Source organism: Camelus dromedarius, chromosome 4, assembly GCF_036321535.1.
Source record: "Camelus dromedarius isolate mCamDro1 chromosome 4, mCamDro1.pat, whole genome shotgun sequence".
NCBI lineage: Eukaryota > Metazoa > Chordata > Mammalia > Artiodactyla > Camelidae > Camelus > Camelus dromedarius.
The window spans coordinates 38,252,477-38,374,372 of NC_087439.1; the positions used below are offsets into that span (position 1 = coordinate 38,252,477).

General features: G+C 34.9%; 2 protein-coding genes across 5 annotated transcripts; both read left to right on the plus strand.

Moving 5' to 3' along the window:
* Positions 1-21,626: 21,626 nt before the first annotated feature.
* On the plus strand, positions 21,627-107,571 carry PSMD14 (proteasome 26S subunit, non-ATPase 14). 4 transcript variants are annotated; one of them, XM_031451538.2, is made up of 14 exons: positions 21,627-21,833; positions 28,398-28,522; positions 30,807-30,858; positions 40,752-40,846; positions 41,539-41,774; positions 67,616-67,687; positions 67,903-68,022; positions 70,134-70,204; positions 71,190-71,340; positions 85,261-85,368; positions 91,882-91,956; positions 95,230-95,355; positions 104,606-104,668; positions 107,156-107,571. In XM_031451538.2, exons 5-14 carry the CDS (start codon positions 41,703-41,705, stop codon positions 107,252-107,254), a joined length of 957 nt encoding a protein of 318 aa, XP_031307398.1. In that variant the 5' UTR covers positions 21,627-21,833; positions 28,398-28,522; positions 30,807-30,858; positions 40,752-40,846; positions 41,539-41,702; the 3' UTR covers positions 107,255-107,571. The 4 variants fall into 4 exon arrangements, with proteins under 4 accessions (XP_031307398.1, XP_010983881.1, XP_064340917.1 ...); XM_010985579.3 differs by lacking the exons at positions 40,752-40,846; positions 41,539-41,774 and having other exon boundaries at positions 21,628-21,833; XM_064484847.1 differs by lacking the exons at positions 21,627-21,833; positions 28,398-28,522; positions 30,807-30,858; positions 40,752-40,846 and having other exon boundaries at positions 41,526-41,774.
* A 4,746-nt stretch (positions 107,572-112,317) lies between these two features.
* Positions 112,318-120,369, plus strand: TBR1 (T-box brain transcription factor 1). The gene is made up of 6 exons (XM_031451539.2): positions 112,318-113,250; positions 113,832-113,986; positions 114,341-114,462; positions 115,065-115,223; positions 116,342-116,403; positions 119,436-120,369. The coding sequence occupies exons 1-6, from the start codon at positions 112,559-112,561 to the stop codon at positions 120,292-120,294; spliced, it is 2,049 nt and encodes a 682-aa protein (XP_031307399.2). The 5' UTR covers positions 112,318-112,558; the 3' UTR covers positions 120,295-120,369.
* Positions 120,370-121,896: the final 1,527 nt, after the last annotated feature.

Sequence of the window (121,896 nt, forward strand, 5' to 3'; positions counted from 1 at the left end):
AACTTACTTGTATGACTATTTATAACAATGAAAGGGAATAAAGTTAAAATAAGTGAAAAATAACACTGCCTTAAATACTAATGAATTTTAAGTAGTTGAATTTTTTAGAAGTAAACTCTAAGTCATACTGTAGGGCCTACTTTTCTAACTTTTAATAGCTTTCTAAAAAAGCCTCAAACCTTGAAGTGCATGCAATTAGAAACATGCAACAGTGAGGCTAGGCTTAGTCACAGTACTATTTCAATGCAAGCTGCTTCTGTTTTTGGTGTCCTACAGAGAAATGGAATTAGAATGTTCTAACCTCTGCTCATTCTGTAGGTGAGAGTATAAAGCTGACTGCTTTAAAAAATGGGGTAGGGGGAGTCCTTTCTAGCCAATTCTTTCTCATGTTTTATGTATTAGGTGATATTTTACTATGATGTGGATGATTAAGGACAAACAATTGTGTATACATAATCAGCTCCAAACACTCCTGGACAGATTGCCATGAATGTGACCTCTCTGTGAGCAGCAGAACATGGTTTATGCCTCATATTTGTATTATCCTGCTGGAGTTTTTTTCCCCTGCTGTATGGCTTTTAAGGCTAAAAGAGAGCAGTGTTATATAAATTTATAGAATCTCAGGGTTGGATGAATTTTAAACTCATCCAGTTCAAGCACCCATCTGATGTTTGAATCTCTTCAAGTACTTACACAGCCTTAGCTTTAATAACTTAAGTGATGGTAATGCTTACTTCTGCTGAAGCATTTATGAGAACAGGAAAACTAAGAAGTCAGGAATAAATTACTATTTCCTCATCTGCAAGAAAAAGTATACAATTGAGGATTGAATGAAATAACCTATATGATCAGGCCTAGCACAGTGCTAGAAATATCATACATACTTAAAATAGCTAACACTTTAATTCATTTATATGTTTCAAGTGTCTAGTGCTTGTAAATGTCACATAATTTTTTGAGTCCCTGGTCGTCTGTTATTGCATTAAGATTGGTGTCACTGAAGTGTCATTAGACTAATATGATTATATAGAACCAGGTCACAATTTTTTTAACATTGAAAAAATAAAGATAATTCTATTATATACTAGATTCTTATGGTGTTAGGGTAAGGGCTATGTCATGATATATTCACATAAATATTTACCTGTTCATTTAGTTTACTTCCCCACTCACTCACTAATGCTAAAATCTTATCATGGGCCATAAAAGCCAGCAGAAATCTTATGATGGCCTCAATAAATGCTCATCTTCACAAATACAAAGTTGCTTTTTGCTTCATTCAGATATCCTGATTGACTAGATATTGAGGAGGACAAAACCCTACTAACTTCTGCATCTAAAATATCCCACAGGTCTATTAATTTCATATTCAGATATTTAAAAAAAAAACCCACAAGACTACTCTCTGGTAAAATTGCCTTCAACTATTATAGTCTCTGAGCTATGTTTTTAAATGTTCCTAAAAATTTCTAGCTCTATGATGATGATTATTATTAAAGTAATCTGAATGTAAGCAGTTTGTTGAAGACAAATTAGTTCAAAATATGAATATGTAACCTAAAATTTCTTAAAGTAATTAGCAGCTCTGCTTTACCTGAAAGATGCAGTTATCAGGAGCATGTAGTTTAATATCAGCACATCTCTAATATCAATGTTATTTAAAGCCATACATTAAGAGTCATAAGCATCTGTAGTGACAGAAGAAGCATGCAGCAAAGTACTGAAAAAGTGGAATAGAATTAATTGGTTTTGGTCTACCCACTTCAAATGAGAAAATAGCAACAGGAAAAAAAATTAAACACTAAATGTATTCGTTAGGCAGGATCAGCAATCATGCTGCCCACACATGATCTGCAATTAATTTGTAAATAAGAAGATTCATCACCTGGAGGATAATAAACTCTAGTTTTATGGCCCCAAAGACTAGACAAGTAAAAAACACTAATGAACATACTGTATAAACACAGGGGCAAGAATGTACATTGGTGAGCAAGTGAGGATAACAAGGAGATTCTGTTTTGTTATTAAAGCAGACCAAAAGATACATGACACATATCTGGAGATCTTTCTGAAGTGTTAACACTGCTCAAAACAGGGTCACTTAAAAGGCATGGAAAAGTGTTACAACAAGGTAAGAAGGGCAAAAGTTGATTTTTAGAAAGAGCATTTTTTAAAAAAGGAAAGATCGGTGTTTAAAAAATACCCCTGAGATCCTTATCTTAATTTTAACTAATTTTTATAACTGTACATTAGAAAAGTCTTACTAATGAATAATAAATAATCTGATACGATTTTAGTTTACCATCTTCAGATGTGACTTGGACTATGAAGAGATGTCTTCAAATATTATTTATTGAGAAATTAAGTATTAAATGGAATTTCCAATTTTGCTTTACTTTGGAAGAGGCTCTGATGTGAAAACTAATTTCTTTACTGTAAGTTACAGTTGTATAACACACCTTAAGTTTGAATCCAAAACAAAACTCTCTATATCCATTCAAATATAAAATGTCTTCTTTAGTTCCAGCAAAGAATTCTGAGAAACACAGAGAGGTAAGAGAATCAATTGGGATGTTTATTTAAAAATACAGAGTACTAGGGGGAGGGTACAGCTCAGTAGTAGAGCTCATGCTTAGCATGGACTAGGTCCTGGGTTCAATCCCTGGTACCACCACTTTAAATAAATGAATGAATGAATAAATAAATTTGCCTCCTCCCACAAAATAAATAAATAAATTTTTAAAATTTAAAAAAGAATGTTAAAAAATATAATAAAGTCCTGATCTCCACCTCATACCAATTGAAATAAAATCCTGACAGTGGGGCCTTAGACTCTGCATGCAGTTTAGCAAAATCCCTACTTGATTCTGATGCATGCTAAAGTTTAAGAATGACTTTACTGGCTAGTCAATATTTATTATTATCACCAAATATTTCCTTTCCATAAACAAAAAATTTTTTAATGGACATATGGAAATAATTTTGCAAAGTACAAAAAATAGACCTGAAATTACTTTTATGAAATAAGTTCTCAGACCTGGAGTCACCTTAATGGGATCAACAATATTATTAATGCTAAAATTAAAAAAGGAGAAGGAAGTCAAGGGAAGTCATAATAAATAGCATTCAAATTTTTGAATGCTCTAGAAATCAATTATTAATTATAAATATAATTAATATATTAAAATATATCACTTACTGAGCAACTTCAACTATCAAAACATCTCAGTACTAAAAACAAATGTCATAGAGTATTCAAAACAGATTCAATAAAATATACTGAAGTCTATGTAATTCATTAATGTCATTTATATTTGACCTAATTCTGATAACTGTATCTATATGGTTTTTTTAAATCATATTAGAGGTAGCAATATTTCAGAACAAAGTTTGGGGAAAGGAGACATTTGCTGCTGGCAGTTACTTTTACATAGAATCTGGGAAGAAGAGAAAGAAAACTTATTTAAAAATAACCCCACAAATACTAGACTATACAAATATACTGTAAAAATGAGCTCAGAAAGTATAGATATCTGGAGACATTTAATGTAGGGTTAAACACTAGAATAATCTGTATATTCTGTGTAGTACTGTAACTGATGCTTACGATGATCACTGTCAATCATCAGGAAACAGATTCATATGCTCTAGTTTAAAAAGGGAGAGAAATGTATAGACCATTTTAGAAACATCTTAATCCAGGTTGTTTAAAATTAACAATTCTTACAAATATTAAAGAGATAAATTTCACCTATCATGAAAATTCACTAGTGTGATTTACCTCAAAGGGAGACAAGGATTTTTCCAAATAGTTTAACTTAAAGAATGGAGATTGTGTTACTTAGACATAGGCTCCATCTAGTGGCAAAAGGCGATAGTTTCGGGGTAACTGTGTTGTCGCTAGATTAGGACAATGTGGAATTGGCTACATCCAGAGGTTATTGTTAAAGGCTTAAAAAATGTCTATTTTAAGTTGCACAGGTTAAACTGAAAATTATTTATTTAATTTAAAAAGAATTGAGACTAATGAAGATCACAGAGTGAGGAAGAAGTTGAAGACGATAAAGGTAGTGTCAACATAAATAGTAAAGATATGGGAGGTATAAAATGGAAAATCAATACAAATAGAGTTAAATAAAAAACTTTATTGAATATTGATTATAGATTTATTATTTATTATATACACATATTTTTGGAGAATTGTTTTCTTACTTTCAGAGCTCTTTTAAAAATTATTAATATGGGGTGGAATTCTACTTTCTCTGATGAAGGTGGTCACAAGCAGTATCATTATGCATTCAAAAATTAGTCCATTGTAAGGAAAGCTGGATTTTCTGATTAATTATTGTTAACCAACAAACATTTATTAAATAAGTACTCTGTATAACTAAACAAGTTCCAGGGAATGAATCAGATTGAAAAAAATATATAGTCTCTGTTTATAATCTAACAAAATACAGCTGAAATGACAAGAGATTAATTACGACAGAAAATATTTAGTAAGGAAAGCAATTCAAAAGGCCTTCAAAACCTATAATCACTGTAAAATCAAAGCTCAGGAAAGGGCATACCTGCTTATTCTGGTGCTTTGTACCAGTCTAAAAGAAAACATCTCCATTAATAGTTTATTGTGTGTGCTTATTATTTGGTTTGACATACATTTCTATAACTTCTGACACTGCTATGTTCAAAAGTAAATACATATTCTCTTCTCTATATAATGAATAATGTCAATTATGTGAAACCATATGTGACATTCTCTGGCTATGGTAGATATTTAGTTCCTTTAATCCTTTCATTAATATAGATAAGCAAGGTCAGTTAATAGTAAAACCTGAACAAGTAGTAAAGGGAAATATTTCATATGGGATATGATTAGACAAGAAAGGATTTAAGATATTTTGAGTAAGATCAAGAACAGAGTGATAGGATTAAAATAACAAAGAGGGAGCAAAAAGGCAAATAAACTAGGAGCAAAAAATTATAATTAATATGCTGTATTTTTTGAGGGCAATTTGTATATTTTTATTAAAGTATGGTTGGTTTACAATGTGTTAATTTCTAGTGTACAGCATAGTGATCTGGTTATATATATGTATATATATATTCCTTTTCATATTTTTTCATTATAGGTGATTACAAGATATTGAATATAGTTCCCTGTTCTATACAGTAGGACCTTGTTGTTTATCTATTTTATATAGTTAGTATCTACAAATCCTGAACTCCCAACTCATATTGCCCTGGCCAACTCCTAGGGGGCTGAGAATTACGATCTTCTGTGAACTCAGGGAGGAAAATGGACATAGAATACTTACCATTGTGGTATAATAAGCAATACATTTGGCCTTTGTCCGTGATTCCTGGCACAGGGTTCCTAAAGCCCTTGTAATTATCTGAGTACTAGGAGTGACTTTTGTCATTCATAATAAGCCCCTTTTGATCACACTGGAGTTTATGCTAATGAGATAACTTAGAGTAGGGTCCCTAGATAGTCCCAGGATGGGACTGGTCACTAGAAAGACCAAGTGATTAGAGGGTAGGAATGTTCACCCCCACCCAGTGACTTCCTGGGAGGGAAGAGCTCTATAAAAACTCTTGAACAGTGAGATTCAGAGAACTTTCAGATTGGCGAACACATCAAGGTGCTGGGAGGGTGGCACACCTGGAGAGGGCATGGTGCCCTTCGCCCCTTATGTACTTCTTCACCTGCCTGTTCAGTTGTATATTTCATAATAAACTGGAATAGTAAGCATAGCATTTTCTTGAGTTCTGTGGGTCATTCTAGCAAATTATCAAGCCTTGGAGGGAGAAGAGGTTATAGGAACCCTGGATTTGTAGCCAAGTTAGACAGAAATGTAGGTAACCTGGGGACCTGGTACTTGGGACATGTTTCAGTGAAGGCAACCTTATGAGATTGAGCCCTTAAATGTCTGAAGTCTGACACTGACTCTGGGTAATTAGTGTCAGAATAGGATTGAATTGTAGGGCACCCAGATGGTGTTAGAGAATCAGAGAGTTGGAGAAGTGGTGTTGGAAAAGACACCATATGATGTCAGGGAAAGAATCCTAGAACCATAAAGAACTGTTTATCTAAATAATGTGACTGATGAAACTTTACCATTAAGGGCTCTAGGTAATCTCATGCCCCTCTCACTATTTCTTACCCTACCAAGAACAAATGATCTAACAAATCCCTAAACCCTCTGCTTTTTTAAGATTCTTTTAGCAAGAGAGCTGCACATGAAGAAATTCAAAAGTCAAGTCCCCCTGAAAATATTTTTCACAGTGATTGGAAATAGAATGAATCAGCTGAAAGAACTGGAATGAAATGGTCATGAGCAAATAAAATTTGACATTATTAATGTAAAGTCACACAACCTTTGCCACCAATAAGCAAGTAGCACTGAAACCTAGAAGCAGGTAAAGGAAGCAGTCACTGATGGACAAGTACTATGGCTTCCCTAGACTTAGGAAATGGACTATTCTGAGATTTAAAAGTCTGTTTTCATATTTTTTTATTTACTTTCCACAAGCTGAGTTATTTTAAACTCTTGTATTTAAATATGTAATTTTATTTATAGCTTTTAATTTATAATGCCCTTATTCTGACAACATGGTATCTTAGTTAACAAAGGCCCTCCCTCATCCCCCACACCACCTATTATATAAACCCAAAGAAAATATTAATTACTATAGGAAAAATATTTCTTGAATATATATGTGCTTGAAAGTAAAAAGGGAGAATCAGAGATATGAGAAGTAAAGAGGGAACTCCCAGCCACAGCAGTAAGCCTGTGAGGAAATGCTGAAGTAAGCTGAATAATGCCTCCCCCCAGCAAGATGTTTATGTCTTAATCCCTAGAATTTGTGAATATGTTACCTTATATGGGGAAAGGATTTGGCAGATGTGATTAAATGCAGGATTTTTGAGATGAGATTATTTTGGATTATCTGGGTGGGACCCAATGTAATCACATGGGTTCTTTGTAAGAGCAAGGGAGGAGGTCAGAGGGAGGAGAAGGTGATGGGTTGAGGAAGCCGATTAGAAAGATGCTAACACAACCAGTCAGTGCTGGCCCCTTGAGAAGTTAGAAGAGGGAAGGAACAGGTTTTCTACTGAAGCCTCCAGAAAGATTCAGCCCTTCCCACTCCTTAATTTTAGCCCATAAAGCTCATTTCAGATTTCTGATCTCCAGAACTGTAAGAGAATAAATGTGTGTTGTTTTAAGCCACTAAATTTGTGGTAATTTGACACAGCAGCAAGAGTAAACTAATATAGATGCAAGGCCACCGAGAGGAGTTTTCAGACTGGGACATGGATCAAATCTGATAGGAAACAGGGAGCTAACTCCCAGGCAGAAACGAGAGACTTGGTCCTGAGCCCCTGCCCAAAGAAGAGCAAGAACTGAAACCATGACTTGCAGCAGGGAGTCCGAATTGCTGCTGAACCATGCACAGATATGGAGCCTGAATTTACACAGCTGGAACGGTACCAGAAACCACACAGAAAGGAAGCTAAGAGAGCTGAAAGGTTAGAAGCTGAAGAGGGAATTAGTAAACTGAAGGACAGATGGGGAAAATTAGCTAGAACCCAGCATACTGGGATTAAACACATAGAAAATATAAAAAATAGATTAAGAGGTTTGAGAATAAATGAGAAATAAACCCTACATCCAATAGAATTTCCTGATAAAAGGACTGGAGAGAAGTGGGGAGTGGCAAAGAAAAGAAAATGACTGAGAATTTTTTGGAATTGATGAAAAACTTGAGTCTTCAAATTGAAGAAGGGCACTGAAATCTGAAGAGTTAAATAAAAATGAAGCCATTACAGGGTGAGGGGAGGGATAAATTAGGAGTTTGGGGTTAACATATACACACTACTATATATAAGATGGATAACAAGGAACTACTGTGTAGCACAGGGAACTATATTCAGTATCTGTTAATAACCAATAATAGAAAAGAATCTGAAAAAGAATATATACATGTACAACTGAATCACTTTTCTGTACACCTGAAACTAATACAAATTGTAAATTAACTATACTTCAATTAAAAAATAGTGAAAAAAAATCCATTACCAGATACATTAAAATGTAACTGCAAAGACTAAGTTTAAGGAGAGAATCTTAAAAGTAAAAACAAAACAAAACCAGCCAAAACCCAAACAATAACCCTCAAAAACAGAGTACCCACAAAAGACAACAAAAATAAATGACAAGATAACAGAACAATGTTTTTAATATTTAATATTAAATAATATTTAACAATGTATTTAATATTTAATTTTCAAACTTTGAAAAATAATTGATAACATAGAATGTAATAGCTAGTTAAATTATTATTCAAGAGAGAGCAAAATATGTTTTCAAAGTCTAGGTGTTTACCACTCACAGACTTTCACTGAAAGAAATAACAAAGGATGTGTTTCCACAAGAAGGCAATAAAACCAGCAAGCAAAAGCAATGGTGAGTAAATAAATTAACAGCTATGTAAGTAAGCCTAACATTGACTTGAAGAAAAATGAACATAATGATTAATTATGGGAATTTTGAAAGCAAGATGGAACTGGACAATAATAATACAGAAGATGGAAGAGAAGTTTACTGGAGTTCAGGCATCTTAGATCCTTGGTTTGGGAGGAATGAGAGAGATACTGACAAAATGTAGACATTGATCATCTAAATTGCCACACTAAAATTTAAGGGTAGTAACTAAAAAAGGATAAAGTATCATGTACAAACTAAATCAACTGATTTCTAGGTTATATGCAATAATTATAATAATAATAACACATAATGTTTACTAAGCGCTTTACAAATATTGTCATTTAATCCTCACAACAACCCTATTTACTAAGCAGCATAATTGTCCCCATTCTGGCTCTAGAATTCATACTCTTAACTATGCTAATGTTTTACATATGTCTTATTTGATTACAATTGTAATCGATGTTAACATTTTTTACACTGTTGGCAATAAAGAATGGTAAATGGGGCATGAAAAGACACACAAACTGCCAACAATTAGTATATGAAACAAAGCCTTCATAATTTATAAAAAAAAAAAAAAAAGCATTTATTTTTACCAATCGGTGGAGGATGGGGAGGGACGGAAGCATCCCTAAAACTAAAGTACCAGAAAATAGAAATAGATTTGAAGATAGGTGAGAATTTATCACAGGAGAACGGTGACATTTCAAATCAGTTGGAAAAAGACAAATTACTTAATAAACAGAGGAACAATTAGTATTAATCTTGAGAAGTGAGACTTGAGAGACCTATCTTACTCCTTACACAAAAATGAAATCCAGATAGATCCAGGGTTTAAATGTAAAAGCCTTTGAAGAAGGAAGATACAATTGTTTAAAATTTTTTATGTTGTGAAATCCTTTTCTGAGTATGTACAACCTAGAAGCAAAAGCAAAGTCAGCAAACTTTGAGTTTTCTACAGCAAGAAATAGCATAAGCAAATCTGCAGAGGGCTCCAGGTTTTCCCATTCACCACCTCAACAGAGCACTTCTGGCTTTACCTGTTTTATATATCGGTGCTCCATGTAAGGTTGCATTTGACAAAATGTTCTATTGCTAGAATAAGAAAAGGGAGGAAGAGGAAGAAGTTGAAAACGACTCTCAAATTGGACACACTGAGGCCCAGATCAGTTAGTCACAGTTAGCAGCATAATCTGGTCTGGACTTGTGCTGTTTTCTTTTTCGTTTAGTTTTTTTCTTCTTAGTATCCCTTTGTTAAGATTAAATGAAACATTACATAGCCATGTAAATAAATCCTCTTTTGCCATTAATTAAATAGCCTATTGACTTTTTCCATTTGTTTAGTTCTTAGTAGTTTTGAATCTTTTGCATGTGTCCCATTATTGATTATCTGATTACTTATTGGCACTGTACAGTCCAAACATATGCAGGTTAGAGAAAAACTGAATAGACCTTTCAAAGACATATACAATGTGCATGTTTCTTTTAGAGCTATTTTGAAATTCCTCCAACAATTAAAAATTCATTAGAAACATTTACAACCTAATGAAATTTGGCATAATGCTCAATTTCCAAAGTATTGCATTATAAAGTGATGTCATTCAAGGCAATTCCATAGCACAGATACCATGGTTAGTATTACAAATCCAATGAGCATTTTTGCATGCTGGTCTCATAAAGTTACTTCAAATAAATATGTACAAAATAGAATATACATGTGTATATATGTGTGTGTGTATATATATTATATATATATATATATATATATGATTTGATGTTGTGTTGCATGTGAGATTTTCAAATTTTTTTTGGTCAGAATGATTAATAGTTCAGTTGCTCTGGTAAGCATTAATGTAAGTCCAATCATGTTTTGAAACATAAAATAAAAAAATTATCTCTTGGTAAGGAAAAATAATCAGCCTTTATTTAATTCTTAATTAAATTATTTGTACTCTTAGAATTACCATTTTTGGAACCCTTCACTCAATGGCTGAGATTTATTTAAAATGTTACTATCTACCTGTAAAGAACTTGTCATTTTATGAATGAATATTAAATTCTCTCCATGAATGAGCTCATTTTCACTCAAATTGTTTGAAATTCATCTATTACACTAACATTTTAAAGCATTAAGGTTATTGCTTAATTTATTAAATACACAATAATTATAGAAAGTTATCACAAAATGCTAAGAAAACTAATATAAAGATTAACAGGTTTTAGAGTAAACTAATCTACAAATCAAATATGTTCATTGCAAAAATAGTTATACTCTAATAATAGGACTCTTTAGAGACCCAATTAATATCATCCAACAAAGATGCTCTTGTTTAATCTACCTCATTAGAGGCTAAGAAAGCTTTTGAAGTTTAAATGGAGCAACATTTTCTGATACTTAACACATTCTGATTTAATTCTCATATTTATAAGTGGATCAAGTTTATTTTATAAAAGGTTCAGAGCTTTCTGTAAGACCTATGTCTTACATAATGAATCACTAATATTTTTACTCTTAAAATAGGAGCTAAGTGTCAGTTTTGGGATTTTATAACATTAAGAAAAATATTTTATTCTACTTCTTGAGAATACAATTTTATGCAAACAGTATTCTGCATATTGAAACAAATAATAAATGACAGTACTATACTTCTTTGAATCCCAGAATTAAAAAAAAAAAAGTTCACTAAGAATCTTTAGTAGTGATCTGATACAGCCAATTGCCTTAAGCAAGAATACACATAAATAGTGTCACCAAATGGTCCCTTACACGAGTTTGAAAAAGGTTATAATCTAGAGATACTAAGCCATTAGGTCTTCACTCTTCTACTTTCTTTTGTACCCTAACAATTTTAGGATTTTAGTTTTAGTTTCTTTCATCTACAAACTCTTCAAGTAGTAAATGGAAGATAGGACATTATTATTCAAAAAGTTGGGTACCTCCCTGTGCATCTTATTTTAAAGCTCTTAAAAACTAAAATACTTGATACTATTTTTACAGTTGATAAGACCTTCTTTGTTTATAGCTAAAGTTTTTCAAAATTGTCATTCTATGTCTCATATGGAATAGAGAACATTCAATATTTTTCTTGATATAACTTAGCATTTAATTGAATTCGTCCTTTAGTTTTATTTTCTAGGTTAAAATCCCCAAATTACTCTCATCTTTATTCATGCTTTCTATTATTACAACAATTATTGTTGTTTGTTCTTTTTCTTAAAACGTGGTGATAAAAGCTAGATATAGGACTTAAAGGGGCCTACTCAATGCCAAAAATAGGAAGAAATTACTTCCTGTACATGCTCATTAGAATAAGAATGGAGGATTTTAAGAAGTATGCAAATGAAAAAGATGGAGATTTTGATGAGCTTCACAATCTTAGGTAGATGTAAGGGAAGAGAAATACACCCTAAGCACTGAATGTGCCCATGAAAATGGCCAGAAGTAGAACACTGTATGGAAAGGGGCAGCTTTTGGGGGATGATTAGAGAGACTATAATGGAGTTTAATCCACCAAAATGGAAACTAGACTTTTTTAGATTCCAATAATATTATTTGTCAGCCATAATGCATAATGAGCCTTTAATTGTGAATTATCAGTCATTTTTCTCCTGAGTATACTGGGAGAATCACATTGCATGCCAGTTACAATGTCACTGAAAAAAGTCAAAATTGGGAGTATTTATACAACATTAATAACACCAAAGAGGACATGCATATTTTGAAGTGAAAAACAATGAGAAAAATTTAAAAACTGACTCAGAACTATGTAAAACCACTAAAAAGGGATCAGGTGGTTTGGATAGCAGTTTTAAGGAACTGCTTGGGGCATTTGTGTTGGGATTTGAAGTATGACAAGCAGGATTCTTTTTTTTTTTTTAACTGTAAAGTAAAGGGGTAGATTCTGGAGATGTGAAATAGCGGTCATTAAATATTTACATTTGAAGTCTTATAAACTAAATTCTATGCAAAATGACTCAGTATCATGCTAAATTTAAAAATAATAGCATTTGTTTACACTTCAACTTATAGGCCACCATGGCTATTCTAAATATGCTATTCGGAAACTAGAGCCTTTTCTTGTAATTTAATATTACTATCTATGCCTCTAATTTGGGATTACTAGAAGTAAAGTTTAAATTGTTGGAAAATTCTACCTATCACACTATACTCTTTGGTTATTCATATTTTTCAAGCTGAATATTCTTAATTCTAATAACTATCCTAACCAAAATGTTACAAAGCTGCTTTTAAAATCCTACATAAATAAACATTAAGGTATTCTAAAGCCAAAGTATTTGAGAATAAGGGAGAAGGTGTGAATCACCAGATAAGAATGACCTGGGCTTGAAACCTGGGTTCTCTAAATTTCATATTCACCATTTGAAAAGTGATAGTGTTGACCTCGTAGACACTACCTTAAGTTCTTTAACTATACGGTTAACTGATTTCTTGTTAAGTCTTTGAGATAGTTGAACCTCACTTTCCTTCTAAGGCCCTAAGGATACAGTGATAATCAAGACAGGTACAGTCCCTGCCTTACAGAGCCTGGGGTTGAGTGGATCATAAAAGCCGTCGTTCTTTACACAGGTCCCATGCTGTGCTAAGTGCTTTATATACACTATTTCATTTAGTCACATAATCCTATGCAGTTTTTAATATTTTCATTTTACAGATAAGAAAACTGAAGCTTATGATGATTAGGTGACTTGCCCAGAGTAAGAAAGAGATGGAACTGGGATTAGATTCCAAAACTGTCAAATACCACAGTCTGGATTATTGTAACTGTATAATAAGTCTTGGAGTCAGGTAGTGTAAGTCCTTTAACTTTATTTTTCTCAGAGTTGTTTCACTTATTTTAAGTCCTCTGCATTTCCATATGAATATTAGAATCAGCTTGGAGAGCACTGATACCCTACTATTGAATCTGGTTCAGTTACTTAGAAATACCTTGATTCTTTGGGGTCCTGCTTTTACGGTTTTAAAGCAGGACCAGACCTGGATGTAGTCTAGGATTAATTATTCCCCACTACTGAAGCATACCATTCTTGGCGCTCTTACGATGCTGCTCCAATTATGAGGTTTTTTTCCTCCAAGTCTAGCTGTCGGGAACAGGTATTTTTCCTGGTCCTTACAAACCAGTCACTATTCCTTTTAATCCTTTCACATGGTTCTTTCCCCAGCTATACACACAAACTGATCATCACTCAGCTGAATATTCAAGGAGGTCTCTCAGCAGATGTCTGGTGTTCTCCCTGAGCATCTCTCTCCTCCTTGGTACCCTGCCCTATGAATTCTAGCAGCCTGGCTTCCCCAGACTTGCACCTCTGTTTCCTCAGTTTGGGTAGACTTTGGGTTCTGCCTAAGTTCTCCCTTCCTGTGCTCAGGTTTGGAAATTTTCTCCAGGCAGTAAATTGGGACAATTTGGGGAACTACGGGGCTCCCTTCATTTGTTTTCCACCCTCAGGGTTCACTGTCTTTTTTTGTTTAATGTCCATTGTCTTAAGTTCCATTATTTCCTTCCTTCCCACTAGAGATGACAGTCTCCTTTGCAGTTAGCCATTAGAATGTAAGCAAAAGTGATATGCATAAGTTCTAGTTCATGCTCTTAACAGAAAGCTGCTTGCCCCATAATTCCTCTTTTCCCCTTCCCACACACTGTAGTGTAAATGGATGATGGCACAGCTAGATAGAAGGACCTGAGGCTTCTGATAACCTCATGCAGCAGTGCCACTCTGACCCCCTCACCACCTTGATCTTCATGTGAGATAGAGAGGAGTGTAACAACTTGTTTAAGCCATTACTACGTTGGTTTTTGCTAAAGCCAATTAATATACTAATCAGTACAGCCAAGGAAAGTAAACAACTTCCCAAGTTCCCACACACGGGACATAATGGAGTCAATTTATAAACCTGGAATTATCCATAATCAAAATAATTGTCCAGTGTTTTCCAAATTTTGGCCATTTACATGCCATTTTCACAATTTTTCCCACCCATTTACTATTTGTGTTATTGTTTACTTAATATTTTTCTTTAAATATATGCCTTTAAAAGAACTGAATGTTGTCTTAAGCCACTAATAGCTGCTAAATCACAGGTCTGATATGCTCTTTATGGTTTTCTAGCATACGTCAAAATAAGTATATATCCATTAATGTAAAAAATGTCCACGGACTAGCTAAAATCATCTTGTGGTATCCATCATAAACAATGAGAAATACTTTGTGTTTTTATTTTGCCTCTCAATTACGTTAGACAATGAGTAGATAGATCACAATGAGTAGAAAGATTAGACTTATCTGGGGATCTTCATTACACTACGCACTTCCCTCACTCTATTCCTGAAATTTGAGTTCCAAGATAGTTAACCAATTTCCTCTGTTATTTGCAAATATAATAAACAAACCTATGACTTCTCAAGGTTCACTACTGGATGTAGTCCCTTTGGAGCAGCATTCCAATCTCAGTGGACTGCTAAACCCAAATATCTGCCTGGCTGAGAAAGAAGGTAGTTGCATGCAGTCTAAAGTGTCATAGAAATCTAACATTACACATGTTTCTTTCCACTTTAGAAAAATAAAATAATAACATAGAAGGAAATGACATTAGTTGCACATAAGTTGCTTTTCCACCAAAAAAATATCACTGGTTACTATGAATTTTCACTCTGCTACTAACTAGGTACATGACCTTTCCCATGCAAGGTATCCTCTTTGGGTTTCATTTTACTGAAGTGCAAAATGAAGAGTTTCAAAGCATGCATAACAACAACAACAACAACAACAACAACAACAACAACAACAACCACCACCACCACCATAGTAAAGAATGTGCCAAAGTCATGAATTGTCATTTCAGAAAAGAGTAAATATAAATGGCCAACAAACATTTGAAAGATGTTCAACCTTAATAGTAATCAGGAACATGCAAATTAAAGCAAAATTATCTACCATTTAATTCCCATTAGATTAGCAAAAACTAAGAAGTCCAACAAAATTAAGTGTTAGTGATGATGCAGAGCAATGAGAAAGTTTGAACATTATATAGGGTTACAGTTTGGTAGTATCAAGTAAAATTGACAACATGCATGCCTTAGAACCATTGTAGGCATATACTCTTGAGGTATATACTCTTGAGAATCTCTTGGTCAGGTAGACCAGGGAACACATAGAATGTCTATAGCACTGTTGTTCATAATAGCAAAAAACTGAAAACAATAAACTGGAAACCACTCAAATGTCCATCAACTGGAGTATGGTTAACAACATTGGAGTCTGACAACAATGGAGAAGAGATATGTACAGACAATAGAAATTTGCAAGTCTTTAGAATGTACATGGTAATTCAAACTTTCAGCCTGAGTAAAATCATACATAGAGCCCTGTAGAATGAAAAGAGAAATGAGAGGAGAATGTTAGAAGAAAACAGACCAACAAATTCCCGATTCAAAAGGCAGAGGAAACAAAGGCATATAAAACCTTTAATAATCATCTAATATCAATTTCCTTTTTTTCATTATAGATTGAATGCTATTTTCTGTGTCTTCCATATGGTTTCTTTCACTAGAAACCCTTTGGTATTGTACAAATTATTTTGTAATATAAATAATCACCCTTTTATTTTATCTTAAAAACACACTGGGTTTCTGAACTTAAGGCACATCAATTTGGAATTATTTGAGTTACTCTGTATATTTTATTTACTTTGCTAGAATATAATAAATTAAATTTAAGAGACTTCTTGAAAACAGATTATGCTTTTTCACCCAGTAGTAACTTGAATATAGACTCTGGATTCTGATTTATACTCTTTATGGCATCTTTTCTTTGTGGATGCTAAAAAAATTCTTTGTTGAATTATTTGTTCAAACAGTCAAAGAGCAATAAAGAAATTACTTGAGAAGATTAAATTTTATTGACACCAAGGATACTTAGGCCACATCACCAAAAAAATTTATGGCAGTATCAGTAGTGCCTTTTAAATTAAATGACAAATTGGAAGTGTTTAACAACATATGGTCGCTTTTTCTTGACATATATGATTAAGACTATATCTTTTTATCAAAATGTAAAATACCATCTGGCAGAAGTAACAATTATTCTATTGGCTTTATACATTAAATTCAATCACTATACTTTAAAAAGTAAATATTTTCTTATTTTTCCTTTTTCTTGTGCAAGACCTATATTTATTTATAACATTCAAAAACTGCATAATTCAAAAATTATAATTAGGTGTAACAATTTAAATTGGTTTTGAATTTTGAACAGAAAACAATGTGTTTCTTAAATTCTTTCCAAATATTTCTATAAAATTCAAATAGCAATAACTGTTTTCTAATATTCATAATTGTAAAGTTAGGCTATCTGAAAATTTACTGTTGCAATTCCTTGTTAGACACATATTCAGACTTCGTATATGAAAGAAGTTATGTGTATATGCACATAGTGCTCTTTACAAATATGAAGACATTTTTATAATAAGGTTGATGCATTTTGAATAGGTTTGTAGTAATGCTACTAGCCAGTTATTCATTCATTTGACAAACGTGTCAGGTTCAGAAGATACCAAGTAAGCAGGAAAGTTTCTCTCTGACATATGTACAGTATATATGTAATAATGTGAACTTTTGGCAATTTATAATTTTATGAAACATATTAAACAAGTCACAATTCTGTGCATATAATGTTCTCCAAGGCTGGATTGGAACTAACTCAAACAATTAATGCTTTAAGCATTAGATGTAATATTCTTATCACATATGTGACCTAAATTCCATAAATTTGGTTGTTTATTTATTTTTAAAGAATTGATTATTTCAAGAAGGGCTGTATCCAGATTTTTAATGTTTCTGATCCCTTTGAGTATTCTTAGCAAGCAAAGTATTTAGACAAATATCACTCCAATATTCAACAACAGTTTTTAGTACCTACATGGCTAGTCCATACCCACTGCTTTCAAGAATCTGAAAGTATAGATGTGAAGACAGATAAGTAAAACAAGGATAGAGTAGGACTGCAGAGTAAGCAACATGACCAGCTTTAACTGAGCATGCTCCAAAAAGTTGGGGTGAAGTGTGGTGATAGGAGATGGAAGAAAGGACATTGCAGACAGGCATCATGCTTTGGTATGACTAAGGAAAAGGGATAAACTAACAAATCTGAGAATTTTTTTCCTTCTTTTAAATCAACTTTATGTTGTAGTATAAATTATATATAATAAAATGTACCTATTTTAAGCGTACAGTTTGATGAGTTTTGATAAACTGCTACCACAATAAAGAGAACATTTCCAACAACCCAAATAGTTCTTTCACACCCCATGCAGTCAGTCCTCCCCACTAACTCCACTCTGAACCTCCAGGATAATTACTGATATGCTTTCTGTCACTATACATTTGATTCCATTTGTTTAGTTTTATTAAAATAGTATATACAGTATGTACTCTTTTGTGTCTCACTTCTTTTCATCAGCATGTTTTTGAAAGTCATCCATATTGTTGCATATATAAGTAGTTTCCTTTTTATTGCTGAGCATTATTGCACTGTAAGGACATACCACACTTTATTCATTTATCAGTTTGGAAACATCTGGATTATTTTTACTTTGGAGTTATTATAAATAAAACTGCTATGAATGTTATCATATTTAAGTCTTGGTGTGGAATTATGTTTTTATTTACTTTTGGTAAATATGTAAAGTGGAGTTGCTAGGTCAAATGGTAATTGTATTTTTAACTTTATTTTAAAAATGCCAGAACAATTTCCTGTTACTGTTTGCATGATATATACTTTTTTCATCCTTTTAGTTTCAACATACTTGTGTCTTCAAATCTAAAATGCATCTATTGTGGACTGCATAGAATTGGGTATTTTTAACCCTATTCTGCCTTTTAATTGGAATATTTAATCCATTTACATTTAACATAATTATTGATACAATATTTACACCTACCATTTTGCTATTTGTTTTCTAAATGTCATGTTTTTCTGTTCTCTCCTCCATTACTTCTGCCTTTTGTCTTAAATACGTATTATATTTTCTAGTGTACCATCATAATTCCTTTGTCATTTCTTTTATTATATATTTTTTGAGTATTTTCTTAGTGGTTGCCCTGGGGATTACTTACCAAGTAATAACAATATAGCTTGGATTAATAGTGATTTAATTTCAATAGTATCCAATAACTTTGCTACTATATAGCTTTATTCCCTCCCTCTTCCTCGTGCTATAATTGTGATACAAATTATATCTTTATACATAATATACCTATCAACACAGATGTATAATTATTGCTTTATGCAATTGTCTTTTAAATCAAATAGGAGAAAAGAGAATTATAAACAAAAAAATACATGTATACTGTCTTTTATAATTACTTATATAGTTATCTTTTATAAGTCCTTTATTCCTTCATGTAGATTTGAGATGTCTAGTCTCTTCATTTCAGTGGGAAGGACTCTCTTTAGTTTTTCTTCTATGGCCAGTTTCCTAGAGACAAATTCTCTTTATTTTTGTTAATACACATATTTTTGGGAACATATTAAATTCTCCTTCATTTTTGAAGGACACTTTTCCAAATACAGAATTCTTGGTTGACGGTTTCTTCCAGCATTTTGAGTATGTCATCCTGCTGTTTTCTGCTTCCATAGCTTTGGTTGTGAATCTTATTGAGGATTATGTAATGAGTGGCTTCTCTCTTGACACTTTCAAGATTCTCTCCTTGACTTTGGATTTCAAAAGGTTGATTATAATGTGTCCAGGTGTGAACTCCTTTGATTTTACTGCATTTGGAGTTTGTTAAGCTTCTTGGATGTGTAGATTAATGTTTCTCATCAAATTTGAGGATTTTATTACCATTATTTCTTCAAATATTATTTCTTCTCTTTTTTACTTCTTTTCTCTTTCTAGGATTCCCATTACATATAGTATGCTTGATTGTGCTGACAGTCCTCTGAGGCTCTGTTCATATATCTTTAGCCTCTTTTCTATTTGTTACCCAGACTGGATAAACTCAACTGACCTATATTCAAATTTGTTCTTTCTTTCTTCCACTAACTCAAATCTTTTGTTGAGTCCCTCTAACGAATTTTTCACCTCAGTTATTATACTTTTCAACTCCAGAATTTTTTTAAAACAATTTCTTATTAATATTATCTATTTGGTGAAACATTCTTCTCATACTTTCCTCTAGTTCTTTAGACATGAGTCCTTTCAGCTCTGTGAACATATTTAAAACATCTTAAAATCTTTACATAGGAAGCCTAACATATAGGCTTCCTCAGAAATAGTTTCTATTGATTGTTTTGTTTTGTTTTCTGTGTGTGAGCCATACGTTCTTATTTCTCGCATGTATCATCCTTTTTAAATTTTTTATTTTGAAAACTGGACATCTTGAATCAGTTAATGTGACCACTCCAGAAATCAAGATTCTACCATCCCCCCCCCCCCCCCCAGAGTTTTTGCTGTTTTTGTGTAGTAGTTGTTGGTTTAGTGACTTTTCTGAATTTATTCTTTAAAGTCTGTATTCTTTGTTGTGAATGACCACTGGTGTCTTTGCTCAGCTTAGCGGTCATCTGATGACTGGTATAGCTTTGACAATCAGTCAGGGAATTTACAACTTTATCTTTACACTTCTTTCTTGTGTAGTGCCTCAAGGTTAGCCAGGGGTGAGAGCTGAGCATCCACACAGCCCTAGGCATTCACACAATCCTAAACATGCAGCTACCTTTCAGATTCCTAGAAATATGTCAGAGTTTTTTAAGTCCCTATGGACATCTCATATCCCAGTTAAATACTTTAGTATGGCTAGAGCAAGTGTGCTACAAACAAACTTGAGGGATTTTTTACCTTTGTAATGGATATTAGGGAAAGCCATGTGTGAAATTTTAAGTAAAGAAGAGGCATGACTGTATTTGTACAGCAGAAAAAAGCCCTTTACCAATGAAGTGGAGAATGGATTAAGGGCGACAGACTGGAGGTAGGGAGATCAAGGAGGTAATTGCAGTATTCTAGGAAAAGAGCAAGGAAGGCTTGAATTAAGGTTGGTGTAGAGTGAGTGGAGAAAGGGGAGTGCAAAAGCTATTTTACAGATTAGACCTTTCATTATCTCCAGGGTGTTTAACTGGGAGGCCAGTGGGAACAGGTGAATCAGAGGGAAGGGTCTACTTTCAGGTCTGATTAGAGAAACTAGTTGGAGGAGGATGCGAATATCTACAAAAAAAGAGGCACAAGTCTGAGGGGAAACAAAGACATGGATCCAAATACAATTAATATTACCTATTATTAAAATAACATATATATATGTATGTATGTATGTATTTAGAGTGGTATCTTTCAATAGGAAATTCTATGTAATTGTGTCACTCAAATAGCTTTGGATTCAGATGCTGCAATCCGTCCTTTCCCTCCATCCAGTAAATTCCTCACCATTCTTGATTTAGGAATGCTTTAAAGATGCTAGTTATTTGAAACATACTGACAAAGTGGATGAACTCAGTAAACGTGCTGCCCTAAACAGAGCCTTATGAAGATGTGATATAAACTTGACAACAGTAAGTTATTTCTTGGGCGATTTTGCTCCCTTGGACATAAAATAGACGGTTTTACCGTTTGGCAAACGTTGTTTTCCTTGAAATCCAGACTTTGCAAAGCGGTAAAGACGAGAAGGTGGGTAGACTGCACTGTGGAAAAGAGCATCCGACAGATTTCCCCTCTTTTCACATCCCTCCCTTTTCTCTTCTGCTTCTCAGATGATGAAGTTAAGTTTAGTTTAAGTGAACTTTTTAGTTTTTAAGTAGGGCCGCGGTGAATACCAAAACGAAAAGGGGTTCCAGTCTTCTCACTCCTGGCATTCCACTGAACAGTCAGGCCCCTCCCGGGCTGCGCAGGCCGGCGCCCCAGACCTCCGCGCCCAGAAGTGTGGAGGAAAAGGCGGGGGCAGAAAGGGAGGACGTCGGAAGGGCGGGAGCGGTCCTGGCGCTAATTTCCGCCCCACCCTCCAAGCCGAGACTGGAGGAGTCGGCGGCCCGCGACGTCCGCCCGGGGCGCTCCTCCTGGGACGCCCGCCTGTCTCCCAGGTCGTCTCCAATTGGCCGTCAGGGGAACGGAAGCCGAAGCAGAGCAGTGAACCCGGAAGTGCTTCGCGGCGGAGGCCTGGGCGACTCTTTTGAATGGAATCGGGCTGATTCATCGCCGGTTCGCGGAGCCAGAGCCTGGCCGAGTCTGAGCTGCTGCTGCCGCTGTCACCGCCGCCGCTGCCGCTGCCGCTGCCTCTGCGTCACCGCTGCCGGCGGACAAGAGTCCAGACCGTAGCCTCCCGCCCCTCCTGCCTTCAGGTAAGACGGGGAAGGCAGGCCCCGGAGGTCCGCGGAGGCTGCCGCGCTAGGCCGCTGCCCGCCCCGTGCTTTCCTGAGTCACGTTGCCCAGCCGAGTTGCCACTCGGGGCCCGAGCGGCGAGGGTGGAGTCCAGGTTCCTTCGTCTTCCTCGCCGGCTACCCGGGTCTCTAAGTTAGGTCGGTATTTGGTCACTTGGCTTCCAGGCGTTTCTGCTCTGCTGAATTCAGAACATCTTGAGAACCTCTCCTCCCTATACTGGGAGAACCCTTGTTTTTGCCTCTGTTTGTCTGTGCTCTGTTGATAGTTGCCCCGTGTGTTGAAAAACTTCCCACCAGACAGTAAACAAGCACTAGAGAATACAATCAACTTTCCCGTTGAGTGCATGTTTGCTTTATCCCTTGTCCTAACCATAGGCCTTGACCCCTTTTCTCTTAGTGTTAGCTTTTCATCTCCCTTCGAAAACAAACAAAAACCTCAGAGATGCGGTGGTTTTTAACCTTGAAACTCTTCAAAACAAAGTGTAGTTCATTCCTGCTATGTCTTTTAACTTTCAGGTTGTTCCAATTGAGTAGTTGTTGCTGAATTGATTACATTTCCTGTTTTTAATAAAGTAGAAATCTGCTGCTGTGTGTTACTTCTCGGAACTTAATTTTCCTGGTGGCGTTACTTTGTGTCAGGTAAAAGAAGAAAGATGTAAACTTCTCGAAAAATTTTGTATATAAATCCAGTGACCAAAGAAAGATTCCTGAAATTAAAATGATAATCAAAAGTTGGTAAAAGATTTAATGGGAAAGGCAGGGAAAAGGCTTTAAAAATTAGCACAGAAATGTAGTTCTTGAGTGAAAAAATTTTTTTCACTGCTCACAAAAGTGTGTTTTTAGTGCTACTGACTTAATGTTTATGAGTAAGCAAGAAGACAGCTGCTGATAATGTTGAAATAACAAAAACTGAGTACAGTTTTAGTGGCGATGATTAGCATAATAGTGGCCTTGTCTTGTCGTATAAAGCTAGCAACTGGCTCATTTAAAGTTTAAATTATGTATGTTATAAACATATAAACTTAGTGGGTTATTGTGCATTTGAGGAGATTAAGATATGTAGCGGCTCAGAATTAACTACAAGATGCATTTAGTGAAGTTGTATTTAGTGAAAAGCCTGAACAGTGTCTTGAATTTGTCCCAGAACAAAATTACATCTGGCCAGCAGAAGAAAATTTGAAGTCGTGATCATTCAATGAAGCCGCACCTTTTGAGTTTGGGAGATTTTTTTCCCCTAGAGCCTGTTAAGCAATATTGCTGTACTAAGTGAAAAGCTGGATTTTAACCTGTCCGATATGGATTTATTCTATTTTTATACTTGTCTGTAAACCTTGTGTTTAGTATCTAGTTTCAGAACCCCTGTTTGAAAATCAGTAACAAGAAATAATTGTGCTTTTATTTAATTGCTTTCAATTTGATAGCAATGTTTGTTTCATCGGTCAGTGTCTATCTGTGAAAGCCTTACCTAAATACTCATGGTTTGTTACTCATGAACTTGTCATGTACCCTGTTTGTTGCACTCATTTGACATTCATGTTCTGTTTTATGGTATTTTAGTAGCCCCATCTGTAAAATGAGCACTGGGTTAAAAATCTCTTCTGGCTCTAAGATAATAATGGTAATAACAACAATGACAACATTGTTGAGTACCTGTGAATGTTTCAGGCACTGTATTAGGTGCTTTGTATTTTTTCTTACAACAGATTTACAAGGAAGATATTACCCTCATTTTATAGATAAGGTCTAAAGTCCAGAAGAGGGTAACTTGTTCCACATCATAGAGAGAGGGGAGGTGATGAAGCCAGGATTCAAATCTAGGTCTGATTGCCTCCAGAGCCTTTTTAGTTCCACACTGCTATCCCTTCACTTTATGTATTTTCCATGGGTTTATACCATGCCTCCCTAGGTAGATTGTAAGTTCTTTTCAGTGAAAGCCACAGAATTTCTTAGTGGCTCTATTTCTGTATCATCTTATATACAAGATAGTATTTAATAAATGTTTTACTTGAATACTGTAATTAGGAGATGGCACAAGAAGATATTTATGACAATTCTATCCTCACTGTTCTAAAGGGTTGGGGGGAGATGATGCTTCAAAATCCTACTTATATGATTAAGTTTAATGTTGACTCTATTTCTTCCATTGAAGAAAGCCCTTAAGAAAGTGAGAGAAAGAAATTTCTAATTACTTTCCATAAATCAGAGAGTACAGGAATTAAAAACACAGTGAGATCTCAAATATGGAGTAGTTAAAAAAGGAGTTAGCATCAATCTGAGAAGTAATAGAATTTAACTGCAGCATGGTTTGAGGAGTAAAAAATGAAAAATGAACTAGGTAACAGAATGATAAACCCAAACAGCTAAGGGCTTCATGATTTTGTTTGAATTTTGTGAATTATCGGACACCAGCATTCCTTGTGAAAAGGTTGAGAAGTTTAAGAAAAATTGTCACATTCCAAATCCAGATTAAGATAATTTTGAAGGATCTGTTTTTTAGGGTTATTCATGATTCCATATATTTTCTGTAAATATTTGAGAATTGATTTATTGTAATTCCAGCATGAACACCATGTCAGGTTCTGACTAGCTATTAACTCATTTGGGAGATGAAGAAGTTGAAAATCATTATCCTTTTGAAAGTACTGATACTTATTTTATACTGTTTTTACCAATTAGGATTCTAAACATGTATGACATAGTAGGCATAGTTATCTAATAATGTTTTAGTTAATCATACCATAAATGAGCTTTTGAGTCTTGTGCTTTTTGATAGGTGTAAAAATGGTTTAGATCCACAGACCTTTTGTATTGCTTTTATTTCTAAACATTGGAAGTATTCTCTTTTATGTTATATGAACCCCTTTGCTAAATTCTGCAAAGTGCAAGTCCCTCCTCTCCAGTGTGATTCATGTACTACTGTGAAATATGCCCAGTGATTTGAAATTCACTAAGTGGCAAACTATATGGGAAGAAGGATCTGTGTTGGATGATCCATAGCTATGTTCATAGGATGGTAGTGTTGATAAGAGCAGCTAGCAGTCATTGTTTACTCACTATATGCCAAGTAGTGTGTTAAATGTTGTTTGTGTTCATTGTCTTTAATTTTCTAAACAACTCTATGATGTGGACACTATCATTATCCCCATTTTGCAGATGAGGAAACTGAGGCTGAGAGAGGTAACTGACCCAGTGACACAGAGCTAATAATAAGTGTTAGACTCAGGATTTGAATCCTGGCACTTAGACTGCAGACTCATAGGTTTTAACCTCATGTATGAAGGAAAAAAGTCATCAGCATTTACCGTCTGGATCCAGTAGACCTTTTAAAATTTTTCACCTTTAAGTCATTTTATGAGTAATTTACAGAAATAAAATTAAAGGCATAGTAAAGAAAAAAAAAACTATATCAGAAATGTTAATAAAGTTTAAACATAGTGCATACCCATTTTTATTCCATATATTCCTGGTTTTAAAGGTATATATACCTGAAATGGACAACATTGTTTGAATGTAATTAAGTGCTTATCATTCATTATGCATGAACCTGGAACATACTCATCATGTAAAGATCAGTTTCACATTTTAAATACATCTCTAATAGACCCTAGCTTATTTTTTCCTATGGTTCTGCTTGCACTGGCAATATTTTGTATGTGTGTATGTGTGTTACAGTATGCATATCATAAATTTTACCATTTTAACTACTTTTAGGCATATGGTTCAGTGGCATTAAGTACCTTCACTTTGTTGTGCAGTCATCACCACCATCCATCGCCAGAACTTTTTCATCTTCTCTGATGCAGTCCTTTTGAAAACATAGCTTATAATTTTGTTGAAGAGGGGATGGCCATCATCTTTGTTCACAAAACAGTTTTATTTTTTGATTTATAAACACCAATTTATATAGTTATTCCAATGATTTTTAAAATTTCTACATTATTTCCTTTTATTCACCTTTGTGTACACTTCAGCATTTATCCACATATGAACGTATTATAAAAGAGAAAAGAATATGTTGCACACCTTTTTAGCAAAACGGGTTCTTATAAAATAGTGTGAGATAGAGTCCTTTTGAATACTAACTGGATGAGAATGTCATAGTTCCTTTTTGATCTTGGAACTATATTGTTCAGCTCATCAGTCTCTTAAAAAATAATTTATTGAGGTAAAGTTCACATAACATAAAATTAACCATTTTAAAGTGAACAGTTCAGTGTCATTTAGTATATTCACACTGTTATGCAGCTATCACCTTTGTCTAGTTCCAAAACATTTCCATTTTTCTAAAGTAAAAGCCCTGACCCATTAAGCAATTTTTACATTTTGTTCCACTCTCCCCAGCCTCTGGCAGTCACCAGTCTGCACTTTGTCTCTATAGATTTATATATTTTGGGTATTTCATATAAATGGAATCATACAATATGTGACCTTTTGTGCATGGCTTCTTTCACATAGCGTAATGTTTTGAGGTTCATCCACGTTGTAAATTGTATTAATATTTCATTTCTTTTTATGCCTGAATGATATTCCATATGTTCCATTGTATATATACATAGAATTTATTTACCTTTTCATCCTTTAATGGACATTTGGGCTGTTTCCACCTTTGGCTGTTCGCTGTTGTGAATAGTGATGCTATAAATATGCCTGTACATGTACTTGTTTTGAATACCTGTTTTTAGTTCTTTTGGATATATACCTAGGAATAGAATTTCTGGATAACATTGAACTTTTTGAAGAGTTCTCAAGCTGTTTCCAACACTCATTGGTTTTTAAGTTTGAGGAAATTGATCTACGATATTGTCAGTGGTCTGAGATTTTGTTTATACGAGTGGATTTAAACTGGGATGATTTTGCCCTCCCAGGGGACAATTGGCTATGTCTGCAGACTTTTTTTAATTGAAGTATTTGATTTAGTTGATTTATAATATTGTGTTAGTTTCAGGTGTACAGCATAGTGATTCAGATATATATGTATTCCAGATTAGTTTCCATTATAGTTTATTATAATATAATTGAATTGTGGGTTCCTGTGTTGTACAGCAAATCCTTATTGCTTATCTATTTTATGTACAGTCGTTTGTATCTGTTAACCCCATACTCCTAATTTATCCCCCCGCCCTGGTAACCATAAGTTTATTTTCAATGTTTGTGTCTGTTTTTGTTTTGTGTATAGATTCATTTGTATTTTTTAGATTCTACATATAAGTGATACCGTGTAATATTTGTCTTTGTCTGTCTGACTTACTTCACTTAGTATGACATACTCTAGGTCCATCTACGCTCCTGCAAATGGCAATACTTCATTCTTTTTATGGCTGAATATATTCCATTGTGTGTGTATAAACCATACCTTCTTTTCTGGAGGGAGGAGGTAATTAGGTTTATTTAATTAATTAATTTGTTTATTTTAACAGAGGTGTTGGGGATTGAACCCAGGACTTGTGCATGCTAAGCATGCATTCTACCACTGACCTAAACCTGCCCCCCTATATATACCACAACTTCTTAAACTAGTCATCTGTTGACGGGCATTTGGTTTATATCAATGTCTTGGCTATTGTAAGTAGTGCTGCTGTGACCATTGGGGTGCATGTATCTTTTTGAATTAGAGTTCTTATCTTTTTGGATATGTATATTTGGTTCTGAATGTCAGCTGGGGGGAAGAAACCTTGGCTTATATCATTTGTGTTGTTATCATTAGAAACTAGAGTTCTGTTAACTTATTTCTTTATATTCACTTTGTGATTCCCTAATAATTGTGAAACGTTTTTTCTCCTTTTTTCTCTGTCATTTCTCTCTTTTCCATTATGGAAGGAATATGAAAAATCTGAATTCTCAACTGTGTTCAATGAAAGCTAAAAAAAGACTGCAAAGATGATGTCTCTCGTCTTTTATATCTTTAAAAGATGAAGCAGTGCTTGGGGCAGCACAATAAAAACTGAAGGATGATGCAATAGCTATAATGTATTTCACTACTGCATCATTTGGGATTATCCTTGTTCTTCCATTTTCTTATTTTAGTCTTTTTTGGCATAGTTGGGAATAATTGATTAAGACATGACAAAGTGATTCCTAGGGTAATGAAATAACAAACTTTCAAGATACAGGAAGAGTAACCACTAAGATTCGATAATGTATTTTAGATTTGTAATAATGTGCAATTGAATGAATTTTGTTCTATTTGAAAAAATATTTTGTTCTATTTAAAAATAAATGAATTTTCTTTGTTCTTTGAAACACCTTTGAAAGACTAGAAGTCATGAAATGTCAGTCCTTACATAGAATTAGAACTGCTCAAAAAAGAAACTTCAGAAATAAAATTTGGATACAGGGTTAATCACTATGCTCCATAAAGTCCCAGGGATGGTATTTCACTCCATGCTTGGTATTTCATTCCACAGTGGTGATTAAAAATCAATTTTGATTTCTATTTTGTTTTTAAGAATTTTACTTCTTTTAAAGCTCTTGGCATATTACCCTGCTTAGTTCTCAGAGTAATTATATCTTATTAATTTTTTTTAGGAGAGAGAAAACAAACTTGGGAAAAGTTATACCTGCCAGTATTAGCAAGAGCTTGAGTTAAGAAGAAATTTGTCAAACTCAAGAAATTGAAGCTTAACACCACAAGAGTTGTAGTTCCTGACCAGGTGAGAATTAAGAATGTATTTTACTTTTACCTGTTCTTTCAGGATATGTTATAAAGATGCTATGAAAATGTTTTTTTTTTTTTAACACACATCAGATTATAAATATGTGGTAGATAACCAGATTTAAGGGCCCATTAAAGTCAGATAACTAGCATTTTTGTTCTTGTTTGCTTTCTATAATTTTTTTAAGTAGTGTGATTTAGAACATTTATCAGTGTTTCATTTTCAAATGTTAGCATTTTTATTAAACCTGATTATCTTACCTTAAATGTTTTAGTTTGTTAAATATTTTTTCCTGTTTGCTGAGACATCTAATTTTGCTAAAAACACAGATTTGACCTGCCAGATTTTCTTTCCCTCTGCTCCCCACATTGCTCATGTATATTCACAGCATCTGGAGTCTGTGTAAAGTCATCAGAAACAACACAGGGGGAACAGATAAACTGAACACAGCTGGGAATTGACTTTGGCCTGGAATATATAATGTCTAAAGTTTTTTTTTCCATGGTTCTTTATGTTTATAAGCTTGAACCTGGTCCAGAAGAATTTGGGGGGAGAGGTAATATATTGTAGAGAAATAAATGTCTTATATTTTAAAATACACAGGGTTTTATGTTTGTTTTCTTCAGTCTATAGCCTTTAAAAAAGTGCTATGTATTGAATGCCATGTTTGAATTGAGGGATTTTAATGAGCATTTGATGGAGATTGTATTTGCAAATGTTGCTATTGGGAGGATGAGTTGAGGTTGTAGAGTGGAAATTTTGTCTGGACTATCAAGTTTTCTTATGTGCCTTTTTATTTTTTAAAATGAGTTTATCCATTGTCAGTCTCACAAACTTGCGAAGTGAAACAAACCAAACAAAAAGTATATTATTTATGTAAAATCCAAAAACAGTAGAAGTAATCTATGCCGTTAGAAGTTGTAATTCTACTTTTGCAGGGTGGTGGGAAGCAGGTGTGAGAGGTTCTTAGGTGCTGGTAAGTTTTTCTCTCTTCATCTAGGTGGTTATGGTGGTGTGTTCACCTTGTGCAGATTCTATGACTGTATCATTTGTGTACTTTTCTAAATGTGGACTTGAATAAAGTTTACAACATTAACAGTGTTACATAGTCCCAAGATTAAATTGTTAGCAGGATTCACCGAACATGATTAGTCAGTAATGTAATGATGTAATGTATTGAGTTTATTGAGTTTTGGTTTGCATAGCAGTGCTAACTAGTAAAACATCATGGACAAATGACTAAACTAATCTGTTAGCACTTAAGTTAGAATATGATTTGTAGTAATACCATTTTCCAAAGTATTCACTTAGGAAGAAGAGGAATTTTAAGGCATAGTAGCAATTTTCAAGTAGAAAAAAATGCATCGTTTTCATGTTTAAAGTATTTAGTTGTACTGGAATTAATTTTTATAATCTGATTAATCTTTCTGTGTATTTGAGGCCATGTTAGTACCTTTGCTACTTCTTTCCTTTGATTTCTTCTGTAAATTTTTCAAGCTTATGAGAATGTCTTTTGTAGTTCCTGTCATAAAAAACAAATCAGATTGATATTTCAAAGTTAATCTGCTTTGTGTTGATTAATTCTAAAATTATGATTGAGAACAGTAGCTGAATTTCCTTAGTGAAAAAGGTGTATATCTTCACAGTATCTGAAATAATACAAAATATCTGTGTGGGTTCTAGAGCCCTATCTTAATGCATTTAATGTTTATAATATTTCTTTTAGTATAATGAGTTCATTTTTTAAGTCTTTGATGCTAATTCAGAGATCCATAATCTGCTCACAATGTCTTTCACATGTAGTTTTGATGATAACTGACAAGCTGTAAGTTAATTAGCACAGAACTTACTAATGAGGATGTTAAAATTTAATTTAAAAGTGAGGATTTTTATTTGTACACTCTGGACAAATTGAAGGAAATTCAATCATATGTATGATAAGCATTTCAGGCACTTTTTCTTCATTCAGGTACTTTATTAGATAACAATAAGAAAATATAATTAACTTAATGATAGCAAAGTTTTGAAAGTATGCTAAGATTGCTTGTCTTTAAAACTGGGGATAACCCAAAACCAAAGCAGTAAAATAAGGTCTGTTAATTAGCATGGAAGACAGCTTCTTGAATTAATATGTGGTGTTAATTAACAGGAAGTCTGATGTTGTGTTGTAATTACCACCAATATTTTTGACATACTGAGTGACTGAAGGTGAATTATATAGATAGCAATTGAGTAAACACTTTTGTGCTTAGGAACGTTTTCCTTTGTTTCTGTCTTCTAGAAATATGGACAGACTTCTTCGACTTGGAGGAGGTATGCCTGGACTGGGCCAGGTTAGTATATAGAATCTAAGTAGTTCTTTGTGTGTAAACTACAAGCCTTTTACTAGTTATCCAAAGAGAAGGAAATCGGTCCCAAGAAAATCACGTCACAGATAACCTTATGGTAAGAAGGTTCCCTTGCTGCTCGTTGCTGTGTTGCAACACTAAATAACATGTGGAGAATATTTTCTACTATCTTAATTTAATTTTCTCCTAGGAATAAGAATTTTCTCTGTTTGCTTTGATTTAAACGTTTGGGATTATCAAACTTGCCTTTTGGTTTAAAGAAGACTCAAAATATCTTATTTCTGGGTTTACAATGTAGACTTTAAAGGTAACACATGAAAAAGTAAAAATGGCAAGATCCAGAAAACCGACCTGTAGAATGTTTGTATGAACAGTCTTAATGCTGATAAATTCCTTCGAGTAACTATATACATAGATAAATTAAAAACTAGTACGTCTTTTTTCTTTGAATTTGGTGAATATGGTTTCTTTTACATTCTTATTAAAATAAAATGAATTTTCAGTTGTTTTAATGTTACCATTTATCTTATTCCATGCTGTTGGGCAAAGGGCCTCCAGATAGATTTCTGTCTCAGGAGATTCTGCCTGCTTTCAGGTAAAGAAGAAATTTCTGCCTCTTTTGAGTTCTACACTGATTATCTTTCTAGTCCTCCATTCACAGAACAGATGACTATGTGTTGTTCCTTTCCTGAGACTTTTATGTAATATATTGTTTTATGTGCAAATTTTGGTATAGTATTTTTATAACCACCTTTAGGACCCTTTTAGTTGCCAGGTTCCTTCTATTTCCATGATACTATCAATGACTTTGCTTTCCTTTATTCAAAGTAGTTCAATATTTTGTGTAAGAAATAGTTTTGTTTGATATTTCATGAAAATTTCAATGTTTTGTAGGCACTTTTACAAGAATTCTTTGATTAGGTCTATCTGGTTTGTGACTAATAAACCTTTTCCTATTAGAAAGTCGAACTGATTTTGTGATTCTGTATCACATCCTTGCATAGACTTCAGTTATTTTTCATTTACTCTTGCTAGTTTTGGATATTTCTCGCATTCCTTTACTGTAACCATGTTTCTTCATGATTTTTCATTTTGTAAGATCGGTATAATACATTCTCTTAAGAGGCTTAAGCCATTCTGGCCTTGACCTAGTAACGCTGCTTCCATACTTTTGTAAGTATTCTGAATAGCTTCTAGAATTTCTCTAATTCATTCTGAAATTAGCAATAACAATGTTAAGACATATAAGAATATGAGAAGTGAACTGAGGTGGTATATAGATGCTGCACATTGAATTGCAAATTATAGGTACAGGTGTTGTCTTAGTGGAATTCTAAGGGAAGTTGCATCAAAATTAAATTCCAAAGTAACTTTTAAGTATTAGATGCAATAAATTATATATCCATGCTGGGAAATTGCTAGACATGAAGTAATGGTTTTACTGACCACAGATTGAGTTACATCAAATCTAAATGACCACTGCAAACCTTTGCATTAAGTGGAAAACTAAGTGTTGGTTCAGTAAGCTGTCCTTGTTTTCTGATAATTTAATCAACCGTGTGTGCTCAGTTTGTGTTCTTACTTGAACTTAAAAAATGTTGCTTGAGAATCTGTTATTTCATGTATGTGTTTCATCTTCCCAATTAAATGACAAATGCTCAACAGAATATTTTATGGGATTCTTATTTCTGTGATACCTCCTTTATCAAATACTAGGAGTTCAATGAGTAAATTTTTTTCTTAAAATTTTATTTTACTCTTGTTCTAAACCAATTTGATGAACAGATAAAGATGTTACTTCTACAACATGAAATGTAAAGTTTTTCTAATAAACAGGCAGGAAATATTAAGTGTACTGTTTATTTTTAATAAGTCTAAGATGTTTGGATTGATAATAGCTTCTCTTTCCATTTCATAATGCATAGGAGCCAATAAAAATAGGAGAGGAGATATAGTTGTTTTACCCCTCCAAAAATCAGTGGAAAATACTATGTTACCATATAATGGAAAAGACAGAATTTCCTCATAAATAGGGGCAGGTTACTTGCTGTTAAGTTTGCATATGGCCCTTTTAAAACATGGGAATGGTAGTAAAACAGGGTTTTCCATCCATTCTAATGACTCTTAACTTTCTTTGAATAGCAATGACCTTTCTCTTTTCTGTGGTTAATCCTTCCACTTATTCTCTTGAAACCGTGCTCATCTCTACTGACCCCTCTCTCTGCCTACAAAGATGTTTAAGTGTCCTGTATCCAAAAACCAATAAAACTTCACTGTATGCTGCTATTAAATCTTTTCTTCCATTTATGTCCAGAACTTCTGAAATAATAGCATATACTCACATGTTCTACCTCCTTAATATCCATTGACCCTCATGAGATTGTATTCTGGACTCCTCCTCCATTACTGTACTGGAATTGCTCAAAATTGCCAAGTTTATTGGCCTACTTTTTGTTCTCTTTTCACTAGACTTTAATATATACATTGTTTATAATGTCTTTCTTAAAACTTTCTCTTCTGTTAGCTTTATCATGGTACTTTTTCCTAGTTCTTCATTATGATGTGCATGCCTATACAACAACTTGAAGTATTATTTTTTTTAATACTGCATTTTAAAATGTTAATACTTGAACAGTGGCAGGCCAAAATCATTGAGTCTGTCCACAAGCCCCTACTTTAATATAACTTATCAGTAGTTTGAAGCAGAAGCAGATGTTATAATAGAACAATTAAGATTGTATGCTTAGCATGCACGAGGTCCTGGGTTCAATCCCCAGTGCCTCCATTAAAATAAATAAATAAACAAACAGACAAACAAACAAACAAACCTAATGACCTGGGGGGTAGGGTATAGCTCGGTGGTAGAGCACATGCTTAGCACACACAAGGTCCTGGGTTCAATCCCAGTGCCTCCATTAAAATAAATAAATAAATGAAGGAAGAGAGAAAGATAGATAGATTTGTGAACTAATAGCTTTATATTTCATTGTGTTTTTTAATTTACTTTGCTAAAGTGCTTACAAACTTGAAATTACTGAAAGATGTGAGATGATTGTATTAAAAGCATTTACTGCTGTAGGTTGACTGCTTGATTGTCTTTGTAACTATCTCACCTTAGGTCTTGGCAACTAAACTATTTCCAAAAACAGTCAAGACTAAACCCAAGAGATGGGCATAGCCAAAGCATAGTCTCTAGTCTCTTTTAAAAATTTAAGTCTCTGGGTCTATTTTAGCTTGAGAAAGAGTCAAGGTAAGCTTAAAAGTAAATGAACCTTAAATAAAATGTCAGTGTCATTTATTATCTTGTCTTGTATTTGAATTCTGTAGGCGAATATTTTGAGTTTTGTGTGTTGGGTGTTAGGCTGTAGGGAATACCAGGGTAAACAAGAACATTGCTACTTAATCTTATATTCTAGTAGACACACTGCAGTTATGTTTTAAGTGCCTGGCACGTATTGACTACTTTGAGGGAATACTAGTGCTCATTATAAATAATGTGAATTATAAGTATAGTGGATGTGGAGTTTAATTTTTTCCACAAAAAGGGAAAGTGAGACTGAATTGAGGAAATGAAGCTTGAGCTAAATTTTGGAGTATGGCCAAGATGTATTCAGAAAGGAGAGAGAATAGGCAGGAATAGGCGATGTGAGGGGGAATAATGGGAAAAGAAGCTGGTAAAGGAGTTTGGAGTAGACTATAAACGGTGTTGAATGTCATTGTTAGTGATTTTTACTTTTTTTTTCCCATAGATGTTATACTTTCATGATGTTTTTTAAGCAGTGTTGTGAGATAAATCTGTCTGTGTTTTTGAAAAATAATTCTAGTGGTAGTTTGGAGATAGGTAGAATGAAAGAGTTTGAAGGCAGGGTCTTCAATTATTTCAAATATTTCTGACTTCTAACCTTCTAGGAACATAATAGGATTATACTCTTTTCATCATTCTTGAAATTAGCCTGCTCATGATTTTGTTTTGGCCAATGGAATGTGAGTTGGAAATTAACCAGTCACTTTTGTGTAGAAACTTTAAGAATCAGTGCGTGCTTTGCCGACCCTGATAATTAAGGAAACATGGAAATGGACTCTCTCTTAACTGTGTCCCTGCAAGAGAGTGACATACAATCTGCAAGTCAGAAATCCTGTGATTTTTGTGTGAAGTTCCCTATTTTTCTAGTGTCTGGTTTTTAAGAAACATGTATAGGCCAAACTAAGCACAAACTGAAAACACATGTGTTCTCCGTAAGTTATCAGTTTGTATCTTTCTAACACAGACCCAGTAATTTCCAGATGGAAAAATAAGGGAAAATACTGTAGGTTAGTGTTCAGAGAAGACTTTCTGAAAGTGGTGAGATGTAAGCTACATTTTGAAGGATTATTTCAGGTGGCTAGCCTTAAGAAAATAACTTTATTAATTGGATATGCTCTATTTTATTTGTTGTAACTCTCAAGTCCACACAGTATATGGATTTTGTATATATAATATAACCAGCAACTATTTTTCTGAATTCTGTTATGAGTCTTGGAGTAGAAATGTTTTTTTCCAATTATTTGTCCTTTAAGTTTTGGTCTAATGTTTTATAGAAAGGGTTAATTTTATATAGTAATGTGGGAAAATGATTGGGATAAATGAAGAAACAGTACCATTTTCATGGATGATGAGTCTCAATACCACGTGCCAATTCTCTCCAATTAATCATAAATTTAATGCAGTTCTAATAGAAATACCAATCAGAATTTTCAGGAATTAGAAAGCTGATTCTTAAATTCATATAGGAGAAAACAATCTAAGAATAGCAAAGAAAGTCTTAGGAAGGAAAAAGAAACTGCCAAATGTCAAAATATATTTTCATGTTTTGTTGACTCAAGTAATGCTATACTGGTATACAGGTAGTCAGGTAGATCAGTATAGTCAAATAGAAAGCCCAGAAATAAACTCATGCATATATGAGAACTTGATTATGGTATTAAAAGTTAGTGGGAAAGGGGAGGCCTGTTCATTAAATGATACTGAAGCAATTGGCTTTCTTTATGGGGGGGGAATGAGTATTAGATTCCTACCTTATTCTGTGTTCAAAAAATGTATACCATACAGACTGAAGACCTGACTGTGAAAATTAATCTTTGTAGTATTGGAAGACACACACATTAGGATGGCTGTTATCCAAAAAAAAAGTAGGAAATAACAACTGTTGGTGAGGATGTAGAGAAACCCTTGTGCATTGCTAGTAGGAATGTAAAATTGTGTGGCCTCTGTGGAAAATGGTATGGTGGTTCTTCAAAAAATTAAACAAAATTACCATATGAGCCACCAATTCCATGTCTGGGTACATACCCCAAAGAACTGAAAGTAGGGAACTGAGACAGGTATTTGTACATCAATGTTCATAGCAACATTATTTGCAAAAGCCAAAAAGTAAAAGCAATCTGTATTTATTGATGACTGAATGGATAAGCAAAATGTGGTGTATTAATACTATGGGTTATTTATTATTCAGTCTTAAAAAGTAAGGAAATTCTGGCATATGCTACAGCATCAGTGAACCTTGAAGACATGCTAGTGAAAGAAGCGAATCTCAAAGGGACAAATATTTTATGATTCCACTTAAGTGAGGTACTAGATTAGTCAGATTCTTAGAGACAAAAAGTAGAATGGTGGTTGTCAAGAATTGGGGGATGTAGTAGAATGAGAAGTTAGTGTTCAGTGGTACAGAGTTTCAGTTTGGGAAAATGAAACCACTAGACATAGATGGTGGTGATGGTTGCATGACATTGTGAATGTCCTTAATGCCACAGAACTGTCCAGTTAAATATGGATAAAATGGTCAATTTTATGTTATATATATTTTACCACAATAAAACTTCAATTACCATATCTTTAAAATGAGAGTAATAATACTTTATTCGGATGATTCTTAAAAGGATTAAATAAACTAACATGTGGCCATATCAGACACACAGTAGATAGCCCCCAAAAATATTTTTTGGAAGAAAATTTAATCTTTATGACCTCAAAATAGGATAGCATAACTCAAAAGAAAAGATTGGTAATTGGATTACCTCAATACATTACTAATTCTTGTCCCAAGAAAGACAATAGAAACAAACTTAAAAGACAAGTGATGGAGAGGAGATATTTGCAGTAGGTTCATCCATGACACATTTAAATCAAGACACACACAGCACATATAAATCAGAAAGACAAAAAAAGGTCTCAGAAAAAAAAGATCATGAAATGATAATCAGTAGAACAGGAATTGCCAACAAGCATATGAAAAGATACTCAATCTCACTGTTATATCAGAGAAATGAAAATTAAAACAGGTATTAGATTTTTTTAAACAAATTCTCTCATTTTAAGTGTTAATGAAGATTTGAGGAAGCCAAAATTCTCATGTAAGCTTTTTTCCCTTAGGGTGGGTGTGAGTGTGGCACTTTGGATTTTTGAAAAATTGCAAAGTATTTAAATGTCTATCTGTGCCAAAATGCCTTATAATGGAATATTATGCAGCAGTTAAAATGATCTCGATTCTGTATCTCAATATGCATAATAGACTTTACAAACATATTAAGATAAAAATTTAGGTTGTAGATATATGCATATAATATGAAATCATGCTAATTTTAAAAACATAAAATATCATTTTTAAGGGCATGTAACCCTTGAGTAAAAGTATTAACACGTTCTGTAGCAGCACTTTTTAGTAGAACTTTCTGTAAGGAAAGAAATGTTCCATATCTGTTCTGTCTAATACAGTAGCTACTATCCACATGTGGCTGTTAAGCCCTTGAAATGTGACTGGAGCAACTGAAGAACTGAATTTTAAATTTTATTTAATTTTAATTTTAATTGATTTAAGTGTTACAGCCACATATAACTGTTCCACGAGATGTGCCTAGTGTGATGGAAGAACTGAATTTTTAATTATATTTAAATTTAAGTAGTCACATGTAATTAATGGCTCCCATATTGTAAATCACAAGCCTGGATAACCCACACCAAATTCATTAGAAGGGAGGGAGGCAAAAATAACTTCCACTTCATGTATGATGTTCTCTCTTTTTAAAAAACAAAAAGACTGAAGCAAACAAAACAAAGCAAAACAGGTCAATGCATAACATTAAATAACATTTTCCTTTAGTAAAACTTTTTTTAAAAGCTGCCAAGTAAAACAAAGCCAGAAATTCATTTAAATTTATTTTTCGGAACTTTTTTTCTTGCCTTACTTAGGCATTCCATATTCTCCCCTAGTCTTAGAGTTGAAGAGAATGATAGTATATAGGTTGCCAGAGACTATCCTGCAGGGCCTTGTAGAAAATTCTCTTCTGAGTGAGTTGAGAAGTTGTTAGAAATTTTTGAGCAAAGGAGTGATGCTCATCAGACTTCCATTTTTAAAGAACCTCGATATTCTGGAAATGAGACTTAAGGCAAGAATGGAAGTGGAGATAAGAAACTATTACCATACTGTTTTAAAATAAATTACAGATTATGATGTTTTATTTTTATTGTGTATTTATCTGCTAGAGAGATTCTGATGTGGCTTCAGCCAACATAGATTAATGTGTACAATTAATCTTTACACCTGTCACATTTGAAATAAAACTTTTATTTACTGCTGGTGCAGTAGCATGAAAATGGGCAAAGCGTTTAGTTTTACAAAAGGATTTTTATGAGTTCTCTTTGTATTCCTTGAGCTCTTTAACTTGTCTGTGTCACAGTTTTTACATACTGATGGATGCTTCTGTTTACCTTTTTCCCTATTTGATTCTTTAAGTATTTATCCTGAGGTGATCCTCTGAGCATTTACAAAGAGCCATTCTTAACATTGGTAGAATGATTTGGCCATTTTTCTTCCTCTTAAGAAGTAGGGAAGGGTCAAGAAATTTGAATTGTTTTATTTCTTTGCTTAACTACAAATGAACAGTGATTTTGCTTTAGAAACAAAGCAGAAATACAAAATGCTCTTTTTTTTTATTTGCTGTTGTCATGTAATTTATTATTTTAAAAAGTATACTTCCTAATTATTGATGTACTTGAGCTGATGTTTCTACTATAGAAAATTTAAGAAAGAGGTCAGGTCAAAAGCAGGCTAATTAGAGCTTATTCTTTCTAGGTGTCATTGTAGTATAATTCTTCTGAAGAGATATTAAACCCTATGAAATATGTGGTGCTCCTGAGAAGTCTCAGATCTATTCTTGAGAGTTCTCAAGTGAAAGGGAAACAGATTTCTGGTGGGTGCATTGCAGTTAATCGGTGTTACTTTGAACATTCTAGTTGTGACTGGTCTTTCAAGGGGAAGGGTCTTTGACACTTTGGAATGTAAAATTTCTGTTTTGATATGAAATTACTATACATGACTTTGCTTGCATTCTTTAGAACATAAGGGGAGCAGTGATGTGTTTTCAGTTACAGCGAAATTGTCTTCCAAAATTAATCGCATTCTGATGAAATAGAAAATCGAAATTATGAGAAAAAATGAAATGTTAAGATTTTAAATTGAAGTCAAGGATGGATCTATGACATCTGGTACTGCTTTTGGTAGAAAGGGTATATGGGATGAGAAATAAGTTAGAAGATAACCTTTGTCTAATATAGGAAGCTAAGGTATTGCAGTATAACCTCAATATTCCAAATGTATGGGATATTATAATCATGAAAATCCAAACTATGTCTTTTCCTTCCCTACCCTCAACATTGTTTTACATGTTTGTTTTACTGGTAACATTGCTCATTTGGCACACTGATGTTTGGGTTTCCTATCTTAAACTTGTGTAACATAATTTCTAATTTTTTCAGTTCATATTATCATTTGGACACTTCTTTAAATATGATACTCATTCAAAGTCTGGGCAAACATGGCTGATGTTCTCTCCCACAACACACATTCAGGGTGGTTCTTTGTGGGTTGTTATTTGAGTTGAGTGCCCTGGAAGCATGCCGCCAGAGCAGGGCAGTGGTCTCTACCGGGCAGCCTCCCTATGCTGCTTTTCAGACTCTTGCCAGCGATTTCACAGGCTCTCCCCTCTAGGAGACTGTATGCCTGTGTTGGGCACAATGGGAGGACTTGGGGACAATTAAGAGTAATGACTATGATAGTTATACTTTTCTTTATTTCTTTTATTTTTAAATGTATGTGCATTTCCTCTCTTTACTTGATTACATTCTTTTCTGCCTGTATCTATCTGTTCATTATTAGTTCTTTATTCCTTTGTGTTGTAAACACCAGAGCCTGAGTAATTGGAAGAAAATGCTTATCAGAAGTGGTTAGTAGAATAATAAAATCTAGTTTTGGAAAAGCACCCCTTTCTGTTTTATAGAAAAGATACTCTTACTTCATGGGAAACTATTTTATTACCTAGTAAAATACACTTTTGTTACTGTCATATGGCTATATATCATTGTAGGGCGATAATTTTGATTTCACTTTACACCTAGCTCCACAGTTTCTTGCTACTGTTTCCTTCCCACTTGCAGGCTCTTGTTACTATGTACATTTCCTTATTTCTATCTTATAGACTACTTGAGGTCTTCAGATATTTTATAGCTCAGTCTTTCTACAAGGCTCTTCCCTGGGGACTTTTCTGGGGGCTTTGAAAATTGTGGCAATATAGGAAGATAGCCAGGTACTCTGAATAGGGAATGTAAGTTTTAGTGGGATCTGGAGCAAATGTATGCATCTGTAAAGAGAACCTATGTATTTTGACAGTTGTATCAGATTCCTCTCTAGAATTTATAGAAGTGGGATGAGGAAAGGGATGAGAGGCAAATGGACGAATGCTGAGGGCTCCCATGTTTTAATGTGAGATGTTCTGTGTATTTAATCTCCTCATTTAATCCTCACAACAATCCTATATGGGTAGGGATAATTATTTCCATGTTATAGGGTCAAGTCACGGAACTAACAAGAAGTGGAGCTAGAGTTGGAACACAAGTCTTTCTGATGCCAAAGCCTATTCTACATCAACAACATGTTCTCAGGTAGATAATATCTATAATGTTGTCACTGGCTACTTGCTTCATAAACTGAAAAATCTTAAACAGTCTGGAAATTTTTATTGCAAAATATAGGTGAAGAGTAAGACATTTGCTTTAAAAATTTTTAGGAAACCGAAGTATTTGAGGGTTTTTTCCCCCTTTATTCTGACATGTAGTACTTGATCTATGTTTTGAAAATATTTAAGGAATGAATAAAAATTTCATTCATTTCATTCCCTATGATAATGCATATCTTGATGTATTTATGAAACAGAGGAAACAAAAGTACAACTTTTTAAAGAAGGTTTATATATCTTACTCTTTTTAGTTTATAAAACATTTTCCTTACTATTCAGAAACTGATTAGTGCTCTAAATTAATTGTCAAAATATGTAATTTCATTAAAAAAATTATTTCGGGAGAGAAGCTTCTATTATTAAACTAATTTGAATGACCAGTCTTGTACCTTGACTTGTAGTAATGAAAGAAGAGGTACAGAGAGCTGTTTTATTTGAATAATAGACTTGCCAATTAGCCATCAAGTGCTTCCATCTGTGAAATTGTTGATCAGATGGGTTAGCTGGGATGTTTCCAGACTAGGGCATCATAAATGGCACTTGAAAACTGTCACTTTGATGATGAGGTTTCAAGTATTACACTGCTTGATGCTGTGGAACCTTTTTTTCCTTTTGCAGTACCATGTTTTTTTAGAACATACTGATCCCACTTACGAATTCTGTGGCATCAAGAGAACTTGGGAGACCTGCCACTGATGCAAAGTTCTGCTTAATCTGCTGCTCTGGCCTGTGCTGAGATTAAACCAGGGTTTTAACAGCTTCTTTCATGGCCTTCAACAGTAATGTTGGTTGGTGATCTGACTGGCAGACAGGTGATGCTCATTGCCCATGGGTCATGGAGCTGGCACACATTGGCAAGTTTCTTTGTACTTTCCCATTAATATAAACTTATCTTCAAATGTCTCACTCCCTTAAATAAACGTATAGTAGTCTAAGGCTGCTTGAGTATTGAGATTTTATACATGTATCTGTTGTATGAAATGAATTTAACATCCGTCTTATAAATTTTTAAGGATTTAAATTACATATTGATAATTATTACACTTAAAATTTTGTTTAATAATAACTTGGAAATACAGATTTCTAGAAATAATTGTCATACGTCCTTTCTCACTATGCCATATCTTCCTTGCTTGGTCTTATATTTTGTAGGATGTTTTCTTCAGTAAGTTGACTTCCTTGAATGTTTGTGGATATGATTAGCCGTTAGAGTCCCTGAATGACATTCCTATCTGATAGGACTGTTATACTTTTCTTTTCCCATAAACCCAGATTCCTGAAATTTGGGCAGGCTTCCTGGCTGCCAGTCTGTGTGGGGACAAATTCATGTCCTTGACACTTTGTGGACACCAGCTTGGCCTTCTGTCTGCCCTGGCACAGATCTTTGTCCTGCCTAAACTTGCTGTGAAAGATAGTATGTTTTGAGCAACAATGAAAGGCCATGCTCCGGAGCTAGACTAGATCTAAACAATGACAGAGCTCCATGGAAGAGGAAGAGAATGAGAATCCCAAGTCGGTGTGCGGAAAAGTGGGTGGTTTGGGAACTTGTTCCTATGCATTTTTCTTACAGGGCAGATTTTCATCTATTAGAATCATCCCTAGGCCCTTCAAGCCTCCTCAGCCTGACCATCTCCCAATGAGAGAAAAGAATCAGTTCAGATTCTTTTGTTGTTGTTGTTACATTGGAGTATCTGACTACTGTGCCTCTTTTCTCAAAGGTTTGGCTGTTTCCTGTCTTAGGCAGAAATGTCCAGTAGTTAGTGAAACATTGGTTAAACAACAGGTTGTTGTTTTACAGGTGAGGAAATTGAGGCATATAGCAATTAACTTGTTCAGTGTATTTTGTCATTTAAAGAACTAATGACATTTTTGGGGAAAAAATGCCACTTCAAAGCAGAACTGAAAGACTGTCACTTTCAAGTGCTCCTCTGTAGAGAATTAAATGGAAGTATAAGAAAAGGAGAATAGATGTGACAGTGTGACCTGTGCCTTCCTTCCCAAAAGAATATAACTTACCCCTCTGCCTTTTGACCAGTTATGCTTTCATACTTTGTAAGCATTTTTCTTGTAATGTTTTTTTCTGTCTCTCCTTAATTCCATAGAAATGGCAATTGTGTAATCTTTTGCTTGTTATCCCAGATAGTATTGTGAATAGGTGAATGTTTACTGAAGTTAGGGTAGTAGTCAGCCGTATTTCTAGGGAGCCTTGAGAGGTGATTTTTGTCCCTTCACCTCTATCTGTTATGCTTCAGAACTTCTGAGCCCTTTATGCTTCTAAGTAGCGTAAATCAAGAAGTTGGTTTGTTTTTTTTTTTTGAGAACTACACAAGATACTTTAAAATAGGTAAACAGTTACTTAAAAATAGGTAGTATGTGACATGTTACAGAGTTCAGAAGTTAACTGTGCATATACTGAATAAGTACCCTAGCTATTTCTGCCCCCTTCCCTAGAAACAACCACTGTTACCAGTTTCTGTTCTTCCAAAGATACTCTGTATCAGTGCTGTCCAATAGAACATTCTGTGAGGGTAGAAACTGTATTATACCTAGCTGCTTAATATGGTAGCCACTAGCCATGTGGCTGTCAAACCCTTGAAATGTGGGTAATATGACTGAAAAACTAGAAGTTTAAATTTCATTTTAAATAATTTAAGTTTAAATAGCTGCATGTGGCCAGTGGCTACTATATTAGACAGTGCAGTATGTAGGTACTTAATACTATGTTCTAGAGATTGTCCCATTGCATATCTATACATATAAAGCTGCCTCACTTTCTTTAGATGATTATTTTCTGCTCCATTTTATGGATGAACCATGATTTATATGACCAGTCCTCTGTCAATATGCACTCAGGTTGTTTCCTTAATGTTTTCAAAAGGATATCTACTACAACATTGGCAGCTTTGAATTTAGGTTTCACCACTTACCTTTGTCACCTTGGACACATTGGTTAACTTTGAGCCTCAGTTTCCTCATTTATACAGTAGGTGCAGTAGTTTCCATTTTGCAGGCTTATGTGATTTTTAGAAGTAATTTATATAATGGACTCAAGAATGGTGTTCGGAGCTCAAATTACAAGTGGTATTTAATAGTCTTATTATTACTTATTATTTTAATAATGAGACCATAACTACCCCAGAGGCCAATGTTTAATGTTGAATTGTGACACAACATTCAGAAGGCTTTGCTTATTAGCCCATTTTAGGTTAGTAAGTATAGGCATTCTCTACCTCTTATTCAGTTGACTTCTCTGAATTGTACATAGCCTCTGTGGATTACTTTTCATATGCTAATTTAGAATTTTTGTATATCAGCTGGCAAAATTGCACATTTCAGGTTGTTAACATGGTACCTTGCCTTTCAGCCAATGGTTAAATTTAAGCAAGATCACTGTACTGATACAGCATTGCTTGTGTTTGAATATTCTATGGTATATTGGAATATTGGTGGAAAACAGGGAAATAAAAATAGCAATAACTGTTTAGAAGCAGCCATAGGTCCTTAAATTATATGGATTATAGAAACATATTAGAGTTAGGATACAATTTTTTCTTTAGTGTTTTCCGTGGTATTGCTTGTTTAAAATAAAGCCCTTAGAATTATTTTGAAAAAGTACACTTTTTTGCAACTTGATTCCTTGACCACAGGCAATTTTTACATTCTTAATACACTGGCAACTATTAATAAGCTCATTTTTAGGTTTCCTTGACTTTACTTTTTATAAACATTAAGATCTGTTATCAACACTTTGTACTGTCAGATGAGTAGTTTTCTTATTCAAAGTTATTTAAATAAAAATTTATTTTTTAAAACCAGTAGCCAAAATTTTCATAAGTATACAGATTAAGAACCAATTTCAGGTATGTTCTATGTCTGTATTATACTATGAAGGAAATGTGCTGGGGGGGCGGTTTGTTGTTTTTAATCTTAGTACTGAAAAGGGATGTTTGTGAGTGAAACTCAGTCAAGGAAAAACAAAATATTAATCTTTTTATATCTAAATTTAGCATTTATTTCTAAAGTGTATATTATATTAAAATTAGAATTGCTGGTTTTTTGATAGACATCAGTAATTTAAGTATCAAAAGTTTATCATTTGAAGTAGTAGGTGGTGTAGTAGCAGCTATGTGCCAGGCACTATAAAATGGAGTGCATATGTTCATACCATTTAATCCTCATAGTAACCAGTACCATGGGTATGATTAGCTCCATTTCATAAGGGAAAGTGAGCCTTAGATTTATGCAGTGAAATGATTCAGCCTTATATTTAGTTCTTCTGATTCTAAAATACCTATGCCCCTTACCAATATTTTAGTTTGGGAGGGAGTTTTATCAGATTGTTCATAGGCATTGTCATCTTCCTCGTATACTGACTTTACAGGAATTACCCAGTGCAGATGATTAGTCTTTGTTTATGGTGGTGGTCTCAGGGCTGCCTCTGCAGATGACTTTGAGCAATAATATTTTTCAGTGTTAAAACAGTAAGGTACATATGTGATAATTGAAATGATGCACTGTAGCAGAAAAGGGATTGGACTGTGGGTCAGGAGATTTGATTCTGAATGTACCTCTTGACCTGTAGATTGCACAATTATTTAAATTACCTATGTTTATTTTCCTGTCTATTTCTATCTGTATGCTCAATAAAAGTGTGATTAAACCTCTCTGACTACTTTATTGCTGTAAGGATCAATAAAAAATGATGAGAGGATCTAAAAATGTTTTGTAGTATCATACAGCACTCAACAAGTACTTTAATCTAAAATATTGGTTGTCTCCAAGCAGATAATATTGTGATGAGTTGTCGAGCCTTGATGAAGCACCCCTAAACTAGATTTGTTTCCCTAGGCCACAATTTCTCTTAAAGAACTTTTGGAACTATCTTTGGAACTACAAATTATGAGATACGAAGTTTGGAAACTGTAGATTGTGTGTGTGTGTTTGTGTTTAAACACAGGTGCTGTAATCCAATCACATTGTAGATAGAGTCAGGAGATTTTATTTTTGAAAGATGGGAAAACTGCTCTTAAAATTTTTAATTGGTCATGTCTGAATGAATGCTGTTTTATTTATTTATTTTTTTACCATGATTTCTGAATTTGCTGAGCTGGTTTAACAAATCATATTATTTACCCTATTTGTAAACCTTTTTTCAAGTTTAGCTTACAAAAGAGTTTTATTTTGTAGTCATTATATTTGAAAATTATCAGAAGAGGAGGCACTAAAAAAGGCATTAAATAACTTTACAGTATTCTTTCAATTAGAATAAGTCATTTTGGAATATTTGTAAACCTTTTATTTTTGTTTTGTTTTTTAATAGCTTTATTGAGATAAAAATTATATACTTAAAGTATATAATCTGATGAGTTTTGACCAGTGTACATAAACTTGCGAAGCCATCACTATAATCATGATGGTGAACATCCATCACTCCCCACATTTACTTATGCCACTTCGTAATCCCTTTCCTTTCAAACTTCCCCATTCCCCAGGCAACCACTGACCTGCTATTATACATTAGTTTTCATTTTCTAGAATGTTAAATAAGTGGAATCATACAATAGATAATCTTTTTTTGTCTGACTTTCATCATCATAAGTGTTTTGAGATTCTTTTAAGTGTTTGTCAACAGCACATTCTCTTTTATTACTGAGTAGTATTTCATTGCATGAATATACCATACTTTGTTTATCCATTCACCTATTCATGAATATTTTAGTGTTTTCTGGTTTGGGGCTATTACAAATAAAGCTGCTGTGAACATTGTTTCATTTCTCTTGGATAAATAGCTGAGTGGAATGGCTGGGTCATATGGCAGATGTGTGTTTAACTTATTGAAAAACTGCTAAACTTCTCCAAAGTGGTTTGCCATTTTACATTCCCACCAGCAGTGTGAGAGTTCTAGTTCCTTCACATCGTTACTAACACTTGGTACTTGATATAGTTAATCTTTTTAATTTTAGCCATTCTAATAGGTAGTAGTGTCTGATGGTGGTTTTAGTTTGCGTTTTCTTAATGACTGGTGATGTTGAGCATCTTTTCATGTGCTAATTTGTTACTTAATATATCTTTTCTAGTGAGGTCTTTATTCAGGTCTGTTGTCCAGTTTTTACTGGGCTGTTTTATTAATGAGTTTTGTGAATTCTTTATATAGACTAGGTATAAATCCTTTAAAAAAATATGTGATTTGCAGATATCTTCTACTAGTCTTTGGTTTATATATTTTTTACTCTGTTAGTGTTTTTTAAAGAGCAGAGTTCTTAATTTTGAAGTCTAATTTACAAAAATTTTCTCTTATGAAATAAACTTTGGTGTAATATCTAGGAAACTTGTGCTAACCAAAGGTCACAAAGATGCTCTCTTATGTTTTCTTCTAGAAGTTTTATAGCTTACAGTTTTACATTTAGCTCTGTGATCCATTTTGAATTATATATATATGGTCAAGATATGGCTCATGTTCATTTTTAAAAGTTTTTACATGTGAATATCCAATTGGATTATTCTTCTCTACCTTTGCATTTATACCTTTGTTGGAAATTAGTTGTTCCTATATGTAAGGCTCTTTTTCTGGAATCTCTTTTCTGTTCCATTATCTGTTTTTCTTTTTAAGCCAGTACTGCACTGCCTTGAATACTATAGCTGTATAACGTGTTGAAATCAGGTTGTGTCAGTCCTCCAGTTTTTTTTTTTTTTTAAAACAGCATTTTGGCTGTACTAGGTCCTTTGCATCTTCATATATAGCTAAAATTAAATATGTCAATTTCTATAAATAAAAATTACTGAGGTTTTGATTTGCCGTTCCGTCACTAGCTTATTTCACTTAGCATAATGTCTTCAGGGTTCATCCATGTTGTAGCATGTGTCAGAACTTACTTCCTTTTTAAAGGCTGAATAATACTCCATTGTATTGATATACTACATTTGTTTATTCATCTGATGATGGACATTAGGGTTGTTTCTACCTTTTGGCTATTAGGAATAATGCTTCTGTGACCACTGATGTGCAAATATCCATTCTGATCACTGTGTTCAATTTTGGGGGGTATAATTCCAGAAGTGGAATTGTTGGATCATGTATTAATCCTATTTTTAAGTTTTGGGGAACTGCTATGCTATTTTTTATAGCAATGTATTATCTTCTAAAGAGATTTAAATAATAAGAAAAATCATAAGTCTACCTATGCAGTTTTCATTTCCTGTGTTCTTTCTTTTGTAGATCTATATTTTTATCTGGTATTATTTGCTTTCTGCCTGATGGGCATAACATTTTTGTAATGCAGGTCAGCTACCCATTAAAAAAATGGGGCTATTTTTCATTTTAATATTGAGTTGTAAAAGTTCCTTATACATTGTGGGCACAAGCTCCTTTTTATGATTTGCAAATATTTTCTTCCAGTCTGTGGACTCTCTCTTCACTTTCTTGATGGAGACCTTGGAAGCACAAATGTTTTTACTTTTAAGTCCAGTGTGTCATTCTCCTCTTTTATGACTTGTGCTTTTGATATTATACTATGAAATTATTGTTTAACAAAAGTTCATGAAGATTTACTGTTTTCTTCTAAGAGTTTAGTGATTTTTATCTCTTACATTTAGTTCTGTGGTCCACTTCATGCATAGTGTGAGATGGGGATCATATCATGGTTTTGCATGTAGATATCCAGTTGTTCCAGCACCACTTGTTGAAAAGACTCTTCTTTCCCCATTGAATTGTCTTGGCCCCTTTGTCAAAGATCTATTGATCATAAGTGTTAAGACTGAATTTTCAATTCTGTTCCGTTGATCTCTGTATTTATCCTTATTGTAACACTTTAAAGATTTTTTTCTCTTTATCACTGGTTTTTAGTTATAATGTGCATCAATGTAGTTTTCTTCATATTTCTTGTGTTTATGGTTTGTTGAGCTTCCCTATCTGTAGGTTTATTATTTTCATCAAGTTTCAACAAATTTTGACATTTTTTCTGTTCTCCTACCACCTTTCCCACCATTTCAAGGATCCCATTAAACGTGTATTTTTCTTATTGTAGTTGTCCCATAATTAACTGATGGCTCTGTTATTTGTTTTTTCTTTCTTTCTTTCTTTCTTTCTTTCTTTCTTTCTTTCTTTCTTTCTTTCTTTTCTTTCTTTTCTTTCTTTTCTTTCTTTTCTTTCTTTTCTTTCTTTCTTTCTCCAGTGTTTTTGGTCTCTGTGTTTCATTTCCTATTATTTTGTCTTCAAGTTCACTTTTTTTTTTTTCTTATGCAGTTTCAGTCTTCTATTAATCCTATCCAATGTATTTTTCATCTTACAGCATTTTTTTCACCTTTTGGCCACCCATGGACACCCTAAAGATGAACTCTACCAAGCCTCTAAGTCCATCCCCGACTTCATCCTGTTGCCACTGATATATTGTGGTTTTCATCACAAAAAGTTTGATTTGGGTTGTTTTTATGTTTTTCATGTCTCTACTTAACTTTTTGACAGTACAAGAGTTTGATATTCTTGTCTACTAATTTTAACATCTGTGTTGTTTCTGGTTTCAGTTAATTGATTTATGTCCTGATTGTGGGGGCCCATATTTTCTTTTCTTTTCTTTTCTTTTTTTCATATTTTTTTATTTGCATTTTCTCAATGCCTGACATTGTGAATTTTACCTTGTATACTGGCTGTGTTTTATTCTTATAAAGTATTCCTGATATTTGTTATGGGATGTAGTTAAATTACTTGGAACCTGTTTGATTCTTTCTAGCTTTGCTTTTAAAATTTGTTAGGTGAGACTGGAGCAGTGTCTAGGACTTAGTCTAGGGCTCTTTATTTTTCACTATTTAGGCAATACTCTCCTGTCTAATCAATGCCTTGTGCATTTTGAAGTTTTTCAGCTTGGCTGATGGGAATAAGCAGTATTTCCAGTGCTATGTAGGTATTCTTTCCTCTGATCCTTTTGGGTGGTTCTTTCCCCAGCCTCCGTTTCCTCATACACATTCACTGATTAGTACTCAGCTGAATATTCAAGGAGGACCCTCAGAAGATCTCAAGGGTTTTCTCTCTTTGTAGCTATTTTCTCTCTGGTACTCTGTGCTGGTAACTGTAGCTGCTTTGGTCTCCCAGTAATTTCAGCTCCATCACCTTAACTCAGGGAGTCCGGGAGGCTCAGCCTGGTTTCCTTCTCATTGCACTCAGCCTGGAATCTGTCTCAAGGCAATAAGCTAGTGTAGTAGTAGGGCTCACTTCCTTTGTTTCCCAGTTCTCAGAAATCACTGTCTTTTGTTGCCTTATCAACAGTGCCTTACAATCTATTGTTTTATATAGCTTTATCTGTTTTTTATTTATTTCAGGTGGAAATGTAAATTTAGTCTCTTTTACTCTGTCTTGAACCTAAGAAGATGTCTCTTTTATTTAATTTTTAATAGGAAAAAATTTGTGTTAGTCTGGATATTCTAGATGGGGTTTCCTTTTCTATCAGCACTTTATAGAGAGATCAGGATTGAAATTATACTTAGATTTTAAGAAAATATGCTGAAATTGAATAGTTAATTGAAACCAAAATAACAGAAAGTACTGTTCTTTCTTAGCATTCAGAGGTAGTAAATAAACAAGATAGGCTGAGACCTATATTGTTTTATGGACACATAAATTGAGTATGTAGGACAGGATTTCTTAAACAAGATAGATAGCACAGGTACTAAAGGGACAGATTGATAAATTTACATTGAAATTTAAAATTTGTTTTCCTTTAAAAACACCATTATAAAATAAATAGTTAACATTTGTGAAACACACGTATCAGGCACTGTTCTAAGTACTTTAAATATATTAACGCGTGTAACCTTTTCAACAACTATATGAAGTTCAGTTATTCAGACAAAACTGAGGCATGAAGAAATGTAAAAAGCAAAACGGTAAGCCGCAGATTGGGAGAGATATCTAACATAATGGACAAAGTTTTAGTCATCAATATATATATATTTAGCTTCTACAAATCAGTAAGAAAAAGACATGCATTATTAAATGGGCAAAAGATAATGAACATTAGAAGAAGAAACACAGTTTGTAAACATGTATGAACTAATGGTAGTGTACAGCCACCTGGTATATTTTGGTAAAAATCTGATAACAGTAAAGATTTGCTACCCTGCATTGTAGGCGACCTCTTCCTAATTATGTTCCCTAGGGAAAGTCTCCTACATGGATACAAGGACATTCATAACAGCATTGTTTATATCGGGTCTGTACTCCTTTCTTAAAGGGCCAGATAGTAAATATTTTAGACTTGGACCAAATGGTCTCTGTTGCAACCACTCATTTTCATTCTGCCATTGAAGTGTTAGAGCAGCCATACATAATATAAAATGAATGGGCCTGGCTGTGTTCCAATAAAACTTCATTTTTAAAAACAATCAGCTGGTTCTTCCAGAGACCCTAGTTTGCTGATTTCCAGTTTATAATATCAAAAAATTGAAAACAACCTAATTGTCCATCGGTAGGAGAATGAATACATTACTTGGCTGTTAACAGTGGACTTTTGTAAAGTAGGTGATCTTCACATATTAGCACGATTAATCTGTATTAACATACTGGAGGGAAAAAAGCAAGTGGAGGAATAATAATACATTCCATGTGAAGTTTTTATATACAATTAAAAATATGCAAATGCTATAATGCTATGTGTTACCTATATATTACTTATGTGGTGAAAGTATAAGGAAGTGCATGATAGTCACCAAAATTAGAAGAGTGGCTACAACTGGGTTATGGAGAGGATGCAGTCAATCAGGCAGGATGGTACAGGAGCTTCAGCCCAACTGTGTAGTGAGTGATGCTTTATTTCATAAGCTGTTTAGTGATTGTAGTGTATTATTTATTAGGTCTTTTAAAAAAATCTCTTAAGTATTTTATAATAAATTTTAAAATAAACAAAATTTAAAAGAAAGAAACTAACAGTGGTTAGTTAGAAAAAAACATCAGTTGTTCACTCTGGATAGTTATCACTTTGCTCTTGTTTCCTCTCAGCTGCTCACGTACCTGCATCATTGGATTCTCTCACACCCAGGAAGGCAGCTTTGTACTCTTAGGCCTAAGACAAATCAGATTCCTAAGTAATAACTGTTGTGTCCAGTCTGCTGCCTAATTGATTGATTATCTTAGTCTCTTGATCTCTTTATAAGTATGCTTCAAGCATATTAGTTTCCTTTTCTCTAGCCTCTTATTCTGCCTTTTGGATACACTTAACCCTCTGGGAGAGAAGATGTAAGTTCTTAACGGAGACCACACAAGCATAGGATTGCCGTTGGCATTTTCATGTATTCTTGGCTCAAAGAGGCCTCAGAATGCCTTCCTTGGCATGTTTGTGGGTGAGACAGTGATCAAAAAATAAAAGTTGAAACTGTATTTATTTATAAAGTGTTTGAAGAGTTATTTATTGAGCATCTTTTTTGTGTGTGTTGGATAATCTTTCTCTAGTGTGGAATTCTTTCAGATATGTTAGTAGCCTTTTCTATTAAGATATTCTACCAGGAAGCAGTAGTAGTATGCAGAACACTGACCCAGGCGCCATGTGAAGTTACAAACAAGTGATTGCCAAGTCCTTACATAGTGTTTTGCTTAATGAGGACTTAACGTCATGAAGAGAACGGTGAGAAGCAGAGAAAATCTAGTGCATCTGAAGAGCGCTGCTCAGGGTATGCGAGGAGAGTAAGTCCATTGTCAGCTAGACTAGCAGCAGAGACAACAGGGCCATATGCACAGTGTGCTCTGAACTGTGAATGTCTTCTTGTCTACAGTAAAAGATACATTTGGCAGTTAATGAATGATTATTTTAGCATTTGAAGAGAGAAAATATTTCAAAGTAGATGCTGATTTCCAACAAGAATAAAAATGGGATTTATATATCATTGTGATATAAATTTCATTTGTGCTCTTTTTATTAGAGGGAACTGAGTGACCATTTGGCAAGGACACTTTAGTCTTAAAAGTATTACTTTATTAAAGACAAAGAAGTAGCAGTAGGTTTTGAAAAGCTGTTGGTATGTGTAGTAATATAAAGTTGCCTCTGGCCAATGCTAGGCAGAACAAATGAAATGGGAAAGAGACTTAGAATATAGACTTAGAATGGAAAATACTTGTTACTTGGGAATAGAGTTGCCATATTTAGCAAATAAAAATACTGGATGCCCAGTTAAAGTGATTTCAGATAAACAATGAACATCTTTAAAATATATAAATATGTCCCAAGTATTGCCTGGGATGTACATATTAAAAATATTCATTTATCAGAAATTCAGATTTAACTGAGTATCATTTATTTTTATCTGGCAACCCTCCTTGGGGATGAAGAACTTCTGTGGTTCAGACCAAGAAGAAAGAAAACTAATCCCACTAAGACTAGATGTTAGTGTGTTTAATTTTGAGTGACTAACTGATTGCTGTAATTGTTTTTGGTAGTCTTAAATTGTTCTTTTTGAGCAGGGTGTAACTTGCTATTTAGATAGGCTAGGTGTAATGTTATAGCTGCGTTGGCTTACATTTGAACTTTGTAATGTCAGGTCGTGGTTAAACATGGTAATAGGAAGGAAAGGAGATCATTTCTATTAAGCATAAAAATAAAATAAGTTAAAATGAGATATAAATGGATTTCATGTCCATGTAATGTTTACAGTTATCACCAGAATGCTATAATGTATAATGCGGGTGGTAAGAAGCAGTCAGATTCTGGAGATTTGGGATATGGCCTGAAGATATTTCCTATCTTGATTGATGGTATTGGAATTTATCCAGCTGCCCCAGGCAAAACATGCAACCACTGTGTACTCCATTTCCTCCACATAATTAGCCCCCAAGTATTGTACTATGGAGTCTGTTTCTAAAAATCTCTTCAATGTGTTTCTTCTCTTCTGTTATTGCCTCTGCTTGATTCCAGCCTTTACATAATCTTTATCCATACCTTCCTAGTCACTAGTTTGCCTTGGTAAATCTTCCTATGGCTAGAAATGCCAGAGTCCTTTTTAAAATGTAGAACTGATTATTTTATTCATTTGTGTAAAAATCCTTCATAAGGCTCAGTCATCTTCACTGTAGGATAAAAATTACAGTCCTCAGGCCAAAGGGTAGTGGATTCTTGAGGAGATAGTGAAGAGAATGCCATCTCTTCTAAAACTACACGATCAGAATCAACTGAGAGCTTTCTAAAATGATATGTGTAGTAGTATACCATTGTTACTGGTGAGAGTGGGTCTTATTACTTAGGTACAGTAGGACAGAAAGAAGATTGAGGACTAGTATGTGAACCACTTTGTGGAATGGCCCCTTTGACCCTTTGATGAGTTGATCTCCTGTCTAGATTTGGTCCTTCATGATACGTCTCTTTCCAGCTTCATCTCGTGATCCAACTTTCTCATATCCTAAACTAGCCATATTATACTATTTTGTAATTCCTCAGGTATCCCATGTCATTCTGCTCATTCATTCATGACTCTAAAGGAATGCCTTTTGCCTCCATTGTTTGCTTAATTAATTACTACTTACTTTCCTTCCAGACTGCTTAAGTAATCCCCTTCTTCCCGAAGTCTTCTGTGTATGTCATTGCTCTGACTTCTGTGTCCCTTATACATGCTTTTGCGTTACATGTATGGGTTTTCTTGCCTGTCTTCTAGTTTCTAAACCTTTTAAGGGTGAGAAGGGCCTGTTCACGTTTATAAGCCAGTACATGGCAAGTAGGCTCTCCAGTCTGTGGTTGTTGAAAGAATAAATGAAAACATGCATTCTATGTGTATGTGTGTAATATTCCATGTATGGCTTTGCATACTATAATTTAGAAGATGAGCTAATTAATGAATTATGAATGCTTCCCCAAATAACCAGTTCATTTGTGGGTGACTATATTTTACATGTTTTATAATTTAAATACATAAGTAAAATAGCACTGCTGTTGAACAGTATAAAAGGAGAAAGGGCCACTGGGCCCCTTTAAAGTCAATTTTAGTTGTAAGGTCTATCGTGGAATAGTTCTGATACTTTAATGTACTGTTGTAGGACATATGAGGTTCTTCATGATTCTGGGACCCTATTTCCAATTATGAAGGACAGCATGTTTTAGCCACTCCTAAACATTTGTAGTTAAGGTTTTGGAAGTTTGACTAATCAGTCCTCTGTGAATGATGCTTCTCCATAACAGAAGTAGTCAGATGCTGTGCTTGCTCCCTCCTCATTGCTATGGGCCGTAGTGAAAGTCACCCAGAATGGAAGATGGTCCCTATTCTGGTAAGGCAGATTTCATAAATGTCTAAAGTGGTTGCTGCTTATGGCATATTTCACACACACATATGCACACATTTTTAAGTAGGTGAATATTGTTTTAAGGGTGGTCTTAAAGAAATGTCACGGTTGCTCATTGTTCACTAGATCACCAGCCCCCGTGTTACTTTGATCAGATGTCTTTATAACCAAGTAATGGTGTCATCTCCCCTTCTCCCCCACTATTACCTTGCCTCACCCCACTGCCTGTTGCCCACTGAAATTTTTATATTTTCAAAGTATTGGCTCTAGGCTGGCCATTTGGTTTGCTGTATTGGAGGACCTCAGGAGGCTTAGGGGAAAAAGTCAGTTTTCGGAGAGACGGGAACTGAGTTTGTCAGATAATTGAAAGACTTGAAAGAAGGAGATGAGTGAAAGGAGGGGGGAGGAATATTGAATAGGGGATAAGAATAAAGTATGTATAGCTCCCATTTTTTTTGACATCCTCAAACCATTATTTTTTTCATTTATTATCTAAGCCCTTGCTGATCAAGTTCTGATGAGTGTATTGTTGGTTGTAATTACTTGAGAGCCCAGCTATATTATAACAGTGGATGAAATTATGTCTCCATTGTCATGCTGGGAATTTTTTATTGATTTATCACATGGCATAGTTTTAGGCATTATAGGTTTTCTAATGTTTACTTCTTACTCTGATAATATTTTTATTAAAGAAAATACTTCCAAGGTTACTCAAAGATAAAAGATGCAGCATATGTGTATTAATTTTCTTTATTGTAATATTTAGAATATTTATATAATTGAGTTCTATTTTAAATGCCTATAATGCTTAAATATATGGGAATATTAGTATTTGTAAGTATGGCACTTCAAAAGCAATGCACCATTATTTTGACATTTCTATTCTTATTTTTCTTTCCTTCTTTTTGTCTTTTTTTTTTTTTTTTTTTTTTAAAGAATTAATGTGCCATCTGGAAACCTCTGAGATCATGCCATAAAAGGAATTTTGGCTTTTTGGCAACCAGTCATCAGGATTTGCTGTGACTGTGCACCTTATCAGAATAATGAAACTTAATTAGAAAGGTGTTTAACTCATATGTGTTTCAAAACATTTTTATATTGGGGATTCTTTTATGGACGTTATGGAAGTAAAAAAATTAATACTACTCTCTCCCAAGGTTAAGGTGATTAAGTTACTATCAAGAGATAGTCCTTGGATGCTTAAACAGAAATATAAATCAGAACCCTATGTGACTAAATGGTTCTGAGCTATTTTTAAACACTATGTTCTATATCTTTTTTCCGTGTTAAAATAAGCAAATACAATTAGTTTATATATTTTACAGAGGGGAGAGTTGCAATATTACAATGCAATTAACTTAACTCTGCTCTTCTCTTCTGAATAATGTAGTCATTGGAACTGTCACCCAAAGGACCTTTTTTTTTTCTTTTGGAACTTTTTTTTAACTCTAAAAAGTAACAAGTTTTTAAAATTAATTGAGAGAAAACAGCTGATAGCACGCATTGAAAGAGTTAAGTCGACATGAAAGAATTCATTTCCACTTTAATGACCTAGCCTTGCTGGGTTTGGACGATGGGGAACATGCTTCTGACTTGTACTCCTATTGCCAATTAACACCTCCTATAACAGGTTGCCTCAGCTAGTCATTGAAGCTCAGGCAGTAGAAATAGTTTACATGCAGCTTGTTTTTCACACTAGTTGTTTAATACTCACAAAATTAAAGTATTAAAAGATTGTTTCTTACCTTGCTGGGTAAGAGATAAACAATACAGTGGTAGTTATTTGTATATGTTTGAATTTGCTTATTTTCTGTTCCTTTTTTGAGGGGGAGGTTATTAATTGAGGAAACTGAAGGTCATGGTTTCATCAAATTTTTAAATTTTTTGATAGAATTTGTCAAGGATTATATTGCATACCATAAATTAAGAACTATCTTCTGTCAGTTATTCAGTGTATTTTATGTTCAGGTTTATTTTGTTTTTGAAAATATAATCACTTTCATTTGTTAATTAAGTTCTTCTCTTTGTTGAAAAATATTTTAGCAGACTTACGAAAGTCATTCTATAATGCAGGACCAAATATACACCTGAAAACAGCCATTATAAAAATAAAGAAGCCCATGTAATATTTTAATCCTAGAACAACTTTTAAATAAATTTTGACATGTTTTATGTCATTTCCCAAGGTAACTTTACATTTTTAGATTTTTTTGGAGTGTGCAGCTCAGTGATACTACGTATTTTACGTCTCTTTTAAGTGACACTTTGTTTCATGTTTAATCAGCAGGTATTTTAATAACATAATAAAATTGGCTAAATAATTGATACCAGTTCACACTAAGAGAAAGGTGGAGTAATATAACTAATAGTGTTAACAAATTTGTTAAAAGGCCTGAATAGGTAACACTTTGAGGCGTTAGTTTTTATCCTGTTATAATGGCAAATGCCTTTTTTTTTTTTAACACTTAGTCAACAAGGGCTGCCCAAGTAAAAGTCACAGCTTTTTATGTTGGATCAGATTTTAACCTTCCAAATGGGGAGAAAAAAAGCAAAAACAAAAACAAAAAACCCTATGTCTCATTTAATTTACCCATAGTTAACATTTGTGCACCTGGATGATAATTTCTCTTTTGCTAAATGTGGCAGATCACAACTCTTTGTGCAGAGGTAAGTTTGATGCCCTTGTGGAGTCCGTGATAGGCATTATGTCGTTGCCAGATTGTCTTGTCTTATAAAGGTTAATCACACTGCTTGTGCCTATGGCTTACCTCTTTTCCCCTGCAGTTCTGTTACATAGCTGACTTACATATACTCTTAGTTTAAAGGTATAGATTCCTCCCTACTCCATTTTAAACAAAGTTATTTCAAAGTTGCATGTAGAATTTGAGTATTGAGGATTTATATAGCAAAAGTATTTCAATTTCTTGTTTGTATGAGGGGTATGTGCATTTTAGTTACATTTTTTTTAACAGCAATATATAACTAAATCATATTCCAGTTTTCAAATTGTAACCTTCACCTAAGTTTTACAGTGGACTATAAAGTTGTCGAACACTCAGATATTTGTTTTACTTATCTGTTGTCAGTGATGTGTGTACACGGAACACTTCTTTAGTTTTTTGGGTTTTTTTTTTGCTTTTGCTTAATTACCACGTTAGTTATATCACTGCCTTCAGTTATTCTAATAGTTATTTTTAAAGGACATGGGAGTTGAGGTTGCATCATGTTCAATTTTTTTAAAAAATGACTTTCTGTACTTGTTCATTGTGATGGTAAGATAGTTGTTATGAGGTCAACAGATTTAACCTGAATAGTTCACACACCATATAAGTTGATAATTTTAGAGCTTTGCTGTTGGTTAAGCACAAGAAAGAAACTTTGGTTTATTTTTTATAATAGTAATAACCTAGGCCAATTTTTTAAATTCAAAAAAAATTTGTGCCCAGGTTTTCGATTTATATCATTGTGTAGTTTTAGTTTTGTCTACCCAGCATTTAACTTAGTTTCTTAAACATTAATAAATTCTCAATACATGAAAGATAATTGAAGTAGTCCAAATTCTGTACATTTATTCAAATTTTTTCATCCTATGAATGGAAAATATATAATTTGTCATTATATGTGATCACCATATGTCCATTTTAGTTGAGTGTAAACATAGTTTAGCAATAGTTGACTTGAATCTGACATAAAATTTTGTATCAGTTTCTACTTGTGAAATCTTCTGTTTCTTGCTAAAGTCATGGGATTGTAAATATGAGACATGAGGGCAGGAGCAGTTAAAAGGGCCTTGGGAACTTCCTGTGGGTGAGGAGTAAAAACCATCCTGTGTCTCTTTTGCTGGGTGACACCTCCCAATTCTGAGAGTTTGTCTCTGTGCCCATTACCACATTATTACCCTGACTGCTCCTGATTACTCTGTCCATTTCTCCTCCTTGAATCCCTGGTTCATATGTTTTTTTTTTCCTTAAGTTATTTAACATTGAAATAGAGTTATGCCTTGGTATCTTCATTTGCCTAAGGTATAGCCATCTGGCACCTGAACTATCTTGAAAATTTTTTCTTGATACTTCTGCTTCTGTAGTGAATGTGTCCTATTTTTGTTGTTCTGTATATTATTTACTCAGTTCTTTAAAATACAGTAAACTAATGCTCAGGTAATTTTGTATGCTTACATACATACAAACATGATTTAATTGTTTGAATAAGGTGGTATGTTTGAGAACTGTACTTGCCTTTTTATTTTTCTATCATTTGTATGCTGAGATTTTTTGGGGAAAAAAAGCACCAAATGTTTTATGTGACTTAAATTTCCTATAATATATTTTAATTAAAAGGCATATTTTTGTTTTCATAGTAGTGTACATATTGTGTTAGTAAATCCAGCAGTGCAGTTTGCTCTGCAAAGCCCCCTATGCCCATCTGGATTTCAGAAAATAAAGGGAGGCCCGGAAGTGTTCCGTTTCTCAGTGGGCATACTGACTGCTTTTGGGTAGGAAGAAGATCTCAGGTCTTATTTCTATTTTCTTTAATAGGAAATGGCTCCAGGTGGCAGAGGATTCTAAAATTGTAAACAATGTAAAGGAACTAAGCTTTTAGGGTAAAAGTACATTTGGACATCTGAAAATGGTATGGTGTTCTATAGTGGAAAGAGCACATTGCTAGAAGTCAGAAATTGCGTTTTAGTCCTGATAATCTATGCCAGTGTGCATTTTGTCTGCCTTTCTAACTACATTATAAGCTTCTTGAAGCCTTCATTTAATCAGACAGCTGAAGTGCTAAGCACATGGTAAATACTTCGGCATTATTTGGAGCCTGGGATTGATCTCTGCCTCACATTTGAAAGAACGATACCTTTTTTTTGGAGCCTGGATTTGGAACTCCAGATTTTCTCTGAGAGGACCATGTAGACCATGGAATGATTCAGGTCAAGCAAAGATAAACAAATTTTTTCCACTCCAGGATTTTTCTTAGAGCCTTTAATATTCTAGCATACAGCATAAATTTGGAGAGTAGGGTAGGTATGCAGCATATTCCAAACTTATATAACCAGGAGTAAACTCTATGAATGGTATTTTTCTTGAAATGAATATTTGAAAAATCTCTGTCATACTGCAGAATAACAAAGAATTGATAAAACTTGGTGATGCATTGAATATAAGGCCTGAAGGAGAGTCAAAAAAATTTTTGCCTAGGTTTCTAGTTTGAGACTCACAGTAATTAATTGGAATTATAAATTGGGAAGGTTTGTAGAGAAACATACTAAGTTGGATTTTTGAGGATGTTTAGTTTGAGATGTCTTTCTTGGGAAACAGTATGATGATTGGTAGCATAAATTAGGAGGGAACGGCAAAAAAAAAAAAATAAACACCATGTGATTTAATCAGCCACCACATACTGGAAACCCATTCTATAACACTCGCACCAATTTGAACGACTTACATTTGAATAACTCTTAATTACAGGGAACTCATTAACTTCAGCTCTTCTTTAGATAGCTTGGACCAGTACAAGATTTTTCTTACACTGAACCCAAATTCAGTCTCCCCATAGCTTCATTCCATTAGCCCATAGGTCTACAAACTATATAGTCTAAATCAGTAGTTCTCAAATTTAACGAGCATCAGAATCACCCAGAGGGCTTTTTAAAAATGCAGATTTCTGTGCTCTGCCCCCATAACTTCTGATTCAGTATGAATGTGCATTTATAACAAATTGCCAGGTGATGCTGATGTGTCTGGTTTGGAGACTGTACTTTGAAAGCTATTATTAGTCTGAACTTTGTCTGACAACTTCTCATATATTTGAAAATAGCTATTTTGTACTGTAAGTCTTTTCCAAGCTTCATCAAGTTCTTTTGAACATTTCCTATATATATTTTAAGTCACTTTCCCATACTGGTAACTCAGATTCTGAAAGTGAAGAAACTTTCTGAAGTGGAATCCCTAACATGTGTCAAGAGCCAGCCAAAAAAGACCTCATCTTTCAGTGCTCTAAAATATTTTGCCCTGGTAAACAGTGAGGCTTATGTGGTTGTCTTACAGCTCGGTTCCTAATTTACCTCTGTTTGTTATCATGGACTCCAGGAAGGGAACAAAATCTGTGAACGTACTTAATAGCCATTCTCCTTTCCCGTAGCTTTCTTTTTAAATTAGAGGAGGGTTCCTTCAATATTGTAAATTAAAAATATTCAATATAGCAGCAGGCTGGGGTACTTTTAATTTAAGGTAATATTGCTGATGAAGATGGCTAGAGCTATCAAGATCTCAGAGAAAGGGGCTTTCAACATTATTTTTAAATTATTAGTTATTTTGTTCCTAGGTTTATCTGCATAATTAAAACTATCACGAACATTCTGGTTCATGCAAATATCTCTGTTTATTTACTTAATTTCTAGAGTGTAAAAGCAGGATAAGAAGTTTGTGCAGTTGTAAGGCTTCTGATATACACTGCTCAGTTGCTTTTTTGATAGATTATACACTCCCACCAACAGTGCTGAGAGTGTCTGTTTTATTACACTCTTTCCAAAATTGGGCATTGTAAACCTTGTTTGATAGGAAAACAACAACAATAACAATGTCTTAATATGTTAATTGGCATTTCTTAATTAAAGGAGGTCAACTAGTAAGGTTGAACATTTTTCATATTTACTTCATTATTTCTTATGAATTTAGTTGCTTTGTATTATTTACCCATGTTTCCATTAAGATTTCAGTGTTTTGTTAACTTATGTATTGGCTTTTTGTCATAATTGAGGCAACTATTTTTTCAGGGTTTTTTTGTCTTTTCAATTTTTTTTAGTACAGGCATACCTCGTTTTATTGTGCTTCACTTTGCTGTGCTTTGCAGATAATTGTGTTTTTTTACAAATTGGGAGTGTGGCCAGCCAATGTTGAGCAAGTCTATTAGTGCCATTTTTCCAATAGCATTTGCTCAACTTGTGTCTCTATGTCGTATTTTGCTAATTCTAACAATATTTCAAACCCTCCACCAGCAAAAAGATAACAAGTCACTGGAGACTTAGATGATGGTTAGCATTTTTTTTTAGCAATAAAGAATTTTTCAATTAAGGTATGTACATAATCTTTTTTAGACATAATGCCATTGCACATTTAGCAGACTACAGCATAATATAAACATAACTTTTATATGCGTTGGGAAACAAAAAAATTCATGTGACTTGCTTTAGTGCAGTATTCACTTTACTGTAGTGGTCTGGAATTGAACTCATAATATCTCCAAGGTATGCCTGTAGTCAGAAATTTTAGATTATATTGCCAGTTTTATATTGTTTTATTTGTTCAGTTGGGTTCGTACCTAGAATATGTTTCCTCACCTGGATCATTTGTTGTTTTCTGGGTTTTTTGTTTTTTTGGTTTTTTATAGTAGCCATCCTGATGGGTCTAAGATGGTATCTTATTATAGTTTCTTATGTGGTATCTTATTTGTGTTTCTCTAATGATTAGTGGCAATGAGCATCTTTTCATGTGCTTATTGGCCAATTATATATCTTCTTTGGAGAAATATCTATTCACATCCTTTGCCCATTTTTGGATCAAGTTTTTTGTTGTTGAGTTTTAGAAGTTCTCTATATATTATGAATATAAATCCCTTGTCAGATAAGTAATTTGCAAATATTTTCTACCATTCTGTGGGTTGCCTTTTTATTCTGTTGGTAGTGTCTTTTAATCAACAAAAATTTTAAGTTTGTGAAGTTAAGTGTCTATTTTTTCTTATGTGACCTCTGCCTTTGGTGTAATATTCAAGAAATCATTGCCAAATCATTATGTAGCTTTTGTCCTTTGTTTCTTCTCTTGTTTTAGGCCTTACATTGAGGTCATTGATCCATTTTGAGTTAATTTTTGTGTAGTGTTAGGTAGGTTCCAGCTTCATTCTTTTTGCACGTGGATATCGTTTTCCCAGCACCATTTGTTGAAAAAACTGTCCTTTCCCCATTGAATTGTTTTGGCGCCCTTGTTAAAAATCATTTGGCCATATATGCAGTGGTTTATTTCTGAGCTCTGTTTAGTTCCATTGGTCTATGTGTCTGTCTTTGTGCCAGTACCACACTGTTTTGATTACTGTAGATTTGTAGTAATTTTGAAATCAGGACATATGAGATCTCCAATTTTGTTCATCTTTTCAAGGATTGTTTTGGCTATTCAGGGTCCCTGAGATTCCATATGAATTTTAGGATGGGTTTCTATTTCTGCAAAAATCATCATTGGAAAAAGAATGTGACAATGAATTTATGTATGATCGTATATAACTGAAAAATTGTGCTCTACGCTGGAAATTGACACAACATTGTAAACTGACTATAACTCAAAAAAAAAATCATCATTGAGATTTGACAGAGATTTCATTGAATCTGTAGATCACTTTGGATAGTCTTGACATTTTAATGATATTAAGTCTTCCAGACCATGAACATGAGATGTGCTTCTAGTTATTTATGTCTTCTTTAATTTCTTGCAACAGTATTTTGTAGTTTTTATTGTACAATTCTTTCATATCCTTGGTTAAGTTAATTCCCAAGCATTTTATCTTTTTTGATGCTATTGTAAATAAAATTATTTTTGTAATTTCTTTTTCAGATTGCTCATTATTTGTATATAGAAATGCAGTTTTGTTTTGAATGTTGACTTTGTATCTGCTACTTTACTGAATTCACTTACTAGATCTAACATCTTTTTTTGTGGAATCTTTACGGTTTTTTATGTATAAGACCATCTCATCTACAAACAGATAATTTCACTTTTTCCTTTGTAATTCGGGTGCCTTTTATTTCTTTTTCTTGCCTAATTGCTCTGGCTAGAACTTCTAGTACTATGTTGAATAGAAATGGTGAAAGCAGGCATCCTTGCCTTGTTCCTCATCTTAGAGAACATGCTTTCAGTCTTTCACCAACATGGGACATTATGTTCACTGTGGGGTTTTCATATATAGCTTTTATTATATTGAGGTAGTTTCCTTCTGTTCATAGTTTGTTGAGTGTTTTTATCATAAAAGGGTGTTGAATTTTGTCAAATGCCTTTTCTGCAACAATTGAGATGATCGTGTGTTGTTGTTTTCCTTTATTCTATTAATGTGGTGTATTACATGGGTCAGTTTTTGTATATTGAACCATCTTTGCACTGCAGATTTTAATCTCACTTGACCATGTGTGTAGGCAGTCTTTTGAATATGCTAATGAGTTCTGTTTGCTAGTATTTTGTTGAGGTTTTTTGCATCGATGTTTGTAAGAGATACTGGTCTGTGGCTTTCTTTTCTTGTAGTGTTTTTGTCTGATTTTGGTATTAGGGTAATGCTGGCCTCATATAATGAATTAGGAAGTATTCCCTTAACCAATATTTTTATCATGGTTTTCGTTATGATTTGATTTTTTGAAAATGTAAATCATTAATCTTTCTAGGTAGTGATATGTGATCTGGAGAAACAAATTTAGTGTTAAATGAATCTCTATCAAAATGAAAACTCTAAAGTAAGCTAAAGTGCTATCATGCCAGAACATTTGTTGAGGTCATCATATAAAACATGACAATTTTGTTGATATAATTTTATTTATCTAGGAAAGTTAAGAAAGTTTAAGAAAACAGGAGACTAGTAGTAAGTTAGTTGTGATGAGAGGTTTTGAGAGAAGTAATACTTTAAGGTTAGGATTATACAAAGTCAACCTAAGTTGCATTTTTTTTTCCTTCAAGTTATTTAATTTTCCTGTTTGTATGGTTTTGGAAATTTTGCTTTATCCATGTAGTTAAGATTTGCCTAATATTTTACAAGGTGTAATAACTCTTCTCTTCGTGTATGTAAATTGTCCATAGATCCACATTTTTCTTAACCTGGGTCATCTTTGATCTACAGCTGTATAGGCTTTTACATCTCTTTTAGCTCAGTTTCCAGGGTCTTTACTGGGGTTTTCTTTATCTTCATTGCCTGGTTGTGTGCTTTCTGAACAGTGAGCATGTAGAAAAATGATAGCTTCAGATACTCACTGATACCAGAGGTCCTTAACATTTGTCCCATAGACAGTGTTTTTACATGGGCTACTCTTTTTTTTTCTTCTTTTCAGAATGCAGTTCACTGCTCCAGATCCTTCTCTACTTCTTGCCATGCTGTTTTATTGGAAATTTAATCTGACTAGATCAAGAAATAGATTAGTAATGGAGTGAGGGGGGCAATAGGAAATATCACTGGCTACTGTCTCAAAAAACAACACTTACACAATAGAGAAACCTTTGCATGGTTTTCTGTTAGTATGTTTCTAAACCAGAAGACCATATAGCTACTTGCTTATGGCTTGTTTGCTCTCACAGGGTAGCTGGTGGGTCTTTTTTCCTTTCTATTCCATTGGCTTTTGAAGTACCTCAACTTATTCATTCTTTTTTTTCAATCAGTACTTATTCCGTTCTTACTATGTGCCAGGCACTTTGCTAGATACTGGTTGTATATGATGAGCAAAACAGTGTTTCTTCTTTCACTGATGGCAGAAATAGTTTCTGGACTTCGTCAGTAATATATTCTGGTGGGGGTGTGATGTTTTATTTCCCTATTTTTTTCCATAGTAAATATTTTCTGGCAAGTTGAGAAAGGTTGTGTTAATAACTATAGCCTAGATACCAGTTTTAAATTCTTTTGTCATATGCATTTTTTAAGTTGCTCTAAGTTAGGAAATAATTTTTATGAATACAATGTTCATTATCCTGACCTTGAAGTATTACTTCTCCCAAAACCTCTCATCACAATTAACTTACTAGTGTCTTCTCCTTTTTCCTTAAATTTTCTTAACTTTCTTAGTTAGATGAATAAAATTATCATATCAACAAAATTACCATTTTTATATGATGACTTCAAATATTTTGGAATGATAGCACTTTAGCTTACCTTAGAGTTTTCATTTTGAAAGAGATTCGTATCTATTTGAAAGGCAAGCAGTAAAGCTGCATTAATAGATGAAAATAGATGAAAATTTTGGTTTGTTTGTTTGTTTAATTTGGGGGGAAGTAATTAGATTTATTTATTTTTAGAGGAGGTACTGGGGATTGAACCCAGGACCTCATGCATGCTAAGCATGTGCTCTACCACTTGAGCTATACCCTCCCTGCCTAGTTCTTTTTAAAACTTATTATCTGGCATCTATTATTAAAAATAAAAGTTATGGGATTTTGTTTTTCTCACCACTTTGTATATAAGGAAATAGAGGTAATTTTTGTATGTGATTCTTGTATTTGGAGAAAGCTTATTCTAGAACCTCTTATGCTTAATGCTTCCAGTAAATATTATGAGCATTTAAACAAAACCAAAAAAAAAAAGTCACGGAATTTAGCATATAAATAGATAAGAAACTCAAAGTGCACACAGACCTATAAGTGTGAAATGTAATAAATAAAGCAATTGTTTAATTTTAGTATTAAGCAAACCCATCAAAGCGAGATAGAATATTGATTTACAGTTAGACAGCTAATATGTTCATTATGTAATTTGTAATAGTTACTGTTAAGGAAAGAGAACTTTAATCAAAACAGGGCTTGGCAATTATAAGTCATATCTTATTTTAATTTCCGGGCTGCCCAGTATTAAAAACAAGAAGCTTTCTGTGTGCAGTGGTTGGGGCAGAATTATATTTATAAGATTGTAGTCACCTTGAGGGTAAGGACTATATGTAAATTACGTTGGCAGCAAAATGTTATAGTCAAAAGAGATTTGATGCTTTTGATGAAGATAGAATCTTTATGGGGAAACAGTATTTTCTTATGGTGTAATAAGATTTATAGTAATACTTGTTTTAAAGGTAGTTGTTAGGATTTGGAAGTATTTTCATGTTAACTACACCAGTCTCAACCAGTTTGTTCACACCTGGAGCAGTTGTGTGAAATTTGGTGTTGTATGGGGAAGGGAAACAACTGCATCAGGTAAAGTGCAGAGTATGTTGTTCACAGCTCTTTCACCTAGGGATTAGTCTTCTCTTCATTCCACCGACCTCCCCTCCCCACCGCCAGCACCCCCCCGCAAATATACTTCCATATCTACAGAGATCCCATAGCCCTAATCTACATGCTGTCTTTAGCTGAGAGTCAGACTCAGAGAATTTACTGTTTGTGTTGATCCTTCAGTTAATCATACTAGTCCAACAGCAGTTTACATTCACATTGAGGTAAGAAACATGGCTAACTGGTGCATTATAGTTGTTTTGTAGCAGAGGTAGATTAGCATCACTGAAAGATTCCATATTATGTCTGTTGGACACCTGCCTGAGTACTGAGTTAGATCTCCTACAGGTTTGATATTTGCAAGGTTGTTTTGGTTATTTGTGTTATACTTGAATAAAAGAATACTTGACATGTTTTTCTAAAACTTTTGAAAACAATCATGTTTATATAACATACAACTTTAATTTTAAACTTGTAAACTCTGTGTGTTTATAATAATTTACATGCTTGTTTCCAGGGGCCACCTACAGATGCTCCTGCAGTGGACACAGCAGAACAAGTCTATATCTCTTCCCTGGCACTGTTAAAAGTAAGTGTTGAACTTGCTTTAGAGAGCTCTTGCTTTCACTGTATCTTTGACTTTGGAATATTTTTCACCTTAACCTCACACATAAGATACTGTTTTAGGTGCATCTGTAGAATAGTGTTTTACTTCCACTGAAGCACAATTAGGTTATTAATTTTAAAAAATAAAAGTGTCCAAAGATCTCAAAGCTTTGTGTCTATATATCTTCCTCTTTATAGATGTTAAAACATGGTCGTGCTGGAGTTCCAATGGAAGTTATGGGTCTGATGCTTGGAGAATTTGTTGATGATTACACCGTCAGAGTGATTGATGTGTTTGCTATGCCCCAGTCAGGAACAGTGAGTACTTTTATGGTTGCCTACTGCAAGTAGATGTGTTTCTTTTCTCTTTTCTTTTCCTATGCAAAATAACTCTCACCATATTACAACTTTATCTTCCTGATAGGAAAAATTCATCGTAAGATTAATGACAGAAATTTCTAGACTGTTTTGACTTAACTTGTTGATCTTCAAAATGCATCATGAGCTCCCTATAGGTCCACTAACTGAGTGATGCATTTAATCCCTTTACCTGTACCTTCAGCTTTAATTAACGTAGCATACTGGATGTATAAGTTAGTTACCTTAAAACAGTAGGATATTAGTTTGATTAGTTTGAATATTTGGTTCAAAAGACTTCAGAGACTCTTAATTGGATTTTTAATTCGTGCACATTATCTGCTCCTCATGTTTTATTCTCATTGTGTATATACAACATTGTTCTTATTGAGCCTTGTAAAATATCTGGGTTAAAGAAATTGTCATCATAAAGCTGTTTGCTATGTTTGCGGCTCTTTACTATAAGTATACTTTGATAAAGTGGTTACTAGAGAAAAACATTATCTTTTAAATAACACAATGTGTGTATATTCCTACACCTATGTATATATACATGTATATAATAAGCATTTTAACTAGGATCATTGCTACAGAATGCAGTGTATTTGTAAACAATGCAAAATATAGAAAAATACACAAATTTTTCTTCAAGTAGACCAGTTTGTTGAGATAAACTAATTTAGATCTGCTGATTTTGTCCACCTGAGTATTCATTATAATTATTTTGTAGACATGGAGAAATACACTACATATTAACTAAAGATTTAAGTTTAAATCTTAGACTGTTATTACTTGTATCTGTCTTTTCATGTCAGAATATATAAAACATATAATAAAAGTAACTTTTTTCTGTTACATTTGGTCATTATGTGGATATCCATTATAATAAAGGGTTTTTAAGCTTTAATATCATTTATTTCCTTGTAAGTGCTTGTTTGACAATATAAAATAGAAGATTTGATCCCCATGTTCACTCTGTGTAGTAGAATTGGAAAGTTTTCTTCTAACTCAAGAGTTAGCAAACTTTTCTGTAAAGACATATGTCTCTGTCTCATATTCCTGGGTTTTTTTTCCAAACCACCCTTTAAAAATGTAAAAAAAAATTCTTAGCCTGTAGGCAGCAGATTGCATACCCCTGTTCTTGAGGATGCACTCTCAATTAGAATTCAAAATACTGTTTGTTTTGGTGGGAAGAAGTGCTTATGTTAACTGGTTTGTTTAAGTAGATTAGACTTAAATTCCTGATGTCAGGGGAAAGCCTTGTGGGAGCTATAATGGCAGTGATCTATCACTGGAAAGATGATAAAAGTTTTTCTAATTCTTCCATGTTCTAAAATTTTCTTTTAGTTGAACTAACAAAATAATGCAGCATTTAAAGACTTGGGTACAGGTTGTCTCTAACAGAGAATTTTTTGTGAATGCTTTTATATTTGAAGTAATGTTTAATAGTATGTATTTCCCTCCAATTGCCTAATTTACCGAGTTGTCCTAACTAAAGCACTGAACTTCCTCCTCTTCCAACTCACCCACCCAAAAACCAAACAGAAACAACTCTGGGAAACGGATAAATTATTTTCTTTCTTCAAAGTGTTAACTGGGGGAAGGGGAAAAAAGACTTTAGGCTGTTTATTATAATAGCTGAATTGTTGGAGAACTTTGGATGAGACGGAAAAGACCTAGTACTTTTTAGTTATCAGATGATGACAGTAGGAAGCATGCTTGCCCAGGTAGGTCTACCCAAAAAATACTTGGTTCACTTATTTGGTATTTCTGGTATATGTATATATACAGTCATGACCATAAACTCTTAAAGGATCCTAAAAATTGTTTTAATTTATTAGGTGACAGCTGTTTGGTGCTTGACAATTTTAAAAGTTTTATTGATGTATTGTTTATAATTGAATGACATGAGTGTGTATCAAATATGGGCATCAAAAATTATAAAATTATTTTGGTATCTCAAAATGATACCCGTCATTTTGGGGGTAGCTTTTTGTTCATTTACAGTGTAATATAATTTTCCCCCATAGTTATTAATATAAGCTAATCATTTGTCTTACTTTCCAAACCAGGGTGTCAGTGTGGAGGCAGTTGATCCAGTGTTCCAAGCCAAAATGTTGGATATGTTGAAGCAAACAGGAAGGTAAGTATTTCAGGTGATCATATAATGGTATAATGGGAAATATTTTTCAAAAATGTATGTCAAAATTTTAGATGTTTATGAACGCTGCTCCCAGAAAAAAAGCCACATAGTTAATGTTGAAGTATCACTATCAGTGTCTTATCTAGTATCTCTTCCATGTATTATCAAAGAAATTTGCCAGTAAGAAAACTGCCTCATGTTAAAATTCTCAACTGTTCCATAGTAACTTTGGACTGTAGCTTCCCTCTGTTTAGCATATGGAGTTACTTTCTAGTCACTTATAATTGAAAGAGCTTGTATGTTCCATGTATTTGAGAATTGCAGCTGAATAAGATTCTGAATATTCAATTACATTTGTAGGCATATTGAGTTTTAAAGACGGAGAGAGTGGAATCCAAATATTCTTCAAGTTTTTTCCCCCAGATTAGATCTCTTGATAGTTGTCATTCTCTTGCTCAAATTCTTCTACTGTGGAAAAAACTTCAAAATTAATGTTAGCAAAAGGCTCAGCAGCTGAACAGAACAGTGCAAATTGGTTTTTGACTGAGTTCCTAGTTCTACTGCTGGTTTAATTGATATTTAATCCTTTCACAACAGTGGATCCTGGTGTCCATTGTTAAAAATGTACTCTGCCTGGAAAATCCAACTCCCAGAGCTAAGGAGTTAAAGAGTAGATATTTACTTGAATGCTGAAAGGGTAAAAACTGGCTCTGAGAAAGTGTGGTAACAAGGTGAAAAACTGAAAGCCTTATCTACCACTGCTAATGTGCATCTCTTAATGATAACACTCCTTTGTCACACTTACTCATTTCCATGTTTTCTGGATAATACGGTGTATGATTTCAGTGTTTCTAATGGTGCTTTTTCACACCTGTGTGTTTTTCATCTCTTCTTAATTTATACCCTGTTAGTGTGTTGTTTCTTTTCCTATCATAAATGTATTACTTGCTCTGTTCTGAACAGCTGAATGCCCTCTTTGTTTCAGGCCTGAGATGGTTGTTGGTTGGTATCACAGTCACCCTGGCTTTGGTTGTTGGCTATCTGGTGTGGATATCAACACTCAGCAGAGCTTTGAAGCCTTGTCGGAGAGAGCTGTGGCAGTGGTTGTGGATCCTATTCAGAGTGTAAAAGGAAAGGTAGAGTAGATTCTATCTTTATTAGCATCTCCTACCACATTCTCTTTATAGATACGTTAAATAAAAATCTATTTTGTTTAAAGCAAGATTTCTTCATTACTAAAAAAAAAACCCTGTCTGTTTACTTAAAAAAACAACCAAACAAAAAACTCTACAAGTCAATAAATGTGTCTCGATATTATTAGCAATTTAAATATTTAGAGATTTGTTTCTACTTTAATCAGCAATTGTCTGATCATAAATGTTTATCTTAAAATTTTTTTTCTTTCATAGAATTAGGAATGTTAAAGCATACTAAAAACTTGCTGTGTACATTTCATTAATATTTTAGTAAACATTACTCCACCTTCCTTTATTCTAAAATGATGAATTTGAAATTGGCACATTATTTAAAAAACCTAGTTAAAGAGCTTTGTTTTATGGATGTTGTGCAGGATATATTCTAGAGTTATATGTTCCAAATATTTTAGACAATGAAAACTTGCCCCATACACTTGGTAACAACCGTTTGCATTTTTGGAGTGAGAACACAGATGAATGATTAGATATGCTAAATGATTCCAAAAAGGGATTAACTTGCAAAGCGTATTGGGTTATAGTTGTTCTTTGTTGAAATCTTTTGTTCTGGTTTAGTTCTTTTTTCTTTCTTTCTTTTCTTTCTTTCTTTCTTTCTTTCCTTTCTTTTTTTTTTTTTTTGTTTGTTTGTCCATTCGTTCATTCGTTCGTTCTTTTTTTTCTTTCTTTCTTTCTAGCCCCATATGCCATTTTCCTATTTCCTGCCTCATGACAGCAGGGAGCAGCTCTATTATCACCTTCACAGAGCTGTCTGCAAATGTGAGAGGCAATTCGATTTTGCTCAACCACAGGGAGAGTGGATTAGAAAAACTACAGAACATACAGAAATTGGCTAGGTGGTTACTGCTTTAAAATACTGCTGAGGTGTCTTGTTTGAGCATGTACTTCCATTGTAGTGTAGAATAATTGTTAAAATAAAATCACAATACATTTATGGAATCCTTTTTATGCAGCTTTTATAAATAATTTTTAGAGCACTTAAAAATAAATATTAGCTTGCTATGTATCAGACCTGGAATTTGATAGTATTGCAGATTACTTTTACATCTGTTCACCAGCTCAAACAAACTAAATATGGCTGTTAAAACATGGAGTTTTTATCTGTCATGAATTTGAAGTTGGACACTTTTTGACATCATATTATGATGATGAATAAAAATTGAGGTCTTCTCCAAATCATGATCCGATTAGATGTGATTTAGCTTTTCAGAGGCAGAACTAGCTGCAAAAACAATAATAATAGAAAGTGGTATACTAGGCAATTCAGAATGGATAACTTCTGAGGCTTGCTTTATACTGATGTTTCAATTTATTTACTTTCTTTTTTATTAAGTGTATGGTTATTTAACTGCTATAAAGGAGTTGAGAATCCTTGACTTTTGTTAGCTTTATGAATTAAAGTACAGTATAATATTTCTTAAGTTTAATTCTTTGATAATTGGTACTTTTTAAAAAGTAATCCATAAGTAACTCATTTAAGTAATAATTATTATTTTAGAAATATAACAGAATTATCTGATTTAGTTCCTCCACCACAGTATTTACAAATAATAATTGGAGCTTAATTTTAAGTATAATTAGAATTCTATCTTGTTTGACTTTTAATGATACTTCACTCATGTGATGGTGGCCACTTTGAAAAGGAAAATATAAATGTAAATACAATGAAAGAAAGCATTTTCAAAACAGAATGTAAATGAATGACTGTGTATTTTGGTTTTGGTTATCTTGTTTATATAGTCTTTGAAATGGCAGTTTTAGTTTCTAGACCTAGTTCAGGTATTATATAACATTGGTGTTTGCATTTGTTTATTTCTAATTAACTATAATTCATATTAAAAGAATGCATTTCATTAAAAAATACACTTATATCACATGACTCTTGTCATATGGTAAAATATATCAAAATATATCAAAAATTACTTTATGAAATCACATGTATCACCATCTAGTTTTATATGTCATGAAAAAATTTAGTATAAATATCCATCATTGATGATTGACATCACTTATTGTGCCTAATATTTAGGTTCATACAATTATATTACCTGAAATAAGGATTCAGTTCTTTATCAATAAAGCAGCTTCATCTATAAGGTATCTGAGTTTGGTTATAATTTACAGTCCTCTCAGTGTCTCAAAACCTTGAATTAAATTAAATGCTAGTAAATCCGTGGCCAGAGTGTTCTAGTTAAATTGTTAAACTTAAGAATATAAACTTACAAAACATGAAAAATAGCATGAGACTCTCCCTCCCCCTTCCCTGCACATGATTATCAAAACTATCAAAATATTTAATAAGGCAGTGATTAACTCAAGAGTTTAAAAAATGTTGATCTATATGTAAATGATTTAAGTTGGGTTTCTCTTCTCTTTCCTGTATGTTTTTATATCTTTATTTTAATGAGTCCCAATATTATCTGTTTTTGAGTTATTAGATAAGCATGGATTCTTTCTTCATAATCTCAATTAATTAATAGTGTTTGATTTCCTTTTATAGTGACTTGACTGTATCTTGTATGGAATTATTGCTATATGCCAGGTATTGTGGTGATAGCCGTTTCAACTTGTCTCATTTTTCTCAGTAATTCTGGAAATAGGTTCTATTATCATTCCATTTTATGAATGAAAGGGTGAAAAAACTAGGGTCAAAGAGATTACTTTGCACAAAATCACGCCGTTTATGTATTAAGCAGCAGAACAAGGATACGAATCTCAGTCTATAAAATTTGAGAGCTCAAGCTATTTACTGGCTCTTTTAATATTAGACAGTTGTAAACAATATGATTAGAATAACTCAAGAATGGAAAATGAGTATCAAAGGTCATTGCAGGGCCTTTTCTTAACTTGTATGGATAGGCATCATTCCCCTCAGTGTAAGATTTCTGAGTTCTCTATCTCTCTATTTTTAGTAGGCATTATATATTAATTGATTTTTCTCATATGGTATTTGTTCTATTAATTTTAAAAAACAGTTTAGACAAATTCTTCCCTGTCAGCTTTTGTAACAGCCCTAAGACCGAACATTGAAACCAACATAAATAATAAAATATACTATATAATAAAGAATCCATATCACTCTATTATGTAATTATGTAAATGTTAGAAATGATAGGTGAAAAATCAATAATACTGTTTGTAATTTAAATAGAGTGTAAGCTCATAGATATCACCAGTGAGCTCTAATCTAAACTTACCATTGAAAATAGTTTTTAAGACTCTGTTTTAGTTTATTTGTAAAAAAACATGTTTTAAAATATTTTAAACTTTGTTCTCAAGTGGCAGCCTCTTGCTTAATGTTTTGCTATCTTGTATATTCAGCCTATGACTGGAATTGATCCAGCAACAAATTTAGAAGTTAATTCAACTTGTAATATGGCTATACTTCTTCCTTAGGGCAAAAAGAACAATTACTTTGTATAGAGTCATAAAACTAGCTAGCATACAATTATTACTGCTTTTGAGAACTAATTTTCTTGTTGAGATTCCTGTCAGTAAAATGCTCAGATGTTACCTACTAACTCCAAACAATCTTTGTGTCTGTTCTCTATTTTGAAAACATTTAAAAAATAACTAAAAACCCTTTAGTCCAAATAAATCTTCACACTGGCTAGATTTTCTTGAAGATTTTTTATTTACTCTGATCAGAAATACTCAATGGACTTCTACAAATGTGATGTTTATCTAGTTTCAGATCACCTCATCAGCAGGTGTTTAAATACATCTCATGTACCTGTATGCTAATGATTTGGGAATACAAAATAAATTTAAAATGGTCTTAGTCTCTTTGAGAAAATAAGTCATATACATTTAGTGTCACTAGTGAGCCAGATACCATTCTGCCAATTGTATGCTGATAATCTTACATTGCATAATGATATAATACAGCTTATACTGATACTGCTTTGTTTCTGTAACTAAGTATTAATTAGATTGCTAGCCACAAAGAATTCAACAAATATGTATTTAGAACCTTTTATGTGTCAATATGCAATAAAGTAGTACTTGTATAGCAAACATAGTTAAGTGCAAATTAAATTAGAAGGAGGTAGAAATCGGTGTAGGCTGCACAAAGTAGATGAAGCTTGCGCTAAACTTTAAGCGGTGGGCAGGACATCACTCAGAAAAGAGGAATTTGTACCCTTGGAGAAAAATGTAGAGACAGTACAATTTCAGGTGGTATTTACCTCTTTGTTCATTCTTCTTTCACACCTATTTTAGAATGTAAAGTGAGTAGTTTTGTTCGTTGTTGTTGTTTGTTTTTTAATCAGTGTTTTACAAAAAAGATGGGGCTCTGAAGAGTAAATACAAATACAGGAGGAAAGAATTAAGGGATAAATGTTATAAGAGCTTACCTTTTATTTTCGAATATCTAGAGGGTTATGTCTTTTTCAAGATAAGAGAGAAAATATTTTACTTATCCAAGAAATTTTATATTAGAAAGTTTTAAGATGGTGGAAATTTTGAACTACTCCAATAATAGTTTTATTTTAGCATTTACTTATTATTATTAAAAATGTTATAAAGGCAGGGCATAGAGTAATGAAGAGCACAGGCTTTGGGATCAGGCCTGCTTTAGAATCCAATTTTTATCTTTTCTTTACAGCATGACCTTAAGCAAGTTACCTAATCTTCTTGAGCTTCAGTTTTCTCATCTATAAAACAGATTTTAGTAACCATCTCATAGTATTTATAAATACTATGAAGTGATATATATAATCATTACAGTGCACATGCCATATAGGAGTTGTGTAATAAATGTCACTTCATTATTCTGAAGATTAAAATAATCAATACCAGTAAAACAACTAGCATTTTAGAAAGCAATGAATATTTCTGAAAATTTTGTTAAGAACAAGTCTATGAATTAATTACTAATGTGCTCACTTTGGGGAGGTGAAAGTAATAACTACAGAAGAAATGAAAAGTTTAAAAAAATATTTTGGACATCCTGACTAATCTAAGATACTCTTCTAATTCAGCTGATTTTTTTTTTTTATTGAGCACTTACTGTTTTTCCAACTATTTCTCTAGTGCATGCTGATAAAAAGGAAAATAAATATATTATGTTAAAATTCTGGCCTTTGACCTGGTTAATGTGTTTCACTTAAAACCATTTTGTGTTTTATTCATCTATGTGTTGTCTCCCCCACAAGACTGGAACTTCTTTTATAGGAAATATGTTTTCATATCTTGAAACTGATGTAGTATTTGCAAAAAGTAGTTTTTTTCATAATTGTTTATAAAATAAAATCAAGGAATTCATGTGTCAGTGGTTAACTATTACCAGTTTTGACTTTTAGCATATAAGAAAACTGCAGTTAATTTTGTGTAGTTAAGTAATTTGTATATGTTAGCAGTCATAGAATAATTTATTGAATGAGTAAAATGTGAAATTGACATGGTCAGTGAGCCAGTTTGTTCATAGACATTAGCTTTGATTAATCTGAACCTTGTGTAATCAGAAGTAAAGTTTAACATGTCATTTGTCTTCTAATGGTAGTGGAAGATATTTAGAATATCTGTTATTCATAAGATTTTCTTTTGATCAGTATCCCATGAGGGTCAGTTAGGGCTGAATAGTCCTAATCTCAAATTGTATACACACACAATCTTTTCTTTGCCTAGTTTTCCAGACTGAAAGAGAAAAATAGAAAATAGGACACATAAAAGTTCTATTTCCATTCCTAGTATAGCTCTATGAGCATACTTATCCACCTCTTAGAACAAGTTTAGTTACTATATTATCTTTTGTTTGCTTCCTGGTTTTCATTCTTATTATCAGTTTGAAGTTTTATAACACACTTAGATTTAATCTGTGAGGATGTCAAAGAAAATATTATAGGTGCTAATGTACCTATACTATTCCTGATAGACAGACTTAATAGTTTATAATATTAATTTAGCTGATATAATCAGAGATTGTCAGCTTGGAGTGTTAAAACAAGTTATGTTTAAAAGCCTAAGAAACATAAATCATATACAGAACTAACAATTGTTAATGTAGTTCTTTTTATTTAGAACTTCTATATTATAATTTCTGAGCTAATTTATTATTGTTTGGTACTTGCTATGCATTTGAATGGCATAAATCTACTTCAAATTAGTTTGAATCCAGCTGTTTCTATAAAGATACAGGGAAACCTTTGAAACAATGTCCCATTATCTATAAAAATGTTATTTATGGGCTCTTTTGCTTCTTGAATGCTTTTTCTTTCCCCAATTTAATGATCCCTGGTCATTCATTCAACAGATATTTATTGATCACTACTGTGTGCCAAGCATACACTAGATACACAAGGGAAAGAAGATACTCTGTTCTTAATGCCAGTTTTATACTGGAAAATGGAAACTATGACTTTCTATAAGAGGCTTATCATAGCCCATATATATTAATTGTTTAAGATCATATTGAAATAATTTGACATTAGCCCTTCTTAATTGTGAGGATGTTTCTGTCCTTGGGACTTAGTTTTGGCAGGCTGATGTGTCGTTACCACTGTAATCTTCTGAAGAGGGTAGAATTGATTATGGTGGTAAATTTTCTTCTAAGTTATAGTTGATTATTATTCTAATAATCAGTGATTATTCTTAGAATACTAGTAAGCTTTTTAGTAGATGCCCACTGCCACTTTTTACATTCAGAATAGCTTTACTATATGCAGTTTTTATTCCTGATTAAACATAAGTCAGTGCTTTGTGACGTTTGAGTTTTTCAGTTCAACATTCCTAGAAGAGTGTTTCATGAATTCAGAACTGAGCAGTGATAGGGAAATGGGAAGTATATACTTTGTAAAGCTAGTGATTAGATTTTTATAGATAATGATTGTTTTTGTTTTAAGGAAAAATAAACACAAATAGTAAAACTTTATGTTGAACAGTAACCAAAAATGCTTTCTTGGACCTTTTATTTCAGTAGATGTTTATTCTTCATTGTATTAGGCATCCTAGTTACTCTGCTAGGGAATGGATATTCATTGGTGAGTAAGGCACAAGCCTTGCTGTGAAGTAACTGAATCTAATAGTAGTCTTTTCTTGCTTTTGTGTTAGGATAACTGTTATATCAAGTAGCTTGGTGATGAAGAGTGCTGGCTTTGGCATGCTGTGCATGTACAAATGTAGTGGTATCACTTACTGGTTGTCATCTCATTTAATTTATTCAAGTCCTCTGAGCCATAGTTTCTTTATCCATAAATTGAGAATATTAATACCTGCTTCTTGATTGTTGACAACATAATTTTCTATATAATAATTAATAAGCCCAATAAAAAGATGTAAAAGTGATATATAGCAAAGTAATTGACCTTTACATATTTTTCCTACAATAATGACCTTGCCTTTTGAGGGATAGCAGTTTGAAGGGTATATTTTGTGTTTTACTTTGAGGGTGATGTTAAAGCATGAGAAATATATGTAAGTCCCTTATTCCCCTTATCCACCTGCACTACTGCCCTTCTAACATAGGTAAGCCCTGCCCTTTGGTCTCTAGAACCTGTTATCCCTTTACTTTATGTGGACCTGTTATTAAGCATACCAATTGTGTTGCTTTCACTTGTCTGCTAGAAAGGAATCTGAAGTCATTTGTTCATTGTATGTAGGCTGGCAGAGTAGCCACCAGATAGAGCTGGTATCAGATCAGTGACCCAGAGATGGTAGTCTCTTCTAGGTCATCAGTAGTCCCTGAGGAGTTCACTTTTTAAGTTTGCTGTTTATTCGTCACCTGTAAGTCTAGACATACCTATCATGCAGGAGTATCAAGATTCTAGGCATATTGTCATTTTTAAAAAGAGATAATAATATTCAGTATAACTGTTAAATTTTTTTCTTTATTTTAATTAGGAATTTTCCTAAGGAAGTATGTCTTTAAAGATCTCTCCCTAATTTCCTATTGATGTTTTCATATACCAAATGTCTGTGATACCAGATTTATAATTCTGATTTGGTTTTTGGGGTAGCTTTTTCTAACTTTAACGCGGTATTGCCGTAGCAGCACTCTGGTTAGTTTACTGTGTCAGTTTGGGAGGTCCAAGAAGCAGATGCCAAAATGGGATTAGACATGCGAGAGATTTATTTGGAGAAACACCTGTGAAAGATAAAGGGGAGACTCTTCACACAGCAGTACAGATTTGACCTTGTGGAAGGAGAAAGAGAAGGTAGGATTGGGTAGATAGAGTGTCAGACTGCAGCATATTTCTGAGAAAGTTTCAGCCAGGCTGTTGGGGAGTCCTTGAGACGGTTGTCCTTTAGAAGAAGCCCTTATTTGTCAGGAATGGCTATGTTATAGTATCTCTGCTGTACTCAGTTAATGGCTGGGAGTAAGTAGCCCAAGGGAAGTGTGACATGGGGTGAACCCCTAGAGGATCCAAAGGTGTAGCATCTGGAGTTTGTGAGTCAGCTATGCTCTCTACAGTAGGTTCTGTTGAAAGATCTGAGCTGGGCAGCTCCATGACCACCACAGTTAATAATACTAACATCTATAGTGGCAGGTACATTGATATTATTTTATTTAATCTTATCACCAGCTCTGTGAGGTGTCATTCATGAGCAAATGGAGACATCATCAAGAGGTTAAATAACACTTAACCTTACTTAGGTCACTGAACTAGCAAGTGATAGGACCAGAATTTCAACTTAGGTGAATTCTGACTCCAGAGTGTCTTACGCATTTAAACCACCTATACCATACTGACTACATGCATCACTGTAAAAATTCTGCTAAACTTTATCACTTGACCGTATTCCTTTTTTGAAGTTTCATGGATCTAAAAATGTTTACCTTTTGCCATACTAGTTTCTAGAGATGGATTTTGTTTTTGTTAAAGCATATATGTTCAGAACTTCTGGCTTTACTGTTTGAATTTTGATGCATGTCTTCACTTGTCAAAAAAAGTACATTATGCTAGTTACACTCCTTCCCCCTTTTCTCCCAATATATTGAAGTTGTACTACAGCTCTCTAGCTACAATAAGCAATTCTCCAAGGATGAAGAAATAAAATGTACATACACATAGGAATTTCTTTTCCAGAGCTAAAATTGACATTTTATAAATAATTTCCATGTTGCAAACTTGAGACTAGGAAATCACAGCAATTCAGTGATATGCATTTGGCATGAGTCAGTTTTAGTTCTTAGTGCTTTTCATTGGAAATGGCATAAAAAGTAAGATTTCTTTGAATTTTTTATGTTGTGGGCTTACTAGAGACATAAGATGTTTTTCTCTTATAGATGTCTGGCAGTGCATGGCAGCAGAAGTAACGAAATGGTCACAAACCCCAGCAGTACTTCCCAGGTCACATGCACCCTTAATTTTTAAAGCATCTAGAAACAACCTAAGCAGTTGATAACAGGTCATTTCTAGGTGATAAAGGGTTTTTGATATGGGGTGTTGCTTTTCGTTCCACACCTACCATTTTTATACTCATTTAGAGACTGACTTTATATGATAGTGTGTTTCTGTGTTTTTAAATATGTAACCTGACTGGTAACTGAATTGTAACGCTTTTCTCTTTTCTTGGTATTTGACATAGATTTTGAGGTCTTAATTTTTTTTTCCAAGCTTTTTTTCCCCTAGCTCATTTAATATATAAACACTTATACCATAGTCATTGATTTCAATACAAGGGCAGTTGGGAATGCCAAAGGCAGCTACTATAAAATAAAATTTAAAAAAAGAGACAGAGAGAAATTATGAATTATAGTATCTACTGCCAGAAGTGTTTGTGCATTTTTCTTTCAAATGCTTTTGTATTAAATTACTTTTACGAGCTTCACTTAAAAAATAACCTCCTTTGAATGTAAAAATTGGGAACTATAGGTTGGTGCTTTAGAAATTTAGTCTTTCAGTAACCAAGCAGTTGATATGAAAACATGAATTTTAAAATAAATAGCATTTGGATAAACTGTACTATACTCATGAAAGAAGCCAAAAAATTATGGATTAAACTGAATTTGAAAATAATTGCAATTTTGGGTCCTAAACCAGATTCATTATTAAAGTGAAATGGTAGGTCTTTGACCCTTGGGTATACTTGAAATAAATATGGAATACAGTATTGTTTTTAAAACTATTTTGCTTTTATAAGCTAAGACAGATGTACAAAAAAGATGCAGTTTTTATTTTGTATTGGCAGCTTCCAAATATTTAGTATCTATTTCCAAGAGTTGCAATTAGTAAAGCAACCATGGTACTGAAATCTGCACATCCCACAAGCTAATTATATTTGCAAGGTCAGAGTGAATACATATTTTCAGAAAAATAAAGGGTTATATAAATATGTGTCTTCTACTTGGCTGTTATATCACAGTTTGTTGATCTGGAGTATAATGTGTACAATTCACAAATTTGTCTGATAACAGAAAGTGGTGTGTGATTGTGTTTATTTTACTAACCAGTATATTCACAGCAATCACTTCCAAATATCTCTCCAGTAAAGATGTGTTAATTACAAAACAGACAAGGTCTTCTATTATATTAAAGCTACTAACAAGAAGACAGCAGGAATCACACATGTAAATAGCATCATCAACCCCTATTTTAGTCCTCTGTTTTGATCTGTGAGTTGCGCATAGACCAAAGGTGCTATTAAAGACTGAGTGTATGAAATAGGCAGCATTATATGAACAAAATTTATTCAACAAGAAAACAGACCTTTAACATGAATTTAACAAGCCTGAGAAATTATAAACTATCATATGCTGCAGATTCATGCAGTGATAATAAACAAAAAAGGAAAGTAAGAGGTTTCCCTCAGCTAGCCAAACTGCTAATGGTTTTGTTATAAGCTGTCTACTGTTGCAGTGACCTCTGAAAAGTCTCAAGGCACTTGTACCAGAAAAAATTAAGTGGTCAGGCCGGTGAATAGAGATTCAATGTGGTGTGTAGGACTGCAGCATGGAAACGAATTATAAAAGTCTAGCTTCATATTCCTGAAAACATTCTTCATACTTTAGCTTGGAAGTTTCTGTTATTGCACATTAGGGAGGTAGTTTTTGTGCAGTTTTTTGGCTAAATTACTTTTTGGATTTATAAGACTTAAGCTGAACTGCTTTAATGTATATATACTTTAAAACAAGCTGTAGAAAATTTGTATAGCTCAAAAAAAAAAAAAAAAGGATTTTCCCCCACCCCCTCCCATACCTTAATTAATCCTTGGGGGTTCTTTGTTCAGTATATTGTATCTGAGATTTCCTTTCTTATCCACTGAGTGACCATTTTGCTGTCATTCTATTGCATCATGCTGTAAATACATAAACATGGAGAAACGCCTTCAGCTTATACACACCTCCAAGTGCTCACTGGGGCTTTTCCTTGAATCTTACTGTGGCATAATTAACACCTTCTTCACCCATTGCTCATTAGTGCACTGGACATTAATGAGTCTATTTTGATAGGTTCTCCAAAGGAGAAACCCACTTATTCTCACAGAGCAAAAAGCAATTATAAAATTGTACAGAAATTAAAATGTAGCCTATATTGCCATATTTATGTTTTTATTGCGTACTAAGTCTAATTTTGGTCTATAGGTTGTGGAACATGTTAGTTTCCTTAAGACAGTTGCTATAGTGATGGCAGCAAATTCCTTTAATCTTAATGTAAAGTATTCATTTTCTATTGGCTATCATATTTTTACTCAGAAATTGTCAATCTAAGCATGTCATTTCACATGGGCCATCATTTATTAGTTGAACAGTATATTAAATTCTTGAATCTTTGTCTTAATTTTTAATAGAATTCAAAGGTTTTTTATTTCATACTGTTTTTAACTGATTGTGAGATCTGTTTAGCTGGTATTTTCATTTTTTTATGAAGTTTCATAAAAAATAGTCCAGAGAAGTACTACAGAGATTTTTGTGTAAAATAGTTTTGTTTTTCTAGTTTGAAAGCATTCAGTATAAAAAGGCATCTTGTTGTGATATATAATGGAATTTTCATAGATTTGTAGAAGTGGTTTTTTTCTACAAATGATACTGAAATCTTTAAATGGAATCAAAGTATTCTAAAAACAGACCAAAATGATACTTTGCTCTTAAGTATTTACTGCTATTGGTTAGGGAGGCACTTCTTAATTTCGTATTTATTTAAGCTGTACATGTATCAAAATGGTCTCTTTTCCCGTCTTTATCCTACATTTTAATTTTATTTTATGTGCTTTTTAGTAGAAAATGTTAGAAAATTTTACTTCATGTTTTTAAAAGTTATTGAAAATATGATAATATCTAATTAAAGCATGTTTGATATTAGTATTTTATTGTTTTGCAGAAAAAATGTGATTAGAAAATTAAGTATAAGCAAGAAGTGTAAACCTAGGCCATATTTATCTACACATAAATGTGAGAGTGAAGTCTGGATTACAGTTATTGTATAAAAAGAAAAAAGTTTTCATGAACTATTAAATCATGCATGTTCTGGGGATACTTGGTTTTATTTTAAGGCAAGAGGAGTCTTTGGGGAAATTCAGACTGTTAGAAATAAAAGCAAAATTCAAAGTTGATTTTTTTTTTTGGCCTAGTGGAGTAGGCAGAGACCTTAGATTGATTCACTTGTCATAATGCTTTGGCCCAAGTTTGTATTCTTTGGTACTGTTGACCCTTCGTGGTAGCTTTTTAGAAAGGGTAAAGTTTTTTTTTCTTTCTTTAAATCTTGCTCTTTAGCATATAGCATGTAGTAATACTTACTACAGATTTTTCAGACTTGATGACGTTCCAGTTGGCTTAATTTGAAAGTAAATTTTTTTTTAAACTCTTAGTATCTTCAAACAATAATTATACATATGAGAAACAGTCTAGTTGACAATAGTGTTTAAAACAGTGATAAATCTCAGTTGTTTAACACTTTCAAAGGCAAATCTAGAAATAACTATATTATCCTGCTTTAAGATATTTTAATGTGAAGAATGTATTGGGTTTATTCTCTAGGAAATTGATTTAAATTCCCTAAAAGAGGCATCTGTCTTAAGGTCCCCAGTTCTTTACATAAAACATAGCAACATTTAAAAGCTTTAATGAGTCCTTTCAAATCCATAATAATGAACAGAAGAAAGCATTAACATAGTATGTGATTCTTGTTAAAACTCTTAATATGTAAGAGATAGTAGATGATTTATATCATGTAAGAATTTGAAGTTTTTCTGTACTGAAATATTGAATACACATAGCAAAAAGAGGATACTTATTTCTTTACTATCAACTTAGGGCTGTGTCATTCTGTCCCATGTTCCTGGCTTAAAAGCATAGATGACCTTGGTTTTCTTGCATTGTGTCTCCTATTCTTGACAGTGGCTTGGATATTTAAGGCCATCAGACAAGGTATAAAGTCTTTTATAGTCACAAGAAGTAAAAGGTATCTGACTAGAAGAGAATACGTGGAGCAAGTGCCTTGCTGGTTGTAATTTTGTTGTCATTTCAAGTACTGAGGTAGTATAATTGATGTGACAGGGCTGGGCTTCAGATGTGGTCCCTTAGCTTGTGCTCACTTTCAGTTTTAGTTTCTCTTTGTCATTCATTTTGATTAGGTAAAATTTAGGTGACAGACATATGCACACCAATGGAGACTGTTTGGTGTAAGTTTAGTAATGACGTATTTCAATAATAAAGATGCAAAGTTAGTATTTCCCTTTACTGCTTCATGAAAATTGCAATAATTGGTGTCACCTTACATTACAAGATAGAGGGTGGTGTGCTGATGGCACAGTCAGCAGGAGGTTCTTTTTTTATTAATATTATAATTAAATGATTTTCTGGAAATAGGCCAGAAACAGATGCAAGTTGATCATGCCTTGTCCACTGTTGCTTGGCATCATCACTTGCTTTTAAAAAAGAATTGACCTGACACCTTGTTTTTACAGGTTGTTATTGATGCCTTCAGATTGATCAATGCTAATATGATGGTCTTAGGACATGAACCAAGACAAACAACCTCAAATCTGGGTCACCTAAACAAGCCATCTATCCAGGTAATGCCTATATTTGATACTGTGTTAAAACTGTTTTACATTTTAAAAGCCTGTTATCAATGGACATTTTAAGATCCAATACTTAGCATTTTAATTTGTTTTGCAATTAATTTTTTTTGTGCTTTAAAAGGAGATTATGGGAAAAGTGTTGCAGAAGTTAGATTTGCTTATATATGAGTCAGCTTTTAGTGAAATTTTTAAACTGTCCTAACATAATTTGAGGACACCTCTTTTGGAATTATAGTGGAGCCTTAATCTTGACAGTACCTTACAGCTTTGTATAGTTAACACTGTGGTAAAGGACTGACAGGAGTTTCAGGAGGAGTGTGTTAGGTATCATCATTGATTGGTTAGTAGACCTTTCTCATAGCAGTAAATAGTGGTAAATTGTTGTATACTTTAAGAGGTCCCCAGAAGGAGTCCTTAAATGGTGTTTAAATTTTTCTACCATTTTTTTTGCTTACTCCCTACTTTTAAAACAAATGATATAAAACATGGTTATATATTGCTTTTTATTAGAATCTATATCTTGTTCTTTCTAATGATGGCAACCACTGTTATTGCAGTTATTCAGACACTTAATATCCTCCTGAGTGATTGTTTCCTTTGTGTCATTCACATGCCTCATTGTTTTTACACAAATCTTTATTATCTGCAAAAATTATTTTAAATGTGTTTTTAAATGCACCACAACCTGTGTTTGTATAGTTAATTGCTTCTCTGAAGATTAATTAAAAGGACAGAGATACCATGTTTGGTTAAATAGAACACATAGGACAGAGACATTATAGTAGCTGTTGCTGCTCTCCTTCTGAAACCTTGCTCTGTCATATGATTGTCTTTGGGGAGTTGTGGCTTTGACAGTTAACCATGGTTAAGCTAGGTTACACTTTGATGACTTTATACTTTTAGATGCTTACATTTTCAGCAGACACTCATCTGAAATCATCAAAGTGAAATTTTGTTTTTTAAAGGATTGAGGTGTGTTGCTTTTGAAAAATTTTTTTACAAGTCAGAGAAGACTGCAAAGTATAATGAGTAAGAAATAAGCTATCAGTGTTTTTGATTGGGTACAGACAAGTCCATGCTTGCTGTTCCAAGAGAATATATTATTGGACCTGTTTAGCCTGTGATAATGACCTTTCTTTAAAACCCCCATAGCATCATACTGCTTCATTATTTGTTTTGCAAAAGGTTAAGTAGCATCTCATAGTCTAAGATCATTTTGATTACTGCATGGTATGTTTTTGCCAGAAGTTTTTACTAATTGCATGTCAGCAGCCACCTGTTGCAGATTTCGTCTTTTAAATTTAAACACTGCTTTTTAACCTTAAAAATTGAGTATAATAAAATAATTAAAATGTTTCTTTCTGTATCAGTCCAGTTTGTATTTTTTACCTTATAATCTTGTAATTTAAAATAGACCTTAAGAAGGAGGTTCCAAACCCAAGTTAAAAGGACCTGTGTATATAACAGCTATAGCATCGTTGTTTATTTCATTTTAGTTTGTTTTGCCTTCTAGTTAAAAATCTGTAAATATATTTATTTCACAGTTTGTCTAGCGCCCATCAGTAAGACATCTATCTGGGTGCTTTACAGTTTTAAGACAATTCCAATACTAAAACACTCAAATGGGATCAAGCCAAAAAGTGACAGAACAAAGCTACACCTTAAAACAGTTTTTTAGTTTTTTAAGATAAGCTAGAAGGAATGCAACCCAGAAGAACCTGAAGTGTTAAGATGTGTTAAGAAATTGAATTTTAAGATGTGTTAGCAGGATCTTTACCTCAGGGATTAGAAAGACCATGCCTTTTATTTTAAAGGAAAATCAGTTCATGTTAAGAGAGGTCTTCTTTCTAAACCAAATTATAAGTAGTAGGGATAGAAACCTGACAGGTACCATGAGCACTCATGCTTGGGGTAACTAATGCTTTTCAACACTGATTTTTTTTTTTCACTCTTATACTTAAAATACGTTGTGGGAAAATACTAGGATTATATTATAGACTACTATTTAATATATTGAGAAAAGTTCAAAATATGTTAAGAAAAAGATCATAACATAGGATACACAAGTTCTCCTCTTTGAAAACATATCTTCTATAAACTGTGCCTATTATTTACACCAACATGTTAGTATTGATTACCTTTAGGTAGTAGGATTATGGGGTTTTTTTTCTTGTTTTTCGTTCTTCCTATTTCTTAAACTTTCTACAGTGAAATATATTCTACTTTTAGAAAATGTTATTTTTAAAGCACTGATAACAGTGTTGAAGTATTTGCTACAAGACAAAGCTAGTAGACAAGGTTTATATGAACTTTCATCTTTTAAATAAGAGAAGCCATTAATAATCCTCGTAGAGAGGGAAAAGTATAATGCTTATACTACAGACTTTTATTTTAATATATGAGGCTTTTATTACTTTGTACCTGAAACATTTAACCATTATTGTCAAGTGTATAGGATTGAGAGTTAGCAAGCATTTATCTTAGTAGCTACAGATGTTAAACTATTCCACTAAAAATTGTTCAATGACATTTCAGATCCTTAAGGGCCACAGTATATATGAAGACTGGTTGTCAATTGCATGGACATTTAGTGAATGTTAATGCATATATACTAGGGTTGTGAGCCCCTAAGTGTAGCCCTGTGTACAGTTGCATTGTCTAACAGAGTTAAACTATTTGAAAAGCATTGTTTTCAGTAGTTATTAAATAGTTATGAAACAGTTGCACTGGAGGGAACCATTGTGGTCATTTTGTAGGTAAGAAGACATACCCAGAAAGTTTATTATTTGCCTAGGTTATCCAGTGAGTTGATACAGGACCTAATACATAACCAGAGCTATTCTTTTATTCTATACTTGGAATTTTAATTAATTAATTTCAGCATAGATATATGTATACAATTCAAAATTCAGAAGATATGAAAAGGTATTTAGCAAAAACTCTTTTCTTTTGTTATCTGCAACCCAGTTCTCCACTCTAGAGGGAACAAAGCACATGTTTTGTTTCTTTTCAGGGTTATTATATTTATAAATAAAAAGAAAGCTTCATGTTAAAGTATAATTTAATGGATGATACCTAGCACCACATTTGTTTTATCAATTGTAAAACAATTCCAGACAGACAGGTTTATCTTTACATCTAAATAAATACGGCTTTTTAAGAGCATGAAACTTTTTTAACCTATCAAGAATCTATAAATAGGTTATTACATACTTCATAAGCTCTGTGTTTTAAAATATGCCTGCTTTTCCACAGCAGTGAGTGAACAGAAGTATAACTTCTGACCTTTTCTCAGTAGTCTGGGCAGTGCCAATGAAGTATGATTAGGATTGGTTTTAGTTACTTCTAAGCATGTTTTAAGTATTTATTTAGTCGTTTAAGTGGTTAAGAAGCTACTTAAGTTAAAGTATCTTATTTTAGGAACTATTGTCAGCAATCCCTCTACAGAAAATGTGGCTCTACACAGTTTCATCCAACCTGGTAACTGACTGCCTCTCATGAACTGCCTATATTTTTATTCCATAGTTTCTACTATCTTTGCTTATACATCGCTGCAGTTCTAAGTTTATTACTTTTCTTTCTCACTCTTACTTATACTTTAGTGGTTTAGCCAATCTTGAACATTCATTAGGATTAGGTACCTATTTTCCCAAAGATATTTCTAATACTTAAGTTTAATAATTCACATGAGTGAATGAATACAGAATATATCAATAATTCAAATGGTGGTTGATTTTGAAGTTTATTTCACAGTAATGATTATTTGCATACTTTTTAAGAAATTTGTCATACCAACAAAATTATAGAGCTCTACTCTAAGGATTAATTTAAAGAAACATAGAGATAACATCAGTGGATTGTCATAACTCTGCTTTGTCTAGTTCCTCCTTCAAACCATTCTTTATCTAGAATAAATAGCATTTTAGACCGATACAGAGTACCAACCTAGGTAGAACTCCTTGTTTTAAAGGGCGGCAGCCTGCGAACAAAGAAAACAGGGTCAGGATATCCAAGAAGCAAATAAGCTAAGTCCTGTTAGTAAATTCAGAATGTGTTTTCGTAGAAATAGTGCTGGAAAGGGGCTAGCTTCCCAGGTCAGCCACTGAAAGCTTATTTATCCCACAATATATAATGCTGTAGAACAGGGAACCATGCTTTGCAGATTTCAAACAGTCCGTGAATGAGCTTCAGGACAATATCCTGTTTAATGAAGAATTGCCTAAATTTTCCTAAGTTCGTCATATGTTTTTTAAGTATAAATTTACAACTTAAGTATTGATATTTTAAGAAATTTCCTGGTTATATAACTTCTTTATCTGCCTGATATACTATGGCATTTGCTAGTATGTTATGTTTAATTTGCAGTTTGACCCTTTCAGAAAGCTAGTCTCCCCCTTGTAAAGCTAATCTTATATTTGGTCTATGCTGCCACAACTTGTAATTCAATGTCAGCTAGACTGGTTAGTTCAAAAGAATTTATTTTTCACTGAGCTAAATAAAAGATGCTGTGCTTTTTGGGCTCATGGGAAGAGGTCTCTACATGGCCAGTTTATGTGTGATTTGGGATGAATGCGCTGGGGGTACACAGCAGATAAGTAAGTGAATTTGGAAGATGGTTTAAGGATATCATTTGATTTAAATTTTATTTATTTTGTTATTGTCCCTGCTAATCTTTCATGCTGCTCGTGTTAGTTTTACTACTTTTAACTGAATAATGTAATTGAAAATCAAATAGGTAGTGCCTTCAAATTGCAAACGGTGTATTTCAGCAGTACAGTCAGTCTCTGAAATGTGGACTTGTCTGTGGGCTCATCTGGCTGGCCATACCTGTTATTAGCTTTATGTCCACTATGTAGAATTATATAGTTGGAGCACTGCACAAAGGCACTTGGATTAGAGGACAGTTAGCACCTGAAATCTAACCTGAGTTCCACTCTCCAACCGGGCTGTGTCTGCTTAGAGGATTGGGTACCTTTTTCTAATTCTTCTACCCAGAGGATGTAAGATTAAGGGAGGCACTGATTAGTTCTACTTTTTTATCTGCACAGTAGTATAGCATTTCTGTGCACTGAAATTTAATTAATTGCTCTTGATTATTATTGTAATGAATGAGGACTTAATAGATATTGTTAGTACTTTAATGTTGTGTATCAGCTGTTTTATTATAGCACATGTTAAGAATATAAGAAGGGATTGTTTCAGTACATATCTAAAATGGTTTATTATTTGGTGGAGTGATTTTTCTAGCAAAGTTTAAAAATAAAGACTATGCTTTATTTTTGTCCTGGTCCTTAAAGTACAAAGATTTAATCCAAGAATTCCCTAAAATACATTATAGCATAGTATGGTCAAAACAAAACAAAAAAACATGGGCTTTGGAGCCAGAAAGACTTGGGTTCAAATCCCAGCTTTGCCTTTTACTAGGTATAAACTAGTAAAAAATTGAGACTTGTGTCTTATTTCCTCATCTGTCAAAATACAGATGGAACCACCCTACCTTACTGGATTGTTGTGAAGATTAGAAGACTTACTATGTAAAGCACATGCCAGGTGCTCTTTAAATGTTTCCTTCCACTCCTTTTTCTATTTCAACACCTTAAGACTACACTATAAAAATCTCAATTATTAGACAGTGTGGTGGTTGTTTCGTTTATCATTTTAAGATTCCTGAGCTTTTTTGTTTTTATACTTGAAAATATGTCCGATGTGTATTTCTGTACTGGAATGTCTTAGGCTGATACAGCAGTCCGCAGAAACTGTTCTGAACCTCATTTGAATCTCTTGCTAGAGTTAGATATTTGAGCAGTTGTGAATGGATTACAGCACATGAAGAGAAATTGTTTCTTAACAGAGGTATGCCATTAGCTTAAATTTTTATTATGATTTTCCTGTTTATCTTGGCGATCAATTGCAGTGGAAAAAGTTCTGCTTGCTGAGATTGCCTGTCACTGGGTAAGAGCATGAGCCAAATAGACCCAGTAAGAATAAACTCCATTTTGTTAATTTGGAGACATGTGCAGACACAATCATTTTAATATATTAGAGCTGAATTAAGAAAAGGGAAATTTCAGATTAATGTTATGTGTGAAGGAACTAAGTATATTATTATGACTTTTTAGGCTTTTCTTTTGAAATAACGAAGGCAAATCATAAAATCAGACTTAATAAATTATGTGTTATTTATAAATTATGGATAATTAATTTATGAGTTTGATCATGATAAGGTCTAACTGTCTCTGACTCTGCGCAAGGCTACTAAAACTGCTAAATTTGTGCTGCTCTGTATCATGCTTTAAAGAATGTGTGCCCCATATCTCTAAACCTCACTTCTAAACTTGTAGCTGAGAAAAAAATAATTTAATCTTTATTTAGGATTAAAAAGCCACTTTTAGACAATGGTAAAGGTATTGTCTGCAGGATATGTGAACAGTTTTAAACAGTAGTATTTATTTTACTAGATGAAAAATATTAATCAGTCCTTTTTCTAATCATTTATCTATATAGGCATTAATTCATGGACTAAACAGACATTATTATTCCATTACTATTAACTATCGGAAAAATGAACTGGAACAGAAGGTAAGCTTAAATCTTTATCTTAGAGGAAAAGAATTTTTTTTCCAAATAATTTAAACTATTCCTTGGTATATTTGAATTTGAGTTATTGACCTCTTTCATTAATGTGTTCAAGTATTTTTTCATTCATGATGAATTGCAACATAAAATAAAGGAATATTGAATATTTTATTGTACATATTGAAAGACATTTTACCTTATTAATAAGTGCTAAAGCAGAAGAGGAAGTAGGAAACAAATATTCCAGTTTGGTTTTATGATAAATTATAAAAATCTTTCTTCTAATTCTGTGATTTTTCTGATTATTTTATCTTATCCAATAAAATGGCTGTTTGTTACTAAGTTACTAAGTAGCTTCCCAAGTTTTAAAGGAATAAATTAGACTGTAATTGTATAGTGCTTTAAAAAGCCATGGTTACCTTAGATAAACTAAAGGTGAATCAAGAGGGAAATGCATTTTGAGAGATTTCAGATATTTAGATCTAAATTCTTCTACCTTTTTATACCAGGCAATTTTCTAATTTGATTACTTTAAAACTACCTGGCATCTTGGTGGATTAGTATTCTTTTGTTTCTACTATTTTAGGATTATCTCAAGTACAGTTTTTCTCTCAACTAATTCAAAATATTTAAGTCTGCATATTGCTTTTTGAAATTACAATCTGAACTGCTTTTTTTCCTTTACTATTACAAGTAGTCATTCTCCAAATGAGCTTCTTGTATTTCTCTCTGAGAAAGACTTAAAAAAAATTTTGTACTATTTGACAGCCAGTAAGTTTTGATTTCTACATCTACTCTGAAGCTCAAACATGATAAGCAATCGGTAGTAAACAAGACCTTTCTTACTAGTTGAAACTGTTCCACACAAAGTTAACCTTAGAAGGAGATTCTAGTGCATAGGGTGTGTGGGAGGTGGAATAAGTTGGGCTCTCCATACTACTCCCACTTTCAACCTGATCACCTCCATTTTCAATCTTATTTACATATTGTGGGGGAGGATGTGCTGTATAAGATTTTCTAAAGTTTGATAAACCATTGTTTCAAAAGTTCAAAGCCACCAGTAAGGTTCTAGGTACTTGAGCACAGTTTTGAGTGAGGAGCTACAGGGGACCAGTTCTTCCTTGGACTGAGGGGATACAGAGCCACACAGCTCTCTTCCAGCTGCTTGCTTTTGTCCCAAAGTTTATGTCTGCTGTGGTGGATTTAGCTGACAGCTTGATACATTTTCAATACTTATTTTAATTTTATGCAGAATAGGTACAGGCCATGAAAAAGGGCACCAGTCATACACAAACTGAAAAATTCATTCAGATATATAAATATTTTTATCAGTCTGATAACTGACCCAGCTATTTGGAAATATCCATCTAATTACATCAACTTTTTCTCTTTTTCCTTTTTTCTCTTATGGTACCCCATGAACTTAGCTACCATTCTTGGTGTAAAAAAACCATACACATAAATACTTACATAATTTAATGTTATATTTATGTTCTCAGTATAGCTTAGTTCAGGTGCTTTCTTGATACCAAAAGCCCTGCCTTTACTCTTATCTCACCAACCTGTGTACTTAACCCAAGTCTTACCTGAGGGTCCCAGTGGAATCCTTGTTCGGGCGTGGTAGGATTATCCTGCTGCTCTGTGGGAACTTCCTTTGTTTGCTTTTGAAGTGCAGAAAAATTCAGTTGTCAACATTTAATTATAGGTAGCTTTATAGCATAGATAGTTGTAGCTGCACCAAAATTTCCTGACGATGTATTTTCTAAAACACTATCAGTGTCAAGAAGATGGGAAACAATCAAAGAAATTGGAGTTACTTGTGTATTGGAATGTCTTGTGTAGCATTTTCCCAGTTTTTTTTCCCCCTCAAACTACTCTTGCCTCTCTGGGCCCTAGGAGGGGAATGGGGAATTTGGAACTTTGTGTCTTGAAAACTCTCATAGGTGATTTTGCCATGCAGCTTATTCCCCAGCATAAGAAAAACTTTGTACTGCTTTTATGTGCAAATCTCTAAACAAGTGATTTTTCTTCTCTTTCTCTTTTTTAATTGAAACATAGTTAGTTTACAATGTTAATTTCTGATGTACAGCATAGTAGTTCAGTCATACATGTACATACATATATTCATAAGTAATTTTTCTAAACTAAATTCATACATGTCCTTTTGTGTCTTCAGATCCTCAAGGCTTATGGGTCTCATTTAAAGTATACTGGTTCTGATAGCAAAAGAACAACTGTACTTCTGTAGCCTCCATTTTTTATCAATCATTTAGAAAACTCTTCTTTTTCAACGATAGTCCTCAACTGAAGAACATTATGAGTAGGACTTTAAGAAAAACTGTCTTAAGACTCCAAACATGAAAAGTTACAAACTTCTAAGAATATGTACTCAAAACTAGGAGTCCAGATGGAGAAACAGTGAGCTAAGGTGTTTAGTTCCATGGTCACAAACAGGATCTGACCCCAATTTGCTGATGTGATTGCAAACTGGATGAATCTGTGATTTCCTTTCCAGTTTTGTGACTTTTCATTCTGATATAAAGAAGTTTTAATTTTTAAAATTATAGGTATAATATTAGAATTTGAAGGAGACTTAGAGATTATCTGATACAAGCCTTCAATTCACAGATATGTAAACAGGGACTCAGAAAGATTGATACACAGTCATTCAGTAAATGGGCCATTTACTTCCTTGGCATTTGAAAGCTGGGCTATATAAACTATTAGAAATACTGTGTGTAACGTAGTAGTTTTACTCAATAGATATTTATTATCAAATATGATTAGATTGTGATCTAGATTCTAGAATCTAGACCTTGGTGATCTTAAAATAAACAGACCAAAGTCCTTGCCTGTTGATTTCTCTTTAGTGAGAGAGAAATGCACTAAACAGGAGACAGAAATTTCAGGTGTTGATAGTGTTATAAAAATAATAAAGCAGGTTAAGGAAGGAACGATGGTTAGATACTGTGAGGTGGCTTTTTTATATAGCATGGTGAGGAGTGGCATTTATCTCTTAAGTGAGAAAAGTAAGCTATATAAAGATAAGGAAAATAGCCTTTTAGGCAGAGGGACAGCAAATGCAAAGGCCACGGGCTTGGAGTATTCCTTAGACTTTATTAATGTAAATTTAGGAGATTTCTTATTAGAGTTTATTTAAATTAATAAGATTAAATTTAAATTCATTAATTCCAAAAGTTTTTTGTTGTGTCTCGAGACAAGTGAAGGAAATTTTCTCAGCATGGAGAAATAATTACATTGCTTTATATTTTTTAGATGTTGCTAAATTTGCATAAGAAGAGTTGGATGGAAGGTTTGACACTTCAGGACTACAGTGAACACTGTAAACACAATGAATCAGTTGTAAAAGAGATGTTGGAATTAGCCAAGAATTACAATAAGGTAAAAACTTACTTTCAACATTTATTTCTTATAATCTTTGGAATATATGTGATTAGATGTCAGACATTGTATAAATACAGTATAGTTTGAAATAGAGTGGCCTATTTTATAGATCAGATAATAAATATTTTAAGCTTTACAGGCTATCTGGTCTGTCGCAACAACTCAACTCTGCCATTATAGTGTAAGAAATAGCCACAGACAGTACGTAAAGGGATGAGTGAGGCTGTGTAGTAAAACATGATTTCCTAAAACAGGCAGCTGGCTAGATTTGGCCCATGACCTATAGTTTGCCAACCCCTGTTGTAGACCACGTGAAATAGTTCCACATTTGAAATTGCTTCGTTAATCAGAGAACTTTTTCTTACAAGGGAAGGGGAACATGGAGATGTGAACAACAGCATTTAATACTTGATACATATAACTTATTTTATGGACTTGTCTGTTTTTCATTTAATACATGTTTATTGAAAACTTGCTGTGTGCCAGGCACTGGGAATATGGTAAGAAACAAGACCTGTCCTCACAGAATTTATTTTTCTGGTAGGGGAAACAAAGTAAGCAGATAAACATAACATAATACGTAAAATACATAACATAGTAATAGTGTTGTGAAGAAAATAAACAGGATGATGTAAAGATGAGTACTAAGGGAGAGTACTTTATATGAGGTTGTTAAAAAAGTTGTGTTTTTCAGAATCTCCTGAAAATCTTTATTGTATGCTTAAGTATATGTGGCCATTATAATGTTTTGTTCATAGATTTATGTTCTTTTACAATTCTGAAATTAAGAGAATATTGAGCTGTGACTAAAATGTATCTTCTATATTGTATCAGTTTCGTAGGGCTGCCACCACAAACTACCATAAAATGGGTGTCTTAAAACAATAAATTTACTCCAAAGAAGTCCAAAATCAAGGTATTGGCAGGGCAGTGCTCCCTATGAAGCCTTTAGAGGAGGAGCCTTGTTTTTCTTTTCCAGCTTCTGTTAGTCCCAGGCATTCCTTGGTTTGTGGCAGCATAACTCTAATCTCTAACGAGGGTTAGGATTTCAGTGTCTTTTGAGGGGGGACGTGGTTTCAACTTTTTGGACCAAAACCCACATAAAGAATAGATTTTATGTTTTGACCTAGGACATGCAAATGTTTATGAATGTGAGTATATATAATTGCAACAAAAGTTTCACAAAACAATATTTACCCTTATAACAAGTGATTTTTTTTTCTCATTTGAACTCAGTTTCACTCTGTTTCAGTTATATACACATATAGTATATACATAGACATATAGCTTACAGCCTATTAATGGGTTGAAAAACCTGCAATTTGTGAAGCATATATACATATTATACAATGTCATGATTACAAATATTGAATATCTCCTGTATAACTTGCAGTGGAAAACAGGGATCTTGCCTTTATTTATAGGAAAATAGGGGCAGTAAGAGTAGTTCATAACCAGAGTACTAGGCCAAAATTGATGTGTTCCATAACACCTTAGTATTCAACTTGTCCACAGACCAGCTGCATTAGTATCACCTGGGATCTTGTTAGAAACGTGGGCTCTCAGACCTACTAGATAAAAATCTACATTTTAACAAGACATATGTTAGAAGTTGGAGAACACTGCCATAGAGAAGTCCATGTGAGGTCCTGTAGAAGTTCAGAGACTTTTGCTTTCAACTGGGAGAGACCCAGGATGCAGTCTTAGGGAGTAATAACATTTGAATTAGACCTTAAAGCAAGAATAAGATTTGGACATACAGAGGAATGTTACCCTAGGCCAGCTAAACATCATGAGCAAAGACTAGGAGACAGAAAATGTAAGGGCATCTTTAGGAAACTGTTTGACTAGAGTACATAAGAAGGGTGTACATAAAAGGGTGAGTAGTGGGGAGTAAAGTTTTTTAAGTCAAGTAACAGGGTTCGGAAAATCAAGATAGAATTATTTTTTATCAAGGGCATGATATACCTAGGACTTGACTTTAGAAACATAATTTGACAGTGGTATGGAAGAAAGTGTTGTAAGGGAGATTTGAAATGGAGATTCTGTTTAGGAGGAGCTTGCTCCCAAATAAAAGATACTAGGTGTCTGTCTGGATTACTGCAGTGGCAGTGGGAAGGGAGACTTCAGTAGGCAAATAAAATAAAGCATGGTGCCAGGTGGATAGATGAAGTGAAGAAAGAAGGAGGAATTAAAAGATGAATTAAATGTTTCCTGCCTCGGTGACTGGAAGTATCTTGGTACCATTAACATTTCCAATTTAAGTAGAAGTGCAAAGATGGAGAAAGGAGATAAAGAGTTCTGTATTCAACAAGCAGTTTTCTATGTGGGACTAAACATTAATGGCAGGGGCTAGAGCTTTTGGAGGCAGTTAAAAATAATATTGCTTGTCACACCAAAGAAGTATCATTTCTCTTTTTAAATTATACACATTTTACAAAATAAATATTAGCCAAGAGACAGTGTATAAAATTTTCCAAGTGTAACAACAAGTCGTTCGAGAGAATTGGGCTTTGAAAAAATGTTGATGGGCCCATATAAACTAAATTACAGCAGAATTAGGTTTGACTTTGAAGACCATGCTGATTTACAAGTAGTGTTCCAACTGGAAATCCCCACTGGTTCTAGATTGTAGGTATATATATAGAGAGAGAAAGAGAGATTTATCTTTCTAGTATATGTTTTCTAGTATATGTTTTCATGCTGTGGAGACTAAAGAGAAAGCATTAATTTATTGTATTTAAAACAGTTAACCTTTTATAAATTAAAAAGTTATGACTTAAGTTATTCAGCAGACTGTAGGAATGGTTTTCATTTTTCTGTAGCATTACAAGTTTAAGTAAATTCTTATTGGTACCACTGCCAGGAAATAACCTATTTATGGTTACTGCTGCCCATCCACAGAAGTTTTTCCTATTTTACAGTTTTAAAAAATTCTCTGTAGTACTCAAAAACTTGTAAGGTTTGGTTATAAAATGAAAACAATGTGTAAGCTGTGATATGAAGGAGTCCAAATTTGGGACTGTAATTCCCTCTGTGATTGAAAGAGAATGCGGTGGAGTTTTTAGTAACACTTAAAATATAAAAAGAAAGGCCCATACTACTAGTTTTTCATAGTATTCTTTTTAATTGGTTGGTGTTTTAAACTAAGGTAATTACTGTTAGGTGCCAGTTAGCTCCTAAAGTGAAAGAAGGTTAGAAAAAAAGTTAAATTCTTTTATCCCAATTTTCTAATTTCAGATCTGAAGTCCATGCAGAGATTCTGCATGATTATTAGTCATTGATTTCTCTAATTACTGAACTTCAGCACCCACAACTCTTTTGTTCCAAATCTCCTAATTTTTTCATGCCAAGATGCATCAGTTTTTTAATATTGATAATATTTGGATATTGGTGAATGAATATGCCAGTGAAAAAATGAATTGTAAGACTATTTTAAGAATAGCATAGAAACATAAAATTTTGCCTTGTTTTCAAATAGGTAGCCCTATAAATTCAGAGATCTGACAGTTTACTTTTTAAGTAGAAATACTGTCTACTTAGTAACCTGAAAAATGTTTGGATACATCTTTCACGTAATTTCATATAAAATATGTAATATATAACTACAGTTGGTTTACCACAGTAATTAAATGTCTTGTTTTGTGCTAGTGCAGTAAGATAAGAAAAACAAAATGCGATATAAATATTGGGAAAACCAGGCCAGATTATCATTATTTAAGTATGATAGAATATATTTGCAATCAAACATAGAAATGCATGAGACTAAACTAGAAAACTAAGAACTGCAATTATTGAGAATTGTGTAGGTTACAGTAACCATGCAGTTATATAGGCTGAAACCAATTGAAAAATATAAAAGGCAAATCAGTTCACAGTAGCATCCAAAATTACAAAATACTTAGGAATAGCTACTATTAAAAATATAAATATATGAATATGTATATGACTTGAATAATAATAAAAACCTTTGTGAATAAATTCCCTTGTTTCCAAAAAGAAAGACTCAATATTTGTAAAGCTGCAGTTGAGCTTCCCAAAGGTTTAGTGCTGGTAAGAATATCAGTGAGTTTTGAAATTTTTGAAAACTTAACAGTAAAGTTTATCTGCAATAAAAATAACATTTATTGAGTGCTTATTAAGAGTCAGATTGGGAGGAAATATTTGTACCTATAACACAGAAATGGCTAGTATCCAAAATGCATAATAGACAAAGAATTCCTATAAAATAATTTAAAAAAACAATAATAAATTGGACAACAGAGTTGAAAAATTCACTGAAGACAAATGGCATATAAACATGAAAGAAGTTTAGTCTTATTAAGTAATCAAAGAAAATAATTAAAAGTATAAGTAGATTTTTTTCCTTTTCAAATTAAAAAATGGTTTGGAAAAATGCACCACTAGTGTGGAAATAAAGTGATGTATGACATTTCTGAAGGCCATCTCCCAGTTTTATTTTTCAGTTTTAAAAGTGCATATAACTCTTTAGGCCAACATGTTCTCTTTTAAGGATTTATTATGAAGAATGAAATTCTACAAGTGCCAACTTAGAGAAATATTTACAACTTGCTGTTAGGTGTGAAAAACTAAATTGTGTAACAATATGAAAAGTGCCTACTATGTTATCTTCCCTCCATTTTCAATGATACCTCTCTGTCTCACATATATCTCAACCTATTCTGTTGTTAACAGTGTCACCTCCAAGGTGGAAGGTAGGGGAATATTATACTTTATGTAAATCCTGGATTATTTGCAGTTTTTTCACTAAGCAATTGTTATTTATATCTAAGATTGTGTTAGCTTAAGTAACAATGGCTTAAGCAAGGTAGAAATGTACATCTCTTGCAATTTGAGGCCAGTATGAAGCTTTGAAATTATTGCAGATCCAGATATCTCCCATCTTTTGATCACTTTCCTTGTATTGGCTTCCATCCTTTAGAGCTCATGATTCAAGGTGATTGCTAAAGCTTTAGCCATCCCCATCTGAGTTCCAAGCAACAGGGAAAAATGATGGGCAGAGGAGGGATACCTACCAGCTACACCAGTTTCTTTTCAGGATCCTTTCCATAAGTCCCATAGCACTTCTGATTATATCTCATTGGCAGAACTTGGTCAAATGGACATACTTTGCTTTGGGAAAGGCTATATAATGTAGTCTTTTACCTGGGAGCATTGCTGCTTTTAATAAAATCAGGATTATATTACAGAAGAAGAAGAAGGAGATGTATATTGGGTAGGCAACTAGTAGTAGACTCTGCCATAGAAAATTTTTTTAACTAGCTGAACTACAATTTCTGTTATACATACACATGCTTGTATGGGAACACACACACACACACACACACACACGATCTTTATCTTTTATCTCTATTTTATATAATTACATTTAAAATTTGATTCTTTATAATGTTTTTAAAAAGAATTTTTGCTGTTCAAAGGACACTTAATAAATTACAGATTTGGCTTTATTCAGGATGTGTCATTAAAAAGTAATGATTTCTCAAATTGCCGTGAATGTTGCTTCGAGGTCTTTGGAGACAGGTAGGACTATGTTTAAGTCACAGTTTCATTGCTTATTGGCTGTGTGGCTATGTGTGTCCCCATCATTCCTCTGCACACTCCTTTTTTGTATATTTCATTCTGCGTTGTAAGTTGGGATTTAGAGGCAGGTAAAGTAAAGCGCAAATGTGAGCTTCTTGAAGAGCCGGAGCTGTCTTACTCTTTGTGAGCACTTAATAGTTACTTACTGAGTATGTAAAATGATGAAAATTCTACTGTTGAGAACATGCATAGAGTGTACTGGAGTGTTATAAGCTATTCCAAAAGAGAAGTTAGAAAAAAAAATTATAGTAGAAGTATTGCTGGAATTAACATATAGGAGATAGTGCCTAATTTCTTTATGTAAAATGTAGATTAACTACTTAAGGATTCAGTAAATTAATATGTATGTTAATGTTTAATAATGATGGTTATAGGAAATCCAGTTTTATTGTTCTCCATATTCATACCTTTAATACTTTCTCAGATAGTTTTCTAATTGTTTTATGTTTGTTTTTGCTTTCCTAAGTATATTTTATAAAAGCCATTTTTTAAACTTACTCTCTATCCCTATACTTAACCCATAATGTGATTTTCAGTTATAGTCAATACATTGACTTTTTATAAAAATCAAGAAAGAAGTAAAATGCCTTATCTTACATTCATTAGCAGTCATACAGAGATTGTTTAATTGTGGCAAAAATTACTGTATAGGTGATTTTAGAAAGCATGTGCTTAAATGGGAGCATGGCGTGTTACAGAGTGAACACAGTTAACGTGTCAAAGGGAAAAAAAGAAGCCTGAGGAATGGAATAAATATGAAGAAGTACAAAGTGGAATAAGAGACATGGTGTCTATAAAAGCAGAGGTTTAAAGATTAGAAAAGGGATATCGGAAAAGGTGTTCAGAAAGTTCAAGTAAACTGAGTTCATTTGAATTTACCTGGTGGAGATCCTTAAAAGAGTATTAATGAAGTGCTAAGGATCTAATCCATGTTTGTTAAAGGGTAGATAAAATGGTAGAATTTGAAAGACAGGTTTTCCATTTGAGAAATTTGACCATTACCAGAAAAAAGAATGAGGTTAATGGGTTTGGTAAAGCCTCTTTAAGATAGGGGGCACATCTGAGGGGATTTTGGTAACATAACAGACCAAATTCTGGGAATTTCTTAGAACTGTGCAGACCGTGCGTGATGGGATAGCCATATGGGGGTCTTTGTTGATAAACTGTTAAAACGTTTCTAGTGCGAATAGCCACAAACATTTTCAGTGCTTTTTTGTTGGTTGAGTAAACCGAAGAGCACGGATGCAAAAGCAAAATTTGATGCCAAATCACAGAAGTTGCCATAAACACAGAAGTTTCCCTAGTGAGGACACTGCCTGTGCCTGAATTTCATTTGTTTCTGCTGATACCATTTCTTAATTTTTCCTGGTGACTAGCCAGATTAGACCTATGAATGAAGACAAACTGGTCTTTCCCAGATGGTAAATGAGATAAAGGTAACTTAGGTAGATGGAGAACATATTTAGGGATTTGATGATCTGATCTGATCTGATCTGGTGTATCTCAGAATGTAAGAGATGTGCTTACTCTTTTGTCATGGGGGTTTGCAACCTTAGTATATGCCTAAATCTACAGCTGCTCCTCATTTTCCAGATGGCATCTATGGCTGGGAGTACTTTTTACCATCTGTACTTCTCAAAGAGTTTGTGAACTCTCTCTTTTAATTATTGGAAAAACTAATTGGTGAAGTGGTTAGATGATATAAAAGATTTTTTAAATTGAGTTAGAGCTTTTATAATTTTATTTAACCTTTTATGTAAGATCAGTGTTCTAAATGGTTTTTTACTTTCATCGCTGCATATCTGCCATCTTTGACATTTGAAATGCTAAAATACTCCATAATAACTATTTTGTACATGGATTGGTATTTTGAGCCAAATTCCAACACTTACCTCCTTCCAGTAAAGTACAATTTGTTGGCATGTGCATAGAACAACTAACACTGAATGGATATAGAGTACAAACTTATGTGAATTGTTCCATTCATCTAATATGTTTTCAAGTCAGTAAGGTATAGGGTCATGATTTGTAAAAGTAATTTAGAAAAACTTTTTATGTGTTACCAATGTTTCCATATAGGTGAAACACTGAGATAGTGGGAGAAGCAATGTCCCAATTAGGAGATACTTGTTTAACTAGCTGAGAATAAGAGAAGTGACATCTGACTCTGAACATACTCTCTGTCTAGGGAATTCTAGATTTGGAGTGTTATTAACTTATTTTTCCTTCTCTCACTTTTTGAGTCATCAATGTATTTCCTATTGATGTGTTGTAAATAAATATCCTGTAATAAGCAGTAGATACAATACTTATTCACCATCTTTTCTCTTTAGGCAGGATCTACTGGGGAAAATTCTCTAGATAGTTTGTCCATTTATAAAATTAGATACTTGCCATCTTTGCTCATTTTCAAGTTCTCTGTTTACAAAACTATTAAGAAGGTGTGAAATGCAGCCAAACTTCCCAGTTTATGGGAAATGTCTGATGATTGCATTTCCTACATGTTCATTGTTCACACATGAAGAAATTTGGCAGCTGGGAGATTATTAAGTTTAGAGTATCCAAATCTAACCCACACTGGGATTTTGGTTTCCTGCTTTCTGCCCCTATTATCTCACCCTCTTTTGTAACCATATTGTGGTAAGTGTTGTGGTATTATTTCTTAAGATTGGTGATCCTTACGTTTTCTTCATTTTCCATTTATCAAATGCTATGAATAAATCATAGACCAGGAATCCACCTGATGCAGAATGCTTCAGGCAATAGCATATCCAAAACTATTAGAAGGAGGTTCCTTAAACTCAGAGTTTTCAATAAAGAGGTTTTGTGGTGCCATTATTGGGAAAGAGAGCAATGGTGGTAGCTAATCTAAATGCCTTAATTATTTCAGAATTATTCTGCTAGAAAGGTAGTTTATATATATGGTTTTGGTTGATTTTATTTCATTTGGCTTTTAATTCAAGTAATTTTTTGATGTTGAAAATTTCCAATTACTCTATTTCTTCATGGTTATTAAAGATCATTCATATGGAGAAGTGAGTTTTTTCAGACACATGTATTACTTTTAGAGATTTTAAATACGTGAAGGTATTAAGGGAGAAAACTATATGATTTGGTAAGTGGATCAAAAGTCAGCAGGTCCTTTGATCCTGAGTGTTACTGATAGTTAGATCCTGGGTACGTATACGTTTGGTTGACAAGGAACACAGGAGACAAGGATACAGGAAGTTGGGGGAGAACCATAGTGAAAGGAGGAAAAGAAAAAAAGACAGAGTAGGACTAGCTAGCACTACAGTGCCATAAGCTGCTGCCTTAGGTTCTTCTGTCCTCTAGTTTAGCCATCCCCTAGAGAGTTCCGTAACAGTTTGCAAATGGTTAATACTTCCATTTGGTGGTCCAATTTGATATTTTCAATGTCTTTTACAAATTTCTTAAGTCTGTTTTCAAAATGATGGTGGTAATAGTTTTAATTACCCTGAGGCTGTTCTGAAGATCAGCAAAATTTTGCTTTTTTATTCAATAAATTATTTGAATAAAAGGTTCTGAGAATGAAAATCATGGTCATCATTATCTTTGGTGATTACTCTGTGTGGCAAAAGTAAATTTAGAATTTGAAACTCTGTCCTTTGTGTTTCATTCACAGGCTGTAGAAGAAGAAGATAAGATGACACCTGAACAGCTGGCAATAAAGAATGTTGGCAAGCAGGTGAGGTGTACTGCAATAGGTTATGCAGTCGCATAATAACATGCTCTTGTAGAGTAAAAACTATTTTGGAGCCTGTATGATATTTTTTCCCTGTCTGTTCACTCTACATTTTTCTTCTGTCATGTAAATGTGATGCTAATTTTAAAGGTTACTGAATTATTTGATGTCACATTCTCTTTGCCATCTACAGAGAAGTAAATCACAAATATACCTGTGAGACACTATCTCTAGTGAAAATAAGGAAATTGGGAAACTTGTGTCCTGAGTTAATTTTTCAAGAAGTATGTTTACTATTTTTGAAATAATGTTATCCATGATGATAATAGAATGGTAGGTTTATTTCATATGTAACAGTTTTTTAAATATGATTTTTCAATATGTAGGTAAAGGTCTTGAGAAAGCTTAGAGCCCTGTTAGTTTATATTGAGTGAAGGGAGGGTTTTAACTATTTGCTCTTCCACTTTTCCAAGATGAAATATATATTTTAGTTCCTATTTTCTGAGGGATGAGGGGAACACACCAACCAATTAAAAGAATCTACAGATTAATTAGACTGTTTTTTAAAGAATGTTGATTACATTTTTTCATTTCATGGAACATGGTTATCATATTGCTGATGTTGGCAGAATCTTGATATTTCAGATGCAAGACACTAAGCTGTCTTTGCTTTCAGCCATCCTACCATATGCTCTGATCCCATCACATCTCACAAGCTATGGAGGTTTGGGCCAGGACCATACTTGGATGGGAAATCTCTAAGAATCACCCAGCTGCCACAAGAAGTAATGTAGATAACTGAGGGAGTGTGTTACCAATTTACTGCAAAGCCAGCTACTCCAGTAGAGCAGTAGGGGCAAAGGTCTGACTTAAGTATCATAATTGGTAAGATCAAATCTCACTCTTTTCTGAGTATTATAATTAAAAAACAACAGGAACCCTCCCAAACCAAAATGAAATACAGTTCATCTTATTCTCCTGTCCTATGCGATAGTCACCCTGCTTGTCTTTTCCCACTACTTATCTTAGTCTAATATGTAATATTAGATCACCAGCTTGGAGCCTAGCACTTTATAGCATTCTGTAACAATTTTTTGAATAAATGATTCTGACGCTATAGTTTCTTGGTGTAGATTTTACTTAATAGTTAGCAGCAAATAAAAGAAGTAAATTAAAATAAAAGTGAAACTGAGAAGTATATAATTGGCAAAGTTTATTATCATCAGAATTATTTTTTAAAATGTGGGACTTTCACTAGTTTGACCTACTGCATGGCAAAAGCAAAACTGTCTATGATGGAATCAGACCAGTATCTTTTTCTTCTGCCAGTCTGTCTTATAGTCTCTTTCACCTAAAATGCCCTAAGGCTTATTTCTGAGATAAAGAAAATTTAATATTAGTGGCTAATTATTTAAATTATTTGTAGCATGTTGTGTCTCTGGGTTTTTTTGTTTTTGTTTTTGTTTTTGTTTTTGTTTTTGTTTTTTTAAAGAAGTCATGCACATTGAAATTGTAGTTTAGGAAAAAGAATAGCCAAGAAAGAATTTCAGTGGTGAACATTTGTTTAAAGTTAAAAATGTTGGTATTTTAGCCATACATATAAGAAAATAATGCTTTAATTGAAAGGTTTTTATTGTGTGCAATATATATCCTTTATTTCAAAGCTTTGTAATTTAGCCAAAATATTTCTATCAGTGCAGCCTTAAACTTAAATATATAATAAGCATTTAAATCTAGCTTTCTTTGTTATAATGCAATTTTAAGCCTTGTTTTTAACTCAGATATTTCAAATAGAGATTTGATCATTTTTAAGTTAAAGGATTGTACCTATATACTTTTTTATGATATATTTTTTCAAAATAGCTACATGAAATATTTCTTCTTAACATTTTAGAATTGATCCAAATTGTATTAAATTTTTAAACTACTAGCAGTGACTTTTGGTCCAAGAATATTTCTTGAATCATTTAAAGCACTATTCCTGAAATATTAAAATTAGATAGGAATTAACTTAAAATTACAGAGGAAGTAATGAGAATTTACATTGAACTCTTACCTCTTGGTATGTCTTTGAGTAAAGTATCCCCTTAGACATTCAATATATGTGCATGGCAGAAAATATACACACATAATCAGGCTTATGCACACATATAAAATGCTTATGCTTTTTTAAAAAATCAAATGATTTTTAACTATATAGAATACTTTGTTACTCTATAATTTCTGCTGTGGAGTTACAACATTGTGTGCACCAGTCTTTCATTGTGTAATCTATTATTTTATCAGCTACTTAACATTTTAGCAGATTTAGAAATCCTGAAAAATGTAACAATATATTAGGAAAGTTAAATTGTAAAATATATATAAATTTAGGTTTGGCCTTTTTTTAAAATCAGTTTCATCAGCTACTGAAAAAAATCTAAATAATTCGCCTACCGGTAATATGGTTCTTTTTTCTTTTTCTTTCTTTATTCTTTCTTTTTTTTTTAGGACCCCAAACGTCATTTGGAGGAACATGTGGATGTACTTATGACTTCAAATATTGTCCAGTGTTTAGCAGCTATGTTGGATACTGTTGTATTTAAATAAAGCAATGCAAAAAGCTATTAGTGATACTTTCAGTATATATTTCTCTATTGTTCATAATTCTCAAAATCAAGGGACCTCTGAAGGTGTATTTGGTTAAATGTAAGACATCTGGCATCATTTGCAGCACTGTAACACCTTCAGTCTCCGTTGTGCAATTACTTCTGTTTCTTTAGTCAGGGTCCTTGCAGATTCCAAAGTTGTATAAGAATACATCAAAGTGGACAAATTTTGTTAAGATCCCATTTAATATTTGAAGAAATCAGTAACACAAATATATTTTGATTGTTGCTTACAAAATAAAATAAATTTACAATCTATGTCTCCTGAGGTCTTTTTGGCACGGGGTGGAATTGACAGAATAACATTTGACAGTGCTCTAGAAATCTCACACAAGGATATGTTTCCCTTTGCAGTTTAAAATACCACAAAAAACATCAGCGTGATAACAAAACTTCACAAATGTAAAATGACTGCCATTAATGAGTGGCTACCTCATTAGTGAGTAATCCAGAAAAAATGTTGACATATTTTATTAAAACTATTTGTCACAATTTAATATTGTAAACTCAATATCTTGTTAACATATTATACTTTCAGTATTTCAGAGGAGTATATTTAAGAAGAAAAGGGAGGGAATTTAAATTTAGACTTTCATCATTTTTTTAAAGGGTACATTCCCCCAACAGTGCTGAGATTGTCTGGGAATTGCCTCCTGCAAACTTCACTAAACTTTTAGCTAAGACAGCCCATACAAGCTTTATAATGTCTTCAAAGCAAAACAAGAAAAGTAGCCATAATGTGAGTTTAATATGAGAACATAAGTAATAATTTTGTCATTGTTTTCTCTCATATTTTTAAAATTAACTTAGAAGTATCCAGGTTTCTGATAAAGACAAAAATTTGACTAACAGCAGTTTTCATAGATGACCTCCTCCCTCAACCTGTTTCTAACCTGATGTACGTAAGTAACTGCCCTCGTTAATATTCACTCATGGTACGGCACCATACTGGGTACAACAAGGAACGTGCTAAATGTATGGAGACAAATGAAGATTTAATTCTTGTCTCTACCTTTTGTGAAAATATAGTAAGAATGTCTGTACAGCTTCATTAAAGGAGGAATTTACTTGGGGGCTTAGCCTCTGCTCGAGGTGGTATGAATAATGTGGTAAACCAAATTACTATCCTGTTTGAACAATTCTAGGCTCTTCTTGGTTGCCTAATGGAAAGTTACTAGAAACTAAAAGTGGAAATGGCTTAAATTCCCACTGTTTCACAGTCTTTTTTTTTTTTTTTGGTGGAATAAGAGGTATTCTGAGCATTCTTACTTGCCCTGTGGTTTCTTCTTATAAATATACATATAGTGATGGTATATTTTATGTAGGACATATAATATGTATTAATATAATTTTTAGGATTACAGCAGCTAACCACTTAAAATATAAGCGTTGAAGTTAGTAGTAGTTTTCCTTTTGCCTGATTTAAACTTGTGTAAAAGCTGGGTTTTTTTTAATACATGATTTTTCCCTTTACATAAATAAGGTTCTGTGACTTCATTCACGGATACTGTTCATTAGAGCTAGTCAAGATTTTTTTGTACAATATGCCCACCGAAGGCCTCAGTAATCCAAGGACTATTTTCAGCATTCCATTTGAAACTATTTTTTCTTTTTTTCTCCTTCACGTTAGTCTCCTGAAAAATATCCCGAGTGAATCCAGTGACCATGAAGGCTTACACCATGCCTGCCTTTTGCTCCTCTTTGATCACCTCATCTTCCTGCACTTCCTAGAGTCACATACCACATTCTTCCACTTGCCACTTGGTTCATGTTGGAGACATTCCCAATTTCAAAACCTTACCAAAATCCCTCCTAGCAAAAACCTACATTTTTGTAGATTTGGAGTCCAGTCAAAATTAGGAAGCCCCAAGAAGAGACTCAATGAACACACTTGTCTTGGAATGTACAGCTATTTTAGCAGCAGCCTGGTAGCCTAGGCCCGCTTAAGCTTTGAAACATTTAATCACAAGCTCAAAAGCCATTTCAGGTTTCTCTGTGTGTGTGTGTGTGTGTGTGTGTGCCCGCGCACGGGCGTGTGCTTATTTAAGCATCTTTACCCATCTATGCAACGCTAAAGCTGCACTAGAACAAAAACTCTTGCTTGCCTCTAATACAGAGATGTCCCGGTGTCCTCTTAAGACTAGTATGGGGGCATTGAAATCTCCAGCCTTACTATTTAGTGTGATCTGCCTGGACCAAGAGCACCAGGGTCTTCTGGGAGCTCATTATGTATATAGACCTACTGCATCAGAATCAAGAATACTTGTGTGGTTCATATGCACTTTAAAGTTTGAGAAGCCCTGCTCTACATAAGTATGGTTCAAGAAAAAATGTGCTGATCCTGTGATCCTGACAAAAACCTTAGTTTCCCTTCCTAAGCATATATGAATTAAAGGTGTAGCCTATATATGAGGAATCACTGAATTCAGTGCTGATGATCTTAGTGAGAGTGCACATTTATCTCCTAATCCAATTCATTAAAACCTCTAAGATGCACTCTATTCCTTTTTCTATAGTTTAATATGTCATTTTAGCATTCTTCATTTAAAAAAAAAAAGCCAGTTCAGGTTACCAGGAATGGCAAAACTTGATAAAGAGGCCAGGTAGCGTGTCTCCTTTTTGCTACACACTTAAGGCTCTGTGTCCCACTGATGTCAGAGTGAGGAGATAATCTTGGAAGCTGTGGAGAGAAAAGCATTCAGGGACAAAGAAGTTAATGGTCAAAGAAAGGGGAAAGCAAGAGTACCAAAGTACGGCAAAAGGCTCTTGGGAGAAATGGCGGTGGAAGATAAAGGGCAAAAAAGCCAAGTATCAAGTAGTGTCACAGCTACTGTCCCCTCCCCCACACCCCCAAAGCCTCAGCAGCTAAGACCCTGCTTGTTTGTGAAGCTTCCTGGCCAGGAGCTGAAATTTGCTTTCGAAAGGAAAATGGGGCTCTGGCTGTATTTTTCTCCCAGAAAACAATCTCGGCTTGAGTCTGGGACAATCTTGCCATCAACCCTTCCAGACCTGGGCCGCCCGCGCCGGGCCTTGCTCGCGGCGCCCTGCTGGAGCCCACAGCTGGTGCCCTCTGCAGCCAAGGCGCCCTGCCCACCTCGGGGGCACAGTCTCGCCCTCGACCACTCGGCTACCGAGGAGCGCTCTCAAAATGCGGTCGCCTAGGCGTAGGTCGAGTCTGGTCAACTCCTCTCTGTACAGCCCAGGACCCACCCAATGTTCCCAGCGACGCTCTCCCTCAGGGAGCGGCCGGGGCCGGTAGAAGGCAGATGCGCTCTCTCGGAGGAAGGCACGAGTTCCCCCGGGCAGAGGCATCCAGGCCGAACCTCCGGCACGGAAAGAGTGCCCTGGGGTCTGCGCCAGACGCAGCTCGCCCCGCGTTCGGCCAGTCTCCGGGCGGCTGCTACATCTCGGGATCGCCAGGGTACTGGGGAGCCTACTCTCAGGCTGCTTGGGGACCTAAGACAATGGAAGCTGAGCGGGGCGGCTGGTCTGGGGGTTGGGCGCGAGGGTGGCCTCTCCCGTCACCGGCTCCCCGCAGTGTCCCGCGTAGAGCGGCCAGCCAGCTCCCGGGGCCGAGCTGAGCTCCGGAGCTGCGCTCCTCCTCCTGGTTCCCGCGCTCTCGGCGTCCCGGAGAAAGCCACTGGAGGGCGGGTTGGCGGGTGCTGGCCACTGGAAGCAGCTTCGGGCGGTAAAGCCTCTGCTGCTCTTGGCCCTCTGGTTCAGACGGAGGGTTGGGCTTCTCTGTATAGTCAGTACCGGGAGATTTCTTTCTGCACCTCGGGCTCGCTCTGTGCCTCGTGCTATTTATTTGTGCCAACATCCTTTTAAATTCTTTTCTCTATTTCTCTTTAGCTTCTTTCTCATTTTAAAATTACTGGCATAAATTTTTTCTCCCCTCCAGATTACATAAACATTACACACACACACACACACACACACACACACACACACACACACACACACACACACACACACACACACACACACACACACACACGACTCTTCTATAACGATCACTGCGTTGACACCACTTCCACTCTGTCTCCCCAGATCAGCGCTTCTAGCGAACCCATTTGCGCGAGGATTCGGCCCTCTTTTTCTGGCCAGGCTTTTGAACCTGTCGCCAACGCTGTACCTCAGAGAGAAGGAAGTGCAGTGGGACGCGAGGGATGCATGGCGCCTGCCCCCAGTTACATGCTCTTCAGATAATCTGCAACCAAGCTCGATGATAAAATATTTAGTAAAGACCTCGTAAACATCACTGCAAATACATTAAGGCACTTCAGCCCGACAGCTTATGATTATTTCAAAACTTAAAAAGGAGATCATTCATTGTCACTGTTTCTGTACTCAACCAAGAAACCGAACCTTCCCGAGGTGGGTGGATGGGTGGGTGAGTTGCTGCTTTTCGCCTCCACTACTCCCCCTTCCCGCTCACTTTCATGGCTGTGACTCTCAGCAGCAGTGATTTATTTATTTATGTATGTAGTTAAAAAGGTGTGCATTCGTGGGGGTGTTCGTGGAGTACACGCAGGACCTGCTCACAAAGGACTGGCTCAGGTGTCTTGTGCTTCTGTATTAACTGGAAAAGACAGACTCTGGAACTTTTACAGGGCGAGAAGAGGCCACCGGCTCGCGCTTTGTATACTTTGCACTTGAAATCGTTACATTCAACTGAATATTTGGCTCATTCAGATCCGAAAAGTCTCCTAGCATCGTTGAATTCCCTCCTCCGCCCCTCAGCTCCAAAGGAGGGAGGTGGGGGGAAGGTAGGAAAATGTTTAGTAAATTGCACATCTTTGAATCTTCCTAAAGCAGTGGTCACAAAGCTTAAAGGTGACACAACAGTGCTCACGTAAAACCAACACACATTCCCCACCCCACCCCCCAAGCCAACAATAAAATCATCCCCTTCAATTTGCCATGATCGTCGCGACCAGGAGCCAGGTGATTATCCTAATTAATGTCTATCTAATTAAATTACTGTCAGCAGTTAACCAATGGCAGGAGCCGTTTCATCCGCTGCACAAGCAGCAAGATCAAAAGTGAGCCTTTTCTGATTGCTGCATAGTGTCAATTGGCCAATCTCTTCTCCCAGGGAAAAAAAAAGTAAATCAAACCTTTGAGAAGCATTTGCTGGTTGAAGTGCTTTCTGTCTAGTGAGGGGGTCTGTGGATTTCTAGTTTATGATAAATAGGACTTTAAAAATCAGGGACAGGAGGGCGAGTGTTCAGGTTCTGGAGCTATGCAGCTGGAGCACTGCCTTTCTCCTTCTATCATGCTCTCCAAGAAATTTCTCAATGTGAGCAGCAGCTACCCACATTCAGGCGGATCTGAGCTTGTCTTGCACGATCATCCCATTATCTCGACCACTGACAACCTGGAGAGAAGTTCACCTTTGAAAAAAATTACCAGGGGGATGACGAATCAGTCAGATACAGACAATTTTCCTGACTCCAAGGACTCACCAGGGGACGTCCAGAGAAGTAAACTCTCTCCTGTCTTGGACGGGGTCTCTGAGCTTCGTCACAGTTTCGATGGCTCTGCTGCAGATCGCTACCTCCTCTCTCAGTCCAGCCAGCCACAGTCTGCGGCCACTGCTCCCAGTGCCATGTTCCCGTACCCCGGCCAGCACGGACCGGCGCACCCCGCCTTCTCCATCGGCAGCCCCAGCCGCTACATGGCCCACCACCCGGTCATCACCAACGGAGCCTACAACAGCCTCCTGTCCAACTCCTCACCGCAGGGCTACCCAACCGCCGGCTACCCCTACCCACAGCAGTACGGCCACTCCTACCAAGGAGCCCCGTTCTACCAGTTCTCTTCCACACAGCCTGGGCTGGTGCCCGGCAAAGCGCAGGTGTACTTGTGCAACAGGCCCCTTTGGCTGAAATTTCACCGGCACCAAACGGAGATGATCATCACCAAACAGGGAAGGTAATGCTACATTCTTGGCTGCCTCTGCTCCAGGCGCGACCCGGGGGCAAGTGCACCCAGGTTGTGACCGCCGCGGCAGCGACGATTTGGGGTCGGGAGCGGAGCGGAAGGCGCTCCGGTGACTCCTAGAGTTGGCTGGTGTTGGGAAAACGGAAGGTGGAAGGTATAACTACCGTGGTGATGTTGGGGAGGGGGTGCCGCTCTAAAAGGTGGTCGGGGAGCCAGTCAGTGGTCGGAGAACGGAGAGAGAGAGAGAGCGCCCTGGTCGGCGGGCGGGCGATGGGAGGGACACATCAAAGCCCGATGCACCGACAGGTGGAGGTTCGGGTCGCCAACCTCGCTTTCCACCTGGGAAGTAATACCTGCCGACTCCCCACTTCAGCTCACCTGCGGACCTCCCCGACTTCAGCCCCACTTCTTTTCCTCCCCCACCACATCTTTTCCAACCCAGCAAACATTCGCCCATCGACGCTGAGAGAACAAGTTTTGCTTTGCTATCTGGCGCCGCGCTTCTTGCATTTAATCTTTAACATTTATGTTTTTCCCCCTTGTTTTCTCTCCCCCTCCCTTAATTTAAATAGGCGCATGTTTCCTTTTTTAAGTTTTAACATTTCTGGTCTCGATCCCACGGCTCATTACAATATTTTTGTGGATGTGATTTTGGCGGATCCCAATCACTGGAGGTTTCAAGGAGGCAAATGGGTTCCTTGCGGCAAAGCGGACACCAATGTGCAAGGCAAGTCCTTCCAATTAACACGTTTTCCTGACACTTATTTAGGTGAGAATGATTAATTAAAGCCTTTGTGGACTGGCTCGAGCGACTTTTAAAACGATCGGCCAATGACTTCTAAAAGGAAACGAGGGGGAAAGGGGGACAGACTGAGCTTCGAGAAGGGGGAGGATTATGCAAAAGCTATTTTAATCACCCCCAGTTAATAGGAAGAAAGTGCAGTCTAAAAAAGCCCCAGCTAATGGGCCTCACAGTGGAATAAGGGGTGTGTGTGTATGTGTGTATGTGTGTCCAGCGTGGTGAGGAGTTGGGACTGGGCAGTGCCCGGGGCATATGTAAACAACTTATTTCTTTCTCTAGGAAATCGGGTTTATATGCATCCGGATTCCCCCAACACGGGGGCTCACTGGATGCGTCAAGAAATATCTTTCGGAAAATTAAAACTTACAAACAACAAGGGAGCTTCAAACAACAATGGGCAGGTCAGTGGCTCAAGCGCTCATTTCTCTGTCTCTCTCTCTGTCTCTCAAACATACACATACACACACATTCACTCATAACACTCTTCCCTAAGATGCAGTTCCTCACTTTAAATCAGCATGAGAAACTGAGCACACGTTTGTTTGCTTCATTAAAAAGACTTCTAAAAAATCCTATTTCCATCCTCCAAAATTACATTAAATAATCTATAAAGTTGTTCTCGCGCCCCCGCCCCCAACCACCGCCCAATTCCCAAGTTCCAGACCTTCTCAAGTACAAATACTTGGTTGATTTCGAGAAGGAAAAGCAGAGGATCTGCAGGTTGTGAAAAATCTTTGTTTCTCCTTAGAGGAGGACGGGGAGAAGGGCCCTGAGGATTGGGCGGTCGGGTTCGCTTTTCAGCCGGTGCTCGGGCGAGCCATGCTCCCGAGGAGCGAGGGCTGGTCTGCCTCAGCTAGCCAGTCACCAGCCGGGCGAGTTCCGCGGTCAGTTAGCCGGAGCAGCGGGCTCCAGGCAGCCTCCGCGCGGTCCGCGGCGCACAGCCTCGCGCTCGCCGATCGCGTTAACGCGCCGCCCCGTGCTCCCCTTTCTCTCCGCCGGACAGATGGTGGTTTTACAGTCCTTGCACAAGTACCAGCCCCGCCTGCATGTGGTGGAAGTGAACGAGGATGGCACGGAGGACACCAGCCAGCCCGGCCGCGTACAGACATTCACTTTCCCCGAGACTCAGTTCATCGCCGTCACCGCCTATCAAAACACCGATGTAAGGAGGCCTGGGGGCTGGGCTCGCGGCCTGCGGCACCCGCTTCTCCGGGCACGCGCTGGTACCCCTCGGCCATCCCTGGCTCGGGCACTAACATCAGCAACAGCTGGCTCTGCTGCACCTTTTGGGCAAAGGGCTGTAAGGGGCCTGTTGGGCACCTTCCCTGAATACCTAGCCGTTGGGAAAATGCTCCCTATTCGTCTCCTTTGCGGGTCACTCGGGCCACCTTGGAGAGGACCAGGATTTCTAGGGCCTCTTCTCTTGGGAATTTTAATTTAGTTTTCAAACTAGAACAGATTTAAATCTTCCTCTTTTTTTTTTTAAGTCCTTCTTCCCTTTAGAAAACAAGCAGATTTTCCCCAGCATTTTATTCTTGGCAAGATTTGGCGTTATCTTTAAATTTTTTTTTTAAGTCTCAGAACTGATGGCTGAAATAAACAAACATCACTTTTTGGATGATCAAAAGAAACACACATTCATGTATGTAAAAACAACAAAAAATCAAATTACTGGGGGATATGGAATGAGTTTTCTACTCCTCGATCTCTTCAGCATTTTCAAGTTTGCAAAAACTTACTTTACTACTGTTGATTTGACTACTGGAAGTGTTTTTTAAAAAAAAAACAAGTGAAAATATCAGAAATGAAAAATATGCATTTATTTTAAATTAAAACTGATTTTAAGATGCAACTTGTGGGTTCTCCAAGTTGTGTATCAGAATCAAACAACTTCAAAAAAATGTGATGAAATATTTAAAATAGGCAACATTTGGTGACGAATTTAAGTGCCCCTTAAAGATTTTTGTCTGAGTAAGTGCACTGTGTAACAAGCATTTTAAAAATGTGCATTTGAACCAATTTAGAACACATGGGAGAGCTAATTGAAAGCAGTCCTTTAGTTTTAGGCAGTATTAATTTAAACATGTTCCTCATAACTTTTATCATACTTTCTCTTTTTCTCCTTTACATCATTCCCTCAAAATTTTCAACTAATGAAACCTTGCTAGTTAGTGAAATTGTAGGCCTTAGGCCTCTGTAAAAAGTGGCAGATGACATATTTTCAAACACCCAGTCCTCTGTATGAAAGTAAAATCATAATCTTTTTTTTCTCTTTTCCAGATTACACAACTGAAAATAGATCACAACCCCTTTGCAAAAGGATTTCGGGATAATTATGATACGTAAGTAGTTTTGCACCTTTCTTCTCAAATTTGTGGATTTGGGCTTTAGGTCAAAGGTGGATTGTTTTGTATGTTTTTGGAAGCTAGAAAGTGTGAAGACGGGGTTGTTTTTGAGGTTTTCCCTTTCCTTTTTGTCAGCTCCCCTTCTCTCTGGTGACCTTCTGGCTTGGTACTTCTGTGGTTTTGGTCAAAGGTTTCCTCCACCTATTTTTAGCTTTCTTATGAATTACAAAGTTGTTGGCGGGCCTCTGAGGTTGGCTGGCTGGCTGGCGAAGCTGCCCTGGTTCCCTGGTGCGGGAGTTGTGTGTGGCGCTGCAGATGCTCAGCTCAGATTGTCTGTGTCTGAAACCGCCCGATTCTGCCTGAAAGTGCATGTGGCTCTGGCAGTTGTTACAGTCTCCTTGGCATATGTGACTTTTATTTACCCATTTCCAAGTTTTGTGTAATAGCTTTTCCTGTTCAAGTTTACTATGGACTGAATAAAAAATGTGCACCCACTACAGGCAAGTTCATGGGCATAGCCGATGTCACAGTCTTTTCAGGCTTTGAGAAGGACCCAGGTGCTATTGCTGTGTATTATGTATGCTTCAAAAGAAAAATATTCCTCTTACCTTTTGTATCTAGGTGTGTTTTAATTAAATGTGTTGGTTCTCTTTTCTCCAGGCCTCCCTTACTGTCTCCATTTCTTTTCTACCAAAAATGCTGTCCTCTGGGGGCAACACTAGGTGTAAACTAAATGCTTTCTAAGTTTGTTCTAGCATTCTTGCTCAGAGTACAAGTACAGTGCCTAGGAGTTCATACAGAGTTATATAGCAAAACCTAAATCTGGATGGTGGAGATCCCTTTACTTTTTTTCTGATCATAAATGGGAACGGTAGATAAACTTTGATTTCATGGCTTGTACTAAGTGCTTGGGACAGAGCTACGAAGTTGAAGCTGTCTTTGACTAGAAGTAGATGAAACTTGTGGGAAAAGGTACAAGTGGACACCTCCAGGTAGATATCAGCCTTCCCTCCTCATATTTTTATAGCAAATTGAAAAGAGAGTCGTTGATAGTACTACTTAGAACTGTCATGTGCATCCCTCAAAAGTAGGCTAAAGGAAGAAAGCCTTATCAGTATGATTCCCCAGAAAAAAACACTTGGTTATTCTAGTCTTTCCTCACAATCAAAAAAGGTGGGCTCGGCACAGTGGAAAGTGTGTGGCCCAGGAGACCAGAGATATTGGTCTCTGTACTAGGGGGTCTTGTATATTTTGAGCTTTTGATTCTGTTGTGAACATCTGTTACAAAGCATTTTATTTTGCACAAATCAATTTGGTAATCCCAAGTGGATTGGGACCTGGATGGGCATATAAACTGTATCCTTTGCAGACTGTTTTTTTTTTCTTTTTAAAATATTGTGGTGGTAAACAGAGAAGATATTTGCACCTTGCTGGTTATGTTCCCTTCCTGCCTCCCTCTACTTTTTCTTATCTGGGACTGGAATTAAATTTCAGGAGGGAAATTTTGTGCAGTAAGCAAGCTGGACCTGAGCAGTCACAGCATAACCCTCACCTGCTCCTCTTCTGGCTGATTTCTGTTGGAAAAGCCACTTCCATGTGATTCTTAAATCGCTACATATGTATCATAAAAGTCTTCTTTACCAATACAAATGGATACCTTGGAGTTCTAGGGGTTAAAGAAGAGTAGAATGGTTTATGACACTCTCTCCCTTTCCATTGTTATATTGGTTATTTGGGCATGGCTCAATTTTGATGAAGCAAGGAAAGCAATAAAAAGTTCAGGGAACCAAGGGGTTTGCTTGGTCACTCACCAGAGAATCTCCTCCCCAAAGAATAGAGGTCTGAAAAAACTAAGGCTCTCTTTCAAAACAGTCTGTTGATTAAAGATTAAAACATTTATGTGTGAGCTAAATAAAAAGGAGGCATGTGTGTATGTGTATGAGAAAACACCTTTACCAATCTTGAACCAATCTCTGGTTCCTTCTCAATTCTAATGGGATTTTCTAGGCCCAAGGCCTAGAGTTAATCTTTATTTTATTGAAGGGAATTCCCAGTAACACATTACTGTCTGTGATTGGGCAAGTTATTTAACTTCCCTTTGCCTCAGTTTCTTCATCTGTAAAGTGGGATAATAATGGTACCTAACTTGGAAAATTGTGATGGTTAAATAAATTACTATTTAATTCAGTAATTTTTCTTGTCCTAGACAAGAGTGCCTGGTACACAATCGAACTGTATAAGGATTAGCTATTATTAGTGGGAGATTGGAGGAGGTTGATAACTGAGAGTTTGCTCCCCAAGTTGGTTTTGTTTTTGTTTTGTTTTGTCTTTTAACCAGTAACAGATCGAAAGCTGGGGAGAGAAGGTCAGAGTAAAGAACACTTTTTCTTTATAAAAGAATTTTATTGATTGATAACTTTGTTTCCAAGTAGTAATACTTGTTTGTATTTGTGGCTGTGGGGTTAATAGATCACACAAGGGAAAACAGTAGACAGTAAGTACTATGGAGACTTCCAGCAATAATCCTCTGGTCGCAGAAGACTGGTGAAGGCCAGTCTGATGTTTACTACCTGGATAGCCTGCGTGTGTGTCAAATGTTAGAAAGCGGTGTTAAAGGGTGGAGTGGGCAACTTGTTTAGAAACTCACCGCAGAAGAGAGGCCCACTGGGCAAATAGCACCTTAGTCCCTAGGTAAATCTGCTTCTGTGTGTGTACATACATTGGAGAAGTGGGGTGAGAATCCCCTGCTGTGCTCCTCTCTCGGCTCTCTGTACACTTGGCAAGAGAAGGAAGCCTTCCTCTGGGTCTGTATCATTTTAGGTCCTTGAATAGACAAACTGGTTCCTTTATAATTTCATGATTTACTCTGGGGAGGATGCCGGTCCGTGACCTTTTGTCTGTCTCTAACCTAGACGGCAAGTTACACGTGGAGAGTGTAAGGGTGGGCGAAAATGGGTGGCCTTCTTTTTTGACCCCCTCAAGGGACCTCTGCGCCACCCTTCGGTTTTCTCTCTCTCCCTCCCTCTCAGGATCTACACTGGCTGCGACATGGACCGCCTGACCCCCTCGCCCAACGACTCCCCGCGCTCGCAGATCGTGCCCGGGGCCCGCTACGCCATGGCCGGCTCTTTCCTGCAGGACCAGTTCGTGAGCAACTACGCCAAGGCCCGCTTCCACCCGGGCGCGGGCGCGGGCCCCGGGCCGGGCACGGACCGCAGCGTGCCGCACACCAACGGGCTGCTGTCGCCGCAGCAGGCCGAGGACCCGGGCGCGCCGTCGCCGCAGCGCTGGTTTGTGACGCCGGCCAACAACCGGCTGGACTTCGCCGCCTCGGCCTACGACACTGCCACGGACTTCGCGGGCAACGCGGCCACGCTGCTCTCCTACGCGGCGGCGGGCGTGAAGGCGCTGCCCCTGCAGGCGGCCGGCTGTACGGGCCGCCCGCTCGGCTACTACGCCGACCCGTCGGGCTGGGGCGCGCGCAGCCCCCCGCAGTACTGCGGCGCCAAGTCGGGCTCGGTGCTGCCCTGCTGGCCCAACAGCGCCGCGGCCGCCGCGCGCATGGCCGGCGCCAACCCCTACCTGGGCGAGGAGGCCGAGGGCCTGGCCGCCGAGCGCTCGCCGCTGCCGCCCGGCGCCGCCGAGGACGCCAAGCCCAAGGACCTGTCCGACTCCAGCTGGATCGAGACGCCCTCCTCCATCAAGTCCATCGACTCGAGCGACTCGGGGATTTACGAGCAGGCCAAACGGAGGCGGATCTCGCCCGCCGACACGCCCGTGTCCGAGAGCTCGTCTCCGCTCAAGAGCGAGGTGCTGGCCCAGCGGGACTGCGAGAAGAACTGCGCCAAGGACATAGGCGGCTACTACGGCTTCTACTCGCACAGCTAGGCCGCCCCGGCCCCGCTCCCCGCCGCGGAACGGCCCCGACCCCGGCCAGCCCCTTGCGCCTCTCCCCCTGCTCCTTCTCCCCACATCCCACCTCGCGCACCCCCTCGGTTTATTTCACCTTCGAACACCGTCTGCAGTGAATAAGTCCAGGTCTCCGACTGTGATGTTAACTTTTTTTTGCACAGCAGTTTCTGCAGTTAGCGCACCGATCTTCAACTTGGCTGTAAACCTTTTGGTTTTCCTACTTTTCTTCTGTGAAGTTATCCTCCTAGCAGTCCTCCCCCACTCCCTCGTCTTTTTCTCACCCTCTCCTTCTCTTTCTCGTAATGAAACTCTTCACCTTTAGGAGACCTGGGCAGTCCTGTAGGCAGCAGCGATTCCGACCCGCCAAGTCTCGGCCTCCCCATTAACCATAGGATGTTGACTCTAGAACCTGGACCCACGCAGCGCGTCCTTTCTTATCCCCGAGTGGATGGATGGATGGATGGTAGGGATGTTAATAATTTTAGTGGAACAAAGCCTGTGAAATGATTGTATATAGTGTTAATTTACTGTAACGAATGGCTAGTTTTTATTCTCATTGTCAAGGCACATAACCAGTTCATGCTTAACCTTCTTATTCACTTCTTTTCCTTTCTTTGCCTTTTCCTTCACCCCTCCTCCCCTTTAAATTTCTTTCTTGTGAGACAATTAACAATATTCTAAGAGGCTCTGGAAACTTGAAATATTTGATAGATAATGATGGGTTTCTCACTTCTCCTCAACCCGTTGCATGAAATAATTACTCTGTGCCCTACTGCACACAAATAGCTAAGAAGAATCCGACCAAACACCTGTAAAGGATAGGTGTCTGTTCATAGGCAAGTCGATTAAATGGCATGATGCCTGCAAAGTAAAGTTAACTGGAGTTACATGTTTTCCCCCGCTTCCTTCTAAATAGAATAGCTCGACATCAGCAATATTATTTTGCCTTATTTGTTTTTCCCCAAAGTGCCAAATCCATTACTGGTCTGTGCAGGTGCCAAATATGCTGACAAACTGTTCCTGAATATCTTTTCAGTTCCCCCCTCCACCTTTATATGCTGTAAATCTTTGTAATGAATATTCTACTAATGATATAGATGACTGAATTGTTGGTAACTATAGTGTAGTCTAGTGAAGATGAATTGTGTGAGTTGTATATTTTACTGCATTTTAGTTTTGAAAATGATTTTCCTGCCACCTAGAAACAGCTGAAATTTGACTTCCTTGGGAAAACACTAGCATTAATGCAAGTAAGACTTTTTTTTTCCGCCCTCTAAGTCTTGTTATATTTGATAAGGAGCACTAATCCCCTTAAAGATAGATTAGTAGGATTTCTAATGTTGTGTAGCAAACCTATACTTTTTTTTTTGTATTTTAAAATTAATGTGAAATATGCATCATACACAATATTCAATCTAGATTCCAGTCCACTGGGGGGATTTTTTTTCCTAATAGGAATTCAGGGTCTAAACGTGTGTATATTTTGGCTCTTCTGTAAATCTAATGTTGTGATTTTTATATTTGTTTCGTTTTGTCTGTGAACTGAATAATTTATACAAGTACACACTCCATTGAGAA

Bases quoted from the DNA above. Each gene is read 5' to 3' on its own strand.
- PSMD14 (XM_031451538.2), top strand. From the start codon at position 41,703: ATGTTGGTTGGTGATCTGACTGGCAGACAGGTGATGCTCATTGCCCAT. The intron at 70,205-71,189 runs GTAAGTATTTCA...TCTTTGTTTCAG, and splicing joins ATGTTGAAGCAAACAGGAAG to GCCTGAGATGGTTGTTGGTT. The intron at 95,356-104,605 runs GTAAAAACTTAC...TTTCATTCACAG, and splicing joins TAGCCAAGAATTACAATAAG to GCTGTAGAAGAAGAAGATAA.
- TBR1 (XM_031451539.2), top strand. From the start codon at position 112,559: ATGCAGCTGGAGCACTGCCTTTCTCCTTCTATCATGCTCTCCAAGAAA. The intron at 113,251-113,831 runs GTAATGCTACAT...TAATTTAAATAG, and splicing joins ATCATCACCAAACAGGGAAG to GCGCATGTTTCCTTTTTTAA. The intron at 116,404-119,435 runs GTAAGTAGTTTT...CCTCCCTCTCAG, and splicing joins TTTCGGGATAATTATGATAC to GATCTACACTGGCTGCGACA.